Consider the following 128,229-nt stretch of genomic DNA (forward strand, 5'->3'; position numbering starts at 1 on the left):
TATTTTGTATCTTTAACATTTTTGTAAATCTACCAGTTGGTAGAAACCGGGAGCAAAGTTATGTTGTTACAAGGTGAAGGTCAGTTGATCCGAGTGTGTATTGATTTTTAAGACCAGAACAGAATTATGTATATGATGTAGGCCTAGCAGTGCTTAGCTTCGATATATCCATTTCTCGTAGTTTATCTGGATCTCTGTCCAAGCGCTGTTTGAAAAGGTGACTGGGTGTTTTTTGTTAAAGGTAAAATTCTTGCTCCAACAAAATCTTTTATCCACGTCTTTATTTTCATACCTTCCTTCGAAAAACTGAAAAATACAGTCCAAATCCTTTCTAGCGACAACTAGTACACCCTTACCTTGATGCAATCTTCTGTTTATAAAATGGCTAATTGATGTTTTCAAACTCGAGGGCGCATAGGACGTCACACATCATGGCGCGTAAAATAGCGAAAGTAAATATGCATATCGCAAGATTTGAATTCCATCGCTTTCAAACTAGAAAACTACGCAAAATATTTCATTAAAAACACATGTAAAGTAGTTTTGGGCATGAAAAGAATCAATTTTGCTGAAAAAATGAAAAAGTTTAGAAACATGAGTTGTGTCCTTTAAGTTTGCATTGAATAAGGTACATGAACAGTATGTAATATCCATTCTGAGTAAAAGATACCCTAATAGCTAAAAACTAATGTCTCTACTGTTGTATTTTACAAATTTATTGAGTCATTAACTTCCCAGTCAATACTGATCCATGCTCATTTTCTTGTCGTAAGAGGCGACTAAATGGGGCGATCCTTTGGATGAGACCACAAAAACCGGCGTCCCGTTTCACAGCAGGTGTAGCACGATGAAGATCCCTCCCTGCTCAAAGGCCGAAAGCGCCAAGCATAGGCTTAAATTTTGAAGCCCTTCACCGGCAATGGTGACGTCTCTATATGAGTGAAATATTCTCGAGAGGGACGTTGAACAATATACAATCAATCAACTGATTGGTTGAAAAATTGTTGGTTTACCGTCATCCAAAAAATCTTACTCCGATAACTTCACAGACTGCTGGTTTTTATTTATTTATTTTTTATTTTATTTTTTTGCCGTCGATGTTAAAAAGCGTCCATGTAAGTTGAGGAGTACAGAGTTAGCGGATATATTTTAAACAATCTAGAGTTTGTTAATTTAAGGACTGAATTTAATTGGGGGTTTTTGTGGGATGAAGGTGTATCGCGAACAATGATTGGAAAATGTACCATGAGCTACGAAGAAAAACAACACCAAACCAATAAATAAAGAAGAGGCCCATGAGGCACATCGCTCACCTGAGTCACCTTGGCCCATATCTGAAGATTTTCCATATATATGTGCATGTAAAACCTTATTCCCTATTATGGCCCCAATCTGCCCCTAGAGGCCATAATTTTTGCAAACTAGAATCTACACCATGTTAGTAAACTCAGGTGACCTATTGCAATTGGTTGTCGTCCGTCGTGCGTTAACAATTGAACATTTTTAACTTCGTTTTCCTAACTACCAGTCCAATTCTTCTCAAATTTGGTATGAAGCATCATTGGGAAAATGGGGTCATAAATTGTAAATTTCAGGATTCCAGTACCACTGGGGCCCTTGGGGTGGGGCTAAAAACGTCCCCAAATCGACCAATTTTCAAAAATCTTATTCTCAAGAACCACACACATGTAAGAAAAACTAAATGCATGGTGATGTAGAACAGGAAGGCTTCTACCAACATTGTAAATTTCATGATCCCCGGGGTAGGGGTTCTGACCCCAGGGTTGGGCCAAACTTGGCACATGCATATAGTGTTTATGTGTAAAACACTTAAATAACATCTTCTTTAGTGTTGTTGATACTGTATTGACACTAAATTGATATTTAGCAAGAGCAGGTAGTCCTTTACCAAAATTGTAAATTTGATGATCCCAGGGGTAGGGGTTTTGGTATCAGGGTGGGGCCAAAATGGTCAGTTATTAAATGTGTGAACAATAGACAATTTTAACTTCTTCTTGATAACTATCATTCCAATTCTTTTCAAATTTAGCATAAAACATATTTGGAACAAGGGGAACATAAATTGTAAATTTCAGGATTCCTGCACCCCTTGGGCCTTAAGGGCAGGGCAAAAATTGACCAATTTTCAAAAATCTTCTTCTCAAGAACCGCACTTGTGTAAGAAAAACTAAATGCACGGTGATGTAGAGCAGGAAGGCCTCTACCAAAATTGCAAATGTCATGATCCCCGGGGTAGGGGTTCTGACCCCAGGGCGGGGCCAAACTTGGTATATAGTGTTTATGTGTAAAACACTTATATAACATCTTCTTTAGTGTTGGTGACACTAAATATATATTTAGAAAGAGCAGGTTGTCCTTTATCAAAATTATAAATTTGATGATCCCAGGGGAAGGGGTTTTGATATCAGGGTGGGGCCAAAATGGTCAGTTATTAAATGTGTGAACAATAGACATTTTTAACTTTTTCTTGATAACTATCATTCCAATACGCCGGTTTCGAGATACGTCCAAGTTATTTCCCTTTGGAGAACTTTCGTACATAGTAAGGCGCGAAAGAATTTGTTTAGACGCGGGAGTGGGACAGATATTCATCACAGCGTAAGTGAGTGTACTCAGTAAGTTTCTCATACGCTGTTTGATAACCCGAATTCGACTGATACACAAACAAGTAAGTGATAAGTATTTAGGGAGTAATTAAATACATAGAATTCTTATCCTATCACGTTATCTCGCTGGTCATAAGTACCATACCCAAGATATTTCTTACAAATATGACATTGTGTGCATGTTTCCACTTCGGTTAAAACATTTCTTTCGATAGTATTTAGTATTTCCCACATTTACATATTTAAAGAGAAACCGCTTTTAATACATTTCATCGTCTTCCTCGTTGGCTGTATATCCACTCTGTCCTACTTGGGAAAGGCTATATGCCCGTGAACTGATCCGACCGGAAATTCCGTGAACTCAAACACACACAAATTGCATACGTCATACGATATACTTTCGTTTTCCTATATGAATAACTTTGATACTGCTGTACTCTATATTCACGGCCCTGATTCTAACACTAATTAAAATGTGATCGAGTTCACGGGCCTGACTCTAACACTAATTAGAATATGCTCCAGTTCACGGGCCTGATTCCAACCCTACTTAAGATGTGATTGAGTCCATGGGCCTGACTCTAAACTAATTATGATATGATCCCATTCACGGGCCTGATTATAACGTTAATTAGGATGTCATTTAGTTCACGGGCCTGATTCTAACGCTAATTAACATGTGATTGCGTTCACGGGCCTGATTCTAACACTAATCAGCATGTGATTGAGTTCTCGGGCCTGATTCTAACGCTAATTAGCATCTGATCCAGTTCACGAGCCCTGATTCTAACACTAATTAGCATGTGATTCAGGTCACGGGCCTGATTCTAACACTATTTAGGATGTGATACACTTCCCGGGCCTGATTCTAACACAACACTAATTAACATGTTATTAAGTTCACGGGCCTGATTCTAACACTAATTAAAATGTGATTGAGTTCACGGGCCTGATTTTAACACTAATTAGCATGTGATTGAGTTCACGGGCCTGACTCTAACACTAATTAGAATATGATCCAGTTCACGGGCCTGATTCTAACACTAATTAAAATGTGATACAGTTCACGGGCCTGATTCTAACACTAATTAAAATGGAATTGAGTTCACGGGCCTGGCTCTAACACTAATTAGAATATGCTCCAGTTCACGGGCCTGATTCCAACCCTACTTAAGATGTGATTGAGTCCATGGGCCTGACTCTAGACTAATTATGATATGATCCCATTGACGGGCCTGATTATAACGTTAATTAGGATGTCATTTAGTTCATGGGCCTGATTCTAACGCTAATTAACATGTGATTGCGTTCACGGGCCTGATTCTAACACTAATCAGCATGTGATTGAGTTCTCGGGCCTGAATCTAACGCTAATTAGCATCTGATCTAGTTCATGGGCCTGACTCTAACACTAATTAGAATATGATCCAGTTCACGGGCCTGATTCTAACACTAATTAAAATGTGATACAGTTCACGGGCCTGATTCTAACACTAATTAAAATGGAATTGAGTTCACGGGCCTGGCTCTAACACTAATTAGAATATGCTCCAGTTCACGGGCCTGATTCCAACCCTACTTAAGATGTGATTGAGTCCATGGGCCTGACTCTAGACTAATTATGATATGATCCCATTGACGGGCCTGATTATAACGTTAATTAGGATGTCATTTAGTTCATGGGCCTGATTCTAACGCTAATTAACATGTGATTGCGTTCACGGGCCTGATTCTAACACTAATCAGCATGTGATTGAGTTCTCGGGCCTGAATCTAACGCTAATTAGCATCTGATCTAGTTCATGGGCCTGATTCCAACCCTACTTAAGATGTGATTGAGTCCATGGGCCTGACTCTAAACTAATTATGATATGATCCCATTCACGGGCCTGATTATAACGTTAATTAGGATGTCATTTAGTTCACGGGCCTGATTCTAACGCTAATTAACATGTGATTGCGTTCACGGGCCTGATTCTAACACTAATCAGCATGTGATTGAGTTCTCGGGCCTGATTCTAACGCTAATTAGCATCTGATCCAGTTCACGAGCCCTGATTCTAACACTAATTAGCATGTGATTCAGGTCACGGGCCTGATTCTAACACTATTTAGGATGTGATACACTTCCCGGGCCTGATTCTAACACAACACTAATTAACATGTTATTAAGTTCACGGGCCTGATTCTAACACTAATTAAAATGTGATTGAGTTCACGGGCCTGATTTTAACACTAATTAGCATGTGATTGAGTTCACGGGCCTGACTCTAACACTAATTAGAATATGATCCAGTTCACGGGCCTGATTTTAACACTAATTAAAATGTGATACAGTTCACGGGCCTGATTCTAACACTAATTAAAATGGAATTGAGTTCACGGGCCTGGCTCTAACACTAATTAGAATATGCTCCAGTTCACGGGCCTGATTCCAACCCTACTTAAGATGTGATTGAGTCCATGGGCCTGACTCTAGACTAATTATGATATGATCCCATTGACGGGCCTGATTATAACGTTAATTAGGATGTCATTTAGTTCATGGGCCTGATTCTAACGCTAATTAACATGTGATTGCGTTCACGGGCCTGATTCTAACACTAATCAGCATGTGATTGAGTTCTCGGGCCTGAATCTAACGCTAATTAGCATCTGATCTAGTTCATGGGCCTGATTATAACACTAATCAGCATGTGATCCAGTTCACGAGCCCTGATTCTAACACTAATTAGCATGTGATTCAGGTCACGGGCCTGATTCTAACACTATTTAGGATGTGATCCACTTCCCGGGCCTGATTCTAACACAACACTAATTAGCATGTGATTAAGTTCACGGGCCTGATTCTAACACTAATTAAAATGTGATTGAGTTCACGGGCCTGATTTTAACACTAATTAGCATGTGATTGAGTTCACGGGCCTGACTCTAACACTAATTAGAATATGATCCAGTTCACGGGCCTGATTCTAACACTAATTAAAATGTGATACAGTTCACGGGCCTGATTCTAACACTAATTAGCATGTGATTCAGTTCACGGCCCTGATTCTAACACTAAATAAAATATGATCCAGTTCATGGGCCTAACTCTAACGCTAATTAGCATATGATCTAGTTCACGGGCCTGATTCTAAGACTAATTAAAATGTGATTGAGTTCACGGGCCTGATTTTAACACTAATTAAAATGTGATCCAGTTCACGGGCCTGACTCTAACACTAATTAGAATATGATCCAGTTCACGGGCCTGATTCTAACACTAATTAAAATGTGATCCAGTTCACGGGCCTGATTCTAACACTAATTAGCATGTGATTCAGTTCACGGGCCTGATTCTAACACTAATTAAAATGTGATCCAGGTCACGGGCCTGATTTTAACACTAATTAGAATGTGATTGAGTTCACGGGCCTGACTCTAACACTAATTAGAATATGATCCAGTTCACGGGCCTGATTCTAACACTAATTAAAATGTGATACAGTTCACGGGCCTGATTCTAACACTAATTAGCATGTGATTCAGTTCACGGGCCTGATTCTAACACTAAATAAAATATGATCCAGTTCACAGGCCTAACTTTAACGCTAATTAGCATATGATCTAGTTCACGGGTCTGATTCTAAGACTAATTAAAATGTGATCCAGTTCACGGGCCTGATTCTAACACTAATTAGCATGTGATTCAGTTCACGGGCCTGATTCTAACACTATTTAGGATGTGATTGAGTTCACGGGCCTGATTCTAACACTAATTAGCATGTGATCTAGTTCACGGGCCTGATTATAACATTAATTTGGATGTGATTGAGTTCACGGGCCTGATTGTAACACTAATTATAATGTGATATAGTTCACAGGCCTGATTCTAACACTAATTAGGATGTGATTGAGTACACGGGCCTGATTCTAACACTAATCAGCATGTGATTGAGATCACGGGCCTGATTCTAACACTATTTAAGATGTGATCCAGTTCACGGGCCTGATTCTAACACTAATTAATATGTGATTGAGTTCTAGCACTAATTAGGATATGCTCTAGTTCACGGAGCTGACTCTAACACTAATTGGGATGTGATTAAGATCACGGGCCTCTAATTAGGATTATAGCATTATTTTTTATTTCCACAAATCACATTTTCATACAACTCTTCATAGTGAAAATGTTACACACATCTATTTTGATTTAAATCGTATCATTGATTATTCATCTATAACTTAAACTTTTGAAATAGTTTATTTTAACAAGTTTTTTGGTTGTTTTTTTTTTTCTACAATAACTATCGGAAAAGACTCTAACAAAATTTATGTTCCTATCATGCATAAATCTAAATAAATCATTGATTTTGCAAAATCTGATGACATCACAGGAGGGTGGAATTACTTTAAGTCATGTTTAGTGCTGTGTGTATATAAACATGCACACATATAATTATACCTTCCCTCTTCCAGGGGGAGACATATTGTATTTGTACTTTCTGTCCATCCTTCCTTCTGTCACAAAATCTTGTGAACGCTTCTCCACCTATATGGCTTATCAGATAAACTTGAAACTTTGTACAATGCTTCATTTTTCAGATGTGAATATTGTTGGGACGGGAGGATCCAATTGTTTCCCTAAGAGTTATAGTGGATCTAAGAGGGGTGGAAGATGTAAAATAGCTTATGAACTCTTTTCCTCCCATATGGCTTATTGGATAGACTTGAAACTTTGTACAATGCTTAATTGTCATTTGTAGATGTGCATAATGTCGGAATGAGAGGATCCAAAGTTTTTCCTAAAAGATATAGTGGATCTAAAACGGGTGGAGGATGTTAAAATACCTTGTGAACACTTCTTCTATATGGCTTATCTGATAGACTTGAGAATTTGTACAATGCTTCTATGCCATTTGTAGATGTGCAAGTTGTAGGGACAGGATGATCCAATTGTTATCCTTAAAGTTAAAGTGGATCTGAGGGGTTTAGGGTATAAAATAGTTTGTGAACGCTTCTCCTCCTATATGGCTTATCAGAGTTCATGTCTGTCTTCATGCCCATGCTTTCTCCTCCATACCATTCAATACATTAAGGGGGATGTTTCCTATATTTGAAGAATTAATTGGTTGATTGACAACAAACTTAGTACACTGGTACAGCATATATAAGGAGTAGATGACCCCTATTGATTCTTAGGTCACATGGTCAGTCCACTCTTGACATAGGAAGATTTTGTCTGCTCAATATTTTGAATTGGTGATACTACTATCAATTGAATGAGGCACGGGTATAACCCTTTCAATTTTGCAACTTGGGGGGCATATGTGTTTTAGAAACATCTCTTGTGTTGTATTATATGAATTACAGATTTCAGTGTGCTCAGTTTAGAGAATAGCATAAAAGTATTTGATAATTAAATATCTTGCAGATTGACAGTTTACTCCATGCACTGACAGGAATGATAAACTGTGATATTCATAAATGGTGAGCATTTATATTTTTAGCTCACCTGAGCCAAAGGCTCAAGTGAGCTTTTCTGATCAAAATTTGCCCGTTGTCTGTCGTCGTCGGCGTCATAAACTTTTTACCGCTGGGCCAATTCCAAGCAAACTTCCCACAAAGCATCCTGGAGTGAAGGGCTTTCAAGTTTGTTCAACAGAAGGGCCATGTCCCTTTCAAAGGGGAGATAATCACAAAAATGCAAAAATAGGATGGGGTCATTTAAAAATCTTCTACTCAAGAGCCACTGGGCCAGAAAAGCTGAAATTTACATGACAGCTTCCTGACATAGTACAAATTCAAGTTTATTAAAATCATGGCCCTTGGGGGTTGGATGGGGCCACAATAGGGGATCAAAGTTTTACATACAAATATATAAGGAAAATGTTTAAAAATCTTTTTCTCAAGAACCACTGAGCCAGAAAAGCTGATATTGACATGAAAGCTTCCTGACATATTTCATATTTCAGTTTGTGAAAATTATGGCCCCCAGGGGTAGGATGGGGTCACATGGGGGATCAAAGTTTTTGCATACAAATATATAGGGAAAATCTTTAAATATGAGCCAAAGTGACTCAGGTGAGCGATGTGGCCCTTGGGCCTCTTGTTTATATGTGGCTGTGGTAGATAATTTTCAGTTCATCCTAGCTCCTAATTATTCAAATCTATTGGCCAGGGGTTGTGGGGAAACATGATTTACATCTACATCCTTACTTCTGAAAACAATGTCCACTTCAAAACCATGTATTAACAAGACAACAGTATTTTTTCCAGTGAGGAATAAGACCATGAAAGACACCACCAGTTTATAAAAAAAATCCGTCCAATAAATATATCAAACTTTACTGCTTTGGGGAAAGTATATTGATGTATTGGTAAGAAAGTAATTTTCTAAAGAATCAACAGCTCACATTTTGATTACTTTGATATGATAGGAATTTGTCAATATATATTTTGGGTATGGATCCAAAATACACATCTTTATGAAGTTGAATGAACATGTTTGCTCAATTTTTACACAAGTAGTACATCACATAGCATATTAAAACTTTCTAATCCGACTCTTTTATTTTATTTTTAAGGAAGTGGAACACGTTCTAAATATACTAGTACTCAGGGACAGAATGATGTGCAGCAAGGCTCGTCATGGGTAAAGATACTCCCATTTAATATTGATACTTTTCATATCCAAGCATTATATGACTAGGTTGTATAATGTTTGCTATAATTATCTAAATGATGTCCTTCCTTCCATCCATTGTTCTGTGTGTTGATTTCTCACCACTCTGCAAGAAAGGGCATTCATGTCTATTTCATAGACGATCCTACATGTAGTTGCAATTGAATAATAAATTATTCCCAAAGAGTTCATGATTTTATCATATGTTTTGAATATAATATTTTTTCAATATCTATTTCAGATTTTACCAAATACAGAACACTGCAAGGCTTGCAAAATGAAGACCTCAGTAAAAAAAATTCTAAATTATCCACTGTAAGGATACTTACCAGTAATTCATATCCAGAACTTAAACATATCATCTTTGAAACAATAAAAACTTATTTGATATAGTATTTTTGTGTATGTTATGCCTTTTCAACCTTTAAATTTTTTAAAGACAGTGTAGATTATTATGATTGCACAATATTTAAAGTTTAAATTTTCATAGAATTTCGTTTGCTCTCCAGGATGGCAGCTCACTACCTGTCCCTAGTGATGTTAAAAGAGACTGTTGTTCTCATTTGTTCCAAAACAGGAATGCCATATGAGGAGGCCAACAGATGATGCATCTCCACTGAGTGGACACTCACAAAACGAATAAATTATTATTATTTCTTTTTTGTTTGTAATTGTATATTGTCAACAAGGTCAAAGGCACTTGATCCGATGCCAAACTTTTGCATTTCTTTTGATTTGTGGTAAATTTTCTTCAGCAACATTAACATTGTTTAAATTGTTTTCTTTGGAGAGTATGTACACATGGATCATTTGTATATTAGAATTATAGCATTGTTTAATTCAATTCATTCTTATCATAGAGAAGTTATTATATACTACAGGCAACGACTTGTAAAGGTTATACTGTTTTAACTCACATGCCAGGCAGTATTATGAAACTCTGTAGTTGATAAGGACATATACCACATATCGATATGCATATTTACAACAAACTCATCTGAACGTTAATTTAAAAGTGGGGAGAAATAGCATTGGATGAAAAAAGACGCATATGAAGAAAATTATTCCATACGTACATACTTTTTAGCTCACCTGAGCTGAAAGCTCAAGTGAGCTTTTCTGATCGCCTGTTGTTCATTGTCTGTCTGTCTGTCCGTGATTAAACTTTTTATATTTTCGACTTCTTCTCCAGAAGCACTGGGCCAACAATAACCAAACTTAGCCAAAAGTATCCTTGGGTGAAGGGCTTTTGAGTTTGTTCAAATGAAGGGCCATGCCCTCTTCAAAGGGGTCAAAGGGGAAGATGATCACAAAAATAGGGTGGGTCATTTAAATTTTTTATCAAGAACCACTGGGCGAGAAAAGGTGAAATGTACATGAAAGCTTCCTGACATAGTACAGATTCAAGTTTATTGAAATCATGGCCTCCAGGGGTTGTATGGGGCCACAATAGAGGATCAAAGTTTTACATACAATTATTTAGGAAAAATCTTTGAATATGAGCCAAGGTGGCTCAGGTGAGCGATGTGGCCCATGGGCCTCTTGTTCAACATATAGAATAAATAATTATGTTGTATTTCCCATGGAACATTAAAACGTTTAATGCATTTACCAATTAATCACTGAAAGAAAGATAAAATTGTTGTTTCATATGTTTTATGAAAACTTAAAGATGTTTCATTTCTTTTCATGAAAGACCCCTTAATTACCCAGTAATATATAATCAATTCTTAACAGATTATGTAAATTTGATTTATGTTAAGGATGTTTGATCTGATTACCCATCATTATCAATCTGTCTAACATAGCCATTATGTGTTACTATAAATTGCTATAGCAATCTTGGAGCATGAGGTAGAATGCGAGCCAGCTCTTTCATAAGTACATGTGTCTGAAAAATATTTCAATGTCAAAGGTTACAACAATGTGATAATGTAATCATTGTATGTCTAAGGTCTTGATAATAAAACTGTTATCTGTTCAACTTTTTCTTCTTAAAATCAAGACTAAGTACCAGAGGAAATTGTGGGGAAAAATGTCTGTCAAATACGTCAAGCTCTTACATGTAGTAGTTGCAGATTCAACTATTTATAGAGATACTGAGTTATGATGCACACAAAAATGGGTCTGGCACAAAAATGTTGATTTAGCTCAAGATGACTGGTAAAGTCTATAACACAGAGAGACTGGGTATTTTTTCAATTGTGATTGATTGATTGAATATTGTTTAACGTTCCTCTCGAGAATATTTCACTCATATTGAGACGTCACCACTGCCGGTGAAGGGCTGTAAAATTTAGGCCTATGCTCGGCGCTTATGGCCATTGAGCAGGGAGGGATCTTTATTGTCCCATACCTGTTGTGACACGGGACCTCTGTTTTTGCGGTCTCATCCGAAGGACCGCCCCATTTAGTCGCCTCTTACGACAAACAAGGGGGTACTGAGGATCTATTCTAACCCGAATCCCCACGAGACTATTCAATTGTGCCTGATCATTAAACTAATAATACACATGTATGGAAAATGTATTATCAGTGAAATACGATACTGTTGTACAGAGACAAAGTTGCATTTTATAGGCTAAGACAGTGTAAGGCTCTACAGGGACTAGGTTATGCTCTACAGGGACTGAGTTATACTCTACAGGGACTAGGTTATGCCCTACAGGGACTAGGTTATGCTCCACAGGGACTAGGTTATGCTCTACAGGGACTAGGTTATACTCTACAGGGACTAGGTTATGCTCTACAGGGACTAGGTTATGCTCCACAGGGACTAGGTTATGCTCTACAGGGACTAGGTTATACTCTACAGGGACTAGGTTATGCTCTACAGGGACTAGGTTATGCTCTACAGGGACTGGGTTATGCTCTACAGGGACTGGGTTAGGGTTTACAAGGATAGGGTTAGATGCACGTGAACTGGATCATATCCTAATTAGTGTTAGAGTCAGGCCCGTGAACTCAACCACATTCTAACTAGTGTTAGAGCCAGGCCCGTAAACTCAATCACATCTTAATTAGTGTTAGAATCAGGCCCGTGAACTGGATCACATTTTAATTAGTTTTAGAATCAGGCCCGTGAACTGGATCATATCCTAATTAGTGTTAGAATCAGGCCCGTGAACTCAATCACATTTTAATTAGTGTTAGAATCAGGCCCGTGAACTCAATCACATCTTAATTAGTGTCAGAATCAGGCTCGTGAACTCAATCACATTTTAGTCAGTGTTAGAACCAGGCGCGTGAACTCAATCACATTTTAATTAGTGTTAGAATCAGGCCCGTGAACTGGATCACATTTTAATTAGTTTTAGAATCAGGCCCGTGAACTGGATCATATCCTAATTAGTGTTAGAACCAGGCGCGTGAACTCAATCACTTTTAATTAGTGTTAGAATCAGGCCCGTGTATTCAATCACATGCTAATTAGTGTTAGAATCAGGCCCGTGAACTCAATCACATGCTGATTAGTGTTAGCGGGGCCAATCTTGGTATATGGTGCTAGTCTTTTGCCAAAATTATAAATTTGATTTTCTCCAGAGTAAGGGTTCTGACCCCAGGGTAGGGCCAAACTTAGTATATAGTATGTATGTATAAGTTTACCAATACTGTATAAAATATAAATGCATACTTAGAGATAGCAGAAAAGGATGTACAAAAAATGGTGAATTTCATAACCCAGGGTTATAACTTTAAAATGAGTCCAAATTAGTCATATCTTTTGATATTTTAATGTTAATACACCTATTATTTAAAGCCTTCCATCAGTGTATGCACTTTTGAGGGCAGTGAAGTTTTAAGAACACTTCTTGTTGATACTGTTCCTGAACATTAGAATTTAGCTTAGATATTCAGAACAGGAATTTTTTTTCTAGATTTCTTTGCCCATGGAAGTAGTGATACTTTTTCACTAGTTTTCAGGTGACCAATAAGGCCTGTGGGCCTCTTGTTTCGTTTTTATTAATTAATTTCGTTTTTTGTTTGATAATTTTGTTTTTATTTAGTTTTGTTTTTCTATATATTAATTTCTGTTTTTATCTAATAATTTGGTTTTTTAAATTTAGCTTTGATTTGCACTAATGGGCTTCCGTTGATATCATATGAAACGCAGACTTTCAATTAAATTGAAAGGGACCACGTACATCAAGTGACAGAATCATGTAAAATAATACAAGATTTTTCTTCTTTGTTTAAATTTAAAACTCCAGTTTATAGATGTGTCAGATTCGATAGATTTTCGCTATCATGATCTTTCAAAGCTGAAAAGATGATGCCTGTTAAAATACAAAGCGATTTTAAATTTCCTTTGACGAAATAGTTTTTATTCATGGTCTGTAGTTTTTAGTCATGGTCAATAGCACAGATCCTGGGTATTTCCAAAACAGGAAGTAAATCAAAGATCTATTGAGAGACACTCGCACATAGCTACATTTTTGTGGGTGAGTTTTGCTTAATTAATTTTCTGTGGTAAACATTTCTATTTTACAATGTTTGCGATCGAAAATGTACTTCAATCTTTGGTTAAAATGTTTCTGAATTCCAAACGTGATTGCTATTAGAATATGCATGTCCCTTAATATGTTGTACATATATATTTATTTGCACAATGAATAGATAGATAAATAGATATATAAAACCTGTTTATGCATTTTTAACTTTTATGTCCGTCGGATGGACGTTAAACGGTGTCCCGTGTCAATAATCACAACCCCCTTGGCACCCTAAAGATTCCCAGATTTTCGGGGGGGGAGGGGGGAGAGTAGGCTCACTGGGCGCCGTCAGGAAAACTCAAACACTCACAACATATTTTCAATTAGTTAACTGTAGTAAAATGGCTGAAATATTACCAAAAACCGGCGTATAACCATAATATATATATATATATAGTCTTAGCTAAAATCACGAATACATGTATACCCAATGACGCAGACGCGTATTTAAATAGCTACCCTCTGTCATTGTAGTTTTAATAACACCTAGTCTATTTTAGATAAAACATGAACTATTTTCTGTGAGGAAATTTAAAACTCCCACTCGTGCCAAATAAACCCCTACAAGATTTAATCAGGGAGCATGTCTTTAATAAAAAAAAATATCAACCGACATCATAATTTGTTGAAATGAACCAGAATGCGGAAAATGAGCATCAACCGTGTCGCTGTTGTGTGGTTCTTATACATTGACCTATTTAAATTCATCTCGTGTAGATTTAATAAAAAAAAATACTAGTATTGATCGTCCGAAAGCTTACACTGCACGCATGCGTTACAGGTAAATATATCCGAGTTGTGCATAGTACACACACAAACCTTTTAGTTCGAGATGTTGAAACTATTTCATTTCGATCTGAAAATTCCTTTTGATTTAGAAATATGAGAGAAGTTTACACTGATATGTAAACGCCAGCTGATATACTGTACATATATTCATATACTTTGATATATCCTTAAGTTTGGTAACTAACAGTTCTTTAAAACAACATCTTTGTAAGGGACCGGTCAATATTTATTGGGGGGGGGGGGGGGGGGGGGGGGGGGGGACCGGTGCATTCCATATTTCCATTTTTAAAAAATCCTATGTCCTATCTTCTAAAAATACAAAAAATGTTGCTGTCCTACATCAGATGTGTAATTAAAAAGTCTGTGTCCTATTTAATATATATATATATATATATATATATATATATGTGTGTGTGTGTGTGTGTGTGTGTGTGTGTGTGTGTGTGTGTGTGTGTATGTATGTATGTATGTATGTATATATATATATAGGTAAACGAGAACGCAATATTAGTAACGTTTGATGTTGTTAATTTATATACTAATATTACTTGTCCACTAGGACTTCAAGCACTAGAATATTGGATAGATAAACACCCAGAACAAATAGATGAACGTTTTTCTAAAGACTTTATTTTAGAAGCAACAGCACTTGTACTACAAAACAATGTTTTCACATTCAACAACAAACACTATCTTCAAGATAAAGGTACCGCAATGGGAACCAAAATGGCTCCAACATATGCCACACTTACACTCGGCTATTTAGAGGAATTATTATACCAAAAAGTTAAAAAATCATTTGATGAACAATTCGGTCTATATATAAGACAAAACTGGAAAAGATACTTGGATGATTGCTTCATTATTTGGAACAAAGACATTACGGATTTGAATAAATTTAAGAACATTCTAAACGAATTGGATATCAATTTAAAATTCACAATGGATTACAGTACATCTTGTATACCATTCCTGGATGTTTCTGTTATCAAAAAGGAGGATAAAATAATTACAGATATTTTTTACAAACACACGGACACTCACCAGTATTTACACTTTTCGTCCTCGCATCCAAGACACACAAAACGTGCCATACCTTACAACCTCGCCAGAAGAATATGTACCATCGTTAGCGAAGAACCTACCAGAGAACAACGTTTAGGGGAATTAAATAGTTATTTACAAAAACAGAATTATCCAATCAAACTTATAAACGACGGAATCAAGAAAGCCAGAGAACTCAATAGAGAAAATCTTATCAATAAATCCAAAATCAATCCCACAACAAATTCACACATTTTACCGTTTGTTACAACATACAACCCAAGGAACTCTAATGTTACACCTATCGTTCGGCAACTCAACGACCTACTAAAAACAGATGAAAAAATGGGGAAAATTATGAAGAAATATACTTTTATCAACAGCAAGAGACAACCGAAAAATCTTAGGAGACTGTTATGTAAATCTAATTTTCAGGAAAAGTCCAAAAAAAAAAAAAAAAAAAAAAAAAAAAAAAAAATTTTTCACCGTTACCAAATGTGACGATCGGCGATGCGGAACGTGCCCATACTTAAGGGAAGGAAGTTCGTTCGAATTTAACAACAAGGAATTTACGGTAAATTCAGATATGACGTGCTCCACCAAAAATTTAATTTATGTTATAAGATGTGCTGGCTGTGGAAAACATTATATCGGTGAAACTGGAACTACTCTGCGAACTCGTATACGAGTTCATAAACAACACATTTCAGCACCCGAATACAGAAAAATTAAAGTTAATGAACATATAGATGTGTGTGGCCACGGACAATTCAGTGTATTTCCGTTTTATAAACTGTATACAGAAAATACTATTTCCCGACGAGAAAAAGAAAGACACTTTATTAAGACTTTAAAACCGGCTCTCAATAGCTTACTGTAAAATATGTTTACTGTTATTATCTATGACGTCATAATATGCTTAACGTAAAATCCTTTTCCCTTCATTCGTTTATGACGTCGTTATGTACGTGAAATGTTAGGACGCCTTTATGACGTCAAACCATTTCAAAACTATTTTTAAAATGTAACGCCTGAGGATTATAAAATGAAAGCGCTTGCGTTAAATTTTTAACTTTGTGTACTGTTTATTCTATTTCTTTTAATATATATATATATATATATATATATATATATATATAATTATCACTTAAAATTTGTCTCTCCAGTTATATCAGTTGAGGGATTCAAGCTCCTGAGAAACTTTTGTTTACTTTATCATGTTCTTTATCTTGCTCAGGTAAACCGTCGTCAAAATCGGTGTGCCAAGAACGGCCTAACACTCGTTATGAAACAATTCAGACAGCATTTGATACAATGATAGGTTGTAATGGCAAACTATCAAATTATCAAAGATGTGTTTAGACTTTAGTTTTAATTTTCTTACTTTTGATATTAATTTTTTCCCCAAAGCTCCAGTATTTTATTGCAAATTGTCTATAGTATATTCAACTTGGACATGAGGCATACAATTCAGTATTATTGTTTACAAGATAGTTGAATTAAAAGTTTGAAATACTTCATACTATTTTTTGTTCATTGATGCATTTGCAAAAAATATAGCTGTCCTATCAGTGCTGAAAATTAAAAAAAGTTGGAGTCCTATCAGTATGCAAGTCAAGATAAATGTGTGTCCTATTGCATTTTTCACCGGTCCCCCCTCCACCCCCAATAAATATTGACCGATCCCTAACCCGATCCTTATTGTACATGCTGGGCAGTAGAATCTAATTAACATTGCCTGCTTCGATGTGAAAATGAAAGGTTCATGCAACTGCTTTTTATACGCAGAAATCGCAATTTCAAAGACACCGACTTTTTCCTAGGCGCACGCTTTCAGTCGGCGGGGCACCGTGTTTTAGTCCTGTACTGTATGTTATGATCGGTGATATTCTGTCTGTGTGTAGGAATTTTTGGATAGTATGAAATATCGCTGTTGACATTAGATTGTATTTCTAGTGACATTTTGGTCGTTTTTCAATTTACATAATCCATTGACCGACGATAGAAAGGTCAATTTTACAGAAATTATGCATTTAAACGCGTAATATGTAAACAGTTTACGAACTATTTGCTGCTAGCGCTGAACCTTACATCTGTTTGTAAAGAAGTGCTAAGGTACACTCCTTTGAGCCGAGTAACTGCATATAGGAGTTGATCAACTCCCAAAAATATACACACATCAGAAATGGGTATACTTCAACTCTTAATTTCCCATTAAACACAACTATACTTTTGTTTGGTAATAAATGCTTAAACCTTAACTTAAACGAAATACAATTCTTAGATATACAGAAATATATCATTAAGTCAAAACGCTTTGGTTAAGCCAAACTGGTTCTCTCAAACCTATTTGCAAACTTCTCATTGTGCTTAGAGCTGTCTTCGTTCAATGTTTGCCTATATACTTTATTTGATAGTTTGCTTCTTGTTTATATCATTCATACTTAGAGCTCGCCTTTTGTTTACATGTATTTTATTCATATAATATATATATATATATACAGTAAAATATCTGTATCTCGAATATGGTTTATCTCGAATACCCCGCTTGAGTCGAAGTCGACCGCCGGTCCCGGCCGTTTTCCCTATATGAATAATTTAAAAAACTTCTGATATTTCGAACACGGTAATCTCGAACACCCCGCTTATGTCGAAGTATTTTCAAGGTCCCATACTCTAAATTCACCTGGTTTATCTCGAAGTCGATTGTCTGCTCTGCTTACCATACCTGGCATCATTAAGTCACACATTCACACCCGCAGCTACGTCAATTATAATTAATGACCGCTAATCCACGATCGCCTTTTCCGAGTAGAACCAGGTCGCGATGAATGGTTCAACAGCTTAGATGATTAGTGAAGCCTTCCAACAATACGGCTAAAGTTCACCACCAATTATGAACTAACACCCGATTATAGGGATGGTGTTGTGAATGACACACGCTCTATCATTAACATGTGGGTTAGATAAACGCACAAAATCGGCAAAGTACGCTTGAAGGTAATGCTCTTAATAACGATTATGCATTTTTAAAATAACACACGCTTCATCATTAAAACTAGTACAGAGAAAACACGAAAATTTATTTAATAAACATTTAAATTTTTTTTTTTAAATCTGTCTTTTCTTTTTTGTTTCCTTTCATTACAATGCAATAACTGCATCTCAGTCGAGCCTGGACATCTTAAAGTCACGATCATCTTAATTTTGAAACACAATGTCAATTCAATTGGATGTTTATATAATATTATATTAAAAAAAAAACCACCGAAATGTTTGTCTTTGAAATTCCACAATATTAATTTATCAACTTGTATTAAACTATAAGAAACGGCAACGGGGTTGTTGTTTAAAATGCAAATCCCATACTATGCATCAAATATCCTCCTTCAAAAATATATCCAAGATCGATTTTGGATATCTCGAACCCCTGGATATCTCGAAGTTTTTTCGAGGTCCTTCGGACTTCGAGATAGAGATATTTTACTGTATATATATATATATATATATCCAAAGTCCGATGGTGCGGAGTTCAGTAACGTTTGTGACGTCACGTCATTGTGACGTCATTCTTAACGTCTTTCAAAATAAAACCGAAGAAATGCAACACGGACGACAGCAACGGCAAGGTATACAAGGTTGAGGATAGTGAGAACGGCAAAGTACATTTGTTGTCGAACTATCTACTTCGCCCAAACATTCTTTGATTCATGATCATTTATTACTTGTGATGTACACGTAATAAAATCCTGGAGATATGCTATAATGCAAAACATTCTATACGATTTCGCGTTGGAAAATTTTGTGTTTAATAACACGACAACTAGATGGTAATGAAAAAAGTTGAACTTCTTATTTTTATGCATGGATTTTGCACTGATATTTTGGTGAAATAACACACGGTTGGTACAGTCTGTACCAAAACACTATGTCGTTTACAAACCAATGGATTTCGGCGTGTCACACCATCGCACTTTGGCGTGTCAGACCATCGCACTCCTAGTTTACTTTCGAAAGGTCGGTGATCTCTTCCCAGGTACATTGTATCTGGGTTCTCTCTTCCACCAGATAACTGGGCGCCACCAGATAACTGAAAAATTGTTGAGTGTGGCGGAAAACAGCAAAACAATCAATCAATCTATCTATCTATCTATATATATATATATATAATCTTTGTTTACATACTAACTGAAGTACAGTATTAATCGGTATTGTATTGTATCATAGATACTAAATTAGTGCATACTACATCAAAATAGGGACCCACACACACACACGCGCGAAAACAACCATCATAAACGATTTTTAAATCATATTAAAGCAAACAAAGACATACGCATTGAACTATTTCAATACATCGTTTGCCTTTTTTTACCGTTATCGTTTAAAGCTGACATGAAGTAATAAATATAGCATAATTCTATATGTCCGCCATATTTCTCTGCTAATCCGCCATATTAGTTGGAATTTCTATTGTTATATGTATCGGGGTTCGCATGGTATATAAGGGGACGAGCTTTGCTACGCTTCACTTCACATCAGTGTCTTCGATTTACCTGTGCGGGTAGCTTCGACAGGTAACACGTACATCTCCGATACTAATTTAGAGGACATCAAGAAATGAAATCACGTTTTGGAACACCACGTAGTGCTCAAAATTATAATAAACATATCATACAGTAGTAAATCATTCTAAATATATATATTTGGATAAATATAAAAAGAATGCCTTTACTTTACGTGAACGTGCGTACATTTGCAGTAAATATGTCAAAACTATACAAAAATGCGGAGAAATATTTCATCTTTTATCTATTGATAAAATGGAATAAGAAAAGAGTATACAATCTATACCATTCACAATTACTTCAAGTAAAAGACTACTGTACTTATAAAAATGGCATGTATGCTCGCCATGAAAACGCATCGAATGCGGACGACTATTTACCTGGGCCTACTCGTAATATCTGTAAAGGACCGCAGATGTACGTGTACACTTGTCGAAAATACTCTAAGTAGTAGTAAAACCCCCTTTATTTGCATAATCCATGAAACAAAATGATAAACTCCATTTGCATTCCAACAGTGAACAACATTGTCCATTGTACAGACTGCGACACACTTAGCCCGTGCCGATCAGCTATCTTCAATCAGGGGAAGTATCAGAGTATAATATTTACCCTGTATTGTGCATGAATCCTTATACCATATGATTTACTGGTCAGAGTATTGCAGATTTATAAATCAGGAAATCATTTAGGTACATAAATTTGCATATACAACACTGTACGAGTGTATGGGATGAGAGAGAGAGAGAGAGAGAGAGAGAGAGAGAGAGAGATAACGACGAGAGAGAGAGAGAGAGAGAACCGATGATCTTGTAATAATCGTGCTCTTATTAAGACAAATGATATCGTTAATTCAATAAAAAGAGAACAGCACTAGTAACTCAATATTGCTCTCATTAATTGATAATACAGATTTATTTGATTCATTTAATTAAAGCACGCATTAATTAAAAATTAAACATATTTTTAAATAATGTTATTTTCAATTACTTCATTTTATGCTAATTTGGCGCTCAATAGATCTTATATATCTATGCCATTTTGCGTTATTACATTCTGCGTCGAACTCGACGCAAATTGTACTAATGCAAAATGTAATAATCGAGTTTACCATATTATACGTCGTTATCAAACATCAAGGGGAGAGGACAAGAGTGTCTGTCACCCACCTTTAATAACAATATCCATTTTTTGTTCGTTTGTAATGCAAATAAAAGATACATTGAGTGACAACCCCTCCCCCACTTACCCCAGCTTGAAAGTTCTGATATAATAGTAGAAGACACACACCACCACCAATTAAGAAAATGAAGATATGAGGCACTCATAGTAGAGGACTCTAACCACCCCATCCGACCCCCCAACGATTGAAGAAAATGAAGTGTAGGGGGAAATTATTGAGGTAGTCAAAGTAAAAGACTCTTTAACCCTTCACCCCACATTAGGACTTTGAACATCGGACAAAACATCTTGGTTTGTTTGGGTGAATTGTTTTATTTTATTGCTGTTTGCGTTCATCTTTTTTAATTATTATTTTGAATGGCAAGAAATTTTGAAGAATCCAATTTTCCATTTTTTCCCCTGTTGTACCCCCCCCCCCCCCCCCCCCAATGAAAAATGACGATACATGTCTGGTTATTACATGTACATTTTGTTTTGCAACACATGTATGTATACTAATTGTATGGTGCATGTAGAATTGCACCCTTTACCAAGTTTTCCTTCATTTACACAGTGTAAGGAATGGTAAACCAAAATCACAAAACAAAATGCATAAAGACCAAGATATTTTCAAGCGTAGGAACTTCATTCATGAATACATAAATACATGTATTCAGAAAAATCGCATGCATGCATTACAGGACTATAGCATTTGTGTGTTTTAACGTTTCTGTAACATGCCATAATGATTACTTTGAGGCTTGAGTGTAATTTATTCATAAATATTTTCATTTCGTAGATCTGGCGCAATGGCCATACCGCTGTACATAGAAATTTCAAATTCAAATGTATTCGATAAGATGTTAGTATGCATAAATCAGTAAAATTCGTGTTGAGCTTTTATTTGATATGATACAATGTCAATATACTGTAATGCATTAGTAGGATATGCAGAAGGCAAGAGTATAAACATTTTCTTTTTTCATTATCAGTATCAATATCTATATGATCACGAAAAAACGTTATATAATTTATATCCGGATTCATTTATACCGATTTAGATATCAATAAAAACAAAGCTGCATAGTTTGGGAGAGGGGTTTCTAATGAGTCTGATGAAATTAAAAGAAGGAACCCAACATTTGCATTCAAACTAGATATACTTCAACATGAATTCATTTCTGCTCTGACTGAAAGCATGATTCTAAATTTGGGAACGAATCTTGCATACAAAATAAGTAATAGGGGAACACATAAATTCGAGCTCCTTTGGAATTTAATGAAATGTAGATATGCACCTTTCTTTCAACACGAATTGATATGTTGTTTCAGGCACGAAGCTGGGGTGGGCAGGAAGGCTGGTCTGCTTTCCCCACTTTTTTTGACAATTTACTTTTTTCCCGTTATTCTAACATACAAAGTCAGTATTTTCTACATGCACAGTTCAAACTAATTTTTTTTTTAAAATTTGTAATGAATTCAATTATAAGCATCAACTCCTGTAAGTTTCCAATATATTGTCAATCACAAATTTTTAAATAGGTGGACATTTTTAATGCTTGAAAGCTTACATTTATATAAGTGATCAATTTTCTTTCCTTCTGTGAAATGATATATTATAAATCAAAGTAGGTCTCTCTCTCTCTCTCAATGAATATGGACACACAGAGACCGTAAATAATTATGTGGTTCCAAAAGAGACAACAAAACTATATTTTCGTTTATAAATTTCCTTTCATATGTGTCTTTGTGTAATGAACTGTTTATTATGGATTGCAAATGTAATACACGCATTTGCACACAGATGTATATTTTCGATCATTATTCCCTTATTTGTATATCCAAGTTTGTATATGATCATCGAGAAATTTTGAATTGTGCACGCAATATATCCAACCAGATATTAGATTCCCCATTTCTATAAACTGCAAAACCTCGACCAGACAAGCATTCAATACAGGAAAAATTTTCGACTCTGACATCTCCCCTGATTGAAGACACACTGTTTGGCACGGGTGAAGTGTGTCGCAGTCTGTATAATGGAATGAGAACGTGTTGTAAAGTTCTAACGAGATACAAATGGAGTTTATCATTTTGTTTCGTGGATTTATCAGAATAAAGAGAATCTAATATTTTCGGTAAGTGCACATCTCCGATACCTGTTGAATAGACGCCCGTATTTGATACTTTTTTTGGCGATTATACCTTGTGCATTGCATATTATGCATATGGCATGCACCTTTATTTTGCAAGAATTGATATAAATAATATATTTTATGCTCTTTGCCTATTCCATTCTATCAGTATGTAATTGACAAATGATTTATCCGCATTTATTTTATTAGAAAACGCAAATACTTGCATGCACTTACAAGTATGCAAGAAAAGCTTTTTTTTTTTTTTTTTTTTTTTTTTTTGCATTTTTGTCTAACTTATCTAAACTTCTAGAATGTTGCATTAGTATACAATCAATATTTTGTAATTTTGAGCAAAGCATAATGTTTTAAAATGTTATTTTATTTGTTTCTCATTCCCTATATATTACTATCGGAGATGTGCACTGGTCGAGTCCACCTAGAAAAATCACTCAGGTGTGACAATCACATTTGGGGTATATACGGGTAGAGTAAATTAGGCTACCTGAAAGAAATATGGCGGATAAGATGAGAAAGGTGTACGTATTTATTAATTCATGTCAGCTTTAAATTCTCGTGCGAAGTGTGGCATCACCAATATTAACGAGGATTCCCTAGCTACGATTAGACATTCTGGATTTTAGAAATGTCCCTGCTAGCCTAGCTTTTGAGTCCCATCTTCAATGTAAAATAGAATGATAAATACGCATTCAAATTTTTCACCCCATATCGCATAGAAAATATGATCAACATTGAACAAAGTTAGACAGATCTATAAACTAAACAAAATGAATGCACCATATGCTATATCCTTCAAATTTCCCTGTGAAAAGTAATGTCACCTGTTTTAATGATTATTTCCTTACAGCTACGAGTACAATGTATTATACTCATGCGTTACTTTTTACATCAATAGGACAGCCTAAATTTCCGCAGTGCTGAAACTTGAAATAGGAAATTTCCATGTGAAAACCCCCCTCATGTATATAGTATAGCTATGTATTTTGTACAGTTTTAAGCCTACCAGAAACTATTTTTTATGCAGTGCAGATTTCGAAGTTAACTTGAACGGGTTGTCATTTCATCTTCTTTAACAAGCTCCATGATGAAACATTTTAAACTTTATTTAGCGTCATTGAGAGATCACTGTCCGACTCTCAGATCATGATGGTGACTTCTGATATAATTCATAAGCAATGGTTCAGTAGTAGTTGCTTTGATTGAAATAATATTCACATCTGAGAAGAATGTGTATACTACTAGTTCGGACCATTTTCGCTAGTATCGTCTTGTGACATTAGTTTTGGTTAGAATCGTCTTGTGACATTAGTTTTGGTTAGTATTGTCTTGTGACATTAGTTTTGGCTAGTATCGTCTTCTGACGTTAGCTTAGGGTAGTATCGTCTTGTGACATTAGTTTTGGGTAGTATCGTCTTGTGACATTAGTTTTGGGTAGTATCATTTTGTGACATTAGTTTTAAGTAATATCGTTTTCTGACATTAGTTTAGGGTAGTATCGTCTTGTGACATTAGTTTTAGTTAGTATCGTCTTGTGACATTAGTTTAGGGTAGTATCGTCTTGTGACATTAGTTTAGGGTAGTATCTTCTTGTGACATTAGTTTAGGGTAGTATCGTCATGTGACATTCGTTTTTGGTAGTATCGTCTTTTGATATTTGTTTTGGCCAGTATTGTCTTCTGACATTAGTTTAGGGTAGTATCGTCTTGTAACATTAGTTTTGGCCAGTATCATCTTGTGACATTAGTTTTGGTTAGTATTGTCTTGTGACATTAGTTTTGGATACTATCGTCTTCTGACGTTAGCTTAGGGTAGTATCGTCTTGTGACATTAGTTTTGGGTAGTATCGTCTTGTGACATTAGTTTTGGGTAGTATCGTTTTGTAACATTAGTTTTGGCCAGTATCATCTTGTGACATTAGTTTTGGTTAGTATTCTCTTGTGACATTAGTTTAGGGTAGTCTCGTCTTGTGACATTAGTTTTGGGTAGTATCGTCTTGTGACATTAGTTTTGGGTAGTATCGTTTTGTAACATTAGTTTTGGCCAGTATCATCTTGTGACATTAGTTTTGGTTAGTATTCTCTTGTGACATTAGTTTAGGGTAGTCTCGTCTTGTGACATTAGTTTTGGGTAGTATCATCTTGTGACATTAGTTTTGGGTAGTTACGTTTTGTAACATTAGTTTTGGCCAGTATCATTTTGTGACATTTGTTTTGCTCAGTATCGTCTTGTAACATTAGTTTTGGGTAGTATCGTCTTGTAACATTAGTTTTTGTTAGTATTGTCTTGTGACATTAGTTTTAGCTAGTATCGTTTTGTGACATTAGTTTTGGGTAGTATCGTCTTGTGACATTAGTTTTAGGTAGTATCGTCTTGTGACATTAGTTTTGGTTAGTATAGTCTTGTGACATTAGTTTTGGCGTGTATCTTAATAGTACTGGTATAAATAAAGAGCTTTGTCGTTGATTTTCGATGATTTAAAATTTTTCCAATTTTTTTTTTTCATGCTAACATACTAATACTGATTGTATAAATTATTATCTTAAATTTCAATGTAGTGTTCAGAATGTTAAGAATAGTGCAAATGGTATTCGCTGGTCTTCACCTTTGTACCATATGATATAACAGTCGTCTAAGTAGTGTTTCCATTGTGTTCTAATTATTTATGCATGTTTGAATGTTCATTTAAGGGCAGTAAACTATTATAACAAAATTATCCCATATCGTGTGTGCTCAAAGTATGAGTATTTGATTATAACAAGATTTATACAGCATGTAGATGAAAAGAAAGTTAGAAAGTAGAAAATGTGCATAAATCAAATGTATGTCAGTGATAGACGTCCCATGCATAAATCAAATGTATGTCAATGATAGACGTCCCATGCATAAATCAAATGTATGTCAATGATAGACGTCCCATTCATAAATCAAATGTATGTCAATGATAGACGTCCCATTCATAAATCAAATGTATGTCAATGATAGACGTCCCATGCATAAATCAAATGTATGTCAATGATAGACGTCCCATTCAAAATCAAATGTATGTCAATGATAGACGTCCCATTCATAAATCAAATGTATGTCAATGATAGACGTCCCATGCATAAATCAAATGTATGTCAATGATAGACATCCCATGCAAGTGAGATGCTTTTGAATTGGTGGTATCATTGTACAATGTATTTAGCAAGATCATGTTTATGGGTTTCACATTTTTCAATATAAAAGAGACAAATATTTTATACAAAATGCACAACGTATTAAACGTCCATGTAGTATAAAAGGTCATATTAATTTTTTTTCTGTATGTCTAACAACAGTCTGGTCTGAATAAATATGAGACTAGATGCAGTCATATGACAGTAATACCCGCACGCAAGTGTTTGTCTCCGTTCTACGTGTATACCCTCTCCTTATTTTAGATTCTCGTTTTCATACCAATTTAGCCCCCACGGTGAAAATGAAAATTTCAAAATCTGATTGCACATCTAGAGAATGTCACTAATCATCTATCAAAGATTTCGCTATTGTGTAAAATGAAGGAGGGGTTCTCGGAACCATTTATTTTTTTAAGGAAAAAACCATCGGTATTTTTTTTTTTTACCCCCGGGTAATATTGAAAATTCCAAAACCTTATTACACATCTGTAATGAAGGTCTTTTGGATTTTGTGTAGGCAATAGAGAAAATGATAAATCGTAGAATAAATAAAAAGAAAATTTATTTAGCAATAAGATAAGAAATATAAAGACGTTTGAAAAACACAAAGAAATCACATTGAACTTCATTACATATGGTGGCAGCGGTGGGATGATAGCGCTGTGTTGTGTATGGAGGCCTGGTTGTGCCAAGTGTGACGTGGCGTTCAATTGAATTGTGCTGAGTAGCCAAACTTTCATATTGAGTTTCAGTAAATTAACATTTTATCAAAAAGGAATTTGAGAAATTTTGTATTTACAGACGTAATTTACTACTGTTTAACCTTTTCTGTAGTTAGCGGAATTTGCTACCATTTGAACCATTTTGTAATACATTTATTACCAGTTACATTTTCAGTCTGGACTGACATATTCGTTGTATTGACTATTAAATTGTTTTGACAGTTATACATTATATTCATTGTCAGTATTGCCAGGTTTATTATATCAATTTATATTTTCTTTCTCAGTGAGAGTGTGTGTGTATGTGAAAGTGTGATTTCTTTGTTTTTCAAACATCTTTATATTTCTTATCTTATTGTTAAATAAATTTTCTTTTTATTTATTCTACGATTTATCATTTCTCTATTGCCTACACAAAATTCAAAAGAACTTCATTACAACATCTAAAGGACACCACCTATCATATTCAAAAAGATTAATTGGTTACTGCTGAAAACAAAAGGGGGTGGGGAAGAAGATACGAGCAATATTCTTTTTAAAAATTGATTGATTTTATATGGTTTGTCGTCCCTCTTGACAATTTTTCATTCATATGGAGACGTAAAAGGTCGGGTATAATAAATGTGAATTGTATAATGAGGGTATTAGATAGATCCTGCTTCACTTATATCAACTGGTCTTCACTACTGAATCCTCGGTAAAAAAAACAAAAACTAAACAATCATTTCAGGAGTATGAATTTATATCTGGTCTTGGTGTCTCTGTTGCCATGGGTTGCCCTTTCTCAGGATGCACAGCTTTTGACCGGACTAAAATTTTCTAATGACCTTGAAAGGATGGATAGAAACGGAATCGGTGCACCCAATCTGCAGGTAGTCAGTTCTGTAACATTTCAATGTAAATAAGAAGTATTGTGGTTATCTACTGATTTATTCAATGATATTCAATATTTATTTTTGTTCTGTGTAGGCGTATTACGATAGCCTTGTATACGACAAACCAACAGACACAGGGGCAGAAATTGTAGAAAAGGTGAGTGTAGTTTGTTAGTGATACCAAAACTAAAACTTAGTTATTTTGGTTAACTGTCGTTGAAAATACTTCATATTTCAGAATTTGCAAAGAAACATCCACGCTGAAGATATCTCATTAACGTCTCCCAACATGAAATTCACATACTGTTTGCATGTCTATATTGGGTCAAAGGTGCCCCACGTAAAATTTCACATACGTAAATAACGCCCAAGGTCATATCTAAAATGTGATCCCTATTGATGGAGAGGTTAAAGAATGAGGTCATTGTCTAAAATGTTTGCGAGGATATTTCTACCATTAAGATACCTTTAAAGGGACTGGTTCACGTTTTTTGAAGAAAATATTTTTTTCCTTTTTGATGATAGATAAAAATATAACTCATTTAATGTTCACAGCCAAAATTTTGACCTTCTGAATGCAAGGATAAGAGCAATATTTTAGCCTTAAAGGCCGAGGTTTTCAACCGGTCGGTTTTCCTCAGGTAAGTTAAGTGCTGGGCGGAGCTAATTTAAGGCAGGTGTGAAGCGCCAAACCCGAGGAAACCCTGTGTTATTGAAACAAAGACTCAAGTCTTTTTATGTATACAAACAAATCATTGAAATGTTAATCTTGTAATTTAAAGCATCTTAATTTAACTTACAGATAGTGTGGCGAGGAACGCCATTTCGTTGTATTGTATAGAATTATCTCCCCTTTAATCATTGGTTGATTATATAAAGTGTATATTGTTTATTACCTAATTATGTCTCCCCTTCTTCAAAGGACAGACATGTTTTTGTCATTTTTCTTCTTCTTCTTCTTCAACCAAATTTTGTCCGGGCCCTCACTAGAGAACCCTTTGACTTTAAGACTTCAAACTTGGAACATATGGAGATAGTATGGAGGAGGGGTGCCCGCCCCCCATACTTTTGACCTTGACGTACTTATAAAGTCAAGGTCAATCTTTTATGTCAACATATAGTCCAGGCCAATAGCTGAGAACCCTTTGACATTACGATTTCAAACTGGAACGTGGCAAGAGGACATAGATATAAGGTGCACTGCACAATTTTTTTTTACCTTGACCCCTTTCTTCATTATACCCCCACAACAAGTTGTGGGGGGTATACTGGAATCGGGTTGTCCGTCTGTCTGTCTGTCCGTCCGTCCGTCTGTAGACGCAATGGTTTCCGGGCTCTAAAGCATTGTCCTTTCCACCTACAGTCACCATATCATATATATGGATTACCCATGGGATGAAGATGTTCCATATCGATTTTGGGGTTAAAAGGTCAAAGGTCAAGCGCACTGGACAACGAAGTAGCAATATGGTTTACGGGCTCTAAAGCGTTATCCTTTCCACCTACAGTCACCATATCATATATATGGACTACCCAAGGGATGAAGATGTTCCCTATTGATTTTGGGGTCAAAAGGTCAAAGGTCACGCGCACTGGACATCGAAGTAGCAATATGGTTTCCGGGCTCTAAAGCGTTATCCTTTCCACCTACAGTCACCATATCATACATATGGACTACCCATGGGATGAAGATGTTCCCTATTGATTTTGGGGTCAAAGGTCAAACACACTGGACATCGAAGTAGCAATATGGTTTCCGGGCTCTAAAGCGTTATCCTTTCCACCTACAGTCACCATATCATACATATGGACTACCCATGGGATGAAGATGTTCCCTATCGATTTTGGGGTCCAAAGGTCACGGGCACTGGACATCGAAGTAGCAATATGGTTCGGTTTGTCATGCCATTTGTTTTTTATACCTATTACCAACACCCTTTGGGAGACTGGGGTAAGCGGGGGGTATTCTTAGTGAGCATTGCTCACAGTACCTCTTGTTCAAGGTTAAATTAAGAAAAACATGAATAGACCATAACTTTAGAACCCTTTGACATTAAGACTTCAAACTTAGAATATGACAAGGGGGAAGTCCACCAAAATTTTTGACCTTGACCCATTTATAAAGTCAAGGTCAATTTTTATGTCAAAATATAGTGCAGACCAAAAGCTGATTTGACAACCGTTTGACATGAAAACTTCAAACTTGGAATATGGAGAGATGATATGGAAGAGTGCACCAAAATTTTTGACCTTGACCCCTTTCTTCATTCAAGGTCAAATTAAGAAAAAACATGAATTGACCATAACTTTAGAACGCTTTGACATTAAAACTTCAAACTTAGAATATGAGAAGGGGGAATGAGGAAAGAGGGAATTCCACCAATTTTTTTTTACCTTGAGCCATTTATAAAGTCAAGGTCAAGGCCAAAAGCTGACTTGACAACCGTTTGACATTAAAACTTTAAACTTGGAATATAGAGAAGTTATATGGAAGAGCGGTGCACACCACAAACATTTTTGACCTTCATCCACTAACAGTGTCAAGGTCACTCTTTTACATCAAGACTATAACCTGAGAACTATTTGACATAAGGATTTCAAAGTTACAACTTAGAAAGCAGATATTAAGACAAGATGTACTGTACCAAAATCTTTGACCTTGACTCTTTTTTTCATTCAAGGTCACTTTTTTACATCAAAGTATAATCAAGACTATAACCTGAGAACCCTTTGACATTAGGATCAAACTTACAACATGGAAAGCAGACATTAAGACAAGATGCACTGTACCAAAAATTTTGACCTTGACCCATTTCTTCATTCAATGTCATGTTTAAAAAAACTTGATGATTTCATAACTAAGATTTGTTTGACATCAAGACTGCAAACTTGTAATATGGAAAGGCAATATTGAGGATGGGGTGCACATCACCAACATTTTTTACCTTGACCTACTTACATTGTCAAGGTCACTCTTTTACATCAAAGTATAGTCCAGACCATAACCTGAGAACCCTTTGACATTAGGTTTTCAAACTTACAACATGGAAGGCAGATTTCAGACAAGATGTACTGTACCAATTTTTTTTTTTACCTTGACCCATTCCTTGGACAGCAGACATTAAGACGAGATGAGATCATGATTAAATGCATTGCAGGAATTTTTTATCTTGACCCATTTCTGAAGCAAATCAAAACCATGTCTCTCTAACTAACTAATGATGTCGTGATGGTCAATATGATTCAAGAAATCGGCATTATGGTCAATGATTTAATTATTTCGAGCAGTCTTAAGAATTAATGGTGATTATGCTTTCTTTGCGCACGTTTTTGCAGTAATTTCACCTCACAAGAATTATTATTTTATTAACAATAATAATTTTCATTTCATATGTCGATTCGATATATCCCAGTGAACCCAAAATACAGACAGCACAGAGTCGTCCACGTCTGCTTCATACTTAGATATTTTATTAAAAGTAGATGTTCACGGCGCATAATCAATTAAACTTTAGGACAAAGGGGATGAAATCAGCTTCTCCATCGTCAATTTTTCATATTGATATAGCAATATTCCATTATCACCTGCAAATGGTATTTATATCTATCTCTCAACTGATTCGATACCCAAGGCTTTCTTCTGATTATGGTCAGTTTGTATATCGAGGCAGGCTACTGACAAACAAGTTGATGGTTCAGGGGTTCCAACTGTTTCGTTTAAAGTCAGCATTTCGCAAATTCTATGGTCGTTAAAATGATCTAGTTTGCCAATATAAACTATCATTGGGTCAAATGCTGTCTAATGTCTTTCATAGGGATTGTTAGGCCGTTCTTGGCACACTGATTTTGACTACGGATAACTCCGTTTACCTGATCAAGATATAGAGTTCACGGCGGGTGTGACCGGTCGATAGGGGATGCTTACTCCTAGGCACCTGATCCCACCTCTGGTATATCCAGGGGTCCGTGTTTGCCCAACTCTCTGTTTTGTATTGCTTGTGATATTGATCACTGTTCGTTATCTTCTACTTCCACCACCATGGGAATTACTAAAATTCAAAATTGACACACCAGGTCCTGAATATAAAAAATCTGTAACAAATTCCGTTATTTTCAAGCAAAATTATCAGAAATAAAACAATCCAAACATTCTACAATTGATATCTATACAGATGGTAGAAAAGACCAAAATAAAGTCGCTGCTGCAGTTATCACAGACGACGTTTTCTCTGCACGGCGTCCGAATGAAGCAACAATTTATACCGCCAAAGCAAAGGCTATTCAGTTTGCTTTTGAGTACATTAAAATTTCTAATGACGAACATTTTCTATATTTTCAGACTCCCTATCATGTCTACAGTCATTAAACAACATGAATATGGATCATCCATATAGTTTAGATACTTTAAACCTGTACTATCTTTTAACTAAACAAGGTAAAATTGTTGAGTTTTGCTGGATCCCAAGTCACATTGGTATCCATGGCAACACCAAAACAGATAAAGCGGCTAAAAATGCACTTCAAGAGGATATTGTACACTTCAAAATTCTCTACGCTGATTTGAAATATTACATAAAACTGTATGTAAATTCTCTTTGGCAAATCTATTGGGATTTCTGTGATACAAAGAAACTTTACTCCATTCAAAACAAAGTAAACAAACCGTGTAACATCGTAATGAAACGTCAAGACGAAGTGATTACTTCAAGAATACGCATCGAACATTCCAAATTGACCCATTCGCACCTACTAAACAGAGAACTTCATCCTGAATGTATATCTTGTGACTGTTCATTAACTATACATCGCATTCTTTTAGAATGTAGTGATTTTACGCCCATACGAAATAGACTTTAGGCTCACTGGGGCCGTCAGGGAAACTCAAACACCCACAACCAAACATATTTGAATTAGTTAACCGCCGTAAAATGGCCGAAATATTACGAAAACGGCGTTAAACCATAATCAATCTTTTATCAGAAAATCTGTATCATCACTTCTCACCAATCATTAACAATGAACCCTGAAGAAACCATGACCAATTTCCTGACTATATGTTCAGGTACTCATTAAGGCCCATGGGACTCGTCAAATTTTATGCAATATTAATTCTAGAAGCCCACATCCTTTGCAATTTCAACAGCAGAAGGAAGTGTTTACGCCAATTATTGTGAAACAAATGTAACGTAACAATCGTCGATTTAAGTAAAATCTGCTATCCTCCAATGGTTCCGTTACATTTCATACAAACCTCGGATGTGATTGGTGTTGTGATATGCACTCGTTTATTACATTTCTTCGCCGAAACTACCAGTTTTCTCATCCCGTGTTCAATTTCAAAAGATGACTACAGCTGACTTTTCCATTACATTGATTGAATATTGTTTAACGTCTCTCTCAAGAATCTTTCAGTCATATGTGGAGACGGCATCATTGCCGGTGAAGGGCTGCAAAATTTAGACCTACATTATGCATGCTCGGTGCTTACGGCATTTGAGCAGGGTGTTGCTAAAACACGAAACGGAAAATATGTGATGCAATAAAGTTGATGAGGTCAGCATTTTGTAAAATCAAAAGGCTTATTATGAACAAGGGAAGCAGAAATTACAGAGAGAACAGAAAGGCATCCTCAGAATCCGCCATTTCATATTAATACCTCATAATAATGCCTTATTATGCATTTTAAAACGGTGAATTATGTGGATGAATGTACCAATAGGCGCTAGCTTAATATTTTGCATAATACGTTTTAATAAGAATGTTAAGTAATTGCCAGTTGGTACCATGCTTTCTCCCGGCTTTGTCATCACCCCCCCCCCCCCCCCACTAGATTGTGACAGTATGTTGTTTCACAAATGAAGAAGAAAAATAAGATAAAATTGCTGAAAAAGACTTGAATTATCATTGAACCCCTTGCAAATGCTATAACTTTATCCTAGCTGTTACCTTAAGAAACGATTTCATGAGCCTATCCAATGAATAAAAGGTAACACACACCCCATCCGAAAACAAGATTGTAAAAGATTAAATAATTTTTTGAACAATTTCCCCCAAAACATAGGCTTTTTAAATCAAATGTGCTTTTAATCCAACTAGATATGTTTAAGATAACTGAATTTGAATTTAGTTTACGGCCCATAGTAATAGGAATTAACAGATTTATTTCATAATATATGAAATAGCTAAAGCCCTAACACAGAATTTATGCTTGAATGGAATTAAAAGTCATGTGATTATTAATATAAATGTTAAAGATAAGCCACGGAGTTTTTATTCATAAACTTATAACATCACGTTCACTTTCTTAAATATGTTAAACAGGGGATGCTTACTCCTCCTAGGCACCTGATCCCACCTCTGGTGTGTCCAGGGGTCCGTGTTTGCCCAACTATCTATTTTGTATTGCTTGTAGGAGTTATGAGATTGATCACTGTTCGTTATCTTCACCTTTCATATGCTAGTGAAAACCCTATCAAAATCGGTGCTATGATTCCCAAGATAATCATATCTATACACCTGCGAAAACAATCGATACCTTTCGAAGTGCAACTTCCGGTTTAAATGCAATCGAAGTAAATGACGTTATAAGTGTGTTTACAACTTAAAAGTTAAAGGCCGCGAATGGAAGAAGACCACGTTAATTCGGATCACTCATCAGTGAAAGAAAGATTGAAAGAGAACCAATGTAAATTAGGGTGAAGTTCACGATCCATAGGAAGAGGAATTAACAGATTTATTTCATAATATATGAATTAGCTAAAAGCTTAACACAGAATTTATGCTTGAATGGAATTAAAAGTCATGTGATTATTAATATAAATGTTAAAGATAAGCCACGGAGTTTTTATTCATAAGCTTATACCATCACGTTCACTTTCTTAAATATGCTAGTGAAAACCCTATCAAAATCGGTGCTATGATTCCCAAGATAATCATATCTATACACCTGGGAAAACAATCGATACCTTTCGAAGTGCAACTTCCGGTTTAAATGCAATCGAAGTAAATGACGTCATAAGTGTGTTTACAACTTAAAAGTTAAAGGCCGCGAATGGAAGAAGACCACGTTAATTTGGATCAATCATCAGTGCAAGAAAGATTGAAAGAGAACCAATGTAAATTAGGGTGAAGTTTACGACCCATAGGAAGAGGAATTAACAGATTTATTTCATAATATATGAAATAGCTAAAGCCCTAACACAGAATTTATGCTTGAATGGAATTAAAAGTCATCTGATTATTAATATAAATCTTAAGGTATACAAGTATTCAGTTTAGAAATGAATAGCCAGAATTCCTCCCGTGCTGCGGTCACGAATTCTCTGTTAATTAAAAATGATTTACATATACTACAAAAATGATGAAATAAGTGGCTACTCAAATTCAATCCATCCAAGACTGAAGCTGTTTATTTTTCGAAAAAAGATAATTCTATTTTACCGAAATTATTTTTCCAAGGTGATAGATTGGAGTGTGTTCCAGTCCATCGTCATCTAGGCTTATTATTGTCACATAACCTCAGTTGGTCTTTATACAATGATTCCATAGTTGATAAATCTTTTTAAAAATTAGGGCTTTTAAAAAGGCTTAAGTTCAAAATTGGTAGAAAATATCTGTCAAAATTGTACATAGCTTTTATTAGACCTACTCTTGAATATACTCCAATTATTTGGGATGGCTGTTCTGTTCACGATACTGATAAGCTTGAAAAAGTACAATTATGTGCAGCTAGCATTGTTGCTGGTCTTCCTATATTTGCATCTAGAGAATCCCTTTATTTAGAAACAGGTTGGCAAACTTTACAAAGTAGACATTATATTGCAAACATGACTACCATGTTTAAAATTTGCAATGGTAGCGCCCCTGATTATTTAAATGAAATTATTCCACATAAACATGAAAATATATCCCTTTATAATGCTAGAAACAAAGACCAGTTTTACATTCCGAAATATTCAAAACATCATTTGTACCTGACTCTGTAATACAGTGGAATTTATTAAATGTAGAAGCCAGAGAAGCCATCTCAATCAATTCATTCCGCAAAAATATAACAAACATTACAAGACCACCATCATATTACTATTTTGGAAAACGATATATCAATATTATTCATACAAAGCTAAGATACAAGTGTAAACTTAATTATGATCTTTATAAACGAAATATTACAAATTCTCCCTTTTGTAAATGTAGACATATTAATGAAGACGTATATCTCTTTTTTGCTTGTAAAAATTACTCCAGGGCTAGAAATAATGTTTTTAATCGCCTTTTCATGCTTGACTTGGTTAATATTGATACAAAATTGGTATTATGCGGTAATGTCAATTTACCTCTGCAAACTAATATAACTATTTTTTCAGTTCTTCATAAATTTATAGAAGAAATTTGTAGATTCGTTTAATCATTGTACATTTCACCTGGTAATTATTACCTTGCATGAAATATTGTAATATTTTAGGAGAGGAACTTGTAGGTTGTCAGAACTTGTTCCCAATCCTTTTGATTTCATCAATAAAATATGTTCAAAACAAAACAAAAAACAAGTTAAAAAATGATAAATCAGACACAAGATGTTTAAGTTGACTTAATAAGATCATGAATTGTCGTTGTAATATACATGTTATTATCACACTCCCTGTACAGACGCATACACGTTATCATGTGTGCGTTAATGGCGTTTTGCCACCGGGGGGGTGTAATCCACGTGTTTTCTTTTCATTATCTACCTATAGGTGTCGCTGCTCGCTAACACATCTGTCAATTCCGAAATTTCAAAATTCTTGTAAAACGCTTTGTAAATTCTTATACAAACGTCTCATTTCATTCACTTAATCAATTTATGATCCTACCTTTTAAGATAAAGTTGTTTTATCGCTTGTAAACACTTTACAAATTGTTGATTTTAATCACAATGAATCATTTCCCCCCTCTTTTTTGACGTTATCCCATCTACATTAATCATTCTAAATCTTGAATCCCGTTCCGTTTCGCGTTTTAGCAACACCCATTTCAGCAGGGTGAGCTCTTCATCGTGCCACACCTACTGTGACACCTGGCGTCTGTTTTTGCGGTCTCGTCCTAAGGACCTCCCCATTCAGTTCCCCCTAACGACAAGCAAGGGGTACTTTAATAGAAACTATTCTATCCTGGATCCCCACTAGGCTTTCCATTACAATACAGTTTGCAAAGGATTACATTAGCATACACTTTAATTTAAAACGTTCAACTGCCTCCATATATTCCAATTTGAGAACTAGTATGTTTTGATGACGTAAATATAAAAACTCTAGCTGCAGAACTGTAGCTCTCTGAAAAAATATTTTGACATAACAGAGAGCTACAGAGCCACCCCTTATAAAAACCTTCGATTTACGGCGCACAAAAAGCTGCGCACGGTTGAGGCCTTATATCGTTGTATTCTTGAGTTAATGTCTCATAAATTTAATATCAAAAAATTCTTAACATATTTTCCTACTATACTTGTGTCTAAACATACCTTCAAATATTCATTAAAGCCCCACACGACCTGAAAACTCCCAACTTCAAATGATTTCGTTTGTTGACGTAGCCATGTTAGGTAGCCGGTCAATTCGAATCCTGGTTAATTTCCATACTTGCACAATAACGTCTAGATGTGAACTAATATCCCCACAAATATTTTAGCTAAATATTTTAAATAATATATCATCCCAGTGCCTTTAAATAATAATTATTCAAATAGCTAAACTCACAGCAATGCGGCTTTCATTAGTCTGGTCCGGTCTCCGTCCCTGCCACACGAGTGTTAAGGACTTTAGTAGCATTATCATTATAATCAAGAGCTTATTTTACCTTTAGAAAAACTTTATTTTTTTAATTTCTATAAATTATTCGTATTGATAATAAATGAAGAGCGAATACATACCATATAACGAATTTTATGAATATATACCAACAACAACAGGGTACGAACTGACCCGGCTACCTAACATGGCTACGTCAACAAACGAAATCATTTGAAGCTGGGAGTTTTCAGGTCGTGTGGGGCTTTAATGAATATTTGAAGGTATGTTTAGACACAAGTATAGTAGGAAAATATGTTAAGAATTTTTTGATATTAAATTTATGAGACAGTAACTCAAGAATACAACGATATAAGGCCTCAACCGTGCGCAGCTTTTTGTACGCCGTAAATCGAAGGTTTTTATAAGGGGTGGCTCTGTAGCTCTCTGTTATGTCAAAATATTTTTTCAGAGAGCTACAGTTCTGCAGCTATAAAAACTCATGATGACAATTCGATCACTTCCGAGGTCAGAATGTGAGGAATTCCGAATGAGTTATCTAAGCAGATAGAGGTGAAATAGTCCCTGAGCATTAATTTAGAGTGCGGACGTTCATGGCACAGTATACTGGATAAAATATTTAATAAATAGATAAATATCTTTTTTGTATTCATAGATGACCAACAACCTCGAAAAAATGTTTCAAACACTGACGAATCAGCTAAAGAACGTGAAAAAGGCCATAACACAGAAATATGACTCCTTCTCTGCTTTTGAGCAGGGTACTTTTCCACAATGCTGCAAAATAAACGGCACATACAACCCAAAGTTCAGAACAGAGGTATGTTTGTTTTGTTTTATCCTGACATTCATGTAATAATGAACAATAATTTCCAAAACCTTTCAATTATTTTGAGGTTTCATTTCAACAGTATGCGTTACATATGGAGAAACTCTTGGATTTAAATTAGAATTTGAAGCTATAAATTGGAATTTTTTACTCACAAGCTTTTTGGTTGTAAGATCAACAGTATTTTAAAATTTCGATGCTAAGGAGTATGGCCGACAACGCTTTTATGTGATGATATTTGAAAAGTAAATATTTTATTCTTGAAGAATTTTTTAATATCTAAATAACACATTGCAGAGACCTAAAACAGAAGGTGGTTAAACATAAATGTCAAGTTAGTTTTTCTGACAGATTTGAAGCAAATCTTGGCGAAAATGTGTAACATACATGTAGCTAATGCAAGGTGAAGATAACGAACAGTGATCAATCTATTAACTCCTATAAGCAATACAAAATAGAGAGTTGGGCAAATACGAAACCCTGGATATACCAGAGGTCAGATCAGGTGCCTAGGAGGAGTAACCATCCTCTATCGACCGTGTAAGTGATGTAGACAGATAGATGATACATGCATAGTATTGCCATGCCGAGATCAAATTCGGCACAATATTGATATGCTATTGTTCTAAGCCCCTTTCAATAGCTTGATTTAATAGTGTATTCCTCTTGCATTCTTTGATACAGAAGATATGATATGGGATGATATTGGCCTTTTTATCTGTAATATTGATATATATTATACCTGTGACAAGGCATTTGTAGTTGATTCATCTGTATTACAGACATTTTATTGTTAGGGAGTTCTATTAAATTTACTTAAATCGAAGAGACTCAATGATTAGGCTAACTGTTTAAACTGTCACGCCGATTTTTTACCCTAAACAGAGAAGTGCTTTTCGATGTTATGTCCATCATGGACTGTAAAGTCATCCGGTCGCGATAACCTCGTTATGAGATACGAAATCAGGATTCTGGATCCCGACACCACGTCAAATCTAAAACATTTAACAAAAGTAGTGACTATTCCTTCGCCAAGCGTTCAGATTAGTAGGGGAAGTCACGGGTCTCTCGGCGATGACCTGAAAACCAGGGGTCTCACTGACGGTAGACGTTAACATGATAAAGAATCCTAAATTTTACGGCCATAAGCTACATGCATAGGTCAAAATTTGTGAAAATTCACCTAGCAATATTTACTTTTCCACATCAGTGAAGCATTCTCGAATGTGAAGTAAACACTATCTATACAAATGTGTTGAATAGTCTGAATTTGAGACTAAATATTATAGAAACTTTCTCCGAAGAATGTGTGCACACAGAACCGACATGGGTCCACAGAGAACATATTTGGTCCCATACTAACATATATGGATCCACACAGAACAAAATAAATAATAATATGGGTTCACTCATAAGAATCTACTCAACAAACATGATTCTATTCTTTTACAGATTTCAGAGAACGGTGCATGCATATCGGTATCAACTTCATCAAAACACTTTCCCAACAAAGACATTGAAATGATCATGAAAAAGAACTATCAACTGAATCCCAACATGTTGTGGCAATACTTCGGTGGAAGTGATGGAACGTTTCTTATATACCCAGCTCAACGTTTTAGCTCAAATTGTTATTCCTACGATCCCAGATTTAGGTGTGTATACATGTTATTATAATATGAAGATAATGTGCTGCATTTCACGTTTTGCGAATTTGCTTTCTTTATCTTTTCTGTTTGGTTGAATACAAAGTTGGGAATACAAATACAAATACTGCCTAAGGAAATATACATCGAAGCAGTTTGTTTCCTTAAGTATTTGTTTTAATCAACTTCAGTTCTATGTAAGGGAGGCTATGCATGATATGTAAACTTTTATGAACATTTTGTATGTAGCTGAACAGGTGAAGATAACGAATAGTCGTGATTGTTTATATTCATGGAAGAACATTTATCGAGCGACAAGTATCCTCAATTGCAACCAGCAAAGATACATGTTCCCCGTGTTTCTAAAAATAGACCTAATTTTGTTGTTTTGACCATCTTTCTCAGGCAGTATTACGTAGCCTCTGCGACAAAGAAACCCAAAGACGTGGTTGTGGCGGTTGACATCTCGGGGGTCACGGCAGGGCGTACTAACTACGAATCCAAGACACTTTTAATGGTGGCACGTGAGGCCGTGCAATACGTCATTGATACCCTGAATCCAAACGATCGTGTAAGTTCCTTTATGAACTCGTAGCTTTATGAACTCGTACGTTTCATCAACCATGGCCCGGTTAGTAGTTTTCAATTTAACTTGTATGGGTTACTTTTACTTGCGTTTGCAAGACGTAGGGATACTGTACTGTAATAACTACATCACATCCAAATGATAAAAGTAACTGAATCACCTTAATCAAATGAAATTATGCTCTATTTATTTTAGTTCTATAAGGTTTATCATTGTATCAAACCTCCATCTATAATTTACATGTAAATCAAATTAAGATGTTTCAAACGCATTCGACCTAAAATGATGAAACAAACTGCAAACCAGAGATTACAAAACATTTCCATAGTAGTGGTGGAGGAATTAAGAATAACATAAAACTCATTTCCTTTAGAAAAGTATATATATATATAAACATATATAGGACCTAGATTTTATAAATAAATAAATTGATAAAACCTCCTAAATTCAGAATGATGACATGAAAAATACATACGATATTTCGACAACAATTGGTTATCTATAAGTGTAAAAACATCGAGCTCAGGTTTTCACAAGCTTCACTACAATATTATATCATATGATAACATACAACCAAACCTTAAATTCGTCATTGGGTCAAATGCTCTCTGACATACCGATTGTTAGTCCGTCCTGGCACACTGATTTTGACTATGATAACTCCGTTTACCTGATTGAGATATAGGGCTCACGGCGTTTGTGACTGGTCGACAGGTGATGCTTACCTGGTCCGACCTCTGGTATATCCAGGGGCCCATGTTTACCCAACTCTCAATTTTGTATTGCTTATAGGATTATGAGATTGATTATTGTTCGTTATTTTCACCTTTCATGTATCATGCTATAAATTCTCAATTTATTTGTTAAATACAAATGTTTGTCTTTAACCCCACCCCACCCCGAGTATATCTCGAAGAATATTGCATTATAATGTACTGGAAAGACAATATATCTAAGTTATAAAATTGAAGCTTGTGAAAAGTTTTTAAAAACTGATAAATAGCCAATTCATGTCAAAATATCGTATGTATTCTTGATGTCATAATTCTGAATTTAGGTTTTATCAAATTGAAAATAACGCTTGGGTTGCATTGAGGTTATCGAATCTTTAAACACTTGTGTCATTCTGAGGAACAAATAGAACATTTCCTTCCCGTGAAAATCTAATAAATTCAATAAGAAGGTATATGTTTATGCTTACAGGGTTTTAATGTATATTTACTGCGTTTGGAAGGTTGTTTTACTTCAAACATTTTAATTGTTACGCGCTTTTATATAAGAGAAAGTCGACTTGTAGTGAAAACGCTACCTGTAGGTGTCCAATAAGTTCACAATTGCTGTCCATTATTTTAAAGAATGGATAGATACCGCCTGTTCTTAAAAATAATGGACAGTAATTGTCAACTTAATGGACAGTGCCAGGTAAACCCAATAACTTATTAGACATCTACAGGTAGGCTGAAAATAAGAGAAAGACAGTACATTTGTCAAAGAGATACAAATTTAATTCTAAATTTCATACAAGTAAGAATCAACACAGATATCGGAAAAATCACTGAAACACTTAAAACGATATTTGCTCTTAGTAGAAATCTCTGCTTCAACTTTAAGATTCGCAATTTTCTAAAAGTCCATTGGCCATTATTATATCGCATTCAAACTTAAATGATACTGTATTTGGATTTCGTCGTATTCAGAGGCACATTCCGAAACTTCTTAACAACACTTTATGTTTTCTTTATTAGCATATCCTAATTCTGAATTATTATTTTCGCTTTCATGAATCATTTCATTTCATTTCACGAGATGGGCATATTGAGTTCTTTTTGTTGGCGATAATTATTTCCTCATCCAAATATTCGAAAACACAATGCTTTTCAAATCAAAATTTGGCTCCAAAACTTTCTCATCTTCCATATCCAGAATATAACACTCGCTAAGATAACATTTGCAGTACTTTCATTAAAATCCTTAAATTTTGATTGTGCAATGAAAATGCTCTCCCCATCAAAGGAAGACATGTTGATATGGCTCAGTACTATAGAGTGAGTGAATATAAAACCTGCAGTGCAAGACTATTTACCCGACACTGTCCAATAAGTGAACAAAAGAAACAGACTTCTACATAAGACTGGTTTTATTGTCAGGCTATTCAAAAATAGCTTTATTCATAATTATCATTGTCAATGGGTTTACCAGAGACTGTCCATTCTTAGAACAAAAGATGCAATGTTTTAAGTAGGATATAAGCCTCAAACGTTCCATACGGGCCTCGATCAGTTCTTTCTCTCACAGAATGGACAGTTTTTGGCTTATATCCTTTACATATGAGAGAAACCGTTTTTTAAAAAAAATTCTGTGAGAGAAAGAACTGATTTCGGCCCTACGACAGTTTTTGGCTTATATCCTTTACATTATGCTTCATTTACTGTGTCGACAAGGAAATATAAATTGACCACAATAACTATACTTATGCAAGTTATTTACACGTGATCAAGATAACATTTAGAGTCTATGGCTTAATGCAGTACCTGAATTAATCGTTGTGTATATTTCAATGTAAAACTTATACGGTACCAATTTTGATGCACCAGATGCGCATTTCGACAAATAATGTCTCTTGAGTGATGCTCAACCGAAATGTTTGAAATTCGAAATAACTATGAAGTTTTAGATCTAAATATAGCCAAAAAACAGCGTGCCAAACAAGTGGAGCCAAATTCGTCCAAGGATAAGAGCTATTCATGAGGGAGATAATCCTTAATTTTGAAATGAATTTCTAAATTTTATAACATCTTTTGAAATGAACGCTTTTTGTTACGAATTCCACAATACCAATGTTTTGTTTAGATTGGATTAGTAGCGTTTAATGAACAAGCCATAAAACCCACCTCCTGTCATGGTAGCCAGCTAGTAAAGGCAACTACCACCAACAAAGACGCTCTAAAAGACTTCACCAAGGATTGGACGTCCATCAAGCAGTCCAACTATGGAGAAGGAATTCAAGCAGCTTTTTCATATTTCAATCAACAAGAAATAGAAATATACGGGGATACCAGAGGTAAAAAGGATTCAAAGTAAATTGATTGGTTTAGTTTTATACTGTTTAACATCCCCATCGAGAATTTGTCATTCTTATGGAGACATCACCATTCCCGATCAAAGGCTGCAAAATTTTGGGCTATGCTCGGCACTTACGGCCTTTGAGCAGGGAGGGATCTTGATCGTGTCACACCTGCTGTGACATGGGGCCTTGTTTTTGTGCTTTCATCCAAAGGACCGCCCCAATTAGTCGCCTTTTACGACAAGCAAGGGTTACTACTATTCTAACCCGGATCCCCACGGGATCAAACTAAATTGAAAGACTTCTGTAAAATGTAGCTAACTATCACATCGAAGCTGTCACTTATTCATTATCAAGGTCACAATGTAGTGATGTTTAAAGCAATACAAGGTGTAACTGACAATAATTCCAATGTTATCTATTACAATTGTTTTGTAAAGATTCATTGATACAAAGATACATTGCTGGATCCAGTAAGTGCTCTACCAAGCCCCTATCTTTGCTCCTCACGAAAATATTAACAGCTGTGAAGGAGAAACTTCAAACTTACTGTGCAACTACATATGTCAGAAGTGGTGTTAATCAAATGTGGATTCTAAAACATTCTAAAGAACTTTTAGTAAACTTGAAATCGCAGATTTTTTCCCAAATCAATAACATTAAAACCTATGACTTTTCAACACTATACACAGCCATTCCTCACGATAAATTAAAGACTACACTTTTTGACATCATAGATAGTTGCTTCTTCAACAAAAACGGAAAACGGAAATATTCATATCTAGTGATCAGTCATTCAAAAACTTACTTTCTTAAACACCACTCTGATTCCACGCACAAGTACTCTGAAGTTGAAATAAAAAAAAATATGCTAAAGTTCCTCATTGACAATATCTTCGTGGTCTTTGGTGATCAGGTCTTCCAACAGTCTGTTGGAATTCCCATGAGCACGAATTGTGTTCCTTTGTTAGCTGACCTGTTTCTATATTCATATGAAGCAGAATTTATTAAAAAACTTCTACGCGAGAAGAAAATATCTCTCGCTGTGGCCTTCAATTTGACATTTAGATATATCGATGACGTTTTGTCTATTAACAATAATAACTTTCATTCATATGTCGATTTGATATATCCCTGTGAGCTCAAAATAAAGGACACCACAGAGTCGTCCACTTCTGCTTCATACTTAGATATTTTATTGAAAGTACACATTAACGGCAAACTGACAACCCAACTGTATGGCAAACAGGATTATTTCAGTTTCTCCATCTTCAGCTTCCCATATTTATGTAGCAATATTCCATTATCACCTGCATATGGTGTTTATATATCTCAACTGATTCGATATGCAAGAACTTGTTCCGCGTATAGTCAGTTTTGAAATCGAGGTACGCTACTGACAAACAACTCGATGGTACAGAGGTTTCAACAGTCTCGATTGAAATCAGCATTTCGCAAATTCTATGGTCGTTAAAACGATCTAGTTCGTCAATACAACCTCGCATTGGGTCAAATGCTGTCTGACATGTTTCATACCGATTTTTAAGTCGTTCTTGGCACATTGATTTTGACTGCGGATAACTCCGTTTACCTGATCAGGATATAGGGCTCATGGCGGGTGTGACCGGTCAACAGGGGATGCTTACTCCTCCTAGGCACCTGATCCCACCTCTGGTGTGTCCAGGGGTCCGTGTTTGCCCAACTATCTATTTTGTATTGCTTATAGGAGTTATGAGATTCATCACTGTTCTTTATCTTCACCTTGTATTAGACAAAAGTAAATCTAAACGAGAATTTACACATCAATAAATAAATAAAAACCGCTATGTATACATACGTAACTGAAAACAAATAACATAGTGCGGGAATACTATTTAAATTGAATTAAACATTCTTTTTAAAGAATTTATCGATGTGTAAACTCTGGACATTTTACTCACAAACTTAATATAAAAGTGCTTCGCACTTTTATTCAGTTTGTAAGTAAAATATCCAGAGATTACACATCGATAATTTTTTCAAAAAGAATGTTTAATCCTATAGTATTTTTCAACTATCCAATTATGCAAAAATTATCTCCTATCGATATAACTAATATAATCCCCAAGATTTGAAGAAAATTTCAGGTAAAAGAACAAGGGACTATTGTTTGAGAGCATACCTACAATGAGAGCTTCGTATAAACCGCCATTGTGTCGTGTACACAGACATGGAAATGATGACTGCCGAACAAAATCGGGTTCCTGAAACCGATATGATAAGGTTTTCCAACAGTCTGTTGGATTCCCCATGGGCACAAATTGTGTTACTTTGTTAGTTGACTTGTTTTTATATTCCCATGAAGCAGAATTTATTCAAAAACTTCTACATGAAAAAGAGCTCTTGTTGTGGCCTTCAATTTGACATTTAGATCTATCTACGACGTATTATCTACTAACAATAATAATTTTCATTCATACGTCGATTCGATATATCCCAGTGACCTCGAATAAACGACACCACAGAGTCATCCACTTCCACTTCATACTTAAATATTTTATTGGAAGTAGATATTAACGGCAAACTAACAGCTCAACTTTAGGAGACAAACAGGATGATTTCAGCTTCTCTATTGTCAACTTCCCATATTTATGTAGCAATATTCCATTATCACCTGCATATGGTGTATATATTTCTCAACTGTTTCGATACGCAAGAGATTGTTCCGTTTATGGTCAGTTTTTAAATCGAAGCAGGCTACTGACAAACAAGTTGATGGTGCAGGGTTCAAACAGTCTCGTTTTAAGTCAGCATTTCGCAAATTATATGGTCGTTATAACGATCTAGTTTGCCAACACAATCTATCATGTGGTCAAATACTGGCAGACGTGTTTAGCTGATCAATATATAGGGTTCACAGCGGATGTGACCGGTCGACAGGAGATGCTTAACCCTCCTAGGTACCTGATCCCACCTCTGTTATATTCGTGTTTGCCCTACTCTCTATTTTGTATTGTTTGTAGAAGTTATGAGATAGATTACTGTACGTTATTTTCACCTTTCATAAAGGCGGAAACTGACGTGAGTAAACTCCACTTTTCGTTTGTTTTAAAATATTACAGCGTTTCATGAAAGGCGAAGATAACGAACAGTGAATAATAAGAAGTACCATAAGTGTTAGAAAGGAATAATTACGCAAATGTGCCACTCAAATGAAGTTTTGATAGTAAATTTTCTATAAAATTGGCATGTTAAATTGTTTCCAAATCTGACACGTGCGGTGTGCCCCTCTTTTGCTTTTTTCCCGAACTGGTGACTTACGAGGTCAATGCAGGAATTCCAGACAGGATGACACTGATTCCTGAATCGACATTTCCTGCTGATTTATTGCTTCAGATTTACTGATTATATTAAATTGAATATATTCAATCACAAATGTGTTTAATATTTGTTCTTTTATTTCTCAATTTATTTACCGTCAGTTACAGCTTGTATTGTTTTAAATATAATATTGACTGGTATATAAATGTGTTATTGAGAATGTGTATCACTGTATTTTCAGAATCTCTCATTTTGTTTTTGGCCGCCGGAGATAACGCTGGCGGTGATCCAGTAGATATAATCAAGACTGAAAACGAGGCTCGTAATAATTCAGTGACCATTCTGACATATTCTTTCGGTCAAGGTAAAGATACCTCATAATAATATCGCGGTTTTGTTTAGTTTTTTTTTTACCCTTATTATACTGTTGATGTGCAATTTGTTTTATATTTCAAGCCTAAAATATGAAACGTTTGATAAAGAGTTATGACATAATTTTAGGGGTGAATAGCCACTCGAGAGAGGTTCTACGAAAAATGAGTAAACAAGTAATGAACAACGCTTCATTTGGAACAGTTAAGGTAAACTTCATTGACATAGTTTCGGCGCTGATCGAATGTAAATTCATGTCTTTTGTCTTCTGGTCACCCTTTCACAAAAATCTCATTGTGTAGACGGATGTGTGTAACGCTATATTCCAGTAAGGGAATAATGTACCCCGAAGACATAGGAGAAAGAGGGACACGTTCCCCCTCTCAAGGTGGGGGAGGGGTACAACCATATTTTTGTCTCCACTTTGCGAATAATATCAGTTGTATAATTATCATTAAAATTGAACTAAGCATAACTAACGGGGTTTTTGTTATCAGTATAGTTGGTTTTCTTGAAGTTTATTTTTTCTTCATCTTGCATCTTATTTCGTTTCCGAACTGACCTTTCAATGAACTGAGTGTACAGGTGCCTGTAGACATGAACATGAACGCAAATAATATATACAGTTCCTGAACTTTACTCCTTCTTTTGTACTACCTTCGGGTTGCTTGTAATCGTTCTCCAGGGTTCTTTACATGTTTACTAGTTTTTATATTTTTATTTATTTCTTCCGATTGATCGTTGCATACAGGTTAAGGAACAGAATGAATTAAATCCACTGAGGCTTGGACTTTTGGATTATCTGTAGAAGTTGTCAGCGTCCTAGACATTTGCCTTTTGTGCAATGACCGCTTGACCCCAACAAACAAGTTAATGTGACAGGGTTTTTTAAGCACATTGTCTCGTTTAAAGTCTGCATTCGCAAGTTATATGGTCGTTATTATCACCTAGTTCCTCAATACAACCTATTATTGGGTCAAATATTGTCTGACCTGTTTCATACCGATTGCTAGGCCGTTCTTGGCATACTGTTTTTTTTTTCTTTCTTGTGGATGTTGTGTTTTACAACGGATTGCTCCATATTTTTGATCAGGCATAGGGATTACGGCGGGTGTGACGGGACGACAGGGATACTTACTCCTCCTAGACACCTGATCCCACCTTTGGTATGTTTTGCCCAATCCATTATTTTGTATTCCTTATAGGAGCTATGAGATTTATTACAGTTCGTTATCTTCATCTTTCACCCTCTTAACGGTTCCACCTACCTTTCTTGTGGCCGTTCTCAAAATAATTCCATGAAGCAGAGGATCCGTACCTTTCTTCATAATGAGATCGAATATATAACGGTTATATTGGCTGGTTGGACTGTGATTCCAGGGTGCTTGATATTTTGTAAAACTGGTAGCTCGACACAAAGGAATATAATTTGTCAAGAATGGATGTTGCTGTTGATGACGCATCAACCAGAGTATTTGAAATCGTAAACAAAGTGATTCGTTTTCCGAGGACACTACTGTTAGATGAAAATGTGAAGATAACTTACAGTTATTGATCCCATAACTCCTATAAGGAATACAAACTTTGGCAAAGAGTTGAAAAAACATGGACCCCTGGATATACCAGAGGTGAGATCAGGTGCCAAAGAGGAGTAAACATTCTCTATCGATCGGTCACACCCACCGTGAGTCGTATATCTTGATCAGCCACACGGAGTACTCCATAGTCAACATCAGTGTATCAAGAGCGGCCTAACAGTAGGTATGAAACCCGTCAGATAGCATTTGATCCAATGGCAGGTTGTATTTGCAATCTAGATCGTTATAACGATTTGCGAAATGTTGACTTTAACGAGACTGTTGAAACCCCATGTGACATCAAATTGGGTCAAATCACAACCTTTTTTTAACGTCTTTGGTTTGATGCGGCCATGACACAAGTGTGGATCGAACTCAAGCGCTACAGGTTATGGAATGAAAGCTCTACCACTGAGCTAACGCGACCAGTAACTGGAGTTTAGAAATTAACATAACGTTTTTGGAGGTCTAACGGTCAAGATCACCAACCCAGACAAGGATTTAATTTGTCCCATTCTAGAATTTGAGACGTCATCAGCTGTGTGTGAAAAGCGCCGTAAATATTTGACCTCAGTACAGTAATCGAGGCTCAATAAGTGAAGGTTTTTATGGTGACAATATACTGTATACGGGGAAATATTCGCCCCCGTTTTAGTTTCGTCCCTTTCGCCCTCGTTGTCACTGGGCGAATCTAAGAGTGGGCGAAATTGTTTTTTCTCAAAACTCTCTTTTAACACAACTATGTCTGGGCCGAATTTAGAACGGGGATTCAATATATTGTTTAACGTCCCTCTCGAGAATATTTCTCTCATATGGAGACGTCGCCACTGCCGGTGAAGGGCTGCAAAATTTAGGCGAGAAACTATCTGCAATGTAGAAAGGCGAAAATAACCCTTGTCTTGTTCGCAAGACCCATGACTATCACTTCTAATACCAGGCGCGTGGCAAAGGGATAGTTATTACTATGTTAAAGGTCGTGGCAAACTGTCTCTGGATGACATTTCTAGGAGAATCTTTGTAAATATCCCACTTATCAAAAGTTCAAGTTATATGTATGTAAAACTTTTACGGTACCAATTTTGATGCATCAGATGCGCATTTCGACAAATAATGTCTCTTCAGTAATGCTCAACTATATGTATCTATCTTTAAGTGGGAGACGAAAACAGACATTCATTAGACCTTATTCAATATTGTCAAAGATCTTTCTCTACATATTACAGGAAGGAACTTACCGTCACGTTCAAAATGACTCATCACTTCGCTCTGAGATGGCTTCCTATTACCTAGGCCTTCCCAGCACCAACCTAGGAGACAATCCTGTCTTCTCTGTTCCATACGTAGATAGGCGATCCACGAAAACTGGTACAGAAATTTAAAAATCCTCTGTAGTTGAAATTCCTAATAGATTTCGTTAATGTAATTAAGAAATTTAACTTACAATTCTTTGTTTGATATATGTATCATACGAAAACTTGGACGGAAAACTTCGTCAATGCGCGTAGCACATTGATAAAAAAATTCCCGTCCAAATACATGCATAAAAAAAGAATTATACGTTTTATTTCTTATCATTTAATTATGTTTTGAAATAAACAAATAATTTCTCCCATCAAAAAGCTTGAATTAACGTTTTTGAAAGGGTGGGTGGGAATACATATATGTAACAATGAAATCAGCAACAAAATGGCTGTGGGTGCAGGTCAGGTACAGTTACTGTGCGCACTCGTTGTCTGAACACCATATAACGCAATTCAATTTCATTAATATCTCCCAGATCAAAAGTCTCCTCTTGCTCCGTCATGTTATTGAACTCGTAAAGCAAACGATACATACATTGTACCGAGAACTCGTGTAAATATCTACTTCTACCAGTCAATGGTATATGTCATCAAGTTAACTATTCTGCCACGTCATCAATAAGTCTATGTGTGTTGTTTCTTTATATTTGTATTTTATTCATATCTTTGGTTGTGTTTATTTGTGATAACAATGAAAACGAATGCATACTTGTGTGGAAATTCCCTTTCCATAAATAGCGCTAAATTAGGACAGGGAAGACCCATTCCAGAGAAAAATAGTCCTGCGTGCAGATGAACTCCGAACAAAATATTTTTGACCAAGAAATCAAACGAATTTTTCATCCAATCAGCATCGTTGTTATGTCATCACTTTAAAAGTTATTAAATGATTTATATAACCAATGATCTCTGCTTTGAGTCATGTGAATGCAAGCTATTACTAGTGCGTCTGAGTTTAGATCCATTGCGATTTTGCACTACTTTAAGGGGCATTAGCTGTCATTTTGTCACCAAAATTGAATTCAATGAAAATTGCTCTATATTATATATTTCAGTAATAACACCAGTATTTAATTATTTCAAAAACAATTTTAACCTGAAAGCAGGCATGTGCAATTTTGGTGATTAAATTATTGTTGTGTTGTAATACAATCATTCTTCCTGATATGTTTCTTTACACTATAAGCGGTTATATGACGTAATTGTATTAGGTTTCATTTGTTTTTGTACAAAATAAATGTTTTAATATATATTCCTGTGCCATTGAGAGATTATTTTAAAAAATGGTTGTCATCACTTTCACACCTACTGTCCCTTTAATGTAGTAGACTAAGAATGCACCTGAAAGTCATGGTAAACTAAAATCATTATTATATAGCAGGAGCCTGGAAAGATAATTCAACAATGCATTGTAACTTTTAAGGCCTGGTAACCTCCCTTTGTCTTCCTGTGGACAAATCTGGAACCTTGGTAGGAGTCACGTGTACAGACATACTTCTAGACGAATTATTATCTGACATTACGAACTTTAAGCAAGGAGAACTTTCATACGCATTTATGATAGATGGACAAGGCCGGGTTATGGTGCACTATTTACAACCCACTCCAAATGCCATCACAAGCGACCCAGACCCTATAGATATCCATGTATTGGAACCAAGTCCCGATGCTAAACCTATGATTGATTCCATGAAAAGGTATTATATAAAACTGTTTGGATTCAGAAATAGAATTGTGAAGTTAATATTATGTTCAAAATATGCAATGATAATCTAGCACGGAATGTTTCAAAGATATTTTTAATTACATAAGAATTCTACTACGAATAATCAAACAAAAACATTACAAGGAAGTGAATGACAGCTGATCTGTGATGCTTGATATAAGAAGTCATGACAAACGTATTGTTTTCTTTAGGGGTGAGAGTGGAAACACCACGTTTAAGTATTTAAAGACGATATCTAGAGGGATTTTGGAATACGAGGGAATAGAGGCTAAGCAAGTAGATGCAGACTATAGCTGGAAAAAGGTATGACACTGAAAGCGTACAAAATGCATGTACGACTTTGGAATTTGGTCACAATCTCTCTCTCTCTCTCTCTCTCTCTCTCTCTCTCTCTCTCTCTCATGAAGAGTAAGGGTGAGTTTGCACTTCAGCTAGATTGGTGCACCATGATTTACTTCAGGGCTAGAAGTAGGTCAAACAATTTTCTGCACATATTTTGGTTACAGTTATTTATATTCATGTAAAGCAAAGCACTCCTTCTAGAGCCTTCAATACGAACAGAAACTTAAGATTGATTGAATATTGTTTAACGTCCCTTTCGAGAATAGAATCTTTCATTTATATGGAGATGTAACCATCGCGGGTGAAGGGCTGCAAAACTTAGGCTTATGCTCGGCGCTTACGGTTTTTGAGCAGGGAGGGATCTTTATCATGCCACATCTGCTGTGACACGCGACCTCCGTTTTTGCGGTCTCATCCGAATGACCGCCTCATTTAGTCGCCTCTTATGAAAAGCAAGGGGTACTGAGGACCAATTCTAAACCGGATCCCCACGGGAATAAAGTTACAGAATATAGACAAAAGTTATAAAGAAAGTTACAGGATATATGCAAAAGTTATATATATGTTTACTGAAGAACACGTACTTACGAAATACATACCTAAAAGCCCATGCCTTGATATAATGACGGAATGTTAGAAAAGGAAGGGGGAGCTAAAACAAGCAGTTGATGTCCAAGGTATTTTCTGGTTTTATATTTCGGCAGATGATTTGCATCAAAATAGAAGCCTCTTTTTGCGTATGAAATAAAATTCTTCTGGTGGCCTTCACAGCCAAAGCTACATTGTGCCCAAACATTGAGACATTTTGTTATGTTCTGACATTGACTGTAGTGAAGGTTTAATCTGAGCCGTTTGGAGAGAGCTTTAATGCAATTTACTTTCTGTAAAGGTACCTGGAACAAACTTTTCATTATGTGTTGTACTTGGAAAGAATGACCAGCAGTCCCGCTTGCGTCCAAATCAGCAAGGTCTATCAAAGGACGGAGTCTTCTATTATCACAGGTTGGACTCCAACAGCCTGTTTAACGGTGAAACTATACCGAAGTGTAGGGAATATCAAAGATACTCAACAAAAGGTATTCCATGCAGATACACTGTATTTTCCAACAAACTAGAAAATATTCTCGATAGAACCTTCACATGAAATAAAAATAAAATGGATTTCTTTTAAAATGTTCGTTTTTGGTATGCACATAATGTGTGACAGTACACTGTATAGTCATGAAATGCATAGGATGACATATATTTATTCTCATTTCTTGTGTGTACTATGTTTTAGAAAGGTCAATGGTAATGTTGACACCCCATGCGTTTGTGACACCATACGAATACCTCTATCGACCAGAAACTCAGACGGAGGTGGGGTATTACTCCAATTACCTTAATGATAGGCACAGCACACAAGCAGAGGAGGCTCCGAAACTCAAAGTAAGTTAAACATGTACTTAGCATTATCCAATCAAATTCATTTCAAGTAAGAATTAGGAAGAATTGTTTTAGCACACTAAAAATTATGTCTCCCCTTGAATTTTGAGGTTGCAAAATTCATCATTTTCAGATCACCTCAGGTGACCCTTTGCAATTGGTCGGCATCTGTCGTTGTCCGTCGTGCGTAAACAATTGATTTTTTTAAACTTCTTGATAACTACCATTCCAATTCTTTTGAAATTTGGTATGAAGCATCTTTGGGGACAAGGGGGACATAAATTATAATTTACTTGACTCCTGCACCCCTGGGGCGGGAAAAACTGCCGACAATTGACCAATTTTCAAAAATCTTCTTCTTAAGAACCACACATGTGTAAGAAAAACTAAGTGCATGGTGATGGAGAGCAAGAAGGCCTCTATCATTATTGTAAATTTCATGATCCCTGAGATAGGGGTTCTGACCCCAAGGCGGGGACAAACTTGGTATATAGTGTTTATTTTTAAAACACTTAAATAACATCTTCTTTAGTGCTATTCATAGTAATTGAAACTAAATGGATATTTAGAAAGAACAAGTAGTCCTTTACCGAAATTGTACATTTGATAATCCCAGTGATAGGGGTTTTGGCATCAAGAAATAAAAGACACCACAATGGCAAATACCAACTCAACTGTATCACAAATGGGATTATTTCAACTTCTCCATCATCATCTTCCTATATTCATGTGGCAATATTCCATTATGTGGTTCTAGAGAAAAATGGTTTTGAAAATTGATCAATTTTGGTCCCACCCTTAATGCCCCAGGGGTGCAGGAGTCCTGCAAATTACAATTTATGCCCTCTTGTCCAAAATTAGCTTCATACCAAATTTGAAAAGAACTGGAATGCACTGGTATTAAAATTATGTACGTAACTACAGTTACGTACATCACAAGATGGCGGAAGAAGAAACAAGTAAATTAGAATAGCAATGTTTTTGTCTTTTAGAAGGCAAAGTGAAATACACTTCACGAAAGAGGATGTATATTTATATCAATAGTTCACAATTGTACCCAAAGTCTTCATGATGTTGTCCCGAATTTGCTGCAATCGGTATATGAAATACGTAGATTGATGTACGTAACTTTCACAATATGATGTACGTAACTTTCCAATTTGCACATAAAAGATGTACGTAACTCAAAAGATCTCCATTAAACGTTTATTCTTTTGTTAATTCAAAAAGCCCGATAGAATGCCTTCATCAATAAAAATCACATATTGAATAATCAATTCAAACTTTCAATCTAAGCTCTTTAAAGAGCAATCTATCAAAAAATGGCAGAATCACTGATAAACTTCATTCAAAGTACGCCACAAATATTTTTCAACGGTAACCAAACTCGTTAATCTATGAGCAAGTACAGCATCGACCATGTTTTTGTAACAAAAGGATAAGGGACCGGTCATTTAACTTGGTTGGTTGGTTGATTGGGAGGGGGAGGGTGTTTCGCGACATAATTTTTTCAGCACTCAGCGGGCGACAATTTTTTTTTTATTAATTTACGCTTCGCTACAATTTTTTCCAGTTTAATTTTGCATTACTTTTATCTGGGACTACTATTAGTGCAAAACCTTGCTTCAGATTCCCCCCCCCCCCCCCCCACTTTTTTTTTCTTCGCCAATTTTTTTTTCGTCAGCAACAAAATTAAAACAAAAAGCATAGCCCCTTTCCGCAAGTTACATGGTTGGTCCTTAGGCAAAATGAAGAAAAAGTATTTTTACACACCGAAAATAACATAAATCAAATGAATGTAATAGCATGGTCGGTTTGTCCACTTTATCTTTTCTATGATTGATACTTTTTAATATGGCTATTCTTTTTGCTTTCTTTGATCCAGATATACATGTAGCAAAAAAGCAATTTTATATATATTCATTGGTTAAAAAAATTGAATTTTCAGAAATTAAATTGGCATAGCCAATAAAAATATAAAAATATTTCAACATTAAACAGTGAAATTAGATATATTTCTGAATTTCACAATAAGAATTTTCACAAAAATCGGTTGAAAATGGCTTTCAAGAGATTTTTTTTTTAAATGTAATTTTATATGAAGAAATATGAAAATTTCGACGTGTTACAACACTTATGTATATCATGCATATCCAGACGAGAACGCGTGAAATGATATTAAAATAATATATTGAAGGTAATTAATTGGTATTAATTGTACTCGGATAAAACAGACTCTGGAGCTCTCAAGATCACATGAAAATTTTCCAGGAGAGTTAATTCCAGCAGAGTAATTGAGTCTACGTAGTATTGCAGCAAAAGAATACCAAACAAATCATGTTTGTCAACGTATCCTTAAAAAAAAAATACCTGGTAAAAACATCCCCCAAATATCTATGCACATTTTTAACACCCCCCCCCCCCCCGCCCAAAAATAATAATAAAGAATTACTGAAAATCTACATAACCTGAAAAATAGAAAACATCTTCAAATCGAGATCTTCTAAGCTTGTGAAACATTCATACAAAATAATGATAATGATGTAAAGTTCTCCTTTAAATTTTAACCCCTTCAAAATCCCAAGAAAAACAACCCCAAAACATCCGTTTTACCTACCCCCTACCCCCTCTCCCCCGACAGACATACTACGGTTTTGTTGGAACTCCAAAAGACACCAACATTCAAAATTTGTCCTCCCAAGAATAGGCATAGTCTTTAAATTGTACAAAATTTGGAGTAATACCCCCCTTTCCCTGTGTGCAGCATCTGTTCGTATCAAATATCTCAAGAGGTTATAGAATGAGGAGTTGTTTTTTTTATCGCTAATGACATTCTTTCTCTGCCACAATTTATTTACATTACTTCTCTGCTTGTTTAGCCGCTTAGAAAGCAAGCTTTAGGGTTTGTCGAACTACGAGTGAATTGCACAGTTACGTACATTATATAGGAAAATTACGTACATCAACCAAAAATGTTATAATGAGTTACATACATCACGTGTGTTTTTACACAGAAGTTTAACTCGTTCATTCAGGAGAAACAAACGGAATTTACCATTCTGAACGATAAAGCATAAAGAAATACACAAACTTGACTAATTAATATCACTGAATAGTTGACAGGATAAGATATAATCTAAATTGAAAAATTAGCCGTTTCTTCTTCCGCCATCTTGGGATGTACGTAACTGCAGTTACGTACATCAGTTTAATACCAGTGGAATGGTAGTTATCAAGACGAAGTTAAAAATGTTCAATTGTTAACTCACGACAGACGCAGACAATTGCAATACGTCACCTGAGTTTATTCAGGTGACCTAAAAATACTCATTTCAATTAGGATACCGTGAAGAGCAGCATTCAGGCTTCTTTCAAAGCGGAGGTATTTTGGAAAAAAAACCAAAACCAGTCCCAGTTTGTGATATGGCGCTACATGGGAACAAGAGATGGTCACGTGAGAGTATACCCGGCGGTAGAGATTACAAAGGACTACGATCATTTCATGAGGCCTTGGTAAACTTTAAGATATGTAGAGATGTGAACGACCGTGTTCATTTTCAATAAAAAGATTTTTCATACTGTAAAACGGATTTTAGGTGGAGAAGAACAGTGGCCCAGAAAGGCAAGAATGTGGTAATTACTCCGTACGTCGATAACTGGGGAGCCGGGGTGGTAGTGACCCAGTGTAAAGCCATCTACGAGGGCAGGTAAGCATGGGTTATTACAAGACATTGTGATGATCGGAAAACGCAAAGAAAATCATTAAAAATGAACCACTAGATATCATATTCGTAGATTCATAAACCAAATCAGACTTTGTTTGAAGAATATTTTATTGGATATTCTAAGAGGAACCACTAGATCTTACATTTGAAGATTCGTTATAAACCAAATTCTATTTTGTTTGAAGAATGGTTTTTTGTACAGTGTAGAGTCAAGAAAATCATGAATTTTTATTCTTAATTATAGAAAATTATTTTATAATAAATGATGGATTTTCAGCCTGAATTATGGAGTAAAAATGTAGTTTCTTTCTTAATGGTTTTTTTTTTTTTTTAAGGAGCAATGGTCAGCACTCTTCCAACGATATCGTGGACGTAGTCCAGTGTATAGATTATCCATACCCCTATTTCAGCAGAATGTTTCTGAGTAGGTACCCAGAATGCACTAGTGACGAATACAGGTATGTACAATGTATTATGCTAATAAACTACTTTTAAAATAAACAGACGTGCGGTTGTTTTTAAATCATAAAATCAACCCATAACCCATAGTGACTCTATGAATGATTAGGCGATACGTTTTCGCGTCCGCCCGTGTCTATACTATAACGCATCCGAGCGATTTATTTGTATTTAGTTTGTGGCCCTCGTAACCTTTTGCATGAAAAATTCCATAGGTTATTAAAGTTTTAAAAACCAATTATGCACTTTCCTTGCATAAATATACAATTATTACATGTCAGTTCTTGCAGAATTTCACGTCTAAGGTACATCTAGAATTGAGTAAAGAAGCCTAGCATTTGGTAAAATAGTGATACCTATCTATCGTAAAAATGTAAAACGTTGTATATCTATATTCAACTCTTTACAATAGCCATCAAAACCCTATACAAACACAAGTCCCGTGAGGATTCGGATTAGAATAGGTCCTCAGTACCCCTTGTTTGTCGTAAGAGGCGACTAAATGGGGCGGTCATTCGTATAAAACCGTAAAAACCGAAGTTCCGTTTCACAGCTGGTGTGCCACGATAAAGACCTCTCCCTTCTCCAAATCTGTAAGCGCCGAGCATAGGCCTAAATGTTGCAGCTATTCACCGGCAATGGTGACGTCTCCATATGAATGAAAAATTCTCAAGCGGGACGGTAAACAATATACAAACAATAAATCTGTGTGCATCGCACCTTGAGTAATGCGCCCTCTGGTGGAAGAATGCTAGGAAACAGTATGACGGGGAAATCAAAATTGGGACATCGCCATTAGGAGGTTCGAGTGATTGAATGTGTTTATATCGTTTGCTGTTAAAAAAAACACACTAAAAACAAATTAGAGTGATTTTAGTATGAGTGGAGTATGAATGGTTGGTATGAGTGATTATATATCCATTGTACATCTTACCTTTAAAAGTATATATTATGATGCACTTAATTTCTATTTGTACAATGGACAATGCGAATTAAAAAAAAAGAAAAAAAAAAAAAACAACAACAAAAACAAAAACAAAAAAAAAACAAAACCCAACAAAAACCCACACAAATTGGAATGAAATCAAAACCAGAAAGGATTATTTATTGTTAAGAGTAGTTTTAGTTAGTGTTAGTATAGTGTAGATCTAGTACTATTTTTTGTTTGTTTCAAATTTGCCGCATGCACTAATCCTTCTCCATGACATGAGAGAGAGAGAGAGAGAGAGAGAGAGAGAGAGAGAGTCTAATTCTACCACAGAATTATAAAGTTTTAAAGTAATAATGAGTTGTAAAGGTATAAAATACTAGTATATTCCACATTTAAACCTAACCTTGTATTTTGTGAATTTCAGTTGTATGGAAGTAGAGATTGTACCTTGTGAATTTCAGTTGTAAGGTAGTAGACATTATACCTTGTGAATTTCAGTTGTAAGTTAGTAGACATTGTACCTTGTGAATTTCAGTTGTATGGTTATAGACATCAGCGGATTCCTCGTTATTTACCCGAGCTTCTCGTACGTTGGGGACAATCCTGACATCGAATTAAAGCACTTAGGAATAAAGGTATTCCCCAAAGAAATATTCAAATTAACCTTCAATAATATTTTGTAACTTAAGAATGCAGAGCAGATATATTTGATGTATAACTAGCATGCATTGTACTATAATAATATTAGGACCCCACACCGCGATACAATACGCCAGTTTCGGAATGCGTCCAAGTTATTTTCCCTTAAAGAACTCTCGTAGATATCAAGACGCGAAACATACATCAGTGAAGGTACAAACTAAGTTTATGGTATGAATTTTATCATCCGAATTCAATTGATACATCATCTAGTACATGTAAGGAGTAGTGATCGGGCACACAAATACATGAAATACTTTATCATTATATTGCATGATTATGTTCCTCATACATACCACATTTAGGACAATGCTTGCTAATATCACGTTTTTATGTTTTCATTTTAGTAAAAAGTAGATATCATTTCATATTTCCTACATTTACATTTAGAAACGGAACACTAACAACTAAACATATTTCAGTAAGTGAACCACCGTAAAATGCCTGAAACATTGCCAAAACGGCGTAAAACCGTAATCAAGCAAGTATTCCTCACTTACTGTAGGTGCACTCTATCTCAGTTAGCCATTCAATGCACCTCGTACACAGAAGATTTCTATTTTCGAAACTTGAGTATTGCTTAAATCCTGATCGATAATCAAATGTACTTGTACTTAGTTTTCAGTTTAAAAATGTTTTATGAAGATCATTATTACATGTATTAACATTCTTTCACTCTAAAAGCATTAGGAAATATAAAAGTATAGATTTAAACCTGGATTTTCATTGTTATTGTCTATAATAAAATAAACGTCATATTTTTATTTAAGGAAACAAAAATATTTGTTGATCTCCTGAAGGATAGATTTATCGAGAAAGAAAGTTGTTTGGACATTGAAAGTAAAAAGCAGTTGTTTTCATATCGGGCAAGTACAATAACATATCTATATGAAAGGCGAAGATGCATGTAACGAACAATGATATATTTCTTGCAAATCCACACACACATATTTATGATTTTCATATAAATCTGCTAGAATATTATAAGTAACATGTTTTGCAACATGACTTTACTGCAGGTACATCTGAAGGATACGTCTGACCCGATCAACAGGTTGTCATCAGTAGGCTACAAAATTGCACCTGTTCTTCACAGCAATGTTTATATCATCATTAAGAAGAAGGAGCTTTTACCTGGGACCTGTTGTCAGGTTGGTAGGTTGTGTATTGTTTAACGTCCTACTCCATACTTGTTTTTACTCTTATGGAGACCTCAGTCACGACATCATTGCTGGAAAATTTCGGCCTATGCTCGGCGCTTATGGCCTTTGAGCAGAGAAGGATCTTTATCATGCCACACCTGCTGCGACACGGGACCTCGATTTTTACGGTCTCATCCGAGGAACCGCCCCATTTAGTCGCCTAGACCGTCAAGCAAGGCGTAATGACGACCTGTTATAACCCGGATCCCCAGGTCTATATACCGTATAGCGGGTTTTTTCCCGCGGGGTGATACATTTGGCTTATTTTAGAGGTTTGATAGCTTACCAAAATTCACTCGCCAAATATGCACCCAATTGCGACTTCAGTATTTGCAAGAGAGATAAATATTTCTTGTCCGCCAAAATTTATTCCGCTAAAATTATTAGCATACCTTTGAGCCATCAAAACACTAAATTTTAAACCCGCCGAAAAAACCGCTATACGGTAAACAATTCTAAAGACCTAAACAGCATACTCTGAATTAATTATTTTCGGTATCAAATTTCGTTTCCCACTCCTTGCAAGTCACATTCACTACAACAAACTAACAAAACTACATGTAATAGCCCCGCGGGGTTTATCCATATTGGAGCGTATTTGAAATATCGTATAGCTGAAGATCCGAAAGACACAAGTCGACATTATAAATATATTCCAAGCAATATCTCACTCACTTAACATTTGTCTAGGTTAAGTATTGGGTAAAACAGCAGACAAATGTGAATGAATGGAATTGCTGACTCAAACTTTTTTTTTCTTTTCTTACATCGCCCACCAAAACAAACAAATTGGCAATTCTTATTAACCAGATGGTACCTCCTAATCGGCGACTCGAACGAGAATGATTGTAAATGTTAACTCTCGCGAGATCTCGCTTGGAATATAAATATATTCCAAGCAATATCTCACTCACTTAACATTTGTCTAGGTTAAGTATTGGGTAAAACAGCAGACAAATTCAATGTTCCAATGCTTACCCACAATAAAACAGCACATGTAACACCAAACCCAATACTCAAATCCCAATACTGAAATCACTCACGTCCATCATGACCTTTGACCATAATTGACTACAGTATTCGCTCAATAGTGTATTCTCCCTCTGAAATTGTTTCATATTCCTAGGTGTAGGAGGATAGTTTAAAGTCGCACATTGTTAAATCCTCAGACGAAATAAGTGAAATCCCCAACACTAATATATGCAATGGCATTAAATGGTGGCATTGCTTCCTAAAAGTTAAAGAAAACACTTTCTATATCATCCAACATATTGCCAACTCCCAAGTATATCTTAAGTGAACCATTTTTAACTCTAGCTTCTAGAGTATTAATCAAAAAATCTTGAAATTTCACACAAATCAAAGCATTTTGAAAAATAGCAGGTGGAGGAGTTTCAGAATCGTATGACTTGCCTTTAAAATTCCCTTTAAAATGAGTAAAATATCTGGTTACATCCACCCCTGCCCTAAGCCAATCTAATACATAAGACTCCTCAATTGGGCATACTTTTTCCCATTCTGATATAAACCTATGTATTCCCCCCGATTGAAAATCATCTGGATTATGAAATGCTAATTCCTCAAGTTTGAAAACATGGTTACTAGAACCCTTTAAAACCTCTTCAGCAGAGAGAGTGGAGGCCAAAGTCTGGGTTACCTCCCTCTGTGGTTAACCATTGTAAATGATCCTTTTTGAACTTTTATTACTGTTGGATCAAACCCGGTCTTCAATTCCCATTCAGGAATGGAAAAACTGATCAGATCCCTGTAAAGAAAACCACAGAGTGAAAGGCAACCCAAACTTTGACCTGCGTGATAAAAATACCACTTAGGATTAGATCCCTATAGGCCAAAGAAAGAGAAGCCAAAGTTATCAGTTTATCAACACATGGGACAAAATGTAACAAAAAACACTAAGTAGAACTATACATCATGTACAAAGTATCTTTTTTAACATAGTATCTTCTATGTTTACTAACTTGCAAATACCAACAATGCAATACCTAATGCACAAAATACTTAAATTCTAAATCTCAAATTCATTTGTCCTTGTTATCCATCAACTTTGGGCATTTTGCAACAAAATGACCCTTCCTCTTTTTTTTTTTTTTTTTTTTTTTTTTTTTTTTAAATCTAAACCATTATTCCACAAAGCATGAAAAATCTCAAGAAAAAACACGTGGCAAACAAAGTGCATGTGCAAGCCTCCAAAACACGAGACGATAAACACATAACAAATAGAATGTTCTCACACTAAATATATCCAATGCCAAAAGCGACATATGAAAAACAAAAATAAGCAAGAATTAACCATGCATGTTCTTTCCACTCTACTCTCACTCCATACGAGGCCGGTCAAACAGTACAGAAATGTACTATATGTTAACGAGTTTGCCAAAACTCACACCACTATCAATAGAAAGTCACTGAGAATACCAGCCTAGCACGTGCTCCCCGCACTTCTCTACCGATAAAATGTACACAAATACATTTATCTCCCACGAGACCAAACCAAACAGTAAAGAAAAAAAATTCTATACTCTGGTCTCTATAAGCTCACAAGTAGCCACAATTACCGATAAACTCACTCCACTACCAATAGTGAAGTTACCGGGGAAAACACAACAAGCTACACTTATATTTAACACTTAACTGAACTTGCAAAATAAAAGTAGCTTTTCCCCAAACTCATCAAACCCGCATAGCCCTACTCCAAAAAATTAAAAAAGGGCTATGCTACAATAAAGAACTTTCACCGGAGCTGAAGTTCGGCGCACGCGGTCCAGTAGATCTTAGAAATCAGAGCGTGCCGCGCTGGTCGGCGACTCGAACAAGAATGATTGTAAATGTTAACTCTCGCGAGATCTCGCTTGGAATATTCATATTTCCTTCGATCTCGATTTTAAAAGGAGAAAATAAATATCTTAGAGAGTAATAGCTCTTTGGTCACAGCCTTGATTCTTCACTTAATTATGTGAAACCAATTATTTGTCTCAATGACAGATAGATGGACGAAAACAGACACGATGAAACCAATACATTCCCAAAAGTAGTTTGTGAGGAAGGGTACTAAAGGGACATGTACAAAAATATAAATAACCACCAAAGGATGTTGTTGATTTTCAAAATTAAACGGGGTTGTGTTAAAGAACTGTAGAGTATTCTAGGGATGGTACCGTATAAGTTTTACATGAGTCAGAATCTGATAAAAATTAAATGAGTTTCCGTCTTAAATTATGCATACCGTATGTTAATTATGCATACTACGTGTTGTGAAATGACATGAATATGTATTGACTTTAGTAAAATAAGTCCAAAGCTTCACTATTGTCAAGACCGACATTGCTGTATTGGATTGATAATGGGGTAATAAAATGAAACAAGAGGCCCATGGGCCACATCGCTCACCGGAGTCACCTTGGCCCATATCTGAAGACTTTCCATATATATTTGCATGTAAAACCTTAGTCCCTATTGTGGCCCCAACATACCCCCGGAGGCCATGATTTTTGCAAACTTGAATCTACACTATGTCAGAAAGCGTTCATGTAAATGTCACCTTCTCTGGCCCAATGGTTCTTGAGAAGATTTTTAAAGATTTTCCCTATATTTGTATGTAAAACTGTTATCCCCCTTGTGACCCCATCCTACCCTCGGGGGCCATGATTTGAACAAACTTGAATCTGCACTATGTCAGAAAGCTTTCATGTAAAAATAAGCTTTTCAGGCTCAGTGGTTCATAAAAAGAAGATTGTCAAAGATTTTCCCTATATATTTGTATGCAAAACTTTGATTCCCTTCCTTGTGATCCCATATTAACCCCGGGAGCAATGATTTGAACAAACCTGAATCTGCACAACGTCAGAAAGCTTTCATGTAGAAATAACTTTTTCTGGCTCAGTGGTTCTTGAGAAGATTTTTAAAGATTTTCCCTATATAATTGTATGCAAAACTTTGATCCCTCCCCTTGTGGCCCCATCCTACACCCGGCGGTCATGATTCGAACAAACTTAAATCTGCACAATGTCAGAAAACTTTCATATAAATATCAGCTTTTCTGGCTCAGTGGTACTTGAGAAGATTCTTAAAGATTTATCCTATATTTTAGTATGTAAAACTTTAATCCCCTATTGTGGCCCCATCCTACCCCCCGGGGGCCATGATTTGAACAAACTTGAATCTGCATTATGTCAGGAGGCTTTCATGTAAATATCAGCTTTTCTGGCTCAGTGGTTCTTGAGAAGATTTTTAAAAGACCCCACCCTATTTTTGCATTTTTGTAATTTTCTCCCCTTTGAAAGGGACATGGCCCTTCATTTGAACAAACTTGAAGGCCCTTCATCCAAAGATGCTTTGTGGCAAGTTTGGTTGAAATTGGCCCAAAGGTTCTTGAGAAGAAGTCGAATATGTGAAAAGTTTACGACGACGACAGACAACGGACAGATTTTGATCAGAAAAGCTCACTTGAGCCTTTGGCTCAGGTGAGCTAAAAAGTAATAAGCATGAAATATTATCTCAATTACCTCGGTTTTGTGCTAAAATCTGATATCGGTTTTATTCTAAAAATGACAGGGTTCAAATATATCACCGCTTGAGTATTCCTGTACCAGCAGCGGATCAGATTGTTGCCTCTGCCATAAGGTCGTGCCTTATGATACTTGCCAGGAGAAAACAACATCTGGGTAATTTATTTGTTTCTTTTATTGTATTTGTTTGATTGTATACATGTACGTCCCTTTAGAGAATTTTCAACACATTTAGTGACGTCACCAAGTAATGGATTACGCTTTAACTAGTTACAGTGAGGAGTCTTTATCTCCCCACGTGTACTGTAATACGGGACCTCCCCTTGTAAGCTTACTTCGTATCTTATTAAATGAATTACAAATAATTGTTATTATCTTAGTAAATGATGTCAAGGCCAATAGTGTCAATCTTATATCAGTCTAAACGTTACAAATGCAACCTGCGAACAAACACTAATGTGTCTTAGAAAAGATAATGCTGACTGCAATTTAAGTTAAGATGTAAGTTAATTACCAACATCGTCTAACGATCTTACATTAGATCTAGACGTCAAAAGATGAAAACATAAAAAATTTAAACCCCACATCATGTACAGCGACAGGGAAGAGATCTGCATCAATTATTTTCTTTAAATGAATACGAATGGACATTTTCTTTAAATGAATACGAATGGACATTTTCTTTAAATGAATACGAATGGACATTTTCTTATTAGATTCTAAAGTGACATTGCATTTATCTGAATTAAACCATTTGACTCTCTCTCTCTCTCTCTCTCTCTCTCTCTCTCTCTCTCCCATTGATTTATATAGTAAGTCTCTGAATATTTATTTGATAATCTAAGACATATTCTATTAGACGCAACGAAAATGATATTGACCACTACGTGTACATTGAGATTGAATGATCGAGTAATACTGTTGCAAAAAATTCTAAATATCAGCTGTATAATTTACCGCGCTTTTGTAACTGTGACGCCATGCCGTCAACATGATTCAACCAGGGTCATATATGTATATGAAAGCCTGTGGCAGCGATGATGTTCAATTTCATTCTTCTTTTGAATAGTCTCATAAGTACATGCATGCGGCTTGGCACATTTGTGACGGTCACAAATTTTCTCGTCTATTTACATTTCATGACGGAGTTCAACTAATTACAGTAACCTTAGTTAAATAATGTTTCCATATTGAAAATGATTCAATCTCGAACATACACTTATTAAATATTTTTTATCACTTCAGGACCCGTGACATTCACACCTTATGCCGAGCATTTGGCGATGAAACTATCATTATCTGTTTTAACGACTTAGGTATGTCGCGGCCGGGATTCGAACCCATGCGGGGGAACACTCTAACCTGTAGGCCACCGCGGTTAGGGCCCTTGAAAGCCTGTATTCTATTTTAAATGCTTTAACAATAAAAACAATGGCATACGTTTGTGGTGGTTTTCATGGTTGAATATTAAAGGCCAAGATCATTGAAAGGGGGAAGGAGGTACTCCAAAATCCTTTGTGTTCGAAATACCTCTAACAGATGTATGTACTACTTTAAAATAGACCATGTTGCGAGTAATGCTTCATTTTATGGATCCTTTATAACCTTAGTTTAGTTACTTCAATCATAAAACAATATTACAATTTCAATCATTAAACAATTATAAATCTACAAACTTACAATTTCAATTTTTTCGGAACAGGGAGTTATACCACATTTGTAGTGCTCGGTTGCCAGATTCAAACACTAGACTTCAACCAGAGTTCGAAAAAATCAAAAACCTGAAACCATGCTTTGATGTGGGCTGCAATACCCGAGTTGATGAATCGTAAGTTGTTTAATCGTAAGTTGTTAAATGTAAGTTGCAAAATGTAAGTTGTTAAATGTAAGTTGATGAATCGTAAGTTGATGAATCGCAAGTAGATGGATCGTAAGTTGACTTACAATTTAACATCCTGTCTTCCAGATTATTTATTATCATCCTGAATAAATATTTTATCATTATGATTATAATCGCTTCATATGATTAAATAGATAAAGATTTCAGTATTAAAATAACATAACGTAACGAATTTCGTCAAGTTCTTTGATTTTGTTGGACCCCTACCGACTTCCCCGAAGGAGGATACTATAATACTACTATAATACTTGGCCATAAGTTTCTTCCAAAAGAAAATTTCCACTATATATTTCATACAAAACCAAATATTTTCAAAATCTTCCCTTGGAGCCAATGTTTCCTTTATTTGGATGAAATAAACACCATTTTGTGTAGAAACCATAATTAAGAGGGAAAAAACTATTGTGATGAAATATGCAGAGAGATACATTTTATTCATTACGTTGATTTTTAATTCCAAAATTACACATACATGTACGAATCATATAATGAGTAAGTACTCTCAAATTAAATTCGTATTAGAGTTGTCATATCTTTACTATTTTTTAAGATACACTTATTCTGAAATTATTAGATGATACTGTAAATAATTCTGAGATCAGTGCTTTTTATTTCATCAAAATTAATCAGAAAATGAGTTAGGAAAATTGTTTGAAAATATTAGGCTTTGTACGAAATATATAGTGGAAATTTCTTTGGAAAAATACTAGTCTTATGGTCAAGTGCTGTAGTTACCTGTACGTCTGTCAGAACTTAGTTTTCTGGACTTTCTTCACTACATGTATCTTGTGACTGTCCATTGACTATACATTACCTTCTTTTAGAATGTAGTGATTTTACGCCCATACGAAATAGACTTTTTAATAGTATTCAGTAAATTGAAGAACTTTTTACAAATATCGACAATCATTATATTATACAATATTTACAAGAATGCGACTTTTACAGAAACATTTGAAAACTTTTATAATATAACTGTTTATCTATACACGAATAATTTTTTTAACCTTTTTATGTATTTTTAACTTTTATGTCCGTCGGATTGGACGTTAAAGGGTGTCCCGTGTCAAGGATCACAACCCCCTTGGCACGCAAAAGATCGTTTCCCTGATGTTCGAAAAAGAGTAGGCTCACTGGGGGCCTTGTTTACATAACAAAGAATTGCGAGTGCTGAATCTCACTTATAACTCGACAACTGATATTCAAATTTTGGTTGACCAATATAAATACTTTAGTTAAGTATTGTAAACAATAAAAAAAATTCCAGCTCAAATCGTGTCCAAGAAGGTCACAGAGTACCTATTTGTTACGCGTCGTGTGATTGGTCCGCGAATAATCCCGAAAACATTCGGATGAGTCCGAGACTAAACAATGTCTGTGCGGACCAATCACGGCGCGTACAACATATTCGTACTCTGTGAACTCCTTTAGTATGTTTGCGTCAAGTTGATTTCTTGTATTTATTTTATAGAAATTGCTATCAGGTGGCAGGGTGCAGCTGGTGTATTCAGGACCAGAACGGAGGAGAGTATCCTTCATCGGAGAGATGCTGCAATATTTTTGAGACATGTCCATTTGGAAAAGTTCAAAAGGGAAAACGTAAGCACAGAATTTGTGTAATTTGATATGTAGTTAGTTAAGTAACTACTAATATTTCATTTGTAATGACAATAAACAATAGTTTCCTCATTAGACTAAAAATCAATATGGCAATAGTATAGATAATGTTTGATATTTGTCTAATGCAGTTCTCTAAATGATGCTCGAACCTAAATTTTGTACTATTGTTAATTCTTTTGGAAGTTTTTTTTTCAATTTCTACATTAAAGATGAATTATGAAAAGAAAAAAGGTCATAGTGCTGTTATTGAGCTACAGTATTTTAAAATTTAACATTTTTAGGTTACCTGAGTCACTCAGGTGACCTATTTCTATTGGTCAACATGCGTCGTTCATTACCAATTGACCATTGTCTTTACTTCCTGATAATTACATTTCCGACTCTTTTCAAAATTTGGTATAAAGCATCTTTGAAACAAGGGGGATATAAATTGTGAATTTAAGGAACCCTGCACCCCGGGTTCTATGGAGTGGGGCAAAAACTCGCAAAAATTGAATTTTTAAAATTCTGCTTTTCTAGAACTGCACATCTGTCAGAAATACTAAATGCAAAATCATGTACAACAGGAAGACCATTACCAAAATTGTGAATTTCATGATTTCCCAAATACAGGGTTTTTTACTCTAACACAGGGTTAAATTTGGTGTTGTGTTTATGTGTTAAATAATTAATCCATATCTTTAATGCTATTGATAGTAAATTGAAACTAAATAGATACTTGTATGTAGAAGGAGTAGGACGCCCTTAACCAAAATTATAAATTTCCTCAACCCAGGGGTAGGGATCTGGTATCATAGTGGGTCAAGATTATTGTGATTATTGTCTTTATCATATGAAAGTTTTCTTTGATTTTGCAGTCTGCGGGGATCCAGGTTGGAATAGGTCCCCAGTACCCCTTGCTTATCGTAAGAGGTGACTAAATGGGGCGGCCAATCCGATGAGACCTAAACAAGAGGTCCATGGGCCACATCGCTCACCTGAGTCATCATGACCTATATTAAAAAAAAAAATCCTTATATTCGCACGTAAAACTTTGGTCCCTTATTGTGGCCCCAACTAACCCCAGTGCCATGATTTTTACAAACTTGAATCTGCACTATGTCGGGAAGCTTTCATGTAAATGTAAACTTCTTTGGCCGAGTGGTTCTTGAGAAGATCTTCCCTAAATGTATTTGTATGTAAAACTTGTATCCCCTATTGTGGTCCCACTCTTCCCTTGTAGTGCATTGTCAGTATATAAAATTAACATCCACCCGTGTTAAGGAAAGGGGAGTTACTCGGACATTAAACCATACGTAATCACTTTATTAAATTTTCAGACACACAATGTTCCAAACACGAACCTCTGGACAATTCGGAATCCGCCTCGGAAGGATTAGCAGGAATAATAGGCGGTTCTGCAGGAGGAGTGGTTGTGTTGATAATCATCGTCGTTATTATCATTGTCTTCTTCTTTCGAAAGAGAAATCTAAAGGCCGAAAAGAAAACCACCTACCTCACCGTGATCAGCGAGAATCCTGCATTCAAAGCTGAAGGAGACCGAATATCTGGAAGTGACCATTCCATTGAGTATCTTAGAGAAGAGGAAAGGTCGCACCAGTCTAACCAGTATATTGGTGTCCATGGATCAGACGAGGGACCTTTTCATGAACCAGATGATGAACACTACCCAGGAAAACGAGTGTAATTCGTGCATGCGTGGGGAATTATAAAACATTCTTAAAGCGTTGATGTCATTATTATTAGAATACAAGTTATCATTAGAAATTGGCATGGAAATGCTTTTCATACTTGAAATTGCATTAATAACAATGAAAGTGATAGGATAAGGTTTTCCTACTAACAAATTTAATATACTGTATTTTATACCACCAAACCAATAATATATGTGGATAGTCCTGTATTTTATAGTCAGTAAGAGCTATTTTCTCTGTGAAGGCTGCTATCTATTTTTGTTCAAATCTTGAACCAAAAATTTCTCCTTGCGTATATTAATGTTATTCCAGTATCCCCATCGATGGATCCCCACATCTGATCTCGTCATGAGTAGACGATCAGCTGTGGGAATCTGGCAATGAGAATATCTAAAGGGCAGCTAAATATCCGCACTTCGTAGAGTTCAGTTCATACGCGTCATATATCCATTTTTTCTGAAACTATTTTTTTTCACCTCGATATGATAAATCCTGATTTCCGAACTAGGTTTAAAATTGATATCGTAGTAATTTTACTTTACTTCGTACATCGGCCAGGTAACGAGATTGTTAGATCTCCTAACTAGTAGTAACGCAAGAATCCCAGGTTCAATCTCTGATTGATCCAAAGATTTCCCTTCTTTGCTGCAATAACTTAGTAATGTCCATATATGCAACTTCTGTAATACTTGAGAGTTGATTTTAGACAGTTGCTTGCCCAAACCAGGAAATATCAAATCATGCGCAAACTCTAAAAACAACTGATATTTTTGTAGAAATAAGACAGGATGCAAGTGAATTGTAGCTGAAATGGAACAGAAAGTTATGTTCTGTATGAAGTTTCCACAAACGTGTTATATATATATATATATATATATATATATATATATATATATTGTATATAACTTGGAAGAGTTGATCTCTTCTGTCAGTGCAGGGAACCTACATCAGGGATAGTTTGGTTGATTTCGAATGAGCGAAAAAGCATGTTCCTAATTATTTTTTAACCTCGCCTGATTTGCATACTGATTAGTAATGGTCATCAACTACGGGAAGATGATTGAGTATTCTGGTTAATTGTTTCAACTCCCCAAAACAAAAATCTCTGAATGATAAATGTCAAAACCTGTAGGAAAGCTTCAATATATAATGAAGATCATGAATCCTATGGAAGTCACAATAGACGTTTACATAGGAATTTATAGGAAAATACTATGAAGAACCACAAGGACATGATTTAATTAATATGCATTCATCTTTGTTCAGACGGAGTGTAAATATTCGGGGGTTTTCAACGCCATGTGACCTCTAGGGTAAAGACGTGGGGTCGAATGATTTACATAAAATTGTATACTATTAAGAAAATCTTCATCTCAAGAGCCACATGTGTACAAAATGTCATCGATATGCAAGCATGCATCTTCATATGTTTCTGTTCACACCTTTACCCATCTACAATTCTTAAATGATATGTAAGTGTTCTAACATGGAGAAGGTTCAGGTTTCTTGAAACCAAGATCCAAGTGTGAGGGCTGGACTATAGTTGAGGTTTTAAATTTTACCAAGAAATGATATTATATAACAAAAGTTAAAAATCTTAAACAATCTTCCCAAGAATCACGTGTCTTCAATTTTCCCCGTGTAGTGTAAATTCTAGTTTGTTTGAACGGTGATCATCGAGGGTAGGGTGGAGTGACAATAGAGTGTAACGTTTACATTATCACAAAAATCTAGATAGTTTGCTACCTCGCCAGTCTACAATTCGTCGGATTAAGTTACACTTGGTATCACCGTGTAGAAGAGTAAACTTGTAAATTCTCTCAAGAACCATAATGGTACAACCTGTAAATAAATATGCAAGCATCTTCATGAAATGTAGTTTCAAGTTTGTACACACACTGATCATGTAACCAGGGTGGTGCTACAATACAAGTCTATAGAGAAAATATGTGTATGAGAAAGTGACTTTGGTAAGCGTTGTGGATCATGCACTTCTTGGGTATCTTATAAATTGTTCATCAAAGAAATATCTTGTAATTTGGAACAAGTAAATATTAATATGTACATGTAGTAATGAAGCCATTTGAGATTTTAATGTGAATGCTACATATGCTCTATTTTTATGTGATATTTTGATAAAAATTTCAATATTATTCTATAATAAAACAAAGAAACCATGTATTGATTATGCTTACGAAAATTAACGTTGTTGAGAGATGAATGAAGATCGACCCGTATTCATGACTAAACCAAATTGTGATCATGTGACTATTTTATTAGCATATCACGTGTTAAGTATCATTTTCCCACCAAATCGTGGATGAAAGGTGAAGATAACGAACAGTGATCAATCCCATAACTCCTATAAGCAATACAAAATAGAGAGTTAGTTGGGCAAACACGGACCTCTTGATATACCAGAGGTGGGATCAGGAGTCTAGAAGTATGCATCCTCTGTCGACCGGTCACACTCGCCATGAGCCCTATATCTTGATCAGGTAAACGAAGTAATCCGTAGTCAAAATCAGTGTCCTACGAACGGCCTAATAATCGGTATGAAATACGTCAGACAGCATTTGACCCAATGATATGTTGTATTGACAAATGGCAAACTAGATCCCTGTAACGACCATAGAATTTGCGAAATTCTGACTCTAAACAAGACTTTTAAAACCCCTGCACCATTAACTTGTTTGTCAGTAGCTGTCTCGATTTACAAACTGCTCATACAGAGAATAAGCTCTTACGTATCGAATCAGTTGAGATATTTAAACACCATATGCAGGTAATAATGGAATATTGCTACATGAATATGGGAAATTGACGATGGAGAAGCTGAAATCATCCTGTTTGTGATAAAGTTGGGTTGTTAGTTTGCCGTTCACATCTACTTTCAACAAGCATTCTGAGAGTGTTGCATGACAATACATAGTCCACTACCGGTAGCAAAAATGACTGTACCACAACAATATTCAGAGTTCATTATGTAGGTTATGGTAAAGGGGGGAAATTGGTGATCCGGGATAGGAATGGTTGGAAATCAACTACTATTGAAGTAGAGACTAGACCATGAAAAAAAGACAAATTCATGATTAGGTGTAGGTCTTTAACCAAGTCAATAAACTGTGACATGTAGGTGATCATGAATAATTTAGCTATATTGTTGTATTACTATGCTAGAGGTTTTAAGGAGTCTAGAACTCTTATCTTTAGAAATAAGAAACGTGGGTGTAAACTAACAATTCATGCTATTTTCTAAGTCCAAGGGCCATAACTTGGTGAAAAATCAACAGATCGGGACCAAATTCAAACTTGATATGTAACTTGTTATGGCAAAGCAATGCACCAAATATCAAATGAATATCTGCAAGCACAACAAAAAAGTCTGGAAAACTGATATTTCATGTTATTTTTCCAAGTCCTTTTTCATAACTAAGTTTTAAAAAATCAACGGACCGAAACGAAATTCGAACTTGATCTGTAATTTATTATGGCAAAGCAATATACTACATATCAGCATATGAAATAAATATCTGCAAGAACAGAAAAAGTGCGGAAAACTGAACTGATGGACAGACGGACGGACGGCGTGCAAACCTAATGTTCCCCTTGATTTCGTCGGTAGGGGACTAATGAAATATCAAAGTATGGAGCAGAAGTGGAATAGATGAAACGTCGTCAGTATATCTAAATGTCTAATTGAATGTCACAGCAAGAAACGTTTTCTTCTCATATAGAAGTTTTTAAATAAACTCTGCTTAATAAGTATATTAAAAGGCCAGTTAACAAAGGAACACAATTTGTGCCCATGGGAATTCCAACAGAATGTTGGATAACCTGATCACCAAAGACTACGAAGATATTATCAATGAGGAACTCCAACATATTTTTATTTGAACTTCAGAGCACTTGTGCGAATCTGTCTGATGGTTTATTAATATACGTACGAAAGATGAACTCGATGTTAAAACTTACCGAAGCGTGAAGGTGCGTTCAGGAAAAAATACATTCTCACATTAAATGCACTGTAAAACTTTTTAAACAAGCATTCTGAGAGTATTGCATGGCAATACATAATCCCCTACCGGTTGCAAAAATTACTGTACCACAACAATATTCAAAGTTCATTACGTAAGTTTTGGTAAAAGGGAAAATTGGGGACCCAGGATAGGAATGGTTGGAAATCAACTACTAATCGAGTTGAGACTAGACCAGGAAAAAAGACAAATTTATAATTAGGTTTAAGTCTTTAACCAAGTCAATAAACTGTGACATGTAGGTGATCATGAATAATTTAGCTATATTGTTGTATTACTATGCTAGAAGTTTTAATGAGTGTAGTATTCTTAACTACACAGATAAGAAACTTGGATGTAAACTAACAATTCATGCTATTTTTCTAAGTCCAAGGGCCATAACTTAATGGAAAATCAACGCAACAAGATGAAATTCGAACTTGATCTGTAACTTCTTATGGCAAAGCAATCTACCTACATGTAATATCAAATGAATATCTGCGAGCACAACCCAAAAAAGTCTGGAAAACTGATAATGTGTGCTATTTTTCTAAGTTCAAGGACCATAACTAAGTGAAAAATTAACAGACCGAGACCAAATTCAAAATTGATCTGTAACTTGTTATGGCAAAGCAATGTACTAAATATCAGATGAATATCTGCAATCACAACCAAAAAAAAGTCGGGATAACTGATAATTCATGCAATTTTACTAAGTCCAGGGGCCATAACTAAGTGAAAAATCAACGGATCAGGTCAAATTCAAACTTGATCTGTAACTTGTTATGGCAAAGCAATGTACCAAATATCAAATTAATATCTGCAAGCCCAACAACAAAAAAGTCTGGAAAACTGATATTTCATGTTATTTTTCCAAGTCCAAGGGCCATAACTAAGTGAAAAATCAACGGACCGAGACGAAATTCGAACTTGATCTGTAATTTGGTATGGCAAACCACCGTACCAAATATAAAATAAATATCTGCAAGAACAGAGAAAAAAAGTGTGGAAAACTGGACGGACGGACGGAGCGCAAATTCGTCGGTAGGGGACTAAAAACAACAATACTTAATTGTTCCTGTTTGGAAGTTGTTTGTTAAAATAGTTAACAACTATATGAATAATTTTTTTCTAATAAATTCTTTCAATTTTTTTTCTCCTGAACACACCCTTCCCCGATGGATTCTTGGCAGGGTATACTTGCAATCTAATTAAAATCAGACTTCTTAGATCCGCGCTGTATACTTTGCGTAAGTAGATCTGACATAATCCGATTAGGGGTCATGTTCAGATGAACTTTATGTCAAGCAATCAGCGCGTCGGCTTTGAAATCGTATCTCAGCTAGATGCGACGTCACAATGCACCGTTTACGTCCACTGGAGTTATATTCCTCGCGTTATTTAAGTAAACCGTATTGAAAACTATTCAAATCGTACCCATCCCTATTCATACATAAATCGAAATTCACAATTAATCTAATTTGGGTGTATTTCATATCGTACATTTTGTTGTTTGTATGAACGGAATAGATTATGCATTATTGCGAAAGTTTAAGATTCGTTATGCGAGAATATACAATTTTACAGTGTGGAATAAACTTCGTGGGAAAGAGATTACAGCAATTTGTTTACGAATTGCCAGGAACCACCTAAATAGCCATCATTGTCTGTATGTCGGAATCTGACTGGCTGATAGTTCTCATGAATATTCCAAGCGAAAGGTCATGCGGACATGACCCCCTATGTCAGATCCTATTGTAGCGATTGTGAGCGTATTCTAGGATCTGATTTTAATACGCAAGTTCCGAGTTACCCAAAAGTTATTTTCCTTTGTCGAACTCTTTCGCATTTTATGACGTATGGTGGGTACACATTGGGCGACTTCACTTGGAACTATTGTACACGGTTAACTGACGTCATCTGTCTAAATTTAACCCAAATTTGCATAAAATCAACTGAACAACAATAGTAAGCACGCGTGTTTAGTTCAAAATGGCGCAGTATAAGATGCTTTGCGTTTACATTTTTGAGAGTTTACTGGATGACAGAGAAGACGAATTTTCATACGAATATAGTAACTTCTTACTTCATACAGGAGCTTTTCTCCTCCACGGCACAAAATCTGTGTCACCACGAGTAACCGGTTATGTTGAAAATGTTATTCCTTTCTTTTCTACGGATAATTTTCGGTATCATTATCGTATAAGTAAAGAAATGTTCGAGGAAATACTTACCAATATCGGTGCCTACGTTACATCCAACCACGGTGGGGGCATTGAAGGGATTACTCCATCTAAGCAACTCCTTGTATTTATGTGTTACATGTCAAATAAAGTGACAATGCGTGAAATTGGACATTATTTTGACATAGGACAATCCACAGTGCATGTTGTGTTGAAAAGGGTGAACGGAGCATTCAACGAAAACCTATCAAAGGTAAAGATTACATACTGATAGTATACATAAAATGTAATGCATAGGAACCTGAAATTTGATCAATAAGTTTCATATCCCCCCAAGCATTTTTTGATATAGGGTTTTAACTTATTGCTAAACTTTTAGGTGCAAATAGGGGGTACTATTTTTTGATCTGTGGCTTTTTTTGCAATTTATTGGTTAAATATCAGGTACCTGTAGCAATTACATGTAAGGGGAAGGTGCATGTTTTTACGTCAGGGGGACTAAACTTTTAGATCGAAACAGGGCCCCCTGAATCTCTGTGCTGTGATCTACATTGAAGTTTTACAAACACATTCCCCCTTTCAGTGTCTCATCATAATATCATTGTTATAGATCACCTTGGTTGTTCTTTCATTTGTGATTTCTGTAGCACAATGCGATGGGACTGAAAACAGTGAGATTTGTATCGCTGAAGTCTTGAGCAAGGTTCTTTGCTCAAATGAACTTTTTTTTGCCTTAGTATTCAAGCCAATATTAACATCTTCATATTTCATCTGCACACACCTATAATTATCATTTTCCCCTGAAATCAATGATTTTTTAAATTTTACTTTGTAGATCATCCAATGGCCAAATTTTATTGAGCAACAGAGAATCGCACAGGACTTTCAGCTTCAGTCTGGGCTCCCAGACATAATTGGTGCCCTGGATGGGACGCACATCAGATTATCTTCTTGTATTGGTGGAGATAATGACTATATTAACAGGAAGCATTACCCATCGATACAACTCCAGGTGATAATACTTGATATTGTGAAATTTACTACTTTATTGATAAATGATACTTACATGCTAATTATAAAAATATATTTTATTTAATTTTTTAATTACAGGTGGTAGTAGATGCTGATTTAATGTTAAGGGACATATACACAGGCTGCCCGGGATCAACTCACGATGCCCGCGTACTACGAAATTCAAGTCTTTTTACCAATGCTACTGGTGGACAGTACTTTGATTTGAATAGGTACATAATTGCAGACAGTGCATATCCGTTAAAGGCCTGGTTGATCACTCCATTCAAAGACAACAGTCATTTAAACATAAATCAGAGGAGGTTTAATCGAGTTTTGTCATCTGCACGACAAGTAGTAGAGAGGGCTATTGGTCATCTAAAGCAACGGTTTCGTCGACTACAAGAAATAACCATACATGACTCTGATGAGATTGTCAAGACAATAGTATCTGGTTGCATACTGCACAATCTTTGTATCTTGCATCAGGATAGTGTGGAGGATTTCTTAACAAATGATCTGAACAATGACAATGGTCACCCTAATAATTATCCAAACGTGTACCCTGATGGAAGAGATGGGCTGTAGAGGAGGCAACAACTTGTTCAGGGACTACCATGACCATTTGCCTAGAAATTGCAAAAACAATCATCTGCTCATGGAAATCATCATTGTTTTAGTACAGAATAAAAATGCAAAATGATCAAATTTTGTTTATCAAAGAATATCTTTCTTAGGAACAGTAAAGTTAACAAAATTAAAATTTGAACAACAAAAATAACAAATAACAATACAAAAATCACTTCACTCTCTCTGACACCCAGACAAAATGTCCTATCTCTGATAAATCATTGTCATTTATAGAACTGCAGTTCATCATGATAATACATGTGCATGTGTCAATATAAACAGCAAACGTAGTTTAACTTTAACACATAAAAGTTTATGAACACAAAAATATTCCTTTACTCCTTGTAACCATAAAACAAGATGAGCCAATGCGCCACATTGCTCACCTGAACAACATTTATCATCACATTCATATAACAACATTTATCATCACATTCATATTAACAGCGTGCAGGAGAGACATGAAGGCTATACCTACAAAAATTACCTTAATAATAAGAGTGGAGGGCATATTAAACAAACTTCAGTCTTAACTGCATCAGGACCATCTGAACAAACTTAAGGCTACACTATATTCATGATATAAGGATGCTTTTACATAAATTTCACTTTGTGCACATATTGTTTCTGTAAAGATTTTTTTAAAGAACTAATCTAAATAATTAACCAATGTTAAACTTTTAACCCCTATTGTAACTCAATCTTGTTCAAAAGATGGGGGAATGGGGAGGCATGTTTAAAAAAAATTACATTATAAAATTAACAAGAAGCCCATTTGAACCTTTGGCTCAGGTAAGCTAAAAATATTTAAGGTACGAGATATGCTTTAGTTGAAAACTGGTTGAAGTAAAAGATTTTAAAAGTTAACAGACAGATGTAAAATTTAGGAGGACAAATGGCAGGCAAACAGTACTTTCAACTCGGGTCAAAAAAAAAGTTTTGGCACCCATAGGACATTATAAAGTTCACTTTTGATCATGACTTTTAACCGATCTTTCAAAAATGTCCAGCATTCTGTCAAAGCGTCTGAGTTTTTCTTCCTGGTGCCTCTCCATCTGTTCTCTCATTTCTTTGTTCATATTTTCCATTTTATTCAGCAGGTTTTCTGCAGAGCGCTTTTTAGGTCGAGCGGGTTTATCATCAGTTGTTTCTTTCTTTTTATCTTCTCCATTTACTCCACTGTCAAATGACACTGCTGCTTTTGTTGATGCCTTGTGTCCAAACAAATTATCAAATTCATTTTGGTATTTGAATTCATGTTTCTCATTACCAGTTTTTTTATTTAAGTCTATAGTTTCCTTATACTTTCTTTTCAAATTTCTCCATTTATTCAAAATCTGAATTTTAGTAACCTTAATTCCTGCAGCATTCATTTTTTCAAAAATTTTTGCCATAATGTTTCATGATTCTTATTTCTATGAAAGTCCGCATCCATATCTGTTCTCAGTGAAATAAGCTGCTTTTCCTCACTTTCGCCCCATATGTGAACCTGAAATGAGTTTTAGGTGGATTAGATTTTTCCCATCATCATAATATCAGGTATGATAAGTAAAAAGAGCATTTCGCAGAAACAATATATGTAATGAATTTACTCTGATAATGGTTATGTATAATAGACAACTTTTACAAATCAATACTAAGATCTAAAAGTTCATTGTTTGAAAAAAATATAGCTTATTTATTTATAATACCTCATCTGCAGAAGAAGAAATTTCAATCTCTCTCAAAGATATATGGTACTGTTTCTACTTTTAACCATTCATCACATACATAGCTTTACTTAAATGTTTAGCAATATATATAAGCTTACGACATTTAGATTTCTTCTTATTTTTTCTCTTGCTCTTCTTTCCATGGCTATTGTAGTCTTTCAATTTCAAATTAATATTTGATTGAAACTCTTCTGAAATGAGAAATGTTTTAGGGCCCACTTGAATTAAATTATTTTTTGTACACAGATAAGGAGGGGATGGAGTGAATAAAGATGAGGTAAAACATCTTGTTGAAGCCAAGCATGATGATGGATAAGACCCAGATTCAGATGATTCAGAATAATATATTGGTATGAGTTTGGGGGCATAACAGTTCAGAACTTTGTCCCCATCATCCAGGTTATACAGGCTGTAATGTACCTTTTGATCACCATCTTCCATAGGAACAGTCTGTGGCAATGGAATGACATGTTCAGAAACAAGTGCATTTGCAGTCGGGGACTCAGGTGACTCAGGATCTTGTGTGGTCATGGCAGGTGATTCTGAATGGGGCTGAGACTGGGAGTCGAAAATACGTTTCAGAATGGATTGCTTTGTCTCCGCATCTGAATAACAAAAACATTAATATAAATACAATGCACAAGCTAGAGATGCCATAGGATTTCTCTCAAAAGTTAATATCATGAGCATGCATCATTTAACAAAATAGTGAATAAAACAAGCATGAAGGGAGGAGAGAAATAATTCAAGCAGTTCATTTTCTTTCTATTAAAACCATATAATAGACTTATTTGGCATTATATATGAAAAATATATATGAAAAATGAGTTTTAGTCATACCATTCTGCTGTAATGAAATACATTACCTCCATTGGGATTATTCAAAAATTTTGCAAGTTCTTTGGACATTTCGCAGGTCAGTTCTTGTCCATTCCTATTCCTCACTTTGATTTGAACTCTAAAGTAAAAGATAGAATTATTATCAATCATGATTATTTTAACCAACACAGCAAAGACCTATATGCGAAAATAAAACAAAAGATAGGGAAATGCAATTCTTTTAAATACACAAAACAACATGAACAAATCGCTAACAAATTGCAAACCTATGATTATTCTAAGATTTTCCTAATATTTTTTATATAGTTGTCATATATAGAATTCATTCATTTTAATTATAATAACATACTGATAACTACCAGACATGTCTGAGTTTAATGAATTTGGTATCAATCAAACAAAACTATTACCACAAGCTACCAAATGGAAAAAGCTTAGCTTCAAAAGAAAAAATATATACCTTACACACACACACACACACACACATATATATATATATATATATATATATATATATATATATATATGCGGTTTAATGACAGAATTTAAGAAAGTTTACATGCTAAGAGGCTTTGTCACTCCGTAATTATCAATTCAGACATTTTTTAATTTTTTTTTACATATAATTCACCCAATTTCCGTTGGCGTCAACGTGTTTTTACCCCCCCCCCCCCCAAATGCACACTTGTTGAATCTCACTTACATTACACATATACTTTAAAGCTTCATGGCTTCCCCCACATCTAAACTAATCAATTTAAGAAGCTTCTGTAGGAACTAAAAGAATATAGTGACCATAGAATAACTTTACTTCTCTAAATTGTAAATATAAAATATCAAGACACTCGTGTTTAAAGAACTAATTCGAAGTGAGAAATCATACAAAAAAAAACTAAAATGACTGCAAAGATGGCATCCAAAATATGATGACACTAGACATGATCATATTCATTGCGCAAAGTCATATAAGCTGTAAAGAAAAAATTCTCTTCACTCACGTTGCCTCTTTCTCCGCCATCTTTTATCTTTGTGTACCATTGGAGTAGTAGGGGCTAGCGTGTGTTCATCACGGGTTAAGGTCAAAGTTGAAATGATGTCACTATTGTTGATACAATGCCTGTTCATTTGTTACGCGAGTAACGTTAGTTCGTACAATAGTTCCAAGTGAAGTCGCCCAATGTATACATTATATCGTAGACTGGCATTGTACATAACGATTACGTACGATTAATGTAATAAAAGTGAAACTTTTGTTTATATCAATCACTGGTATGCATATTCTGGTCATATCAAGCATAATTTGTTTGAATAAGATCATCAAATTGGTTATTGAATCATTATTCGTTTCCTCTTCTACACGAGTGACGCTTTTATCAAAGAAAGATGGCAATTAACAATATTTGAGCCATTTTGTTATCCAATACTCATGTAACCGGGTGTAATAATAACAATAACTCCGGTGTCGTGGGTTTTATCTTTATTGTGGTGATGTACCTAAAACATTATTGTTGCGTGACCCTGAAATACAATGAAAGTTATGAATACAAGAACAATAACTCTGCATAAGAATTTTACAATCAAGGTCCTTATCAAAATATTAAAAGAGGTTAAAATACATAGAAATTATGAATTACAATAATTTCTTGAATCAATAATCTTTCCCTAAGCTTAGCATGAATAAGCTTATCATAGTAAAGAGTTTATGATATACACAAACTGAATAAATTCTAAATAATAGATAATTCATGCTAACTGCTAAAGTACATGAATTGAACAAAAAGAACACTGACTATAAATGCTTTAACAATTTGCATGTGAAATACTGAATTTATAGTAAAACATTTCTACAATTAACCTTACCTCCCATGAGGTGCAAAGGTCGGTGCAAACATTAAGAAATCCTCCTACTTTATAGTATGTGTTGATGTTCTAACTATAATAAAATAGGTAACTGTAGAGTTATAATTTATTGCATGAATGAATATTTACTCTTAAGTATTTATAAAGTGTAATACATTCATTCTCTCCTTTAAAAGTTAAACACATTAATTTGAATCTTGTTCTATATCAATTATTTACAGCATTCGTGCAAACTTGCAAAGATCATTCACTCCTCATATTGTCTATCATTCAAACATTCACTCAGACAAGATAAAGTAGTGAAAGTAAAGAAATAGTGCATCCTAAGCTTAATACTAACCTGATCAAATAGAATAAATCTCCATCCAATAAATCAATCCACTAGTAAAGAACAATTGCTACTATATGAAACTTTTATCCAAAAACCCTTCTGTGCCACTTAAGCATGAAAACAAGAATACCTGTCCTCAAAAGAAATTTCCCTCCTAAAAACCATGTGACCAAACTAGAGTGATCTATAAATAGTAACAATTATCCTAAAGAAAAACCTGTTCTGCATAGTAAGCAGTAAAATTTAATAAGTAATGAAATAACAAGACAAACACAAGTCAGAGTTATAATAATGATTTCAATTAGATAAAACTTTATTCTCATATCAAATTTCAAAACCATGTAAAGAAATTGAATTAAAGCAATTTATTTTCAATAAATAAAATCCCTGAAATAAAGTATTAAAAACATGTAAAATTTCACTCTATTACACTCATAAACTCACTAAAGTTGCCTTTTCCCTGAGATAGGATGGTCTCAAAAACTCTGAATATCATCTTTTAAGAAATAATACAACGATAGTAATTAGCAAATGTACCCACTGTCATAATATTTTACGTCATAATTTACGGAAGAGTTCAACAAAGGGAAATAACTCTTGGGAAACTCGGAACTTCCGTATTAGATTGGGTATACATGTATACCCCAGTATATTTCCATACTTGCACAATAACGTCTACCGGTAGATGTAAACTAATATCCCAACAAACATTTTAGCTAAATATTTTAAATAATGTATCATCCCAGTTCCTTTAAGTAATGATTATTCAAATAGCTAAACTCACGGCAATGCAGCTTTCATTAGTCTGGTCCGGTCTCCATCCCTGCCACACGAGTGTTAAGTACCATAATGGACTTTTGTAGCATTTTCATTAATCAAGAGCTGATTTTACCTTTGGAAGAATTATATATTTCTTAATTTCTATTAATTATTCGTGTTGATAATAAATGAAGAGCGAATATTAATGCATAACAAATGTTATGAATAGATATCAATAGCAACAGGGTTCGAATTGACCGGCTACCTAACATGGCTACGTCAACAAACGAAATCATTTGAAGCTTTTCGAGTGATATGGGGCATTAATGAATATTTGGAGGTATGTTTTGAAACAAGTATCATAATAGTAGGAAAATATGTTGAAATTTTTTTTTGATATTAAATTTATGAGACAGCAACACAAGGCTACAACGATATCAGACCTCAACCGTGCGCACATTTTTCTGCGCCGTAAATGGAAGGTTTATTGGGGGTTTATCTGTAGCTCTCTGTCCCGTCACAATATTTTTTCAGAGAGCTACAATTCTGCAGCTACATTAAACGTTTGCATTGAATAAGGTGCATGAACAGTATGCAATATCCATTCTGAGTAAAAGATACCCTGATAGATAAAAAAAACTAATGTCTCTACTGTTGTATTTTACAAATCTATTGAGTCATTAACTTCTCAGTCAACTAGGAGTCTACCAACACTTATTGATTCCTTCATCCCAATACTGATCCATGTTCATTTTCTTGTCGTAAGAGGCGACGAAATGGGGCGATCCTTTGGATGAGACCGCAAAAACCGAGGTCATGTGTCACAGCAGGTGTAGCACGATAAAGATCCATCCCTGCTTCAAGGCCGAAAGCGCCGAAATTTTGCAGCCCTTCACCGGCAATGGTGACTCTCCATATGAGTGAAATATTCTCGAGAGGGACGTTAAACAATATACAATCAATCAACTGATTGTTTGAAAAATTGTTGGTTTACCGTCATCCAACATCTTTTAATCCGACATCTTCACAGACTGCTGTTTTGTTTTTGTTTATTTTTTTATTTTTTTTTTTTTTTTTTTTTTTTTTTGCTGTCGATGTTAACAAGCGTTCATGTAAGTTGAGGAGTACAGAGTTAGCGGATAGATTTTAAAAATTTTAGAGTTTGTTAATAATAAGGACTGAATCTGAATGCTTTTTTGTGGGATGAAGGTGTACCCAATCTAATTAAAATCAGACTTCTTAGATCCGCGCCGTATACTCTGCGTAAGTAGATCTGACATAACCCGATTAGGGGTCCTGTTCAGATGAACTTTATTTCAGCCAATCAGCGCGTCGGCTTTGAAATCGTCGGTGTTCACAATTCAAGGAAAATGGTTGCGATTGTTTGGTTTGAAAGAAAACATATCGCAGCTAGATGCGACGTCACAATGCATCGTTGACATCAACTGGCGTTATATTCCTCGCGTTATTTAAGTAAACAATCTTGAAACTATTCAAATCTTACCCATCCCTATTCATACATAAATCGGAATTCATTAATTTGGGTGTATTTCATAATATTTACATTTGCAACTGTTTTCTCCTACATAACACTATTACGAGCAATACGTATTTATTTCTGGATAAATCTACTACGGGGTCAACAGAGGTCACGGCTGTGCGTATGAACATTTGTTAAAAGTAGGTAACAGGTACTACTTTTACTAAGGCAATACACATCTCACTTACTACAGAAATCTTTCAATAGATGAAATCAACATCACAAAATGTATTTACGGTTTTATTTGTATTCCAAGCAGTGGACTTTCATCAATAATTGATAAAAGCATTTCTGTAAACAATGTCTTTAGTTACTAGCCTACTAGGCCTAACGTGTGTCTAAAATTTCGTCTGCTACAACTTCACCCTGGTCATCGGTGATGCGGAATTGTACCTACTGCTAGACGATGACATTAGGCTTCAGCAAAAAGGTCATTCACATTCACCTACACACCACACTGCTTCCGTGCCACAGCAGCCTTGATGTCGGTTTCCAAGTTTATGTCGGGACATCGAAGCGAGGCGTCGTTAAAAACCTATTACAAAAAATGATCGAGTCAAAAGAAGCGTTCAGTGAGCTTATTTATCAACAATTACATATCCAAATCCAAACCGTCCCTTACCTTCGTGCAGTTCCTCATTCTCTGCGATGTTCAGTTCTTTCCGGAGATTCATCTGAGCTGCGTCCTCTGTCCTGTCTATAAATGAGTTGCCTACACCTGACGACTGCTGCCCTGTTCTTCATGTTCCTCCAGCTCAGTCTTCTGTTAACTCCGTAATATCCACACAATATCTTTCAAAGTCGGTCTTCAACGTCTTCACTTTTCAAAAATCAAAGCGCATCACAACTCTAAGTGTAACACTGCGCATCCCCGTTTAAATCATAATTCCCCCACCCCCTAAAATTAGACATATGGAAGAGTTTTCCATTATATACTCCCGAGTTAATGTATAAGTATATGTTGATATACTTGCTTTCTAGCGTCTTAATAATTAAAACAGTTCTTCATTTTATAGAACTTTGTTTTGTGTTGTCGTCATTTTGAACATCTATGACGCTTCGTTGTGGACGTCAACAATTTGAAATGTATGGAAACGTGTTGTTAACACAATTCAGCAATGTTACCGACCAAAAATGTAAATATAAGTAATAAGGTATCATTTAAAAATATTTATCGGGATATAAATACGGGTTGGTACATGATCAAATTTTCCATAAAGCCCTTCGGGCTTTATGGAATTTGATCACGTGACCAACCCGTATTTATATCCCAATAAATATTTTTAAATGATACCTTATTTCTTAATAATATACCTAGTAGTGTATCAGCCCTGATACACCTATCTTGGCTAGGGTGAGACAGCTGCAAGTAGGTAGGGCTGTCTCGCCCTAAGGGCCGAGATATATCTGTCTCGGCCCGTTGTCAAGGGGCTGTCTCGTCCTCAAATTTCAAATGGCTATTTCTTCTTTAATCTTTTGAAATCTAACATAACTACATGAAAAAATGATGTTAGACACAATTTTTTTCAAATGTAATACTTTCTTCTACGACAGAATTTAATTTAAGCAGAAAAATTAAATAAAAACGTTTTCAAAAACAGCGCTAAATTGTAGCGAGTATCTAAGCAAAGGGGGGTAACCCAAGTAACAATTGTTTATTTAGAACAATAACACGTTTAACTTCATTTAAAAACAATTAACGTTCTAGGCGACAGAAAACTGTAGGAGGATTATGGAGGGTGATACGAAAGCATTATTAGAAATTCCCTGTCCTAATGGAGATCAAAATGTTAATTTACGGTAATTTTGATGTAGAAAACTGCTTTAAAACGATTTCTGAAATCTAAAATCCCGAGGACTTGGCAATAAAACGAGAAAAGCAGAACCAATATCTTCCGACGTTTTTCAATGACTTATAGATGCTAAACAGATGGGAAACGGTAAAAAAAACAAAACTTACTTCAGTATAAGGTAACATTCCCTAAGCAGATAAATAGCAGCATCAGATCTGTAAACATTCCCGTTCATACGATGACGCCACGTAAATAAAGTTCTACAACTCTTACAAATTATATGAAATAATGAAAACGGGCGAGTTTGGTAAATCCGAAAAAAGAAATAAAAATAATTCACTTATTTCCAATATTAGTATTCATTAGCAAGACCCTAGGAGCTGCTTAATAGTATATACATGTACATGAACAGCACAGCGATAGATATGACGTGTTTATACATGTACATGAACAGCACAGCGATAGATATGACGAGTTTCTCAGCCAAGCAGTCCAGATTCTAGACCACATTAGGGGATGTCCATGATTAATCATCCAATTATTGTGACAGCAGTGGAATAAAGCTACAAAACCCAGACTTTAGCATGTTTTACAATGCCAATAGTACTGGAAACATAACCATTAAAGTAAACTCACTGAAGGAATAAAATAGTCAAATATCGTTGTACAATATACCATGTATTTATGTTTGGGTCAATACCCCCCGATCAATTCTCGGGGCCAATCCCAGGTCCGAGATCAACATTAGAGTGTGATATTCTATATATATCGTACATTTTGTTGTTTGTATGAACGGAATAGATTATGCATTATTGCGAAAGCTTAAGATTCGTTATGCGAGAATATACAACTTTACAGTGTGGAATAAACTTCGTGGGAGAGATATTACAGCAATTTGTTTACGAATTGCCAGGAACCGCATAAATAGCCATCATTGTCTGTATGGCGCAATCTGACTGGCTGATAGTTCTCATTATGGCGCAATCTGACTGTCTGATAGTTCTCATGAATATTCAAAGCGAAAGGTCATGCAGACATGACCCCCTATGGAGTTATGTCAGATCCTATTATAGCGATTGTAAGCGTATCCTAGGATCTGATTTTAATTAGATTGAAGGTGTACCGCGAACAATGATTGGAAAATGTATTATGCGCTACGAAGAAAAAAACCCACCAAACCAATAAATAAAAAATATAAATAAAAATACAACATGTAATGGAAAACTCAAAATTGTGCATTTACTAGATGATATTGGACATTATGGGAATTTTGCCATCTTTTCACTTTTAATAACAATAAATCTTCCATCTTTTCCCCTGCGTTATTTTCATTTTCAATCATTTAGTCAAAATAAAAATTTAAATCCGACAACGAATTTCTTAAATTTCATATGCCATAAGCACGAGTGTAAGATTCTTTATTACACAATTATTAATAAACGCATACTTTAGTTACTTTCCATTTCATGTGATTGTTTTCATTTGGAGTTCAGTCTAGCCTCATACATCGTCTGAAAAACATCCTTAAGCGCAAGAAATAAGATTTAAAAGATGATAGCTAAATTGAAATTTTAATCATAAAATCTTAATACCAAGTGATGTCATTATATTACAACAACAAATGAAACAGGAATGATTCTGATAGACTTGAATAACGTTTGTAGTAAAACTAGAAAATTGACAATTTTTTTTATCAATCTCAGCATGCGCAATTTTGCGTTTTTCACATTGTTATTGTTTGACGTCATCTTCTCCGTCACGGTTTTGGGACAAACTTCCACCAGAGTTCATTTGCTCGTTCGTAGGTGACGTAATGAGGCCTCGACGGGGAGTTTGGATTTTGGGAATTAAATTTAGCCTGTCGCTTGACATTTCTGTCCTTAAGTCAATGTGGCTTATTTTCACTTCATTAAAACACAAACTTCTCTTGGAACAACTTTGGTTACAATTGCATGTCCTCTACCGTTAATTTTAACAGAGTGCCAACTTTAAAGGATATCATGTTATTTTGTTTACGTGGCGCATGAATCTATATGACTGACTTACATGATTTGCATAATTATTAACCATATCATTTTACGAACCCTCGTTATGAACCCGGAAATAGTACTGTTCTGTGATAAAGAGCATTATGAACCCCAATTTTGTAAGAAATTAAATATCTTTTTAGATTCATCTGACACTTTCTCACATTTTTTTCCCTCAAAGTATTTCAAAATCTAAATTCAGCTCACAGAACAAACATCAGTGCGAATTCTCTCAGTGATTCGATATTAAACATGATTGATTGATTGTTTAGATGTTTTTCGCCACATTCAACAATTTTTGAATTATATAGTGGCGCTCAGTTTTTGTTGGCGGAAGAGAGAACCCAGATACAATGTACCTGGGAAGAGACCACCGTCCTTCCGAAAGTAAACTGGGTATAACTTTCTCACTTACCGGCGCGAGCTTGATTCGAACCCGCGCCGGCAGAGGTGAGAGACCGTGTGATTTTGAGTGCGATGCTCTAACCACTCGGCCACGGAGGCCGAGGTTCCGAGAAAAGTAACAACTTTCATTCAAAACTGGGTGCAATAGCTGTCTCTTAAGACGTCTGTGTCCTCCGCATGATGTTTTAGTAAAAGAAAACGTTCATTTTGGTTGCTTGTGAGAAAAATATATGGATCGGCTTTTCAAACGTGCTCAATTTATCTGGAACCCCTGAGTAACTGAATCGTTTCAATATGATCACGATGGTCCACGGTGTTATTGGCTACTGGTAAGAGGCTACTTGCTTCAGCCTAGTGTCAAAATGAGTGTAAAAAGCATGATATAACAATTGAAATGAAACACGTCAGACAACATTCGACCTAATGACAGATTGTAAATAAGATCATTATAACGACCATGTAAGCGAAATGCTGACTCTAAACGAGATTGTTGAAACCTATTTGTCAGTAGTCTGCATGGGTTTAGAAATTGATCAAACGCAGAATATGTTCCCGCGTATTGAATCAGTGGGGAGGTATAAACGTGATAATAGAATATTGCTATATGAATAAGAGCTAAAGTTACAGAATATGTTCCCGCGTATTGAATCAGTGGGGAGGTATAAACGTGATAATAGAATATTGCTATATGAATAAGAGCTAAAGTAATCCCGTCTGTGATAAAGCAATATATCCTGGTATTCCACGCTGTCTTATTTTAAACAGTTTTTTAAAATTGAATTTTGTTTATAATGTTGGTTGAGAAAGAAGGCAAAATTGGCAGTAGTTTTCAATATTTTAATCTTTAATGAAACACGTTGGAGTTTTGTCAAATACATACATATTCATTTCATATGGACTTATATTGTTTCTCCGCGGTACAAATTTTCTTCACAGCGTTCTTTTTTGTGTCAAATTTTCTCACACCAAGCATATAATTTTGTAATCAAATTATACAACACAAACCCTGTACCCTATCATGCAAAGGCGTGACACAAAACCGTGTTTGTACATATTAAACAGGTTTTCCCATCAGATGTGGCTTTATTAGATTGGTGATATTCCATTGTGAATTTTCCGAAATTTCATAAAACCAGCTTTTCAAACATCCACGTGTCCAACTGTCTTAAAAATTAGATACCCAGCAGGCCACTTTCCTGTTCCCTTATATTAACGATCCCGTGTTGAACACCTTTACTCCACTACTTTCCTTTATATTAACGATCCTGTGTTGAACACTTACTCCACTAGAGATGTTGAAATCTGCAATGTAAGTATGTCTTTATCTTTGTATACTTCAGTATGATTTCGCACTATTGATTGCATTATGAGGGTGAATAAAAATTATCCGTGTTTAGACATTTACATTTTACTTCTAAACTTTTAAATTGAATATACATCAACACATTTGCATTTTGCTGTTTACTGTAGATTTCTTATTTTACGCGAGTACTTATTATCGTGAATTGACTCATGGACGTCAAATCGGGAGAAAATAAATTCACGAGTGCTCTGTTGATCATGTGTTTTTGCATGTATTTTAGCAATGAAAATAAAAGCGAGAATTTTTTTTCGCGAGTGAAGTTTCTCGCGAAATTTCGCAATAATAAATCCCTCGCGTATCTTTAGGAATTTACAGTATTACGAAAATGACCAAAACAGCTTCACATTACATAAAAATCACATCGGACTCATTAGAATTTCTACATCCTTCAACCTTTCGTTTTAATGTTGATATGAATTTCTTTTGATTGTCGTCTCATTGATTTCATATTAGCTCTATTATTGTTTTCAACTCCCGAAATTCGTTTTTCGCCGTATGTATTTCAAACATATCACAGCATTTAACCGTGGTTCAGATTTATAAAGATTTTACTCCCTAGTTAATTTCCCAAAAACCAATGGATGGTATGTTCAAGAATACTGTAACTAAAGAATTTGTCTGGTAAGAATGGAAAATATGGAACATAAAATAGTCCATTATCAAATGTTCGATCTCGTAACCAAGAAGAACCGTGCTTACATTTGCATTGTGTTTATAAAGATAACAAGCATTCAATCTGTTGTATAAGTTGGTTCCTAATGTAAATACAGGTACCTTGTTGATTTGAAATCAACTCTAAAAGATCTCGAATCCTCAATTCAATGCTTTATTTAGTGTTGGAAATACGTTGCTAGTTTTACACATCATGTCACGTGTACAAAACTTCTGGCAAAACGTGATGGTAATCTAGATACAATTTAAAAGCCCAAACAATAAAATTTAAACTTTCATGTAAGATGAAACGTGTATTATCAAATATATTCTAATATCCTTCAGGCAACCACGTTTTATATCCCAATAATATTTTTAAGACCAATATCATATTTCTAACCAACTTTTAATTCGATATTTTTCTTTCCAAGGTGATTAACATTTTAATATGTTGTGACCGTTGAGACGAGCGAAACCCATCAACACCTTGCAACACGATTTATAGACATTTTATCCGCCTCTTCGTTTAACGCGGGAAATATAACGCGGTGGATGTAAACAGTTACATTGTGACGTCATATCAGCTGCAATGCTTTTTCTTCTTCTCTCAAACCAAGCAAAAACAAAACGTTTGAAGCTATGAGAAAGCTTGTCTGGAATTTAAAAACGTTTATGGTGCTTTCTAAACAATCTTATGACTTTAATTACGAGAATGTCAATGAAGTATACCGCAGTGACGGCGACATTTTTCCAGAAGCATTATGGGTAGTCCCCATCATTTTTCAGCTGATGAAGAGCAAATCACGTGACTCAATTGCGTAATCATTGGAGCGAGCTAGTCGCGTCGCTCGCTTTAATTGGTCTTTGGATGTTATCTTATTTGGTGTTTTATTACAATAGGAAGGTCGTTTACATTATGCAATATACCCCAAAAAAAATTTCAATGGTATATTTACATGTACAAGAACAGGAACGTTTTCATGATAGAGAAGAATAATGTGTTTTACGGCGTGGCCGTGTTTGAGGGCGAAGCAAAAGAGTTTTGGCATTAGTATCTATATCCAAAACAGGACAGAAAACAACCCGAAGCGGACGGAGCTGTATCAAAGCATCCTAATTTTGGACATTTGATCCGCCTATATATTGAACGCGGGAAATATAACGCAATTGATGTAAACAGTACATTGTGACGTCATATTCAGCGTCGTTATTTAGCAAATTTACAAACATACCATTTGAACCACAACAAAAAACATGGTGTTAATCGTGGAGTGATTATATATGATTAAGAAAATAAGATTTACATGCTTTTACGAATTTTATGTAACATCTCAGAACGACGTGAACTCGGGTAGTCGAGATTCAAAATGGAGGAATACATGTCCACGCGCTAATATTCGAATCGACGCCATTGGTACCAAACTTTTCAAGTTCCATAGGTATGGTTTAATTTTTCATTATTTTCCTATATTTCCCTTTTAAACATGTATATACGTGTTACCTATAGGGAGAGCTCCGCTCTCACGGCCCTTCTGGCCGTGAGAGGGCTTCGCCCTCTATAAAATTATTCAAATGCTGTCTGAGAATATGGGACATTTGAACAAGGGATGTGGATGTGTATTGTTTAACTCGAGAATTTTTCACACATTAAAAAAGTGCAAAATTTTAGGCCTATGATCGGCGCTTACGGCAGGGGGGGATCTTTATTGTGCCATACATGCTGACAAGGGACTTCGGCATTTACGGTCTTATTCGAAAGACCGCCCCATTTAGTCGTCTCTTAACAGGCATGGGGAACTGAGGACTTATTCTAGTCTGGATCCCCACGGTACAGGGTATGGATAATATACTAGTATAAATGTTAAAATCAGAGGGAGGGGGTGACCGAGTTACATGGATTTCTTTATGCTGAACCGTATAATAACAGACTCCAGATTGAGTACGCGTTTAGAAGTAACCATAGAAATTAAATAAGTTTAATGACACGCACTGGGATAGGTTTCAAATGAATTAAAACAGTTTCGACATTTCAGGTCTGTGTTCAGAGTGGGCGTCAGTTTCATTGTATTGTGTACGTTTGTCGAGTCTTATAAAGAACTTTGTGATGCAAGAAACTTGAATTGTGAGAAGTGGAAAGACTACATGCTGGAGGAGCACAACAGGGTTAGGAAAGCAGCCTCAGCAATACTTGGACTTCTCGTAAGAATTTTCTTAACTATATCACCACATCACGGGACTGAAGGTTGAATTGATGCCTGATCTTTATAATTGTGTACAATTCAAGGTGATGTTGATTGGATAATTCAATGTAATGTTGATTGGATAGGGAGTCTTGGCATTAATTCTGTTTGTCGGAACATTTTGTAGATTCATAGCTTTTGGTGTCAAGGTTCCTAAACCAACACATGGGACTAATTTGTGACCGTGATATATATATGAAATTTACATATTATATATAGTCACCCTTTCAAGTCACTTTGTTAAAACGAAATTTCTTTGAGACTTAAGGAGGTATGCTACACCAGAGAAATTTAATATGGATGAAACGTGGGGGATATGTACAACAATATTTTGAAAGTGAAAACTTCTAAATTTACTTTATTTAGTCTAAAAATGCAGTTTTAGTAAAAACCAATCTGAAAAAACATTTAAAACCCTTTTGGATTCAAACCCGCGATCTACAGTTCAGCAGTCGACGTGCTAACCTACTTAGCTACTCGATCGGCTAGGCGATAATTTTTTAAACGTATATGCAAATATTGCTGATATCTATTTTTGCATCCATATTTTGAAAGGAAGTCAGCCATTATGACGATGTAGAGTACCTCCTTAAACCAAAAGTACAGTTATTCTTTATACGAAGATTTCGGGGTGGGTTTTTTTTGTGTTTTTTTTTTTTACAGACATGGAGTAAAAGTTTGGAAAAACATGCTTTGGAGTATGCACAAACATGTAAGGGTGCTCACTCTGATTACGTAATGAGGAAGGATGAGTCCGGTCTGGCGTGCACCTGGATCGGTGAAAACGGATGGTCTGGTTACCGCTGTGTGTAGAGAAGAAATTAAAACTATCAGATGTTAAATTACTTAATATATTAATTACTTCATAAGATTCATTCAATATCAAACAGTTACACACTTACATTGTACGATGTAAGGCATGCTATTCAGGGCAGATGTGGGGAATTATACTTGCATTTGTTTTTTGCACAGTCGTATATAGCAAAGAGATCAAACAGTTGAAATAGTTGCGGATAAATAAATAACGGACAATCTGAGACATTGACTGCACTAGTATAAAAACAACTCGACCATAAAACTGGCATTTCTTTCATTTTCCACAGAAGCCAACGAATGTTTTAAATTCAATATATTTATTGTAAATATGAAATTGGTACATATTAAGTCTTCTACTCTCATATTTTAGCGCCGGGAGATGATGCAACAAAAGCTTTTGAAAATGAAGAAAAGTACTGGAATCATGCAACCCAAAAATGTAACCTCCACTGGACAAAATGCGGTCACTATAAACAGGTTTTGTTTGAAGTTCTTTATAATTTATTCACAAGGAATAAAACTTTTAAATTGAAATGTCAAGCAATACTAATAAACACTGCTGACATTCACGCCTTAAATTTCAAAGCAAATACTATAGAAATGTACAAAAATTAGAATACCCGAGACATGCATCTCTAAAATTTTATTGCAAGTATTAAGTACGTGTAAAAATATCATAAGAAACATATAATTCTTAAGTTTCGAAATAATGACATGTAGAAAATATAATAAAAATAGACATAAATTATGTAAAGTTACATGGACATTATGAATAAATATATCAGCTTTACAGTGTCACTACACGTAATTCACAAGATAATGATCCGCCGCAGTACAAGTGTGATCTTCTCTTTTGATCCGCCGCAGTACAAGTGATCTTCTCTTTTGATCCGCCACAGTACAAGTGTGATCTTCTCTTTTGATCCGTCACAGTTCAAGCGATCTTCTCTTTTGATCCGTCGCAGTACAAGTGATCTTCTCTTTTGATCCGTCGCAGTACAAGCGATCTTCTCTTTTGATCCGTCGCAGTACAAGTGATCTTCTCTTTTGATCCGTCGCAGTACAAGTGATCTTCTCTTTTGATCCGTCGCATTACAAGCGATCTTCTCTTTTGATCCGTCACAGTACAAGTGATCTTCTCTTTTGACAGGTGATTAGTCCCAAAACATGCATGTTGGGATGTGGACGAGCTAAATGTGGTGATCACAAAAGAAAAATTTGGTGCTGGTACGCCACCAACTGCCGTTCATGCCGTAAGTCCAATTTGTCAGCATACATGCAATAATGTTGCGGTCGCATTCAGTTTATGGACAGTATACCGGGAGAGATACGACAGCGCATGGGATGGTACACAGGCTTGCACAATCTCATAAAACTTTCTCAACCCGTACAGGCACTCTGAGTCCCATGAGTACAAAACTTTGAAATAACCGCTCTTTACAGAAAAGCACAACAAAAAGTATTCGATAAAAGGGCAGATCACATGAGCGGTAAGGTATATATGCAAATGCCTGCCCGGGTTCCGTATGTGCCTGTAGCTGGGATTGCAGACATGGATCCCACGGAATGGAATAATCAACACCGTTGCCAAACAAATTAATGTAGCTTTCTTAATTGTGCATGCCCATAGCCAATTGTAAATCTAACGTGACCAAACAGTGGCTAGTGCAGTGTATATACACAAAAATGAATTTCATTAGTAGTTTCTATTAAGTTTAGAATCTTTGAGATTTTCGAAACATCGAAACAGGGGATGCTTACCCCTCCTAGGCACCTGATCCCACCTCTGGTTTGTCCAGGGGTCCGTGTTTGCCTAGCTATCTATTTTGTATTGCTTATGGGAGTTATGAGATAGATCGCTTTGCGTTATCTTCGCCTTTCATGTACATAAATGTACTTACAACATTTATTTATACTATTTCAGAACCCGATAAAAAGAGAGAGCTTTTACAACTGATTGGACTGCGATCAGAAAACGAGCTTGAGGATTTTATGAGAAGTCTCAACAACCAAACCATGCCATCCCCTGTCTCTCCACCTCCTAGTATATCTTCCTCTGGCCAAGCTGTCACAGGGGTGGACACAAGTGAGAGCGGTGAGGAATCTGATGACGTCAACGATTCCGTCGAAACTACCTGAACTCTTAGAAGAAGCCGTCCATATTCATATACTCATGTTAGCTTTTCCAAATGTGTTAATCAATGAAAGTATTTATTATGATATTTTGAATCACTGTTTTATATTGTTAATTTTTCGAACTTTTGCTGTAAACATATGTAGAGGTATTAAATTATTAATCATTAAAACATCAGTAATGTCATACCTTGTTTAGTACTATGTCAAATACATGTAAATCTACACGTCCACAACTTCGTGACCAGTACCTTGTCTGTAACTGTGCAATAATTCACTGGTTAGAAAGGCATCAAAAATCGAATTTAGAAAATTCCAAAAAAGATAACATTAAAACATTTAAAAATCGTACGTCGTCCTCAACAACAGATAAATCTAAATCAAATTCCAGATCACTTCCCACATCTGATTTAAAACATTTAAGAAAATGCGGGATACATATTTCAAAAATATGTCATTGTGAATGTACGGACTGCCAAGACAATGTCATTCTGTATGTACGGACTGCCAAGACGCACCTTCTGAAAAATAGGGCTACTGATGAATTCATGAACGTTTGGTATAGCAATTCATTATGATCTTTTAGTGTGTTCTTGTACACTATACTATGGGGGCGCCTTAAATACGCAAAGTTGTCGGATCTATGCAAGTGAATGATTGTTTCTTTACTTTATTCGTCCAGAATTTTTCCCTCATTGAGACGTCACCAGCTGTAGGTGAAGTACCACAAATTTAGACCTATGCTTAGTGGTCAGGGCCGTAGCAGTAATGGTTCTTAATCGTGCCAACGCCTGTAGCGACACGGGACCTCCATTTTTAAGGTCATATCCGAAAGACCCGTGATTCTCACTTCTCAATACCGGGCGTTTGGCGAAAGAGCAATCACTACCTATTTTAATGTCTTAGGTTTGAGGCGACCATAGCTCTATGAACATTTCGTAAACATCATGAGTGTATAGGTGTTAATTATCGACAAATTGCTACAATATTGCCGAATCGGTGCACTACCCTAAATAACAAATCGGTAATAATAAAACAAAGTTAGAAATATTGCCTACGAGACACATTAAGGTATGGTTTTGAATCAAACTCTTGAGGTCGAAGACCACAGGTCACATATGGTAAGAAATAGTTCCCCGCTGATGTGTCAAGCTTCAGCAATGAAAACTTCAAACGAAAGGCTTAATATGATAAAGGGTTACCCATGTTGCTTTTGAAATCGCACGGTTAAGATCAGTAGGTCATATATGGTAACACGTGGTCTCTAGATGATACTTCAGATAGTGTAACTTATCAAATGTTTCTTTCGCGTGTTTTTTGAATAAAAATTATTATATTTTTCTATATATTAGGACGTTTCCATATGAGTGAAAAATTCTCGAGAGGGTTGTTAAACAATATACAATCAAGCAATCAATCTATATTTTGGGGGATAGAGCTTTTTCGCAAAGATCCCAACAAATGGCAATCTCTAATGACTGGATATACTAACACCGTTACACAGGTATCAGTACATTTATATATTTGACAAATATTCATAAGTTAGCTCATGAGCTTTTGAGCACAACTGTGTAGGATGCTACATTTAAGTATTTACTGGTTCAATACTGATCCCATTGGTGCAAACATTTTACAAATCTATTACTAAACCCTGTCCAGTTGAAATTTTTTGGTACCGTTTCAAATTTTTGAAAGGGTTTGACAGGGACTATATTTAGTGGCGGAAGGATTGATTTAATCAAAAAGTTCTAAATCTGCTTGATTTTACAGTATTTGTTTCACCCAATATATCTTCGATTTTTATACTCCTATACGCGTATTTCAGTTTTATAATCAAATTTTATGTTACAAGTATTTGAGACTTGGAACTAGTTTAAATAATGAAATTTATTCGAAATTTTGTATGAAAATTCAGTATTTTCGCCAATATTTTAAAAATTTGATTTCGAACCACCACTTTAGATCTTAAGACAAGACCTTGAAAATTATGGGAAATTTTAGAATTTGACATTACTCCTTTAAACTCCCTTTGATATCATGAATTTTTAGTATATCAAGTGTAAAAAGAAAAAAAAAGTCATTACGTATATATTTCCATTTCTAGTATTAAACTTTTTTTTATCTGTAGTGTTAGAAGACATGATTACGTATCTATTTTATGTAATAGTTGATTTATGTTGCTTATGTTATGTTGACACCAACAGACAAAAGCCATATTGTATTGCTTATAGGAGTTATACTTTTAATTGTATACTGATTAACGTCCCTTTCGATTTTTTTTTTACTCATATGGAGACGTAACCATTCCCGATGAAGGACTCATCAGAAGGACCGCCTCATTTCGTCGCCTCTTACGGCAAGCAAAAGGGGTACTGAGGGGCTTATTGTATTCGGCGCGTCACAATTTTTCTTTAGAAAATTTATCGCTTATTTTTAATCGTACATTTAGGGCTCGACATTTCACCAGAAGTCACAGGTGGTGAGGTCACAATAGGGGTAGTTTTAATATATACGGAGGCACTTGAAACATGCTGGATCATGCTACACCACCGGGGGCCCCATTAACCTTCTACACACCTTTTTAACTTATGCATTGTAAATATATATTAAATATCATCTAAAAATGTAATGAATCATGTTTTCAGCAATTATAAGAAGAAATATTGATCACTAATAACGAGATTTTAACTAATACGTAACAGATATTTCGATAATCTTTAATGTATATTTACAAAACACAAGTATAAAAAGAAAATAAATGTGTTGATCCCAGATCAGAAAACACTAACAGAGGGTGCATAATCGATGCTCTAAGGTCTGTGGTTTAACAATGATCTAGTCTAAAGAATTGTACGTCAATGTATAAATCAAATCCATTCACACATATAATGCAAATATTGGCCCCTTTATCTGAAATTTTATCACTCCTTTCCGAATATACCAAGTACCAGTTAGGGTCTAATGTGCGCGGTTTCGGTTTAATATGGCATTTGGAGAAATTGTGTTGATGAAGGGGTGGGGGATGGGTGGGTGGGGGGTCTGGCTTCAAATGGGCCCAGGCGAGGTAAATATCTTGAAAAATATTATATTTTAACAATGTGAGTAGGAATTATGTACATAACAATTGATAAAAGTTTGACGGCTGATTAATATTTAGAGATTGGGCCGGGGTAGGGAATCTTATTTATTTAGTATATAATTTGTCATAAAAGTGGAAACCACCGTGTGTTGTATCCTAGCACCTGGAATTGTGAATTCTCATATACATATAACAAGTGATGTTTGTAAAACACATATACCCCCCCCCCTCCCGGTGCAAAATTGAAAAGAGTTATATACACACATCATTTAATTGATATAGTATCATCAATTAAAAATATTGAGCATACAATATCTTCCAATGTCAAGAGTGGATTGACAATGTGACCTAAATATCAATAGGGGTCATGCACTCCTTGTGCTGTACCTGTGTACCAAGTTTGGTGTCAATCAAGCAAATAATTCTTAAAATATAGGAGGCAATATATTACTATGTCCAGTTCAACCATTGACATTTGACCATGCGACCTCAATATTAATAGGGGTCATCTTCTCTTGAAGATGTACCAATGTACTAAGATTGATGTCTTTCAAGCAAAGGGTTTACCAGATATGAAGATGACAGTATATTTCAATGTCCAGTTTGACCCTTGACCTTTGACCATATGACCTCAAAATCAATAGGGGTCATCTTCCACAGAAGATGTGCCAGTGTACCAAGTTTGATCCGGGTTAGAATAGGTCCCCAGTACTCCCTTGCTTGTCGTAAGAGGCGACTAAATGGGGCGGTCCTTCGGATGAGATCGCAAAAACCGATGTCCCGAGTCACAGCAGGTATGGCACGATAAAGATCCCTTCCTGCTCAATGGCCATAAGCGCCGTACATAGGCCTAAATTTTGCAGCCTTTCACCGGCAGTGGTGACGTCTCCATATAAGTGAAATATTCTCGAGAGGGACGTTAAACATAATCAAGCAAGCAAGCAAAGGGTTTTCAAGATATTGAGCGGACAGTATATTTCACTGTCCAGTTTGACCTTGACCATGTGATCTCAAAATCAATAAGGGTCATCTTCTTCTAGAAATATACAAGTGTACCAAGTTTAATGTCTGTCATGCAAAGGGTTCTCAAGATATTGAGTGGTTGATTGATTGTATATTGTCTCGTTGACTGGCGCGGATTATCAGATTAAACTCGACGCTTCGCGTCTCGTGTGATCTGATGATCCGCGCCTGTCAACTCGACGTTGTCCGACTCCTCGGATAAAGCTACTGTAGTAATATATATATATATATATATATCTATCTATCTATCTATCTATCTATCTATCTATCTATCTATCTATCTATCTATCTATCTATCTATCTATCTATCTATATATATATATAAAGTGACAGTAGTGCCAAACCAATTCTAGATACGGAACGGACAATATCTTCCTATGTCTAGAGTGGATTGATTCTTGACCATGTGACCTCCAAATCAATAAGGACTATCTACTCTTTAGGAGGTATTAGTGCTCCAAGTTTGAATCAATAGAGGTCATTTTCTCCTTAGGTTGCAACACTATTCCGAGTTTGATGTCTGTGAAGGAAAGGGTTCTCAAGATATTGAGTGGACAATATCTCCCCATGTTTAGAGTGGACTGGCCGTTTGAACTCAAAATCAATAAGTGTCCTCTTCTACTCATAACCAAAACACACATGAAATATCATGATCAAGTGAATGGCTTACAACATATTGAGCGGACAAAATGTGATCTACCGACCGGCAGGTGCAAAGCATTGTCCCTCTTCTTCGAAGGGGGCATAATCAATGTCTCCATAATTTATTACACATAGATGTTAATGGCAAGCTAACAACTCAACTTTATGAATAAAGTAATGCTTTCAGCTTCTCCATCGTCAACGTCCCATATTTATGTAGCAATATTCCATTATCACCTGCATATGGTGTTTATATCTCTCAACTGATTTGATACGCGTATGATCAATTTTTAAATTGAGGCAGGCTACTAACAAATAATAAATAAGTTGGTTACAGGGGTCTCGTTTAAAGTCAGCATTTCGCAAATTCTTTGGTCTTTACAGTGCATAACGGTGTAATTTGCCAACACAATATGTCATTGGGTCAAAACATGTTTCATACCAATTGTAAGGCAATTCTTTAGACACTGGTTTTTACTACGGATTACTTCGCTTACCTGATCAAGATGTAGGGCTTGCGGCGAGTGTGACCGGTCGTCGGAAATGTTTACGCCTCCTATACCTGATCCCATTGGTTTTGATTACATATCACTTCGCTTACCTGATCAAAATACAGGGCTCACGGTGGATGTGACCTGTCGACAGGAAATGTTTACGCCTCTACCTGATCTCATCTCTGGTGTGTCCAATGGTTCGTGTGCCCAACTCTTGATTTTGTATTCCTTATAGGAGTTATGAGATTGATCACTCTTCGTTATCTTCACTTTTTCACACGAATGTATCTTTATATTTAAACCCCATATCAATAACGTCAAACGCTGCACTGACGTAATGGAAACCTTTCGAAATTACGACTAGAATCAATTTCAATCAGCGTAACAATGGATTAGACACAAGCAATAAAAACTATTTGTACCACAAATGTATTCTTTATTTAAAAAAAAAAACAACACGGTAGACTAAGCTATACATACACTAAATCGTAAGAAGAATATAAATACCAAACAGTTATACATAAAATATTAGAATTTCAATCTCTTGTAACAGATGCGACGAATGTAACGGACTCTATAACAAATTGGAATGTCTTAAAATATATAGATCATACACAGAAGTAGATAGAGTACAAGAATTAAGTTTCACAATTTTTGTTACATTGATACATGTATGTATATGTACCCATTCAATAAGTACTGATCAAATTTCAAAGTTAATGCATTGTAGAGAAAAGTTCGGAAAATACATTCAGTACAGGGTTTTATAAAACTCATAAAAATATGCCCACTGTGACGAAACTAAACTTAATCCGTAAACATTAGTAAATCATATAACAATTTTCAGCTTCCAGAATCAAAGCATGTATGGTGAAACCATACTGGAAAACAAACATTCAAAAAGTTCATTCGACCATGAAGTCAAGTATTTTTCTTGAATAAGTCAACCAACACAAAAATGAAAACTTGAACTGTATCGACTGATTACGTATCATTTCCAGGAAACTTTATTCGGCATAAAGACCCTTACAATGTATACCTCGTAAAACTTAATCAAATGTCACGAAACCTAAGCTTGACGTTTAAACGTTTGACGATTTTCAGTTTATGAATTCAAAGCATGGTGAACACAGTGCGAACAACCAGGTGCGTTAGACTGTCTGACAGACATCGAGGAACCCTATATAATTTCACAGATAGAGGACGAACAACCAGGTGCGTTAGACTGTCTGACAGACATCGAGGAACCCTATATAATTTCACAGATAGAGGACGAACAACCAGGTGCGTTAGACTATCTGACAGACAGCGAGGAACCCTATATAATTTCACAGAGGACGAACAACCAGGTGCGTTAGACTGTCTGACAGACAGCGAGGAACCTTATATAATTTCACAGATAGAGGACGAACAACCAGGTGCGTTAGACTGTCTGACAGACAGCGAGGAACCTTATATAATTTCACAGATAGAGGACGAACAACCAGGTGCGTTAGACTGTCTGACAGACAGCGAGGAACCCTATATAATTTCACAGATAGAGGACGAACAACCAGGTGCGTTAGACTGTCTGACAGACAGCGAGGAACCCTATATAATTTCACAGATAGAGGACAAACAACCAGGTGCGTTAGACTGTCTGACAGACAGCGAGGAACCCTATATAATTTCACAGAGGACGAACAACCAGGTGTGTTAGACTGTCTGACAGACATCGAGGAACCCTATATAATTTCACAGATAGAGGACGAACAACCAGGTGCGTTAGACTGTCTGACAGACAGCGAGGAACCCTATATAATTTCACAGATAGAGAACGAACAACCAGGTGCGTTAGACTGTCTGACAGACAGCGAGGAACCCTGTATAATTTCACAGAGGACGAACAACCGAGCTGCATTGTGATTTTGCACAAAATGATACACTGTTAATCAAGTTGGACAAATAGAGTCCTGGTCATACATAGTTCTCATTGCTTTCTATCCGTCACTCTTAATGTTGTAGTCACAGATACGTTTAACAGTATTTAGAGAAGGTCCATAGCTTACACCGCACATCTAAGTCGGATGCCACAGCAGTATGACTGCTTTGTTCCCATTGGTAAAGAGTCTCAAAGATGTGGATTTCTACTGAAATCTTCGGATCAAATATTTGAGAGTATAGTAGATATATCTGCTTGTATGTTCTTTCAAAAAATCATAATGCCTTCTTGTTGCTGAAAATAAACCCCGCAAAGTTTTCACGCATGTGAAATTTGGGATACGAATATGAGCTGACCAGTTGTAGCAGTCTTTTATTTCCAATGTATACGGAATTTCATCTGAATTTGATTTTGTAGTGCCCTTTGAACATTTACATTTTACATATTCTTCTAAACCTCCATTCTGGTTCCTTCCTAGTATAGACACAAGCTTTGTCATTTATGACTCTATGATTTTTTGACATTCTTTTTAAAATTAACTTTGTTTTATTTTTTCTGTGTTATAATTTCCTCTTGGAATGCGGCGTTCCCACTTGGGGTACCTTATCTTGATGAAAGTGGTCATCTGCTTCTTGAGAAGTCTGAATGTATAACAACAGCAGATAGAAGACAAAAAGAATTTGATCGGGACTAGAACGGCTGTATAGACTTTCTACTTGTATAATGCAGTGTCCTGATTTTCTCTCCTCAAGATCCCAATAGTGCATCTGACACGCCGCTATACTTCCTCTGACACGCCCCATTACTTCCTCTGACATGCTCCTATACTTCCTCTGACACTCTACTTTGATTTATAAACATTGGGTCTGCAAAATTATCTTTCATCGGTGAGCCAACTTTAATGTTTTTTGTTTTTTCCCCTGAACTATGTCTTCCGTTTTTTTCACCTGTACTAAGTCTTCCTTTGCAATTTTCTTTCGAACCATTCAAAGTACGCTCATTTGAAGGGTACACAGTTTTCATTTCCTTTATAGCGTTCTTTAAATCGATTCCTTCGTATATAATGGGAGCTATAATGATGAATATTGTGGCACACATAGACCAACTCATTGCCATATATATCTGGAAAAAAGAACATGTTTTAAGATATTGATCAATTCAGAGTTATGATTCATTTACAAGTTTAGTTCAATGGCACATGAATGATCTTTCTTTCCTTAATCTTATGTGCACAGATAACAAAATGAATTGAAATATCGGTTGTCAAATTTACTTATTCTACAGACAATTATTTTGCAATCAAAAATGTTTTCATGATTGTCTCATTTTCTTCTCTTGGGGATCCGGGTAAAAAAAAGTCCTCAGTACCCCTTGCTTGTCGTAATAACCGAGGTCACAGCAGGTGTGGCAAGATAGCAGAGAAATGCTTATGCCTAAATGTTGCAGCCTTTCACCGAATTTCCTTGAATTGTGAACACCGACGATTTCATAGGCGAAGCGCTGATTGGCTAGCGTAAAGTTCACATGAACATTACCCCAAGTCGGGTTATGTCAGATCTGCCTCCGTGGCCGAGTGGTTAGAGCATCGCGCTCAAAATCACACGGCCTCTCACCTCTGTCGACGCGGGTTCGAACCCCGCTCGCGCCAGTAAGTGAGAAAGTTTCCCAGTTTACTTTCGGAAGGTCGGTGGTCTCTTCCCAGCTACATTGTATCTGGGTTCTCTCGTCCACCAATAAAAACTAGGCGCCACCATATAACTGAAAAATTGTTGAGTGTGGCGGAAAATATCAATCAATCTTACGCAGAGTATACGACGTGGATCTAAAAAGTCTGATTTTAATTAGATTGGGTGTTTACATTTACTATTATAAACAACACTGTTTTAGTAACTGTCACGTGACTGTCAGCAGATAGCAACAGAGATACTCACCCATCTTTTGAAAGCTGCCAAGTCAAAAACACCTTCTAGAAGCATAAGGCTGGGCCACACAAAGATCAGAAGTACTGTGAGAATTGTAGATGCTCCATTAGCCAATAGCCGGGCTGACTTTAATGAATTATACATTTCTTCATATGATGGTCTGTTGTCCAATTGATGAGCCGCATTCAACTTCAGTACCCTGTGAATAGCGATACCGGAAGTCACTGCTAGTCAGAAGTAGGAAGAACCGCTACCAGTTTGCTTAATTGTTACTTTCATGAAAACATAATTTATAGATCAAGTTTTCGATATGTATTGAAGCAGACAACATCTGGAGATGTAAATGACGGTCCTTTTACAATTGTCTAGCAGCTACCTGTTATATTACTAATGCATATCATACTTAGCATAACGTTCCGTCCAAGGGCTGAGGGGGTTGTCAATATCTCGGGTGTTTTCCCAGACGTTATCTGCGACTTGAAATCCATCTTGTGACGTCAAAATGCTGACGATCGGTGTAATGATACCACTTGACAAAATGCCAACCAAGTTTCCTGCCAACATGGCGTTTTCCTTACCTATTAATTCACACGTTGTAACATGAATAATATATACTCCCAATAGTTTGTTACTAGACTGACTTTTAAAAGTAAATAGGTTTTATATATCACAATCACGAGATCCCTGGTTGCTATATTTCGATCCTAGTGACTGAGACGTTTGACCTACACCTTCCTTCGCAAAACGCCGAGTTACAATAGACGTAGAACCATAACTGCTTTGTACGGCCCCGAGCGCCTTACATGGATCCAAAGGACCTCCCCACTTTAGCTGTGACATATGGCCCCCGGTGATTTAGGAAAACATTGAATTATGTTCCCCAAACAAAGTTTGGGAACATATTGTTTTTACTCTGTTTCTTCTTCTTATTATTATTATTCTTTTTCTCCGGTACTTTTTTGTCCGGTAGTGTTCTCAGAAACTACAAAAGGGATCGATATGAAACTTTCCAGGATGATAGTATAGCGTTTGTAGATGTGCATAGTGATAGTCATTTTGTCTTCACGTGCATGCACGCGCGCGCACGTGCATTGCAATTTTAGTACAAAAAATGGAAAATCAGAATATTGGAGGAAGCGATATAAAACCTAAATAGGATGATAGTATATTATTTGTACATATGAAAAATAATAGTTATTTTGTCAGCACGCGCATTACAAAATTTGTACACTAACTTTGGAATCAGTCTAACTTTTTTGTTGTTCATTGAAATGACTTGATATTCATATCATAGGTAGATATTGAGACCCTTAACTGATTTGCATGGTCAAAATTACCAATTTGCACGCGCATGCACGTGCGCTTCATTTTGATTGGATAATACTAAAACGTTTGTAACTATCTTATTTATGAAGGGAATGAGATGATATTCACAGCATACGTAGACAATATGTGTATCTAAATATTGGTGTAACAAAAAATGCACACGCGCATGCGCGTGCAACGTTTTTCAAATGTTCAATTTTTAAAGGACGATAATGTTTTAGTTTTTCATGAAATTCTATTGATAAGAGGGATTTAGATGTGTCGTGGTACTCCTTACAAATTGCTGTGGTTAGAATTAGTGCTTAGCACGTGCATGCACGTCTGCTGAATCCTGATTGGACGATTTTAAAATCGCTATAACTTTCTTATATTTGGTGGAAACATTATGAAAATCATACTGTGGGTATATGATACAAATGCCTGTTGAACGACATCAACAAAAATTCGGAACTATACATGCGTGCGCGTGTATGCACGTGCAACGCTTTCTTTCATTTCTTGGTACTGAAATGACCATATTGAACGTACTACATGTAATTAAAGGCTAAAATAAAATGATTTTTTGCTATAGATTCACAAGGACATCACTTTTTAATTGGGGGAGGTTTGGGGAACATATGTAACGGTCCCCGTTACAATTAGAACTAGTTCAATTTGCAATGCCCTAGCATGTTCATTGATACCCTAACTTAGAGGTTTGGCATTTTATTTTACTGTAAAATTCGTTAACATTAAGAGGTTTTAAAATTGGGTTTGTCTGTTTTTGTTAAATCTCTATATAATAATATTCATCGAATGACCGGTTTTTAAAGCCTTTGTTTATATCGACGTCAATCAAGGTTGACCTTCATGTTATTACATACCTGTGTTATATTTGGATTTCAATCCACAAAGAATACACATTTCAACTCTCTCTCTCTCTCTCTCTCTCTCTCTCTCTCTCTCTCTCTCTCTCTCTCTCTCAGCCCTTCAGTCTCTGTTATCCGCTTAAAGCTGTGTGATCTAAAGTTCATGTATCAAAAATATTAACATTCACTTGAAAACATTTACATGTAAAAGATAACATTTAAAAAGTAATGTTAGGCGTATATATATAGTCCCAGGCACGTAAGGGGGGGGGGGGGTCCAACATGATGTACAGTGTATAACTAAGACGCAACTGTCTAACTTTAATTAAGACTGAAAGAGCGTAAAACAACGAATTACTCAAAGGTACGTGTATTTGATAATTTTATTTCTCTTAATCACGGTAATGTTCTAACACAATACACCGCTTTACACAGATAAGTAAGTCTGAACTGGACACGTGACTCACCTGATTCGTGCATGGCCGAGTGAAGTTTGTTTGTAAACACAGATTTAAAATCAAATAATTCTGGTTAAAACAGGTGAAATAATGTATGACATGTCTCATGAATACGTACGTGCGATAATTTAACAGCGTTTTTACAAGGTGGAAAAATGATTGTCGAAAAATGTCCTACCCTTATCCTCCAATATCCCGGGGGAACAGCCTTTATATTTACTGGAGATAAACCAGTGTTTAATATTTACTAAAAAGTGTAATAGGATAAGAGGGATGATGAAAATGGATCATACCCTACAGCTAAAATGCGGAGGTCCTTTCAGTAACTTCACCTACAACTGGTGACGTCGCTATGCAAGTGAACAAATGAAACGTAACCGCATAAAATGACGTTATGTATTAGATTCAGTATATGTAAATGAATGTTTCAATCTCAAAACCTTGTGTAAAAGTATATTTATGCACTGTGCATGTGCATTCAAGTTTCTACTCATTAATGTCCTGATGTACAAACTAAATTGGGACTCAGGAGTTCAAAATGCTATATTTTCAAAATAACTTTTCCTAGCTGAGGGGGTGGGGGTGTAAATGCTGTAATTTGGTATCTGTGTTAAGGGGAAATGTGTTTGTGAATTAGACAAAAAGTACTCTATTCATTTACTTCATCCTCTTTCTATTTTACATTTTTCTACAATATATTTAAAGAAAAACATGCTTCATTAACTAAATTTAATTCATTACCCGTATTTTCGAAAAATTTCTCCGAATTTAGGCCACCTTTATTAGTAGCAGCAACGGATAACCAAGTGATTAACGCCAAAGTCGTCCCTGTGACTGCGCCAGCGACCATTCCACTTCCGGTCAGTCTTTCCCAGCACATACAGAGGGTAATTGGAATAACAGCAGAACCAATTAGAATTCCCATGAAAAGATAAACCCATCCTAGACTCAACTGTAAAGAGAATAATATAAAATCACTTGATGTAACGAATAAAGATACAAGATTATTGTTTAACGCTCATAGAATTGAAAGGTAATGCTCAGATCCTAAAAGTAATCACTTTGTCCGTCCGTCAGCACTTTCTATTGCACAAAAATACCCGTACAAACTAAAGGAGAAGTCCAATCTGATTAAAATAGGATCCTTTGATCCGCTCACGTGGGGCGAAACCATATAACTGAAAAATTGTTGAGTGCGGCGGAAAACATCATTCAATCAATCAATTTTTCACCGCACGACGAACACCCTTTTTATTGGTAAGGATACCATAGATTAATCGCCCAAATGTCTCTCAAAGATTCTCGTGGGTGTAATAGGTCCTTTAACAAAATGCAAGTGACGTGGAACTTCAAAACTTTATTTGAATTCCTCTAAAACAACAAGAGACCCAAGGGTCACATCGTTCACCTGAGTTACCTTGCCCATATTTCAAGATTTTCTTTCTATATTTGCATGTAAAACTTTGACCCCTATTGTGATCCAAACTTATCTATGGCGGCCATGATTTTTACAAACTTGAATCTGCACTGTCAGGAAGCTTTCACGTAAATGTAAAATTCTTTGGCCCAATGGTTCTTGAGAAGAATATTTTTAAAGATTTTCCATATACATTTGTATGTAACATTTTGATCCCCTACTGTGGTCCCATTCTATCCCGGAGACCATAATTTTAACAAACTTGAATCTGCACTATGCCAGGAAGCTTTCATGTAAATCTGTACTTTCCTGGCTTTCTAGTTAATTTCAGTTCTTCCGGTCCAGTGGTTCTTGAAAAGAAGAATGGCCCCACCCTATTTTTGTAATTATCTTCCCTTTATAAGGGTCATGACCCTTCATTTGAATAAACGTGAATCTCCGTATCCAAGAATGCTTTGTGCCAAATTTGGTTGAAATTGGCCCAGTGGTTTTGGAGAAGAACATTTCTAAAAGTTGTTAATGTATATTCACTATTATCTCCCTTGGAAAGGGGTGTAGCTCTTCATTTGAACAAACTTGAATCCTCTTCACCCAAGGATGCTTTGTACCAAGTTTGATTAAAATCGGCCCAGTAGTTCTGGAGAAGATTTTTAAAAGTCAATATATTTTTACTATTTCGCTATTATCTCCCTTTGGATAGGGGCGTGACCCTTGATTTCAAAAATCTTGAATCCCTTTCACTCAAGGATGCTTTGTGCCAAGTGTGCTTGAAATTGGCTCAGTGGTTCTGGAGAAGAAGATGAAAATGTGAAAAGTTTACGACAACAACGACGACGGACAACGGACAAATTTCGATCAGAAAAGCTCACTTGAGCCTTTTGCTCAGGTGAGCTAAAAAGAAAAGAAACAAGGTAGTCATGAAAGCCTTAGTAAAGCCATCTAAAAATAATTGTATGTGTAATGTAAATCCCAAATTTTCCAAACCTACAAGGGAGGAAGAAACAAATCATTTATCCATTGAAATTTATTTACAGGAATTGAAAACAGTGTATACATAATATTGAGTCTTAGGCGTTAAAGATACTGCAAAGCAAAACTTTAGAATATCAACTGATAAATTTACGCTCTAAAATAGGTTGTGGTTTGAATCCAAAAGTAAATGATAATCTAAACACAATGAGTGTCTGCAAGCTTTTTCTATGAATCCGGTTGTGATGTTGACCTCAAAATCAATAGGACACTTCCTCTCTTGATAACAAAGCTAATGTGAAGTATGAAATCAATCGGGCAAAAAAGGTAGCCTGTCTACAAGCTTTTTCAAGGAATTCCTTCTAAAGATTTTGACCCCAAAATCAATTGGGTTCTTCCTCTCATGACAACAAAGCTACCACATAAAAATTGTCTGTAGAGTGTCTACAAGCTCAGTGTTTTTTACACACAAACGCATACGAACGGTCCCGTTCCTACACCCCCTCTCTAACGGGGATTTGTTTTGACAGACATGATTTCACTGAGAGCTACGCGCGCGTATAACTAATTCGGGTCTAAATACGTACTCCGAGCAGATTGAGTAATATAGTGAGGGGGAGGATTCCCAGTATGCTCCACAGTAGACACCAATTCTTCAGCTGACTCAGATAGTCGCTATACTCCCGAAACAAACCATGTGTGCTGCACCGGTATTTGGGTTTGATGGCCTTTTTGCACAAATCCCGTTCTCTAAAATACAAAATGTGATACGTCATACGCTTGAAGATGTTCAATTACTAACCATTAAAAACCAACTAGCACCCTAAAGAATGGCGTGCGTGTAAATGTAGTTGGTGTGCAGAATACAGTTCTTTATCGAAAGTCGTCAGAAAAACAATATCAGTTTGACTGTAGGTTTCAAACCAATTTATTGCATTATACACACTTTGAAGCGATGATCGTCTGCAGGGTGATTATAAACGCACAAAATCCTACTTACAAATGGAAATATCGGATCAAAGCACCACCCCAGTACGGCGGTTTAACTTTTGTATTAAAGGCCTAATTTTTATTTGAAAAATTACATCTGCTATCTGCTATGACAAAATATAATCTCTGTCGTAGTTGTAAATTTTGTTAATAAAACATATCTCCATTAAAGGCGGAAGGATGGGGGATAAACAATAATGGTAGTCGTGTATTACACGAAAAAATATCGTCATCATTGTGTGATCTTGGCTGTTTAATTAATCTCCAGTGAACATGACGAAAGTGAACATTCTAATAAAATGGTAATGCTTTAGTTTACTGAATCAATAAATTGATCGTTTCTAATTGTACACAGTCAAAAGATTACCCAAAAGGCATTCATTACGGAGAGCGTCCAATGGTTTAAGAAAAAAATAACATTTTAAAGATAAAACAAGTGAAGGTAACGAACATTGATCAGTATCATAAAATCCTATTAAATGCAAAACTAAGAGTATGGCAAATACGGACCCACGGAAATACCAGAGGCGGTATCAGGTGTCTAGGAGTAAGTATCCCATGTTGATCGGTCACACCCACCGTGAGCCCCGTATATTGATCAGATAAACGGAATAATCCGTAGTCAAAATCAATAAGTAAACTTAAGAACGACCTATCAATTGGTATGAGACACGCCACACAGCATTCGACCTAATAAAATCTGCGCCTTTAACTAGACTGTTGAAACACCAGCAACATCAACTTCACGTCAGTAACCTGTCTAGATTTAAGAATAGACCATTAGCAAAACATGCTCTCGTGTTTCAAATTAGTTGCGAGACGTGTGTATCAAAAGGTACACATTTATATTTGTGAAAATGTGTGCTTTGAGATCAGGTGCCTAGGATGTGTAAGCATCCCCTGTCGACCGGTCACACCCGCCGTGAGCCCTATATCTTGATCAGGTTAACGGAGTTATCTGTAGTCAAAATCGGTGTGCCAAAACGGCCTAAGAATCGGTATGAAACACGTCCGACAGCATAATTCACCATTGGTATATCCAAGGGTCCTTGCCCGACTCTCTATTTTGTATTGCTTATATCAGATTTCAAACGGATTTCTTATCGGATTTCAAACATTTCGGTTGAGCATCACTGAAGAGACATTATTTGTCGAAATGCGCATCTGGTGCATCAAAATTGGTACCGTATAAGTTTTACATTATGACCCCTGGGTCGAGGCCTCTGCAGGTGGACTGTTAGTCCCCGAGGGTCTCCACAGCCCAGTAGCTAAGTACTTCGTTACTAGCTTGAAAATACAGATGTATATTTAATTGCTGTTATAAAATATAGAAATTCATTTCAAAATTAAGGATTATCTCCCTCATGCATAGCTCTTATCCTTAGACGAATTTGACTCCACTATTTTGGCACGCTGTTTTTGGCTATAATAGCTCTAAAACTTCATTGTTATTTCGGATTTCAAACATTTCGGTTGAGCGTCACTGAAGAGACATTATTTATCGAAATGCGCATCTGGTGCATCAAAATTGGTACCGTATAAGTTTTACATTATAGGAGTTAAGGGATTGATCACTGTTCGTTATCGTCACCTTTTATGATATGCATCATCACTGTAAGGCTTCTCTTTTTCTTAGAATATTCAAATTGTTTTGTCTTATTATTTTAAGCAAACATAATGCTTCAATATATTATCATCAAGATATTCAACAAATTGGAATGAGTAGAATAAAATGCTTCTAGTAAAAACTCAATAATTGATATCCTGCTGCAGCCTCCCGTCCTTCACCAGTGGTTAACGTTTATCAAAATATATGACTCACGGCAGGTGTGACCGGTCAACAGGAGATATTTACCCTTCCTAGGCACCTGGTCCCACCCCGGGTGTGTTCAGGGGTCCGTGTTTCGCCAAATTTTGGTTTTCTATTCGTCATAAGTTATGAGATTGATCACTGTTTGTTATTTTCAGTTATTTTGAAAAGAGGTCCAATTTTTTACTTTCTGGTTTGGAATTTTTCAGCATCGCGACACATTTCGCACTATCTCCTTGAAAGGGGCGTTGTCTTTTTACCCAAGGCAGCTTTATTCCCAGATCTGTTTGAACCAGTTTAATTGTTCTTGGAAGAAGTTGAAACTGGCAAACGACATATAAACTTCTATCATTTTAGTCAAAAGCACTCAAGTACTCAGATAGGCTAAAACAAAGAAAACTCAAGTACTCAGATAGGCTAAAACAAAGAAAACCGTTGCTTGAGTGCGTTATTTAAAATGTACGTTTCCATCACGAAAACACTGACGATTAATAATTATCCAGGATGCACTAAACATCCAAACCGAGAAGAATGAAACAAAAGGTCAGAAAGGAAGAAAAATCAACCAAGATAAACGTGTTAGATATTCTAATATAAAACATACTTATCGTCTTCTGAACAGGCGGTGCAGAACGTCATACTTTCACATTTACATTTATCACGTGGGTTGGCTAAGCGTCCCCGACTACGTCCGCACAATATGCAGCTATTGGCATCAGTGACCAGTCTGTAGGGCTAAAATAACAATAAAGGACAAGCAATTTGTTACATTTATATCAGCATTTTAATCTCGATGTTCCAGCCTTCCATTTACTGCACCTTAATGCCATTATTTAGCATTACGCAATATTGCTGAAGTTCATCATTTCGACGTATACATCACATCGGTCAGACTTTCCTGGACCCAGTTACTGACAGTGTAAATAATCGAATTTCGGTTACAGAAATTTGTTGGTGACAGATATACTTGATTGATATCACTTTTAACTACAGTGTAGTATTTATGTGGGTTTAGTGCGGATTTATTTACATCCAAGGTAACACCTCACCTAAAGCTGTTGACGTCTTTACGAGTCAAAACTTCTTGAATGGGACATAAAACAAAGGAGTACTTGGACTTTAAAGGTCGCCTGAGTACTAGTATCACCTTTGATGTTTCATAGAGATGCTGTATGTTAAATGGTGCATTTTTCTTTCGAGCTGAAGACGCTTCGTGATCGGAAGTAATTATGATAGATGTTCAGTGATATAAGGAATTGTTATAAAATGATGCATTTTATACGCCCGTCAAATCATGCATGGAACAGCGAAGTCCGCGCGGCCTTCCGTCCGTTCGTTTGGGTATTTTCTGTTTCTATTTACATTTTATCGCTCTGAAACTTGTGGTATACCTCTTCACCTACAGCTGGTGACGTCTCCAGTTCTCGTCGGGGACATAAAACAACTGGCAAACCAACCAAACACCTCACACTTCGTGACGGGACTATCAAACATGATCCATTTTTTGGCACACTCTTATTTCTTTCAATTTTAAGTTTGAAATACTAATGGGCATGAAATAAAAATGAATTAGCAGACTACTATGTACCCATTGGGTACTTGTACTGTACCAAAAAAAATTCTTATGTACATGCAATCTTTTGCATGTCATATATAGCCACTACAATGTGAACATTTAACAAGAGGTTCACAGACCTTATCGTCAAATGAGTTTGTTCTGCGTACAATCAGTTTTAAAATCGAGGCAGGCTATTGATAAATAAGTTGACTTTACAGGGATTTCAACAGTCTCCTTTAACATCAATATTTCGCAATTTCCACGGTCGGTATAACGATCTAATCAATGGAGGTCGTTCTTTACTCGTTGATTTTCACTTCGGATTACTCGTTTACCCGATCAAGATCAATGAGTCACGGCGGGTGTGAGCTATCGACAGAGTGTGTGTACTCCTCTTTGGTACCTGATCCCACCTCTGGTTTGTCAAGGGGTCCGTGTTTGTCCTACTCTTAATTTTGTAATTGTGCGATTGATCACTGTTCGTTATCTTCACTTTTTCTTTAACGTGCCAATGCTTGCTGCGACACGGAACCTCCGTTTTAAGGTCTTATCCGAAAGATCCATGATTCTCACTTCTAAATGCTGACGGTTTAGCGAAGGAGCAATCACTACTTATGATTACGTCTTAGGTTTGACGCGGCCATGGCACGAGCGGGGCTCCAACTCACGACCTCCAGTTAATGACGCGAACGCTCTAACACTGAGCTACCACAACCCATCAATATTTCAGATGATGTAAAACAATCGAGGTCCCGAGTAATCATAAGCATTGCCACGATATCGAACACTCGCTCCAATGAGAAGTGGTGTAAATCAAATGGATTCTTTAAAAAAAAATCCTAAAGAACTTTTAGTAAATTTTAAAGTCTAAAACTTCCAAACAGCTCGAAAACGTAGGAATTTTCAACACTTTACAAGACCATTTATCAAGGTTTTTTAACATCATAGACAGCTGCTTCTTCAATAAAAACAAAACACGGAAAAATGCACATCTTGTGATCAGTCATCCAAACATTACTTTGATAAACAACACTCAAATTCTACGCACAAGAACTCTGAAGATGATATTAAAAAGATGCAAAGATATCTTGCTGTGACCTTCAACTCAACACTTACATGTATGAAAGATGAAGATAACGAACAGTGATCAATCTCATAACTCCTATAAGGAATACAAAATAGGGAGTTGGGCAAACACGGACCCCTGGATACACCAGAGGTGGGATCAGGTGCCTAGGAGGAATAAGCATCCCCTGTCGGCCGGTCACACCCGCCGTGAGACCTATATCCTGATCAGGTCAACGGAGTTATCCGTAGTCAAAATCAGTGTGCCAAGAACGGCTTAACAATCGGTATGAAACACGTCAGACAGCATTTGACTGAATGATAGGTTGTATTGACGACGTATTTAATAATAATACTCATTTTCATTCGTATCTCGATTCGATATATACCAGAGAACTCGAAATAAATTATACCAGTCTTCCATATCTGCTTCATATTTAGATATGTTATTGAACATAGATATTAACGGCAAACTAACAACATAACCATGATAAACGGGATGATTGCAGCTTCTACATCATCATCCTCTCATACTTTTGTAGCAATATTGCATGCTCACCTGCAATGGTGTTTATGTCCCTTAACGATACTCTAGAGCTTGTTCTACGTATGATCTATTTTTAAATCGACACCCTCCTGAGAAATGTTCAGTAAATTTAGCTTTTCGCAAATTGTGTGGTCATTAAAATGAATCGGATCTTCTTTGAAAATACAATCTGCTGTTAGGTAGAATGTGCTGTCTGAGGTGTTCATACCAGGGTTTTTTTGTTTTTTTTTTTGTTTGTTTGTTTTTGTTTGTTTTTTGTTTGTTTGTTTTTTTGGTTTTTTTTGCAGTTCTTTACATACTCCGTTTACCTGATAAAGATATTGGGTTCACTGCTGTTGTGGCCGGTCAACAGAGGATGCTTACTCCTCCAAATCACTTGACCCCAACTGGCATATCCAGGGGTCTGTGTTTGCCCTACTCTTAATTTTGTATATATTCTCTATAGAATTGGTGAGATTGACCACTGTTCGTTCTCTTCACCTTTTCAACATTACATTTATCAAGTTCAAAATTAAATATACAGATTTTTCATTTCAGTTGTATTTACCTTTAAGTAAATTTGGTAAACATCGTAAACCAAAATGGAGGACACGGCCATGACTTCTGAGGATCCTGTCGATGTCACAGCCATCAATATCATGATTGTAATGAGGAATTCTCCTGTACGCCCCAACAATTTCTGTGCTACAACTGCTGGGACAAGACCTATGTAAAAGAAATATTGATAAAAACGTTGGCGGGCGTTGTAGATTGTATTACTATTTTTGTGTATACCAAATACTTTCAAATTGACTTCTAATGCTGCAGGTACTGCCAAAACAAAGTTACAAGTTATTTTAACCCTTGACCCCTCCATCCTTTATGAATATCTGGAAAACATGCAGCCGCTACTTAAAGCTGTATGACCCGATGTTCATGTATTATTTTTGTACATAATTACTTTAAAGCAGATTAATTACTTTATAAAGTTATTAACTTTCCCTTAATTACATGCTTGAAAACATCTGCATGTAAAAGAAAACAGTGAGAATATTATTTAGAAAGTAAATATAGTGTGGTACATCTATAAATCATCCCATAAATTATACGGTGTTACATGTGGATGTCTATAAATAGACCCACGTGCTTCAGGGGAATCCCAACATGATGTATGCAACTGTCTCGTTTTAAGGCTGAAAGAGCGTAAAACAACGAATTACTAAGAGATATTTGATATTTTTATTTCTATTAAACTTATGGCACCGTACTGTTGTAACAAAATGCACAGCTTTACACAGATAAGACCACCGATGATCTAATGAAAGTTTGAACTGGTCACGTGACTGTCACTTGAAATGGCAGAGTGACGCGGTTATTTGTAAACATCGATTTAAGGTTAATCGATCCTCGTGTGATGTCATAGCTTTTTGCAAAAATCTTTATCAAATTAAACTTTGCGCATGAAAGAAATATATCTTCAGAGGAATTTTATTTACTACATAAAATAAAAAAAATTGGTAAATTATTGATATTGAAAAAGTGTATATTTTCTATAGATAATCATTTCTTTATAATTAAAAACATGTTGTCAAGGGCAATAACTCCTATGCTGGTATTTCGTTTACTGCATGTCTATCATGCATGATTTCCTTAATATCCACAATTAATTTATACATATTTATGAATGAACAGTTTTCTTAAACTGTTGACATTTAAAATTTGTCATTTCAATAAGATTTTATCTATTTTAATTATTCTGTACAACGAAAATGTGTGATTTTCTGATGTTAACATATACTTCCGTTTTTGTTTTTTTTTATGTCTGACATTTTAAAAAATGTGGCAACATACACATTTTCTATGGTTATTGTTTAAATTCAACTATATTGAATGGAAATTAATACAGTTCTTGCACTTTTAACCATTATTATTGATAAGTCACATGAGGATCGATCGACCTTAATATCAAATAATTTTGGTTAAAACAGGTGAAATAATGTATGATATTTTGTGAGATGGAAAAAAATATTGTAATTCGGACCATACAGCTTTAAGATCTTCATCTGCGGAATCTCAATCCCGAGTAATGCAAATTTTCTAAAGACCCAATCAAGATTTTTTTTCAAGAATTTGTATTTAACCTGTTTTCGTAATGTAAATCAAATATTACGAGTTATACAAAATTCATAAAATTTTATGGTACAAGGGGAATATAGATTTCAGGACTCCTCTACCCCAGGGGCATTAGAGACGGACAAAACTTTCCAAACATTGACCGATTTTCAGAAATGTTCTTCTCTACAACTGCACATCTGTAAGAAAAACTAACTGCATAAACATGTAGAGCAGGTGGACCTCAACCAAAATTGTGAATTTCATGATCCCCGGTGTAGAGGTTCTGACTCAGGGAGGGACCAAACTTTACATGTAGTTTTTATATGTAATACATTTGAATAACACTTTTATACCCTACGCAACCAATTTCGGAGGATACAAGGGTGGTGACCAGAATGGCCAGTGATTAAATGTCTTTACTGTTTGAAAGACTTCTTTTATGCTGCTGATACTATATAAAAACTAAATGTAAATTTAGGAAAAGCATAAAGGGGTGAATTTTGCAACTCCAGGATTCTGACTCAAGGACGGGTCAAAACTAGTCATATACATGTAGAGCACAGAAGATAAGCCCATTTAGGGCCCGAACTCTGTGATACTCTAAATATAGAGTATCACAGAGTTCGGACCCAAAAGGGGCTTAGCCCATGCGATATAGAGTAATACGATATATATTATATTCAGTTTTTCATCAGTATGGGCACTTTTGGGGTCATTAACGCATTTTGTTTTAAACTGCTGCTGAAAACAGGTTATTAGCTATAGCTTAGAGATGCAAAACAGGAAAATTATTATAGAATTGGTAGTCCGTGTGGGCTATTGATACTTATAACTAAAAATCGTCTCAAGTTTTTTTTTTTTACACCATGACACCGGATAATGGGGTGACCATAATGAGATTAAACCATTTAGATGGCGATAGTGCAACTGTTCAGGTGGAAACCATTGCATACAAAATTCTACTATCAGCACAAATACAGACACAAAAACAAAATAATGAAATAGCCATGGACTTTTCACTTATATCAATGGCATTTCCGCTGCTCTCTGTGTTTCCTGTCTCTTGGATTGTATTGAATGGTTAATATCCTAGCTAAATAAATTAAGCGTGTGGGAATCATTGACGCGAAGAGTAGAACTTTTCCATAGAAAATCGGATTGGCTCGTTGGGTATTCTTTATTTTGCATTATACAGAATGATTAATATCCTAGTTTAACAAATACGCATCATAACAGCGCCTCTTCATAATCATTAATGATTATAAAATCCGGGTGACGTCCACTGGTTACAATTGGGGAGCATTTCTCGTTATGGTGCGTCCCGTCTCGTCATTTCTCGTTATGGTGCGTCCCGTCTCGTTGTTTCTGTATTCAACCAGCACTAATCATCTCACTAATATTTCTGATAATTGTCTTTAGTGAAATTTACTTTTTGAGCTGTCTACACCCGGAAGCTAGAAGTCGTACTGGAGTCCGATGTTCTAACTTGTATGTATGTGGGTTTTTTACTGTAGAAGTTTTCGTTTGACGCGGCAGCACCGGAGTTTCTCAGTTGTATATTGTTTAACGTCGCTTTCGAGAATATTTCACTCATATGGAGACGTCACTATTTACGGTGAAGAGATGCAAAATTTAGGCCTATTCTCGACGCTTATGGCCATTTAGCAGGGAGCGATCTTTATCGTACCACACCTGCTGTGGCACGGGCTCTCTGTTTTTGCGGTCTCATCCGAAGAACCGCCCCATTTAATAGTATCTTGCGACAACCAAAGGGTACTAAGGACCTATTCTAACCCGAATCCCTTTGAGACCGTTTATGTATGTCTGACATCTTTTTAAAAGTGGCAACATACACATTTCTTTGGTTATTGATTAAACTATGTTCAGTGGAAATTAAAACAGTTTCTACTTTGAACCCATAATAATGCGAAGTCACACGACAGTAGAGTTTCCTTGAACTCCGCCCGTAACTTTAAGATGTTAAATGTCCTATGTGAAGTTTACAATGGTATGTAGTACCGGTGATACTGAACGTCAGCAATGAAAGAGCACTTGAGCAGTATTTATGACGTATGAATGTCTCTATTGTTTTCACTGTCACTCATTGTATATAGTAACTTGTAGACATTTCCTAAGCTTCAGCAATGCCGTAACGCATGAAGAATCTTTATCAAAAATGATTTTAGGACCTTTGTTGATTTTAAAGTTATATGATATGAATTATCTCGTTTTTAGGTCCAAGACTTGCCAAGCGTCGATATTATCAGCTCACAAATAGTCGCACATAAGGTAACAAATAGTCACTAGGTTTTCTGTAAGATTGATTGATGTTTTTCGCCACACTCAACAATTTTTCAGTTATATGGTGGCGCCCAGTTTTTATTGGTGGAAGAGATAACCCAGATACAATGTACCCGGTAAGAGACCACCGACCTTCCGAAAGTAAACTGGGAAACGTTCTCACTTACCGGAAACTTTCTCACTTACCGGCGCGAAGGGTTGTGTTTCAGAATGACACTTTGGAAGAAAAGTATTTCCTTTTTAAACGGCGCAAATTATACACATGTAATTATAAATTTACGCAGTGGTGAAAATCCACTGGGTTTTCTTGTGAATTACTTTAAGTCTTAGAAATTGACTACTCAGTGTGTGTCAAATACCTGCATCAATGTCCGCATCACTTAGGAGAGCTTGATTCTGGTGAGCACTAAGTGCTATGTACGCCAATGACGTAGTTGTAGCGAGACCAAATGGAATGGCAAACCAACAAACACCACCTAGTAAAAATCCAGTCACACCCTGCTTCGGTTTGGCGGCAACACTACTCTGCCAATAGGCTTGGTCTACGAAAACAGTGCCAAAATTTCCTGAAACGAAAGAAGAAGGTAAAGAATTCAGTTACCAGAATTCTGCAACATCCAGCTGTAGAGAGAATGTGTTTAACTGCTAGAAGTCTGGACCACATGCTACAAGCACGACCCAATGAAGCCGTTATGTTATTCCTATCGGTCCATGCTCTTTATTACGAATGGTTGACAATTTTAAGGACCGTTTAAAGAAAGTGTAAACATGGACTTTGTTACGTCATATTATAAATTAGGAATCAGTAAGAGGTAAATAAATTCTGACATTCTGAACTCAAAGTAGAGAAACGAAACGATTTTTTAATTGTCAATCAGATAATAATGAAAACAAATCAATACCCACATACCTACGATATTGATTATTCCAAACATCAATCCTTGCTTTGACTGTATAGTAAGAAAGCTGTTTTCTAAATTATCGTCAGGTCCTTTGCTACAAGACACTAAGTCGAAGATCTTTTCAATTGTACCTAAACAGGTATAAATATTAGACCATATTAATAAAGTATCTTCACAAGAATAGCTTAGGATTACAATCATTTAGGGTATTCCAAATCGCCCGCGATTTTACTTTCACGCAGTGCATTTACACATGTAAGAACCAACAATCGGTACCAGCAAGGTACACGAAAGACGATTATAACGAACAGTGATCAATCTCATAACTCCTATAATGAATACGAAATGGAGAGTTAGACAAACACGGGCCCCTGGATATACCAGACGTGGAGGTGAGGCCAGGTGCCTAGGCCCATGTCGACCGGTCACACCCGCTTTGAGCCCTATATCTTGATCAGGTAAACGGAGTAGTCTGTAGTTAAAAATAAGTGAACATATCAATAAAATCAAAATAATAACTCGCTATCCTTCAGCAAAATTGTGTGGGAAATGCAGCATGACAGTTTCATCGATGTGGTAGTGTTGATGGATGAAGCATGACATATTAGATATCGATAGGACGGTTATATTACAAGCTTCAAAGATTCTTGATTGTTTTAGTTAATACTTCGAAGTATAAAATGTTATGACTACATCTGCAACACCCTACAGTCTTATAGATATGCTATTGACCCATCTTTATACAAACATGAACATGATTTTCTGCATGATCTGACTATGTGTTTCTGCAGCGTACAGAGAGTTTAGGATATACAAGGAACACATGCCAAGTAAAGCAATTCTTTATTTTTAGCGATAAATGATATTACCTTCCTAATTCAACGTTCAGATGTGGGTTTTTTTACCCGTTTACCCGGTGATTCGAAATACCCGGTAGTGACCAGCGATACCACTAAAAAGATTATCTAAATATACCCGGTAGTGACCCGCGATACTACCTAAAAGGTTATCTAAATACCGATAATAATGCAATGTGTATCATGTATGATCCTCTTAAAATATACGTTAAATAACTGTATCCCATTTCCATTCTCAATGACCGTGTAGCGTGTGACAGCATGACGAGAATTCCAGCGTCATTGAAAAGCAAGTTTTTTTTTACTTGCCTAGATGGTCGAGCGGTCTAGCGCGCTGATTACATGCTGCTAGGAGATTTGGTTCCGTAGGTCGTGAGTTCAACCCCGGGTAGGGGTGGAAGTGAGTATCCAAATAAAGTGAAATTTTCTGTGCTTTATATATATATATATATATATAAATATATATATATGCATGTATGCTATGAGTGGGTAAAATATGAACAAAGAAAATGAATTCAAACCCAGTGAGCCTGTACTTCTGTCGTTGTTGAATATGTTCATGACGAAGACCATCATAAGGACATATATAATTCCAGTGTTGAAGTAAGAGACGTAAAACGTGGCCCCTAGACCACCTATGAATGTATACGTCCCGATAACTGCCGTCACAAGAAGGGTTGCATATTCCACACTTATATCGTGAACGAGGCTCTTCAGCACTGCAGCGCCCCCTGCAATAGTTGCGGAAAAAAACGTGAAGATAATGATCAGGGATCAATCTCGTAACTCCTATAAGGAATACAAAATAAAGAGTTCGGTAAACACAGACCACTGGATATACCAATGGTGGGATCAGGTGCCTAGGAGGAGTAAGCACCCCCTGTCGGCCGCCGTGAGCCCTATATCTTGAAGAGATAAACAGTAATCCGCAGTCAAAAGCAGTGTATAACGAACCCAATGACAGGTTGTATTGGTAAATAATAAGTATATAACGAACCCAATGACAGGTTGTATTGGTAAATAATAAGAATTTTAAATAGAACAAAATTAGGTTAAATCCATCCCTAGTCATGAAAGCTAATTACATTTGTAGCTCCCAAGTAATATTCTTGGTTACACTGACCAGTACCAAGCAGCTTGGGTGTCAGGCAATCACATGTTTACCCCCAGTCAAAGCAATATGCACTATTAGAGGATTGCCTGTTGATTTGACGATTCGTTGAAACTGTCTTGGTGCAAATTAAAACCCTTTAAATACTTAATTATATAATGCACCTGTCATAATGGAATGCTGAGGAAGATACCGTGATAAACAAGGGGTTTATAATCAATCTTTTAGTGGATATTTTTTTTTTTACATGTACACCCGTCTTTAGACGGACAGCGATGTCTGTACGCCCGTCCGTTCCGGGTTTTCTGTTTCTAATTTTATTTCTCTTCAGCTATCAAGCTAAAACTTGCAATGTAGATTCTTTGTGAACCACTCTAGATCTTGTGGGAATCTTTATCCATTTCTACCTCCCATGCAGTAGTTTTGCCTCTTTATTTGAAACTTATTGTTATTTGAAGGGTACATAATTTGTTCGGCGAACTCCCCCCCCCCCCCCCTTCCCCACAGTTTTCAAGTGAGGACCATCTTGTTTTACAGAGAATTTTTATAGGTGTGGAAGATAGGCGTGTGGCAAGGATTTTTCTTTTTTTTTCCATTTTTTAAAAGAAAATTACATGTTGTTGAACTTAGTCTGTTTTGAGGAAATATATTAAATAAGGACATATTTTGTCCTTTTAACTCACCGCACAGTTTAGAAGCAATGAATTTTGATGTGAATAGTGCAAGGAATTTGATTCTCAACAATTTTTTAATTTCTTTATTGTTGTAAATATTTACAGGTTGTTGAACTTGGGAAATATTATATACACAGAACACTTTTTTGGTCTATCTACCTCCTGTCACAGTTTTAAGCTAAGACCCTTCATTCATGAAAGGTGAAGATAACGAACAGTGATCAATCTCATAACTCCTATAAGCAATACAAAATAGATAGTTGGGCAAACACGGACCCCTGGATACACAAGAGGTGGGATCAGGTGCCTAGGAGTAAGCATTCCCTGTCGACCAGTCAAAACCTATATCCTGATCAGGTAAACGGAGTTATCCTTATTCAAAATCAGTGTGCCAAGAACGGCCTAACAATCGGTATGAAACACGTCAGACAGCATTTGACCCAATGATAGGTTGTATTGACGAACTAGATCGTTATAACGACCATAGAATTTGCGAAATGCTGACTTCAATCGAGACTGTTGAAACCCCTGTACCATCAACTTGTTTGCCAGTAGCTTACCTCGATTAAAAACTTACTATACGCAGAACAAGCTCATGCATATCGAATCAATTGAGAGATATAAATACCATATGCAGGTGATAATGGGATATTGCTACATAAATATGGGAAGTTGACGATGGAGAAACTGAAATAATGCCGTTCGTCATACAGTTGAGTTGGCAGTTTGCCGTTAATACCTACTTTCAATAAAATATCCAAGTATGAAGCAGCAGTGGACGACTCTGTGGTGTCTTTTATTTCGAGCTCACAGGGATATATCGAATCGACATATGAATGAAAGTTTTTGTTGATAGACAAAACGTCGTCGATATATTTAAATGTCGAATTGAAGGCCACAGCAAGACAATTCTTCTTGTCGCGTATAAGTTTTTGAATAAATTCTGCTTCATGTGAATATGGAAACACGTCAGCTAACAAAGGAGCACAATTTGTGCCCATGGGAATTCCAACAGACAGTTTGAAGACCTGATCACCAAAGACCACGAAGATATTGTCAATGAGGAACTCATACGATACAAAAAAAATATGTCACAGCCTGATAATGGCTGATACTACCTGAAGCAAAGTTCTACAAAATATGGCTAAAGAAAAACACGCTATAAGCATTTTCATGGGCGTATTATGTACCATTTGCGTTTTCGTGTTCATTTATTTACAATCGCCATGGGGATCCGGGTTAGAATAGGTCCATAGTACACCTTACTTGACGTAAGAGGCGACTAAATTAGGCAGTCCTTCGGATGAGACTGCAAAAACCGAGGTCCCGTGTCACAGCAGGTGTGGCACGATAAAGATCCCTACCTGTGCAAATGCCGTAAGCGCCGAGCATCGGCCTAATTTGCAGCCGTTCAGCGGCAATGGTGACGCCTCCATTGAGTGAAAAATTCTTGAGTGGGACGTTAAACAATATAAAATCAATCAATCAATCATTTGTTGACAAACATAATTTGAATTTTAAAATATTTACCTGTAGATAATATCTCTGGCTTAAAGACATTTGTAACTACAAATTCGGATACTTTTGCAATATCAGAACAAATATAAACAACAAATTTATGTGCACTGAAGGAAAAAAGTGTATAAGGAATATAGAGGCGTTCTTTTACTTTAAATCTGATTTTTACAAAACGTACTTAACGTATAGGAACTATAAAATGGAAATTATTAATCATATAATTTTCTCCGACAGAGTGTCGTTGTATATGAATTGTTTTGCCCGGCGTCTTATAAAGAGAAACAGGGTCATGGTTACTCATATTAATACACCAGCATCCCCAGGTAGTGTTGATTCTCAAAGTTATGCAAATTGTGGCCGGTAGTAGGATGAGATCGTGACAGAGGATCAAAGTTCGTCAATACAACCTATCATTGGGTCAAATGCTGTCTGACGTGTTTCATGCCGATTGTTAGGCCGTTCTTGGCACACTGATTTTTACTACGGATAACTCCGTTTACCTGATCAAGATATGGGGCTCACGGTGGGTGTGACCAGTCGACAGGGGATGCTTACTCCTCCTAGGCACCTGATCCCACCTCTGGTGTGTCCAGGGGTCCGTGTTTGCCCAACTCTCTGTTTTGTATAGGAGTTGTGATCAGCAATAGGAGCTATGAGATTGATCACTGTACGTTACCTTCGCCTTTCATTAGTAACAGCGGGGTCATGATTAGTCATATTCCTGATACACCCATACACCTGATCCCACCTCTGGTGTATCCAGGGGTACGTGTTTGCCCAACTCTCTGTTTTGTATAGGAGTTGTGATCAGCAATAGGAGCTATGAGATTGATCACTGTACGTTACCTTCGCCTTTCATTAGTATGCAAGCATTCCCAGGTAGTGTAGATTGAAGTTAGTTCAAATCATGACCTTCGGAGTTAGGATGGGGCCACAATAGGAGATTAAATTTTTATATGGGAATATACAAGTTAAACCGCGTACTATGGGGAAAATCAGTTTGCACATGTACAAGTAATGGCTTTCCAAGGAGTCAATGGGAACATAACTCAACCTTTTCCGTCAAGTAGACCGAAAGATGTTCCGAATATGCGACCTTCATTGAAACAATGGATTATGCGATGTGTCTCTTGTGTACATAAACTTTAGAAAAAATGTAAATGTGATCGCGGAATTGTAATTCATAATACAATAATGATTTTAGTGAACTCAAAGTTTATATATTATTATCGCAAGATTGAATTATCAGTTCCTATTGATTTTTTTTTTAAAATTGCCCGATATGAACAGTAACTAAACGGAACATAACAATGCTTAATTTACATTCAAGATTGATTTGCCATTGTTTGAAAATATAGATATGAAGCTGTTTATTTTAATTTTAATTTCAAAAATTCTCCCAAGACATTGGTCATTCTCAG

At 35.9% G+C, this 128,229-nt stretch overlaps 4 protein-coding genes, 1 long non-coding RNA gene and 1 pseudogene across 7 annotated transcripts in view; 4 read left to right on the forward strand and 2 right to left on the reverse strand.

The window, feature by feature from the left end:
• Positions 1-9,224: 9,224 nt before the first annotated feature.
• Positions 9,225-10,070, forward strand: LOC130046706 (uncharacterized). Its single transcript, XR_008795707.1, has 3 exons — positions 9,225-9,264; positions 9,536-9,609; positions 9,804-10,070. It is a non-coding gene; the product is annotated as an uncharacterized LOC130046706 (long non-coding RNA).
• Positions 10,071-13,086: 3,016 nt separating this feature from the next.
• On the forward strand, positions 13,087-73,151 carry LOC125672275 (VWFA and cache domain-containing protein 1-like). Of its 3 annotated transcripts, XM_048908486.2 has the most exons (24): positions 13,087-13,736; positions 28,116-28,257; positions 28,355-28,417; positions 38,704-38,868; positions 40,330-40,532; positions 40,929-41,094; positions 43,960-44,170; positions 47,715-47,837; positions 47,975-48,054; positions 50,646-50,787; positions 52,147-52,420; positions 52,641-52,752; positions 53,681-53,867; positions 54,071-54,219; positions 57,557-57,729; positions 57,813-57,923; positions 58,277-58,399; positions 59,867-59,966; positions 60,801-60,896; positions 61,050-61,181; positions 65,805-65,914; positions 67,461-67,586; positions 69,130-69,257; positions 70,598-73,151. In XM_048908486.2, the coding sequence occupies exons 2-24, from the start codon at positions 28,120-28,122 to the stop codon at positions 70,963-70,965; spliced, it is 3,480 nt and encodes a 1,159-aa protein (XP_048764443.2). In that variant the 5' UTR covers positions 13,087-13,736; positions 28,116-28,119; the 3' UTR covers positions 70,966-73,151. The 3 variants fall into 3 exon arrangements, with proteins under 3 accessions (XP_048764443.2, XP_048764452.2, XP_048764460.2); XM_048908495.2 differs by lacking the exon at positions 60,801-60,896; XM_048908503.2 differs by lacking the exon at positions 38,704-38,868.
• Positions 73,152-76,893: 3,742 nt separating this feature from the next.
• Positions 76,894-78,803, forward strand: LOC125672336 (uncharacterized; annotated as a pseudogene).
• A 1,096-nt stretch (positions 78,804-79,899) lies between these two features.
• LOC125672367 (uncharacterized) lies at positions 79,900-82,535 on the reverse strand. Its single transcript, XM_056139340.1, has 4 exons — positions 82,363-82,535; positions 81,391-81,482; positions 80,945-81,129; positions 79,900-80,301 (listed from the first exon to the last, which is right to left on the reverse strand). Exons 1-4 carry the CDS (start codon positions 82,380-82,382, stop codon positions 80,182-80,184), a joined length of 417 nt encoding a protein of 138 aa, XP_055995315.1. The 5' UTR covers positions 82,383-82,535; the 3' UTR covers positions 79,900-80,181.
• Positions 82,536-90,382: 7,847 nt separating this feature from the next.
• Positions 90,383-97,351, forward strand: LOC125646255 (uncharacterized). The gene is made up of 6 exons (XM_048872844.2): positions 90,383-90,408; positions 94,127-94,292; positions 94,997-95,138; positions 95,520-95,626; positions 96,300-96,402; positions 97,074-97,351. Exons 1-6 carry the CDS (start codon positions 90,383-90,385, stop codon positions 97,286-97,288), a joined length of 759 nt encoding a protein of 252 aa, XP_048728801.2. The 3' UTR covers positions 97,289-97,351.
• A 7,170-nt stretch (positions 97,352-104,521) lies between these two features.
• Positions 104,522-128,229, reverse strand: part of LOC125672302 (uncharacterized) — a 66,981-nt gene continuing 43,273 nt past the window's right edge. Inside the window, exons 4-13 of the mRNA XM_048908523.2 lie at positions 124,027-124,236; positions 122,657-122,779; positions 122,106-122,312; positions 117,899-118,056; positions 114,786-114,916; positions 111,969-112,131; positions 109,737-109,947; positions 106,767-106,941; positions 106,373-106,562; positions 104,522-105,563 (exon numbers count right to left, since the gene is read on the reverse strand). Of these exons, the coding sequence (XP_048764480.2) occupies positions 105,264-105,563; positions 106,373-106,562; positions 106,767-106,941; positions 109,737-109,947; positions 111,969-112,131; positions 114,786-114,916; positions 117,899-118,056; positions 122,106-122,312; positions 122,657-122,779; positions 124,027-124,236 (1,868 nt within the window). The 3' untranslated portion in view covers positions 104,522-105,263. The remainder of the gene's footprint in view (positions 105,564-106,372; positions 106,563-106,766; positions 106,942-109,736; positions 109,948-111,968; positions 112,132-114,785; positions 114,917-117,898; positions 118,057-122,105; positions 122,313-122,656; positions 122,780-124,026; positions 124,237-128,229) is intronic.

Source organism: Ostrea edulis, chromosome 1 (genome assembly GCF_947568905.1).
Source record: "Ostrea edulis chromosome 1, xbOstEdul1.1, whole genome shotgun sequence".
In the NCBI taxonomy this organism is placed as follows: domain Eukaryota; kingdom Metazoa; phylum Mollusca; class Bivalvia; order Ostreida; family Ostreidae; genus Ostrea; species Ostrea edulis.

Bases quoted from the DNA above. Each gene is read 5' to 3' on its own strand.
- LOC125672275 (XM_048908486.2), top strand. From the start codon at position 28,120: ATGAATTTATATCTGGTCTTGGTGTCTCTGTTGCCATGGGTTGCCCTT. The intron at 28,418-38,703 runs GTGAGTGTAGTT...TTGTATTCATAG, and splicing joins GGGCAGAAATTGTAGAAAAG to ATGACCAACAACCTCGAAAA. The intron at 40,533-40,928 runs GTGTGTATACAT...CATCTTTCTCAG, and splicing joins TCCTACGATCCCAGATTTAG to GCAGTATTACGTAGCCTCTG.
- LOC125672367 (XM_056139340.1), bottom strand. From the start codon at position 82,382: ATGGCGGAGAAAGAGGCAAC. The intron at 81,483-82,362 runs GTGAGTGAAGAG...CTTTTACTTTAG, and splicing joins ATGGCGGAGAAAGAGGCAAC to AGTTCAAATCAAAGTGAGGA. The intron at 80,302-80,944 runs GTACATTACAGC...AACTCATTTCAG, and splicing joins TGGAAGATGGTGATCAAAAG to GTTCACATATGGGGCGAAAG.
- LOC125646255 (XM_048872844.2), top strand. From the start codon at position 90,383: ATGGTCCACGGTGTTATTGGCTACTG. The intron at 94,293-94,996 runs GTAAGAATTTTC...TTTTTTTTACAG, and splicing joins CAGCAATACTTGGACTTCTC to ACATGGAGTAAAAGTTTGGA. The intron at 96,403-97,073 runs GTAAGTCCAATT...ATACTATTTCAG, and splicing joins CACCAACTGCCGTTCATGCC to AACCCGATAAAAAGAGAGAG.